Source organism: Actinia tenebrosa, unplaced genomic scaffold, assembly GCF_029948245.1.
Source record: "Actinia tenebrosa isolate PJP-AT-01 unplaced genomic scaffold, QUT_ActTen_1.0 PGA_scaffold2__45_contigs__length_23673736, whole genome shotgun sequence".
Lineage (NCBI taxonomy): Eukaryota > Metazoa > Cnidaria > Anthozoa > Actiniaria > Actiniidae > Actinia > Actinia tenebrosa.
The window spans coordinates 17,223,392-17,367,570 of NW_028292579.1; the positions used below are offsets into that span (position 1 = coordinate 17,223,392).

At 40.0% G+C, this 144,179-nt stretch overlaps 6 protein-coding genes, 1 long non-coding RNA gene, 1 other non-coding gene and 3 pseudogenes across 9 annotated transcripts; 9 read left to right on the top strand and 2 right to left on the bottom strand.

The window, feature by feature from the left end:
• The first annotated feature begins 7,639 nt into the window (after positions 1-7,639).
• Positions 7,640-14,581, top strand: LOC148909452 (uncharacterized). 2 transcript variants are annotated; one of them, XR_016120348.1, is made up of 2 exons: positions 7,640-14,431; positions 14,509-14,581. XR_016120348.1 is itself a non-coding variant. In XM_089033498.1 (2 exons), exon 2 carries the CDS (start codon positions 8,232-8,234, stop codon positions 14,055-14,057), a length of 5,826 nt encoding a protein of 1,941 aa, XP_088889624.1. In that variant the 5' UTR covers positions 7,640-7,835; positions 7,913-8,231; the 3' UTR covers positions 14,058-14,581. The 2 variants fall into 2 exon arrangements, 1 of the variants encoding a protein (XP_088889624.1); XM_089033498.1 differs by having other exon boundaries at positions 7,640-7,835; positions 7,913-14,581.
• Positions 14,582-27,393: 12,812 nt separating this feature from the next.
• Trnaw-cca (transfer RNA tryptophan (anticodon CCA)) lies at positions 27,394-27,466 on the bottom strand. The gene has a single exon. It is a non-coding gene; the product is annotated as a tRNA-Trp (tRNA).
• Positions 27,467-32,788: 5,322 nt separating this feature from the next.
• On the top strand, positions 32,789-36,504 carry LOC116289280 (transmembrane protease serine 2). The gene is made up of 4 exons (XM_031696176.1): positions 32,789-32,953; positions 34,368-34,598; positions 35,191-35,364; positions 35,831-36,504. Exons 1-4 carry the CDS (start codon positions 32,878-32,880, stop codon positions 36,274-36,276), a joined length of 927 nt encoding a protein of 308 aa, XP_031552036.1. The 5' UTR covers positions 32,789-32,877; the 3' UTR covers positions 36,277-36,504.
• Positions 36,505-36,625: 121 nt separating this feature from the next.
• On the top strand, positions 36,626-67,400 carry LOC116289279 (uncharacterized). The gene is made up of 18 exons (XM_089033888.1): positions 36,626-37,355; positions 38,263-38,476; positions 39,048-39,173; positions 39,920-40,164; positions 40,821-41,016; positions 41,725-42,667; positions 43,215-43,475; positions 44,144-44,271; positions 44,949-45,187; positions 45,967-46,059; positions 46,364-46,418; positions 47,213-47,465; positions 59,403-59,523; positions 62,813-62,874; positions 62,950-63,041; positions 63,565-63,677; positions 64,494-64,701; positions 65,464-67,400. Exons 1-18 carry the CDS (start codon positions 37,256-37,258, stop codon positions 65,837-65,839), a joined length of 3,825 nt encoding a protein of 1,274 aa, XP_088890014.1. The 5' UTR covers positions 36,626-37,255; the 3' UTR covers positions 65,840-67,400.
• A 746-nt stretch (positions 67,401-68,146) lies between these two features.
• Positions 68,147-111,310, top strand: LOC148909454 (uncharacterized). The gene is made up of 2 exons (XM_089034513.1): positions 68,147-68,207; positions 110,015-111,310. Exon 2 carries the CDS (start codon positions 110,357-110,359, stop codon positions 110,765-110,767), a length of 411 nt encoding a protein of 136 aa, XP_088890639.1. The 5' UTR covers positions 68,147-68,207; positions 110,015-110,356; the 3' UTR covers positions 110,768-111,310.
• Positions 70,613-76,828, top strand: LOC148909455 (uncharacterized). The gene is made up of 2 exons (XR_016120484.1): positions 70,613-71,197; positions 75,606-76,828. It is a non-coding gene; the product is annotated as an uncharacterized LOC148909455 (long non-coding RNA).
• On the top strand, positions 98,555-100,462 carry LOC148909456 (uncharacterized; annotated as a pseudogene).
• On the bottom strand, positions 100,942-102,354 carry LOC116309088 (uncharacterized; annotated as a pseudogene).
• Positions 111,311-117,508: 6,198 nt separating the features above from the next.
• On the top strand, positions 117,509-118,321 carry LOC116309087 (uncharacterized). The gene is made up of 2 exons (XM_031719636.2): positions 117,509-117,703; positions 117,935-118,321. Exons 1-2 carry the CDS (start codon positions 117,582-117,584, stop codon positions 118,239-118,241), a joined length of 429 nt encoding a protein of 142 aa, XP_031575496.1. The 5' UTR covers positions 117,509-117,581; the 3' UTR covers positions 118,242-118,321.
• On the top strand, positions 118,309-119,141 carry LOC116309084 (uncharacterized; annotated as a pseudogene).
• Positions 119,142-121,584: 2,443 nt separating this feature from the next.
• Positions 121,585-125,135, top strand: LOC116309083 (uncharacterized). The gene is made up of 5 exons (XM_031719632.2): positions 121,585-122,550; positions 122,844-123,111; positions 123,711-123,943; positions 124,047-124,357; positions 124,458-125,135. Exons 1-5 carry the CDS (start codon positions 122,154-122,156, stop codon positions 124,668-124,670), a joined length of 1,422 nt encoding a protein of 473 aa, XP_031575492.2. The 5' UTR covers positions 121,585-122,153; the 3' UTR covers positions 124,671-125,135.
• The last annotated feature ends 19,044 nt before the right edge of the window (positions 125,136-144,179 follow it).

A 144,179-nucleotide genomic window follows, 5' to 3' on the forward strand; every position in this document is an offset into this window, starting at 1 on the left:
GTTGATGTCACGGGCATGTCCGTGAATTTGAATTACTCAGGAAAGAAATTGATATTATGCAGCATTTCTTTGGGGGCCGTTAGCAGTGCGAATGTAGGATTTCGTTTCTGTGACGACAATGGAGTATTACAGCCCATGCGCGCGAAGACAAACAACAGGGAGCCTACGCATTTCTCAGTAGAGCCGCCAACGAATAGCTCTGAGAATCTTTCCGTTTGGACTTTCCACATGGTTGCTGATTGCCACGGGAAGGTAAAGCTGCAGATAAGAGTAGATGACACCGGGAGTGTTTGCATAAATAGCATAGAAAATCAAAGGAATACTGTCTATAACCACATGACCATCAGCACTTTGACGGTAATGAGCCTCTAGAAGGGAACTTGTTCCCTGTAATATATGAATCCATACGTGAGGGAAACGCGCTATACCCACCGCTTAGATGAAGAGGGATATGACAACGGCGCTTGGCATGACGTTGGAATGTGGGTTGAGGTTGGGGGCACTGCATTGGTCATTTGCACTATTAGCATTAATGCAAATACGCATGCGAATGTGGGGTTTAGGCTTATCGATGAGAATAATAAGCCCCTGCTTCCTTATCGAACTTCAACGAACACCAGGAAAGTTACCCATTTTTCGATGGAGCCCTACACTAGGTCCGCTGAAGACCTAACGCCAGTAACTTTTCATATGCTAGCCAATTGTAAATATGCTAAGTTGCAAGTCACTTCTGATGACGGCAAGTTTGGGATAAATCGCATAGGTCGCAGGCCTGCTAATGCAGCCTGGAGTCATAAGCCCATTTCTACCATGAGTGTGTTGCCGTTGGTTCCAAATTACCAGGGCGGTGCTAATACTGTCTTTCATTATCCTCAAAGCAGGGCACCGCCCGATGAGAAGGATAAGATCAAGCCTTCATCTTCTTCATGAGGACCACCCCAATAGCGACAACCAAGATCCAAATGTTGTTACCCACAAACTTTAGCAGTTCTCCGCCGGCCCTAAGCGCCAAGGAAACAACCGAACCCAGCAGCCCAGGCAAACCGGCTGCCATCTTTTTTCCTAAGGCCGTCAGCCCATTGCCTAATTTCTTTACGCCCGCGCCTGTAGCCTTAAGCGCGGACACGATCACGCCTACTACGCTCGAAATAGCGACCGCAAATGCCAGCGGAAGACCATACTTCAAAAGGGCTCTTTTTACCTTTTCCTTGGTGGTAAGCCCCAGCTCCTTTTCCAGGTTGTCCTTTTGCGCCTGTAATTCCGCGACTCTTTCCTGAAGGATTTCTACTTCCCTTTGAGCTGCCTCCCTTTCTTCCTCGGTACGAGTTTGGTCCTCGATTACTTCTTGCTGCCGCTCTATTTGCCCCTCCAGGTCTTCGATAGCCTGATCTCTTTGCCGGATTTGTTCCTCCTTAGTGTTGATTTGTGCAACCAACTGCCGCCGCTCCTCCAAAGAGCCGGCTATGGTGATATGCAAGTTTTTAGCTTCTTCCTTGCTCATATCCAACTCTTTTAGAGTAAGATTGAAGGCGTGTCTGGCTCGGTCTCTTTCGTCTAAAGCCGTTTCAGCTTCTCGCTTGAATTGCAGTATGACTTCGTTCTTGCCCTTGATTTCTTTCTTTTGAGCATCGGTTAGCTGCCGTATTTGTCTTTCGTACTTTGCTTCCTTTTCTTTCAACGTTTCTTGTAGTTCCTCGGCGTGTTTTTCTAGTGCGACCCTTTCATTTATGTTTTCCAATCTTTCTAACATGCTTCTAGTGGCACGCTGGAAGCCTTTTAATCTTGAGACGTCACCCCTAACGTCACCATTCTCATCAAAGAGGGGCTGTGGTTTTGTCCAGCGGTCTTTATCAGGAAATCTCAGGTCTTGAACGCTTATGAGGACTTTGTTTCCGCGTTCTGTGAGCCTTACCTCGTCAGCATCAAAGTTGTTGTAGCGCAGCTCTAGCTCCTGCTTTGCCCACCCTATGGTTTCCCGTGCGGCTGCTTCCGGCTCACCCATGTTTTGAAGCTCTATGTGCTCACGCGGAAACGTGTACTCGCGTGCTTTGAGATATCTTAGGGCCCTCGTAGCCCTATCCCTTAGGGAATCGTCGACTTGTTGGTTGGGAAGCAGCGGTTCTTCATCGCCGTCGTTAATGTCAGCCTGACCTTCCTCAGTGGTGGGGTCGAAATCCGTTCCTTCTGCTTCCATTATATATGATAAGCTCAAAGTTAAACCCCAACGTATTACCTAAGCAGGTTGGCGGACTGAAAGCAGAACGCACCTTTCACCGGGTTACATTCACGCCTTCTAGCGCTAAGCCAGGGGAAACCCTGTACGTAGGCGTACCCCGCCTAACGGATAACCTAGTCTTAGTTCCTGGCACCCTGGCGCTAAGGTTTGACCTAGCAATACAACCAAGCACTGCGGACGCGCGTCACGTTGTCAACGACCTTGGCCGCAACATTGTCTCAAAGATGCGGGTGAAGTTCGCAGGGGAATCCCTCTTGGACTTAAACAGGTATGATTTGTATACCACGTACAAAGACTTATGGTTGACTGCATTTGACCGCGCGCAAAGGATAGAGCAGGGAATCGCCAGTGATGCTATACGCAAGGTAAGAAGCGCAACCTCTGGCGCCTCAGGAGAAGACGAAATAAAGACAGCTTATGGTACTAAATATGTCGTTCCATTAGATTTCGAAGTTATCACGAACCACGGTGCATACTACCCAAGGCAGCTAAGCGAGCTGCAGTTCGAAGTAACCCTAGCAGACACTACGAACATCCTACAGGGAAAGGACGTAAGTTCCTCAGCCGTCCACCCATACTCCGTTACTAACTTAGAGCTGCAGTATGAGACGGTATACAGCGAAGACTTAGCACGTAGCGCCGGTATGGAATACAGCTCCGGGAAGGCTTTCCTTTACGATCACGTCGTGATGTACAAGACGTTCAGCTTTACAAATAACGTCGAAGAGGTCATCAACCAAAGCATTAACCTTCCCAGGCGCAGCCTTACAGGGATAATGTTGCTGTTCGCAAAGACATACACGGCAGGATTGCGTGACTCCGAGGCGTTCTTTAATCCTAACATTACCAACGTAGGTGTTAGCATCAACGGAGTGCCTAATAAGGTTTACTCACAAGGGATAAAGCCCACGGATATGTACCGGGAAGTCGCGCGTAAGTTTGGCGACCAAATTGACCCAAAGAAATTCTTTAAGGATAAGTACGCGCTGTGGATCGACATGCGCACAACGAACGACGAAGACCTACATGGTCAGGGATTGCGGCTGGTAAATACCCAGGACGGTATTACGTTGGAGATCAAGCGCACCAAAGACGCCAGCGACGCTACTAAGATCAACGCATATATCTTCGTCGTGTCTGACGCGCAACTGAGCGTAGAAATGAATCAGCTAAAAAGCGTTGCCTACTAGGCTCGCGAAAGGATAAAAAATATCCCTTACGTATAATATGCTCCGCGTATTCGAAAACAATGAAACTAAACTGCAATGCATAGTGCAAGGCGATGAGCTGTACTTTAAAGCAAAGGAGGTAGCAAAGGCATTAGGTTATGCAGACACCAAAGATGCTATTAAAGTCCACGTGCGGGACAAGCATAAGAAGAGACTTAACGAGTTGGAGGTGAATCGCCTCCCTTCTGGTTTACACCCGCAATCCCTGTATGTGACGGAGGCTGGTTTGTATCAATTGATATTCAGCTCCAAACTGCCAACGGCAGAGTCGTTCCAAGATTGGGTCTTTGAAGACGTTCTACCTACATTAAGGAAGAAGGGGGAAATACTCGTTGGATAGTCCAAATAAGTTGATCATCAAAATCGAGACTGAGTTCGACTTACAGAAGAAGGTCATCGATAAGATACGCCGGTTTTACCCTACGCTGATATTAGCACCTGGACTCGGGGAATTGCAAGATACCAGCAGTAAAAGGATAAAGTGCTGGCAAAAGGGCTACCAGGCAGGTCAACCCGACATCCTAATTCTTAACTCCCATAAGAAATACAATGGGTTCTGTCTGGAACTGAAGACGCCAAAGGGTAACGGCGTATTGTCCGACAAACAAAAAGCGGTATTGGCGCAATATAAAATGAATGGATACTTAACGATGGTAAGCAACGATTACGATCTGATCTGCATGGAAATCGACCGTTACGTCGACGGCATTCGCATACCTTGCCCTTGGTGTGTTAAGGCTTTCAAATCGCATGAGACCTTAAGCACGCACCAAAAGATATTTCATAGATATAATGATTCTTGAACAAACTCACTGGCGCGACTTGCTACATGGCATTTCATACGAAATAAAAAATTACGTCGTCTTCGAGGACATTAACCGTTTAAGGTTGGTCCTCTTAGACGGCAGCCAAGAGTACAGTCTTTGGGCACCTGACTGTGTAAGGTACGTACTGCAAGGTGAAGAATATACACACCTGCGTACCTATGGTAAGGTTAACGGTCGATGGAAGTTTGACATCGAACGTCGCCCGGAAGCTAATCCATTATGTGATTGATTAGATATTGGTCTGCTTCGGCGGACCTCATTTTTTCTGACATGAAATCAATCGATATCGTAATCAAGGCTCCCCCTATGAATGCTGTGATTTGAGGAATCATATATCTTTCTCATTTTTCCAAGCCTTTCGTATCGCCAGGTAATGGTCTAAAGGCTTGGGACCGTCATACAGGCAACACCAAATATGCTGACCGCTGCGTTGACAACCACATTTATCGCAGATGCCGTCCCAGTGTTCCCTATTCTCCCATTTTACTCCTTCATAGTCGTCAAAGCATACGAAATCTTGGTCTATTTCCTTCTTACGTCGCGTAAGCGCCCGGCCGGTTTCAAGGGGGCAACATCGCCCTGCTAAATCGCCGTGGGTTTCACAGACGACATCTTCGAGGTGGTAACGACGACAGCGGTATTTATGCCAGTTCTCTTCAAAGAGAGGTTCATCGCATCGGTGGCAATGGCCTTTAAGGCAGACTCTGTTCTCGCGGTGATATCGTAGGGCCTGTACAGTGGACAGTTCCTTACCGCAGTCACCGCAAACAGTGCTGATTGTCTTCTGACAGACTTTCTTGGAAAGATGGTATTGCAGTCGCTGCTTGCTACTAAAAGCTCTATCACATTGCACGCACTTCATTATACATACCTTATTTTTTATTGTTATTTTGTTAAATGCTGCAAAGAGGTCTCAAGTAAGGGTCTATTATTTCTTGTTATTTTGTTAAGCCCCCATTAAAAGATGAGGTATCATTCTTTCTCATTGTTGAAACCAGCAAAAAGATAATCATGTTAACCATTCTTCGATCGTGATGATTTAACAAAATAACAATAAAAAATAGGTCCTTACTTGAGACCTCTTTGCAGCATTTAACAAAATAACAATAAAAAAGAAAGACCTATGCTAATTCCTCTTGCTGGGGCTTAGTAAGATCTTCTTTGCGACCTCTTACTCTTCTCGAACGTCGTCTAAAGTCCTTTGTGCTTTAGTATCCGCGGGACACCAATGTCCAACGAAGTCTTCTTCAGAGAATACCTTATTACAGTGACAGCAGCTGTGTTTCTTACGAGGCGTCGGAGGGGTAACGATGATGCAGTCAGCAGGTAGTTCGCACGTAATGCAGTCCATATATCTATGGGGGATATCGAATGAAGTCCTTAATGGACTCCTTAGCCCACGTCGCCATCGTCAACAAGGCGCCAAACCGTTCTGCACGCTTCAGACCGCACATTTCATCGTACAATTCCTGTACGCGCTCTTTTAACCGGTCTATCTCTTCCCTTTGCATTTCTATGGTGTCTCTTTTATCCTTTGCGTCGGCGGTAATCCTTCTTACTGCTTCCACTGGTTCCATCTATATATGAACCCAGATCACATGCCTTGTAACGCTCTGATAGTAGGACCCACCGGCTGCGGAAAGACCCAGTTCATCGTGGAGCAGCTATTAGGACCCTTTAGATACCGCTTCGACTACATAGTGCTGCTTTGCCCCACCTACGTGAATAACCGCACCTGGACGGGCATAGGAGTGAAAGACGACGACTTCTTCGTAGATATCTTAGACCCTAACGAGTTATCCAGCCATTTGAAGTTCTGGCACAAGCAATTCCCTAAAGATACGCAAACCTTGCTCATACTGGATGACATTGCCTGTGGGGACGACGTAAAAAGGCGCACCTCCGAATTAGTGAAGCTCGCCTTTAGCGGTAGACATGACAACATTAGCGTTTGGTTGCTTTCCCAGCAGCTTACCAGCGTCTCTAAGCCCTTTAGGGAAAACATAGGCTCCCTGGTCGTATTTTATACTCCGAGCAAGTCTGACCTGGAAACCATTTTAAGCGACTACGGCGGTGAGATAAGCAAGGAACAGCTGCACGAATACATGCGGCATTTAAAAGCGCACCAACATTCCAAAATGATCTTCTCTTTGAGGTTTCCGTATGACGTTAACATATATGGACATTGAGCAGCTCATAGATGAAGTCCCCACACAGTTAGACGAAAGTAACCTTAAGGAACAACTTAACATCCTTGTTTCCTCGGGGAAGTGTAAGGAAATGATAGGCAAGGAACTTACCCATGAGCAGGTTAATAAGCTGTCGGAAGAGGAAGTCAAGAAGTTCCATAAGAGGTATGAGGCTGCCCTTGCAAGTAAGACCACGGACGCCGTAGCATACTCAGCCATTAAGTTCGCGACTAAATTGCTTGGACTTGCGCTGCCCATAGACGACGTGGAGCAACTACAGAAGGACATAAGAGATGACTATGTCATATCCCAAGAACTTAAGATAACCTGTGGGTGGTTGTCTTTGAAGTGCGGTAAGTTAATGGCAGTCGCCTCTGCGGCACTTCACGTAGCTCAGCACGTCGACTTGAAGGAGGTACTAGGTTCCTTCGGAACATCTTGGAAGGACTTCAAGAAGGACAGAGAAGTCGAAAAGGTCTTCCAGGCGGCACTTGCTGAGGTACCTGATCAAGTCGCCTCAAGTACCTAGTCAAGTACTTAGTCAAGTCGTTGTCAAGTCACCTCAAGTACTTAGTCAAGTCGTTGTCAAGTCACCTCAAGTACTTAGTCAAGTCGTCCTTAAGTCATTCTCAAGTACTTAGTCAAGTCATTGTCAAGTCGTCATCAAGTTACTTGTCAAGTTCTTCAAGTCCCTTAATATAAGATGAGTGACACCGAAGAACAACCACCCGTAGAAGATACCAAGATTACCAAGGCTAAATCTCCGGGCAGAGTCGCTGCCGGAAAGAAGCTCGCGGAGATGAATAAAAAGAACAAAGCAAAGAAGGAGGAAAAGGTGGAGGAAAGAGAAGAGGAATCCTTTTGGAATCCCGGCTACGTCATCGGCGCGTTAGGAGTCGCTATAGCAGCAGGCAGCCTTTACTTACAATGGCGGGCTACGAAGCCAAAAGTAAAGTGGGAGGCCGCAACATATCACGCACCTGTGGAGGTTAGAAAAAGTAAGATCCCTGAAATGGAGTAGATTTATCACCACGTACCGTGGCGACCTAGATTTTCCTTCTCGCTTTGTAATATAATGTCAACCGCGTTGTTGAAAACTGTTGAAGAGGCAGCTATCATTACTTCCATCGTTGCGGGTATTGGTTGGGTAGGTAAGTGTTAACTAGTTAATCTTTTACAAAGTTTTTTATTATATGATTAAGTGACTCGATACCTCAGTCAATCAATCTATGACACGTGCTTTTTCAGTAGTATCATATAGCTTTCTCGACGCTAACTACACCGTATTATCAGTCTTCAATCTATCAAAATTCTACCTTCTTTCTCAATCTTTATCCTATCCACGTACATCAAAGTAAGTGAATTTATTGATCTTGTAATAGCTAGCATAATTGATCTTAAATTAATGTTGTGTTTTAACCTGTATTTCAGTTCGAACCAGTTTCTTAGTTTCTTAAGATCGTAACAATATCTACCGTCAATAAATCTACTCTAGTCACTGCAACTGCGTTCGAATGGTGTACTCTATGGTTATCTACTAAAGGCTATCTTCTATCAGTGGTTGTAGACTACATTTAGTTCGAATTTGGTACGTATAGCTGTGTTATTTACGACTGTACATTGCTGTATAACTTCTACTTCGCCGTACTTGATTTCGTTGGAATGATCGGAATGCTGTATGGTTCAAAGGAACATTGATAACCGCATGGTCAAAGGAATGATCGGAATTCAATAATCTGCCAATCCAATAATGGAAGAACTGCGACAACTGAAACGAGCTAGGAGCGCCGCCAAAGGGCTTATTACAAAAACACAAAATGAAATCAAAGAAATGCTACTCAGCGTCGACAATTTAGAATCCATAAAATTGAAAATTCCCGAACTGGATGACGCGATGGACAATTTTCGAACTGCTCACGAAACTTACCACGCCAATCTGTCTGACGAATGCGATATAGAAGAATCCCATGAATACTTCGAAGCAGAGATGACAAGAGTTTGCGATTTAAAACGAAGAATAGACTCTATAGCCACAGCATCAGAGTTGGAGAAGAAGTCATGCGATCCAAAGGTCGATGACGACAACGCCAGTGTCACGTCTCATCGCAGCTCACGTTCGTCAAGGGCAAATATCGCCGCACGAAAGGCAGCGTTGAAAGTTCAAGTGACGCTTCTTAAAAAACGACAAGCACTTCAAGAAGAAGAACTGCGTTTGAAACAGAAAATGGAACAATTGGAACTGGAAACAGAAATAGCAAAGGCCACCGCCGAAGAAAATGCCTACGAAGGTGAGAGCAGTTACGAGACAGTTTCCAATGAATCGAGCGGCGAAGAAACAGACGAGGACAGTACGGAAGAAAACGGAGATTTTAAAAGGCCTAAGACACCATTAACACCACCACCGATGCTCAACTTACCAGCCGACCTTAAAATATCAATCAACGAGAAGAAGACAGAGGACTTGAAGAAGGACATCAAGATAAAATCGGAAAACGAAGAAGCTATTCTTAGCGCGATGGCGGCCCAGAGAATGCAAGCTCAACAAATAGAGAGCCTACTGGTTCAGCAACAGCGACACACCCTTGCCTTGATGCTACCTCAGCCTGAGGTACCAACCTTTGACGGAAATCCGATAGAATATTGCAGCTTCGTCCGAGCCTTTGAGAATATCATCGAGTCCAAAACGGAGAGCGACAATGCAAGATTGTACTATCTTGTACAATATACAGCTGGAGACGTACAGGAGCTGATGCGGAGTTGCCTTTCAATGCCCCCCGCAGAAGGCTATCGCGAAGCCCGAAAACTTCTTAAGCAAAGATACGGCCAAAGCTACAAAATAGCAGCATCGTATGTTGGTAGACTAACCGAAGGCAACCCGATAAAGACCGAATCTGGCGAAGCACTGCGTAAGTTCTCAACCCTTCTCACGAGCTGCAGGAACACCCTAAGAGAGATTGGATTTTCGAGTAAAATAGAAAACCCGGACACGCTGAAGCGCATTGTGGACAAGCTGCCATACGGGTTACGCCTGAAGTGGCGCGACATCGCAGATAGGATCACCGAAAGGGACGGAAGAGAAATTACCATTGACGATGTAGCCGCATTCGTGGAGGATCGCGCGAGAATTGCAGCCCATCCAATATTCGGTGACATGTCAAACAACAGCAACCTGAATACAAACAAGCCAAGAAGTTACAACGAACGAAACACTAGGAGAACAATGTCGTTCGCAACTCAAGTCGACGCGAGAACATCTCCAAACAGCAATAACAAGAACAGCGAATGTCTCAATACTACGACGTCTCGGAGACTTCCAGAATGCCCGTCATGCAGCAATAATCACTGGCTTTCTCAGTGCTCCGTCTTCAGAGGAATGAGCTTAGAAGAAAGACACAAACTTGTTCGCAACAAGAGATTGTGTGACAACTGTCTTACCAATGGTCACGTAGCTAATTCTTGTTCAAAGGCAAGCTTTTGCAAGGTGGATGGATGCACACAAAAACATTCGACCTTTCTTCACCCAAAGTCGAGTACAGCTAAAGAATCCAAACAAGATGGCGAGGCAACAAGCAGTGATTCGAAACAAACCACCAACCAAAGTTCCTCCCAGGTTCGAAACGGCTATGTCAAGAGTCACCCAACAGTCCCGACCCGGAAGATAATAGCCTTGCCTATAGTTCCTGTGAAGGTCAAGGCAAGAGACTCCAACAAGGTAGTACAAACGTACGCGTTCCTGGATGGGGGATCAAATACCACCTTTTGCACAGAAAGACTCAAACACATGCTCAATGCCCAAGGAAAGGAAACCACTTTATCTATCACGACGATAGAGAAGGTCAACAGCAAAACTGAGACAACAGTTCTTGGCCTAGAGGTATCAGCCCTGGATGGTACTGGCCATCTAGAAATTCCTACCGTATTCTCCATTGCGAATCTTCCTGTCTCGACAGAAAGTATGGCTAGTCAAGTAGATGTAAACAGTTGGCAACACTTCAAAGGTCTTAGTATACCAAGCATCAATGCAGAGGTCGACTTACTGATTGGCAGCGACGTTCCCAGAGCCCTGCAACCGGAGGAAATCAGAGCAGGATTAGAAGGAGAACCATACGCAATGAAGACCATTCTAGGATGGGCGGTTGTCGGACCACTGAAAAATGGAGCCCACGAATTCCACATGTCGAACTTTGTTCAATCTGAAGCAAATCTCGAACATCAATTTAAGAGTTTCTGCAATATGGAGTTCAACGACTCACAATACGACAACAAGAGAACTATGTCAATGGAAGACAGGCGAGCTCTAAAGATCATGGAGGAAACTATTTGTCGTAAAGATGGGCATTACGAGTTGGCGCTGCCTTGGAAGAATGACGCGCCCTCTCTTGAAAACAACAGATGCCTTGCTATGCACCGTCTTCTGCTCCTGAAGAAACGACTCGGGAAGGACCCCAAGCTACACGAGATGTATTCAAGATTCATCGACAATCTGCTCGAGAAAGACTACGCCAGAAAGGTCACTGACTGTTACGTCGCCACGAATGTTACCTGGTATCTGCCTCACCACCCTGTGTTCCATCCAAAAAAACCCGACAAGGTCCGCGTCGTATATGACTGCTCAGCTAAGCATAAAGGCAAAGCATTGAACGATGAGCTTCTACAGGGGCCGGACCTTAACAACTCTCTGATTGGGGTGCTTACGAGATTCCGCGAGGAACCAATTGCCCTCATGTCAGACATTGAATCAATGTTCTATCAGGTACGAGTACCGGAAGGAGATCGTGACGCTCTACGATTTCTATGGTTTAAGGATGGAGATCTCGAAGGTGAAATAGAAGAGTTCCAGATGAATGTCCATCTGTTCGGAGGAACTTCATCGCCTAGTTGCGCAACGTTTGCTCTACGCAAGACAGCTGACGACTACTCAGGAGAATTCAGTACACAGGCAATCGAGACAGTTAAGAGAAATTTCTACGTCGACGATTGCCTCAAGTCTGTGGCTACCGAGAAAGCTGCAGTTCATCTCGCTAAAGAGCTGCGTGATCTATTGGCAAAGGGAGGCTTTCGTTTGACAAAGTGGATGTCAAACTCCGCTGCGGTTCTCTCGACAATCCCAGAACAGGAAAGAGCGCCTTCTACGAAGACTCTGGACTTCGATTCTACATGCATTGAGAGAGCTCTTGGCGTTCAGTGGAAAGTCTCATCCGACACCTTTGGATTCGCTATCGTTATCAAGGACAGACCCGCCACCAGACGAGGTATACTTTCGGTAGTCAGTTCGATTTACGACCCGCTGGGATTCGTTGCTCCATATACGCTACCGGCTAAGCTGCTGCTCCAAGACCTGTGCCGCCAAAGACTAGGGTGGGATGATCCTATGACAGAGGCAGACCTTCAACGCTGGCAGAGCTGGTTGCAAGATTTACCACATCTGGAAAGCTTAGCTATCCGTCGTTGCTTCAAACCAGACGGATTCGGTGAAGTCTCATCAAGCCAATTGCACCACTTCTCTGACGCTTCTCAACTAGGCTATGGAGCAGTAACATACCTCAGACTAGTCAATCGAGAAGGGGGAATTCACTGTTCTTTCGTCAATGGCAAGTCGAGGCTAGCACCCCTCAAACCAGTTACCATACCGAGGTTGGAGTTGTCTGCGGCTGTTCTCTCCACTAGACTCGATCAGATGTCTCTCAAAGAGCTTTCCATCCCAGTGCTAGAAGATTCGAGATTTTGGACCGACAGCACATGCGTACTTGCATACATCGAGAATGAGGACAAACGATTCCATACGTTTGTAGCAAACAGAGTGACTGCAATACGCGAGAAGTCAACAAGGACTCAATGGTCGTATGTCGACACAAGGTCCAACCCTGCAGACGATGCGTCAAGAGGTTTGTCGCCTAAAGCGGCCTTAGGAGATAACCGCTGGCTGAATGGTCCAGGCTTCCTTTGGAATTCAGAAGAGAACTGGCCTCGACGTCCTGCTGTGAAACTGGAAGATAACGACCCAGAAGTGAAGAGGGAAGCAGTAGTCAACGTTATCTCCACAGCGGAAATGAACGGGGATATGGTAAAGCGCTTCGAACGGTTCTCCAGTTGGACCCGCCTGCGCAAGTCCGTTGCCTGGATGTTGCGGTTGAAGTCAAATCTCCGTAACCTGTGCCGCAAGCGTCGGGCTCAAGAGACTGTCAACACTTCGAACAAGCTGGATCCGATAACAGTGGACGAGATGAATGCGGCAGAAAGGGAAATCCTCAAGTTAGTGCAGAAGTCGGCCTTTCCCGAAGAGGTTGTCGCTCTATCTTCACGTAATTCCACAGTGTTGCAGTCAAGTTCTATCTACAACCTCAGTCCTCAGCTGATTGATGGCCTGATATGTGTAGGAGGTCGTCTGGCGAACGCACCGATAGACGAAGATCACAAGCACCAAATTATTCTCCCTAGCAAGCAGCATGTCACCGAGCTGTTGATTAGACACCACCACGTTACTAATGGTCACTGTGGCGCAGAGCATGTTTTATCTCATCTAAGACAAAGATACTGGATTGTCAAGGCCCGAGCAGCGGTGCGCCGTGCCATCGGTACATGCTTCTTTTGCAGAAAGAATCACGGCAAACCACAGCAGCAAAAAATGGCGGACCTGCCAAGAGACCGCGTGACTCCGGATAATCCACCGTTCACATCCGTCGGGATTGACTTCTTTGGACCGTTCTTGGTACGTCGTGGAAGAACAACAGTAAAGAGATACGGCGTGATCTTCACTTGTCTTACCGTACGAGCTGTTCATATAGAAATTTCACACAGCCTAGATACAGATTCCTTTATAAACACGCTAAGGCGATTTATCGCAAGAAGAGGCCCACCTAAAGAAATTAGGACGGATAATGGGACGAACTTCGTCGGGGGCGAAAGGGAACTTCGCGAATCGATCCAATCAATGAATCAGCAAGCCATCCACGACGCGCTTCTAGCAAAGAATGTAAAGTGGACATTCAATCCACCTTCAGGCTCGCACCATGGCGATGTGTGGGAGCGATGTATCAGATCGACCAGGAAGATTCTCCAAGGACTTTTAAAACAACAAACCATCTGCGACGAAACGTTATCCACCCTGATGTGCGAAGTAGAAATGATCATGAACAGCCGCCCACTTACAAAGGTTTCTGAAGACCCGCGAGACCTTGAAGCTCTGACTCCCAACCATCTGCTACTGCTACGTCCAGGTTCGACCATTCCCCCAGGTATTTTTGCAAAGGAAGACGTCTACAGTCGGCGAAGGTGGCGACAGGTGCAGTACCTAGCCGACGTTTTTTGGAGGAGGTGGGTGAAAGAGTACCTGCCCAGTCTACAAGCCCGCCAAAAGTGGATCAAAAAGCAACGGAATCTGCAACCCAACGACGTCGTGATGATCGTTGATGATACCACACAGCGATTTTCATGGCCACTAGGCAGAGTACTAGAAGTTTACCAGAATAGTGTGGATGGCTTAGTACGGTCCGCTAAAATAAGGACGAAGACATCGACGCTTGTACGTCCAGTCAGTAAGATTGTACTTCTGGAGGAAGCAGATGTTGCAGCCTAAACAAAGGACTCTACGATATACTATTGTGCAATGCACGAGGGACACTAACTTTGAACTCTTAGTTTATTACATACCATTTACGATTATTATTGTTACCGTTCAGTTTTCTTGTCCTCCGGCCTTTATCCTTATAGTTTATTGTAAAGGCAGTACTTAGCGCCTTTAAGGGGCCGGAATGTTAACTAGTTAATCTTTTACAAAGTTTTTTATTATATGATTAAGTGACTCGATACCTCAGTCAATCAATCTATGACACGTGCTTTTTCAGTAGTATCATATAGCTTTCTCGACGCTAACTACACCGTATTATCAGTCTTCAATCTATCAAAATTCTACCTTCTTTCTCAATCTTTATCCTATCCACGTACATCAAAGTAAGTGAATTTATTGATCTTGTAATAGCTAGCATAATTGATCTTAAATTAATGTTGTGTTTTAACCTGTATTTCAGTTCGAACCAGTTTCTTAGTTTCTTAAGATCGTAACAATATCTACCGTCAATAAATCTACTCTAGTCACTGCAACTGCGTTCGAATGGTGTACTCTATGGTTATCTACTAAAGGCTATCTTCTATCAGTGGTTGTAGACTACAGTAAGAAAGTGCTCAAAGAAGACTTTACTGAAGACCCAAGCAAGAGCTTCGCTAATTTTGCTAAGATGACCGCTGCCGTAGGCGGGGCTATCATGCTAAAGGATTACCTACGAAAGGAAAAGTACCTGCCTAACATATAATGGTTAGCTTAGTCGCAGGTGGAGTCATTGCAGCTTTAGCATTCACTGGAGCTAATTATGGTGGTAGATATCTGGATAAATTAGTTAGCGGTGATAAAAACGCAGAATCTAACGCCGAAAGAAAAAGGCACGACTTAGCGCTGGAGAAATATCAGCGGGACGTGGCGGCTTGGAATGAAAAAAGACAAGCCTACAGGGATTGGTTGGACAAGAACTACCAAGACAAAATGCAGGCGGATAAGAACTTCGAAAACACAGACTACGCCTTCAAACTTTATGCGCAAGCACACCCAACAGTGGTGTTAAAGAAGCCTGACTTTAAGAATTACTACCAGCCTTCTAAGAAACAAAAAAATAGTGAGTTGGTCTTCGTAGGAGTCGCAGGGCTGGCAGGAGGCGTAGCTTTGACGTATCTAATATAATGATCGTCTTTTTGGAAAGCGATGAAAATAACTTTACTACGTACTTGAATCCTCCCATCCGCGCGGAAAGGGTTCGGTTGGTTAGTTGCTCTTTGTACAATTCTTGGTATAATTTAATTAATGGCTTTGTCATCGGAACTTCCGGCGCCAAACCAAAAATACCAGATTCCCATTACACCCCTATAACACTGGCTAAGGAGCTAGCAAAGCATGGATATACTCTTACCACAGGATTACCCCATGAAATGACATTCAAGAAAAATAATGGGAGCGCTAATTTGAAGGACAGTCCATTGGTAGAACTCCTGGGCCTTACTAGTACCACGATAAATAGCGGCAGTACATATGATGTGAAATGGAAAGTCGCATCCTCTTATGAAGTCTATTGCGACTTGGTCCATAGTTACAACAATGGAGAAAAGTCTTCTCTTATGTCCAAGTTTCTGCCCCAAGGTAATCCATTTGACCCAGTAGAATACACTCCCATTTCTTTAAGCTATGATTTGTCTAATTTGGTAGAAAGCATAAACATCACCATTAAGGTGGACGGAAAGACGGTGGATTTTAACGGACGTAAGATCAATCTTGTTTTGGAATTCATATAATGGGCCGCGTAGAGGACAAACTCAAAAGGATTTACTATGGGCCCGAAGGCTATTGGAGAGGAGCGTCGGCCATCAAGAAACTCGCGACCGCGGCCAGGGTATCAGAAGAAACGGCTAAGAACTGGTTAAAAAAACAAACCCTCTGGCAGGTTTATCTTCCCGTGCCCAAGTACATTCCCAGGCCCAGCTTTACCGTAAATACCCCTAATGAAGTTCATCAGGCGGACTTGCTTTTCTTGCCGCACGACAAGGTGAGAAAGAAGACCTATAGGTACGCTTTGACCGTAGTCGATATCGCAAGCAGATACAAGGACGCCGAACCTATAACCAGCAAGGATTCTGGGGAAGTCGCAGAAGCCCTAGGTAGGGTTTATAAGCGCGTCTTGAAATGGCCTAAGCTGCTGCAAGTGGATGCGGGGACGGAGTTTATGGGCGTGGTTACCAAGACCCTGAAAGACCACGACACTAAAATTAGAAGAGCTAAAGCAGAGTACCACAGGGGCCAGAGCATCGTCGAAAGATTTAATAAAACCTTGGCCGAGCGTCTCTTTGGGTACCAGTATTGGAAAGAGCTGGAAGATCCGTCCAAACGCAACAGGGAATGGACTCAGAGGCTCCCCCAGGTCATCGCGGCTTTGAACAACGAGGCGGCCAGGGCTACGGGAATGAAACCCAGGGATGCCATAAAAAAGAAACACGTGGAACACAAGTCCTTCATCAGAAGTTCGAGGGCGGTCTTCCCCCAGGAAAAGAAATTAGGTAATGTCACGGTTCGATATCTCTATGAGCCGGGTGAATTAGAAGGAGGATCCAAAAGAGCTACGGATCCTAATTGGTCTTTGGAAACTTACCAGATCCGAAGTGCGATAGCTAAGAAGGGTCAGCCCATCTTGTATTATCTTCATGATGGTCCCACGCGTGGGTTCGTCAAAGAAGAACTGCTTATCGTGTGATGTCCGAATGCTATCGTATGCACTCCGTCATCACACATCCATCGCTTACCGTCAAATGCAGACAGTGACACCTTCTCCTGCGTGACGTTATGTATCTGATGACCATAGCTGCGCAGGCTGTTCATCTTATGCCGCTGTTCCTTGCGTGTTCGTAATACGTTGAGGTAGGACTCGTGCGTAATGTCCTTCTTAACCACATACTTTTTTACGCCTTTAGCTTTCTTTTCTACGCCGTCTAACTTTAGCACGCTGTACATCTTTGGTTTCAGACCCACGTACTCTACTATGGGTTTTCCTAACATTTCGTCTTTCATCTTCCCAATTACCTTCTTATTCTTCGCAGAGTAAAGGAAGTGCTCCTTCGGGTAACCGCTGGTGTCGTACTCGTCTATGTCGGGGAGGCAGTCTTTGTAAACGTCTTCCGTTTGCACTTCTAGAATTAGGGAGTCGGTGTCTGTGTACAGGAGGCGACAGCGGTCTCCGTACTTTGGCTTAAGCTTATCGTAGTAGAACTCGTACATAAGCAGCTTCGATAGATCCAGCACCGTAAAGCCTGTGTAAACGGGCTTGTTTAGTAAGAGGTTTGCCCTTTTCATGTGAATCACGTAGAAGTTCAGCATTTCTACGTATCTAACGAAGCCTGGCTGTGACACGTATGCTTCTGCTTCCTCTTTGGTGCTGACTATTTTTACGCTTACGCGCTTGCGGATGTTCTCCATTGTCTTTCCGAACACGCTGTTGTTCATCAGTTTGAAGAGGTTTTTCTCGAAGTCATTTTTCGCTGCGGTACGCTTTTGCGTGTTAAAGTCAATGTAGGGGCGCATCCAGGGTTCCTGCGTGAATTTTAGGACTCTGTGGATCTTCTCTACGCGCATTCCGTGTCGCACGTAGAACTGCAGGTTGCGGTAATGTACCACATACTTCTTCTTATCCATCAGGTTCATAGTTAGTTTCCTGTACGGTTTGTAACCAGGGCACATTTGCTTTTGCAACGGACTTAGCTGCTTAAATGGTATCTCTATCGCTTCTGGTGCTAAGGGGAACTCATTGTGTTCGTCGTGCAGGCGCTCTGGGTACTCCAGATCCACTTCTAAGACGTAACCCTTGTCTTCCTCCTTTCCTACCTGCATGTAGAAGTCTATCGGCTTCACTGGATCCCATTCGAAGTCTCTCACAGGTAGGTACTGTGACATTGCCCAACCATAAAGGTTATTCGCATCCAGGTAGTAAATGTATGTGGTTGGTTTCTCTGGGTCGTGCTCTACTAAGGGGTTGTTTGCGCGGGCGTAACGTCGGCTGGGCCCGCATACGCCGCCACGAATACCGTCTTCCATAAACCGATACATGTCGTACTCCGTTAGGAGATCCAACTGCGCATTTGTCTTCTTTAACAAAGCACTCCAGCTGAGCCCAGGAGCCGTGTAGAAATTAGCGGGATCCAATCCGTAATATTCCATAGCCATCTTTCTGAAGCTTTGGAAAACATCTGCAAGCAGCACTACGTCAGACCTTAGGTAGATGTCGTGGTAGTCCCCCATGTTCTCACAGGAGTACTTTTCCCACACGTCTAACGCATGCTGGTACTCCTCATCCTTTATACCGGACTCGTTTAGGGTGCTGTAGAAGCGATCTTTGGGTGGTAGGGACTCTTTGAATCGATCCCAGGAATCCATGTATTCATATGGGTAGACTCCTTTCCTTTCCGCGCCATATTGACTGGAAATGGGAAAGTTGGTGTTATACTTTACGAGGTTTGCTAAGGAGTCCGCCATAAACTGCTGCGAATCTAAGAACTTTAGCTTACCCACAGTTACGGACATGTAGCGCTCTTTGTTGTTGGGTATGCATTTGACGTCGGAGCCGTCTGTTCCTTGTAGTAGCAAATGGGAGTCGTAACCGCGGAGGTTGTGAAAGAACACCGGAATCTCCATGTCTGGATTTACTTTGAAGTTTATATTGCATTTCCAATGAGCCGCTCCTCTGTATTTACCCGTGATGTGGCAGTGATCCCTAACCTTATCCACATAGAAATCCTCAACAAATGCTTTGTGGCAGTGAATGCAGTGCGTGGAGGGCTTTCCCGGCTTCTCACCTTTCTTAGCATACTTCCCGCATTTAAAATGAGCTTCTCCTAGATACTTTCCATCTTCATCCCACGCTTTCTTGGCTCGTCTTCCAAACTGAAGAAGCGTATGTTGACAAATGTGGCATTTTTTTGCCTTGTTAAAAGCCTCCTGGTTCTCTTTGGTAAATTCCATCTTCTTTGGACGTCTTAATTGTTCTCTAATCTCCCCCTCCTCTTCTCGCAATGCTTCTAGAAACTCATTAGCTGCGTTCTTACCTCGGTAAATCACAGGAGGGTTTGCTTTACCGTCTGATCTGACTACTATGTAACCAAAGGAGCAGATCTCGTGTAATCCTACCTTATTCGTGGCACCACGTTTCTGCTCTTCCTTAGTTATCAACGCTTCGAAGTCTGCATATATCACGTAAGGCACTTGCATCTGCTTTTGATGGTTTGCGTATGAAAGCTCTTTGTTGGTGGGCATCTGGATCCGTTGCGCCACTTCTTCGACTCCGCGGCAGATCTCATCGTGTTTCTTTAGGGCATTTAAGGATGTAAATGACAGCAAGCAGCAGTCGCAGAAGTACTTTTTGCCTTTGTGCTTAGTATGTCTGTAGAATAGTCTGCTAATGTGTTTAACCCATGAGTAGTGTCCGCCGTGGTAGAATAAATGTACGCGCTCTCCTTTACTTTTTGACAGAACTAACGGTACTATCGTCTGCTCTCTGACTCCGTAAACGTTAATTGCTAGATCGTTTATTTCCTCAAATATGGGGATGTCTATCAACTGCATGGGAAATTCCACACCATCCCACTCTAAATCATCTGTGGGATACTTACTTGTCCTACAGGGATCCTTCTCTGCTGGATACAGTGCAGACCTGATTGCCCACATAAAGCATCGATTGTCTTCATTCTTCACGTTTACAATAGCCTTCTTCCTTTCTACCCACGTTGGTAGCGGTACGTAACTCCCCCCTCGTATGGGTACGTACCTGGCTATACTTATCTCTATTCCTTCAACCTCCTCTACTGTCCAACCCGATCCTTCTTTCGTGTAGTTAGACAGCGACTCCATTATTGCTTCTAAGGCTTCATTGAGTGACCTATCCAGATTCGTGGATTCTAATATCACTAACGACTTTGATCGCAACATTGCTGTCGTCATTACCTCGTCTTTTGATAAACTTACTTCTACCATTATGCTCGCTTTCAGGGCTCCTAATTCTTCTATACCTTTTCGGAGAGTCCTTTTAACCTTCCTTTCTGACTGACGCCAAAACTGTCTAACGTCAATCTCACCGTTACCGGGTATTGACACCGTGCTGAAGTTGCTTTGGGATTCCATCTATATAATAGGAAATATTTTATACCTAATACCAAGCACTTTTTAAGTCGTCGTAGTCGTACTCACAGTCCTGACAATGCCAAAACAATTTAACCTTAGTCTCAAACTTCTTACCACATCCACAATCATAACTGCTCATACACTTCGTCTTCATTTTCAAATGCTTTTTCAAATCCGCTTCTTTCTTAAAAGTTCTCTTACATTCTTCGCACTCCATATATAGACTAACATATTTGCGCTGTTGCCCCCAACCACACTTGGAGTGGGTTGTTTCCGTAGGTGGATTTTTGACGCGGGTCTTACCCCGTGTTGAGATTGCGCTGGAACCCCCATTCCCTATACTACTTATAGGAAATAAACATTAGTATAGTGACAACTGGGGATAGCAGCATCAGGACAAAACTGCCAAGAAGAGTGACAAACCTGGAACTTCTTGCTTCTAAGAGAGATCTTAACCAACAAAAAAAGTTTTTAGTCCAAACAAATGGTTCCAACCAGTTTAACACAATATCTTTTTCTTGTGAGCGAAGAAGCTGCATTAGGTTTCTTAAGTATGTATTGTGTTTTTCGTGCTTGAGAGGCTGCAAATTTTCATTTTTTGGAAGAAGAGAGACCAATATCCCTACTACATTATAGGTTAAGATTACAAACAAGCTACTAAAGATTCTACCTGTATCTTTAGATGCAACCAAAAGGTTTTTGACAGAGTCGTTGAACATCTTAGGTATTTCATATGTTATGGTGTACGATAGGAGGCCCAAGTCAACATAGTACAGCGTCGGTAGGGCAAGAACAATAAGCATTTTCCTTATCGAGTTTACCCAATAATATTCAGTTGAAAAATGTCGAAGCGCTTGGACGGCACAGATTACACGACGGTAAAGAGGATTGTAGACTTGACTGTTGAAACACAAGGTTTCTGATTTCTTTTTATCCGGGACAATATTGAACAGAGCGGGAAGACACAAGAGAGTGATTGCAGCTGCAATTACTATCGTTATGAAAATTGCAGCCATTTCCGGGTTAAGAACAACTGGTATGTCACATTCAACTTGTTGTGTGTGAACGTTTCCTTTGCAGCATCTATAGTTCACTGTATTCGAGTCATTGACGGCGTAACATAGTACGCCTCTTTCTAATGTTACGTTACCCAGAAAGGTTCTGGCCAAGTTCGCTGTTACACAACTGTGGCTCAAGTTTTGCAAGCAGTTGATCGGCTCGACATCTACATTGACTTTCATATGATTTATAATTCTCGATAAAGTCGTGAAGGAATAAACAATGAAGTCCAAATCCAGCGATAAGAATGGTGCTTCAATGCTTTCAGCCCAAACCAAGTTCAGAGGATCTAAAATATTAGCGTCGTTTATATCTGAAGGTTCAAGCGACAAATTGTAACCAGAAAAATGTACAAACAATACTTGCGTCGAGTCTAAAGAGAAGGAGCCAAATTTGTCAACAGACGAGCGATGAACGCTAACCACACACTTATTCTGGCAAGCAGGCTCCAGTGGTTGTCGATTTACTGTGCCTCTATTATATCCTAAAATGTTTTGCATGAAAGGATAGAATACTGAAATTATTACCAAGTACAAGAAGGAGAAAGTGGCGCAATGACAATAAATTTTATTCCGTATTGTATACCGTGCCATTCTCAATCGATAAAGGTTCGCGGAGCTGATCTTCAGTATAGTAAATTCAGAACCCTTTCCTCAGATTAAAAACACTGCCTTCAGTCCCTGCAGTCCTGATGTAACGAGGCTTAAATTACTGAATTGCCAGTAGTAGGGAAATGAGAGTTCAACGCCATAATTCCTGACGACCGACACTAAAAACGGATGCGAGGGAGACTATGAGTCATCAGATCATTGATTATTTTTAGAACTCGAACAGGTGGAACTAGAGCGCGTGTTCAGCGGTACATTGGTTCATGCTACAGTACTATGGTTCATGCTACAGTACTATGGTTCATGCTACGTCACCTAGGTTTATGCTATACGGTACAGGTTCTAGTCTCCCCCACAGCCGCTTTCAGTGTCGTCACGCAACGCTTTCTCCCCTGAGTAGCGGCCGCTCGATTTAATATTTTGAATACTCAATTTATCTAGTAAGATGAGTAATCGCCCTTTTTATTTTCCTTTTAATACCTAGTTCTTCGCTATTTTGTTGAGTTTGAAAGCGATTTCTGTGATGAATTAATTGTCTGAACTTCAATTAATACGAAAGACGACTTCGACTACGACTTCGATAGAGTCAACTGAGTCAAGTATAGAGTATAATTGGAAGAAGATTTATTTGAAAACGCTTTCTCTGTTTTTAATTTCAAAGGCGGCGGGCTGTGTGTTTTATTCCAGCAAACATTCGACCTACGAGCTCAAAAACTGAATATACAAGATAATCGGCCGATCGGGACGATAAACATAAAGCGTTGCGTTATGCCTGTTGATTTACATTACTACTTATCTTGACCTTCAATGGTCACAGCTCCTACATTTGTTTCGGATGAAACTATTTATTTACACTGTGAACTGAGCAAATATTTTATAGAAATACGTTTATAAATGCTATTTATTTTGCCTTCATCCAAGTCGGTAAATTAATGATTATTTATTGGAGCGAATTCTCGTTAGACCTTCGCACACTTCAACATACATTCTGAGCATTGCTTCGGCTGTTTGTAATCTTGTAATGCGTGGCGATCAATCTACTTTTTATTCAGAACGGCTTATTTAAATGACAAAACTGGCCGAACTTCCTTCAAAACTCCATTGAAATTGGTCTTTTTTTCGTCTTTTGTTATTTTTTCTACGATCTACGTATACATCTACATTGATTATTTTCTTAAGAAGTTTACTTTAGTAAATACAACTGTTGATCAGTAATAATAAGACTTCTCTCGATCGAGCTTATGAGATTTTATTGCTGAATACCGCCGTGACTTTGAGCTGTCCCTATGGAGAATAAAGTCTTCCAGAGCTTGAAATCAGACTCTCTTCTTGAGTTCTAATTAATTTTTTCGATAACCGGCTCGATCTACGAGTCTCAGTCTGAAATCGAAATGTTGACGTTGTACCTAATAAGCGTTTTTGTTTACTTTTTTAAAATACATCAGAAAAAAAGGTCTAACTCATTGAAATTTTATTTCAGGCGTTAATTGTATAATTTTACTTTAACTTGCATCTTTCCTTGATTCTTTTAATATGAATAATTCGAAGATAAAACTATGTGCGAGTGCGCGCATGCATGGTGGGCCCCCACGGCGTCTACGAGTGATAGAAATGTATCCCACATGGAACCACAGGGAACCCGGCTATATTTTTTTTGCTTCTTTTAAAAAATTAACTTTGCTCTTTGTGGGTTTCCTGTGTTGTGATCGGTTTCCTATTACGTAAGCCGTAATGAGATCTGCGCTGCGATCAGATCGGCCGCTGTAAACTAATAGCCAATTAAATTCAAATCAATAACCGTTGGTGTTTTGTTTCTTATGGGTTGCCTGTGGTGTGTAACGCACTTTCTAGTAAACACTCTTCTTTTGAGTGTTTACTAGAGAGTGCGTTACCAACGGTTATTGATTTGAATTTAATTGACTATCAGTTTAACAGCGCCGATCTAATTACAGCGCAGATCTCATTACAGCTTTATGTAATAGGAAACCGATCACAACACAGGAAACCCACAAAGAGGAAAGTTAATTTTTTAAAAGAAGCAAAAAATATATAGCCGGGTTCCCTGTGATGGAACATGAGCATTTCGTTTCCTCATATAAATATCAAAGTAATCTATATGGTAGAAGAGCTTTGTGCTTGTTAGTGTCGTGTAACATTCGTAATCGGATGACGTAAGACGATCGACAAACGTTTAATTATCGATCTGCTAACATCTTAGTGAGTGAGTGAGTGAGTGAGTGAGTGAGTGAGCGAGTGACACATTTGCATATTCAGACCCCTCACAATAACTCGTTTCTACGCTTCGCATATCCACGAGTTAAAAACGATAGATGACTTGCCCAAGAAACAATGATGTTTTTTCCGATAACATTTTTTATTCATGAAACATTCATTATAAAGTAGAAATATAAAGTTAACTTACAACTCGTTTTATCATTTCACTCGGATGTTTTGACTGTCAGTAGATCATTGTTCAATGACAAATATCAGCAAACCTAATTATGCATATAGATCCAAGCCAGTCACGAAACCTCCTTTTGTTTTTTTTATTGTTAGGTACCGGTTTAGTTTGACATGTTTTAGTATTATTCAAGTTTCTACGTGACGTCTTGCCTATGGCTATTACAGCTGACTAGTACTAATCTTCTGTCTTCTTGTAATTTACAGTAAGATGTATTTTTATTGCAAAATTTATAGCGGAGCCCCATACTTAAGAAAAAATGGTAAACTATCGAGTTGATTTTTCATGGCTTGGCTGACGTCACTTCCGTCCGTCCGTCCGTCCCTGTACCCAACACAGGAATCCCGCTTGATGTCAAAGCAAAACTACTCGCAAATGCGGCTCTCAAATGCACAGAAAAAAATCGCTTTAGGACAAGTTATAGACCAAAAACAAATTTAAAAAAACTTTCATGTAGTCAAAGATGGATCAAGAAGTGTTCTTCAAGAATTCAGGTGTGTGTTTTTTAGCAAACAATCGTATATATATATATATATATTTTTTTTTTGACAAGTATTTTTCTCGACGAATCGACAAATCTAAGACTTTCTCTCAAAACTTTTTATATTTCTTTAAAACACTCATTAATAATTCATAAGCTTATGGTCCAATTGGAGCCACCATACACGTCACGTGCATGAACCTTTATACACGATAGAGTCCTCTTCATTAGTATTCAAGTGATTTTATATAAAGACACATGTGTCTTTATATAAAGACACATGTGATCTTTATATAAAGACCACTCGAATACTATGAGGATGACTTCATCAGGGATGAAGTATGCATCCAAGTTTAGATAAAGACAGAGCTTCATCAAGGCCATAGTCAACCCTAAAGATCTTTGACTAACGTGCCTGTCTTTGCCTTGGCACGCAATATCCAACGTGTGGGAGCTTCTATTGAATCTGGTTGCGCATGCCCGTGACGTCAAATCTCTATCGAAGTATAAAAATCCATGTTCGTGACGTGTATGGTGGCTCCAGTTGAACCAAAATCTTATAAATTGTTCATGAGTGTTTTAAGCAGTTCAAAAAACTCGTAGATCGTGTTTTATCAGGTATAAAAGCACGAGGCGTAACGAGTTTTTTAAACACTACATCGATAAGCTTGATTTATTTTAATGCTGGAGGAAATATAACATGAAGAGCATATTACAACAAATATTCGTCCTTTATTTAGCTTCGTAAATCTTTAACAATTCGGTTGTTTTTAACCAGCTATCGTATGTTTTTCGTTCAAGAAAAAGCTTTGTTCGCCTCCTATCGCGGGGTCCAATCGGCAAAACAAAGAAGACTTTCATTCAATAATTTTATATCTTTCTACAGATAATTTATTTAATCATTAAATGAAATATAAATTTTTACCAAATATTCAACTGTTTATTAAGCTGTTCGAGCAAGTATGATTATAAAAATGAGCTTAAATTTGTGTTGTTGAAAGATGTTATTGTATAAAGACCTACTAGACTTTCACTCTAAAAGGCTAAAAAATATTCAAAAACATTTACAAACGCCAATTTACTGCCAAAGAAATGAGTCATTTTGTATTTTGCATTGCCTTTTGCATTATTTTTTATTTTGTCTCAGTTGTTCTTGTCAACTGTTTAAATAAATGTAAGCTCTGTTAGTAGTGAACCCCCCCATATACCGTAGTAGCTAGGGGAGGGGTGGTCTAAATTCCTGACTACCCCTTAAGAATGTAGGGGGAGGGGTGGTCTAAATTCCTGAATACCCTTGGAGAATGTAAGGGGAGGGGTGATCATGAAGATGAGCGAAATATTTTAGGGGATTAATGAAATGGAATGTAGAACAGGGGTCAAAGTACGAATTGCAATCACCAAGGCGGGAATTTGAAATATGAAACATGGATACATATTTTTATGGAGAGAAAAGTTTAAAAGCCCGATCAAAATCAGCAGAATCACTTGCTCATCACCTTCGTCGGAAAAACCCCACTTGCACTCAGCTATAATCCAGCCAGAGTACGGATAAGTTAACATGTCATCTGGAAAAGTAATACAAATAGGAGACCGTGGATACGCTATTTTTGTGAAGGATGTTCGAAGGGAGAAAAAAATATGTATCCGCAAACAGAAGAAAGATTTGTCGAGCGGGAAGACGGTTCTAACTAGCTCAGGAGTGTCTTTGACTTTAGACGAATGGACATCACTCAAATCGGCAATTGAAACAGTGGATACGGAGTTAGTGAACAATGAGGCAACTACTGCATCCAGTCAGTCCGAAACCACCGATCTTCATCAGGAGCCAACCGCGTTCTCTGGATCCATTCAAACCCTTCCGGATGATGGCAGTGCGCAAAATTACGAGGCACAACTAGGAAAAGATTATTTACCAAGAATTTTCACCACTTCTGAACTGGACACTATTTTTAATGCGCTCGGTCCGGAAATGGAACTGACAACAAGGGAACAGCAAAGTGGATTAGCTACTGGACAGCAGCAAGTACCCAGTTGGGGATCTCGAATGTACTAATATCCGCCGTCATAGAAAATAATTATACCAAAGACATATTGTTATTGTTTTGGATTTGCTGTAGCATTTATTGAAAAGTGAAATAAAATATTTTGTTTCTTACAAATGAAGTTGGTGTCATAATTAATGTACATGTTTGATATGATTTCGAGCTCTAACATTGCAGTGTTGACAGGCACCATCAGTTTTACTTGTCAAATAACTACATTTCTATCCACTGGCAATGAGGTCAACTAGATTTAGGCTTTCAGGCCAGGTACAGGAGCAATTCCAGAAATTACCACGACAATACGGGCATGTCGTAAAATATGCAGGGCAAATAAAGCAGTTTGGTATTTCCACTGTGTGAGAGCAGTCAGAGTACTTTTTTCCACAGCGATCGTGCACCAAAGGAACTTCGACAATATGGCCACAACTTAGAGTGTGAAATCCTTTGGACGTATTCATTGATTATGTAAGCTGCTTTAACAGATACGTGTTCGGTTAGCTTCTGACTAAAACCAGAATCAGGATACTTTTCCTCCTCTCTGTCCAAAATACAGTAACAATGACCTTAATGGGAATCGAACCCATAACCTTCTGATCTGGAGTCAGACGTGATAACCATTACACCACAAGGTCCTCTGTGATTTTGTATAGTCAAGATACTCCTGTAAGCACGCCGAACAAAGTGCTTTTATTGTTCATGGGATTATGAGATTTGTTATTGAATATTATTGCTTAGTTACTGTCTAACATACATATGTTCTACCTAGAATTTTCAATCGAAAGATGAAATGCAGCTCTAAGCAACAGTCAAAACTAAACCGATCTCTGTTACATCCAGCTTATTGTAGATAAGATTGAGCCGGTGAAAGTGACGACACCTTCTTGTACTCCATAGAATACCAAGCTAATCTCGTACACATTACACAAACCATGGCTTTCTTTGGCTTTCTTTTATTTTTATTTTCGTCATGACTGTGATGTGTCATGCGTATTTACTATTGAATTCAACTGAACAAACAACCAGCCTTATTGACACAAATTATTAGTTTGTTCTCTCGTCCTAATTCATCGTTAACCATCCTTTTGATTTCCCGTGATTTCGCTTCTTTTTTTCTTTGGTTTTTGTTTTGAAAAAGGTTGCACCCTGTTTTACTTTAGTGTCTGCAAGTCTCTGCACCCTGTATTTTCTTGGTTGCGAAAACTCATACTCTCTGCCTTGTACATGCGTCAAGTTTTTGTCATTGTTATCATCAGTTTTGGCACTAATTGGATTCAAAACGAATTTTACTTTCGGTTGCAGTTTAGCCTCTTGTAGATACTTTCTCCGATGATCGCTATCCAGCAAATGAACATCCGACAGATGGTTCGCTAATCTCACGAGATATTTTGCACCACATCCTGCGATCGGGCAGTCTCGACAAACTCGTTTAACCATGTTTACAGTTCAGGAAGAGTTAAATAAAATGACTTTATTTTTCCTAATTATGGTTTATATATGGCCTTCAGCCAGGCCAAAAAGGCCATACCCAGGCCAAAAAGGCCAAAACCAGGCCAATCTCGCAGAAAAGGACAAAAAGGCCATGGGCAACAGTGACGTTATTTTCTAAGAATTGACTGATTGACACCTGACTCCAGATCAGAAGGTTGTTGCTTCAAATTATCCAAAACAGGAAAGACAAAAAAAAAAAGCTTCGAGGTACACTGCGAGTAGAGATTCTTTTCATGAGTCCTTAGGAGTATTCAATATGAAGGAGCAGCCTGAGAGCATAAGGAGCAGCAGGGAGCATATGAGGAGCAGTTAAGGAGCAGGTTGAGAGTAGTTCATGGAGGACATAAATTGCGGCAAACTTTGAAAGGAAAATCATTTTGTATTAGATCCCTTAGAGGACACGTTACCCAAGCAGTGTTATTATTGTGGCAAGACATTCTCCACAGGGTTCAATCTAAAACGTCACTTGGACAATCATATTTGCAAAATGAACGATATAGAGGAAAATGAATCAACATATGATGAAGAGACGTCAAGCGAAGAAGGTGAAGAAGACAGTGAAGTAGACACGAGTGAATCAGAGTCATATGATGGTCCTGATGATGACGATGATGAGCCTGAAGAAGACTGCTGGTCAGTGTTGATAAAAGAAACCATGGACCGACACGAGATTGAATTAGAAACTCTGGAAAACCAGTACATGGTAAAAGGCGAAACGAAAGCATCGGCTGAAGTGCTTGCGTACAATAAAATGATCCCTGCATTTCAAAACGAGCTGAGAAAAGTACTGTTGGAAAAATTGGTATGGATCCGCGTGTTAAGAAGGGATCCTTATTATTGTAAAATAATGAGAACCCGACGAGATTTACTGGACACTTGTGATTACGACTGGATGGAAGCAACCCAGGTTGCTATTGATCAACGTAAATTTCTCTTGAACAATTTATTCACTACACAACATCTACAAATACAAACGGACGAATCAGAAGACATGGAATAAGAATCTGTAACAAGAAATATTTTTAGGTTATTACGGATAAGACCCTAGTTGACAGGTAAAACTGATGGTGCCTGTCAACACTGCAATGTTAGAGCTCGAAATCATATCAAACATGTACATTAATTATGACACCAACTTCATTTGTAAGAAACAAAATATTTTATTTCACTTTTCAATAAATGCTACAGCAAATCCAAAACAATAACAATATGTCTTTGGTATAATTATTTTCTATGACGGCGGATATTAGTACATTCGAGATCCCCAACTGGGTACTTGCTGCTGTCCAGTAGCTAATCCACTTTGCTGTTCCCTTGTTGTCAGTTCCATTTCCGGACCGAGCGCATTAAAAATAGTGTCCAGTTCAGAAGTGGTGAAAATTCTTGGTAAATAATCTTTTCCTAGTTGTGCCTCGTAATTTTGCGCACTGCCATCATCCGGAAGGGTTTGAATGGATCCAGAGAACGCGGTTGGCTCCTGATGAAGATCGGTGGTTTCGGACTGACTGGATGCAGTAGTTGCCTCATTGTTCACTAACTCCGTATCCACTGTTTCAATTGCCGATTTGAGTGATGTCCATTCGTCTAAAGTCAAAGACACTCCTGAGCTAGTTAGAACCGTCTTCCCGCTCGACAAATCTTTCTTCTGTTTGCGGATACATATTTTTTTCTCCCTTCGAACATCCTTCACAAAAATAGCGTATCCACGGTCTCCTATTTGTATTACTTTTCCAGATGACATGTTAACTTATCCGTACTCTGGCTGGATTATAGCTGAGTGCAAGTGGGGTTTTTCCGACGAAGGTGATGAGCAAGTGATTCTGCTGATTTTGATCGGGCTTTTAAACTTTTCTCTCCATAAAAATATGTATCCATGTTTCATATTTCAAATTCCCGCCTTGGTGATTGCAATTCGTACTTTGACCCCTGTTCTACATTCCATTTCATTAATCCCCTAAAATATTTCGCTCATCTTCATGATCACCCCTCCCCTTACATTCTCCAAGGGTATTCAGGAATTTAGACCACCCCTCCCCCTACATTCTTAAGGGGTAGTCAGGAATTTAGACCACCCCTCCCCTAGCTACTACGGTATATGGGGGGGTTCACTACTAACAGAGCTTACATTTATTTAAACAGTTGACAAGAACAACTGAGACAAAATAAAAAATAATGCAAAAGGCAATGCAAAATACAAAATGACTCATTTCTTTGGCAGTAAATTGGCGTTTGTAAATGTTTTTGAATATTTTTTAGCCTTTTAGAGTGAAAGTCTAGTAGGTCTTTATACAATAACATCTTTCAACAACACAAATTTAAGCTCATTTTTATAATCATACTTGCTCGAACAGCTTAATAAACAGTTGAATATTTGGTAAAAATTTATATTTCATTTAATGATTAAATAAATTATCTGTAGAAAGATATAAAATTATTGAATGAAAGTCTTCTTTGTTTTGCCGATTGGACCCCGCGATAGGAGGCGAACAAAGCTTTTTCTTGAACGAAAAACATACGATAGCTGGTTAAAAACAACCGAATTGTTAAAGATTTACGAAGCTAAATAAAGGACGAATATTTGTTGTAATATGCTCTTCATGTTATATTTCCTCCAGCATTAAAATAAATCAAGCTTATCGATGTAGTGTTTAAAAAACTCGTTACGCCTCGTGCTTTTATACCTGATAAAACACGATCTACGAGTTTTTTGAACTGCTTAAAACACTCATGAACAATTTATAAGATTTTGGTTCAACTGGAGCCACCATACACGTCACGAACATGGATTTTTATACTTCGATAGAGATTTGACGTCACGGGCATGCGCAACCAGATTCAATAGAAGCTCCCACACGTTGGATATTGCGTGCCAAGGCAAAGACAGGCACGTTAGTCAAAGATCTTTAGGGTTGACTATGGCCTCGATGAAGCTCTGTCTTTATCTAAACTTGGATGCATACTTCATCCCTGATGAAGTCATCCTCATAGTATTCGAGTGGTCTTTATATAAAGATCACATGTGTCTTTATATAAAGACACATGTGTCTTTATATAAAATCACTTGAATACTAATGAAGAGGACTCTATCGTGTATAAAGGTTCATGCACGTGACGTGTATGGTGGCTCCAATTGGACCATAAGCTTATGAATTATTAATGAGTGTTTTAAAGAAATATAAAAAGTTTTGAGAGAAAGTCTTAGATTTGTCGATTCGTCGAGAAAAATACTTGTCAAAAAAAAATATATATATATATATACGATTGTTTGCTAAAAAACACGCACCTGAATTCTTGAAGAACACTTCTTGATCCATCTTTGACTACATGAAAGTTTTTTTAAAATTGTTTTTGGTCTATAACTTGTCCTAAAGCGATTTTTTTCTCTGCATTTGAGAGCCGCATTTGTGAGTAGTTTTGCTTTGACATCAAGCGGGATTCCTGTGTTGTGTACAGGGACGGACGGATTTTCGATTTCAATGAAAGACATCCGAGGTAAATTTCACTAAACTTGATATTGTATTGGATTATCTGTAGTTAGCTTTCGTTTTTCTTTAAGTAAAAGAGATTCAAAGCCTAAAACTGTCGGCCTTGGAAAACTTTTTGTCGAAGAATCTTCCAAGAAAAAAACTAGCCCCTGGAGGTGGGGTAAGTTGTGTACAAAATTCCTAAGTGGGAGAGTATACTCGCGCAAAAAAACAAAAAACCAAAAAACGATGTAGTGCATTTCGATTGGATTTTACTGCATGGTTTTTATTATGGGAGAAATTGTCATCATTTCGGATAAAAAATAATTGAAGATTTTTTTCCCGATCTTATTTTCACCTTTCAGTTTCATTTAAATTGTTCTCCCTGTGACTTCCGTATCGGGAGCTCCGCTTATAGGCAGTGCCTAAATATATATATTATGGTACTGAATAAAAATTGATTGATTGATTGATATATCACGTTAAAGGGGTTACATTACGGTCTTTTAAGTTGAATAACTTCTGATCTTTTTCGTTTGCCAGAGAATTACAAAAATGTACTTGTTGATGGTGTAGCGATGTAGGCTTTTTCCAAACTTCTTGCTTTATATCTCATTGTTTCGGAAGAATGGTAGCTAAATTAAAAGATTTTGTTTTTCGCATCAGGTTGGCCAAATCAGGAAAGCCGAATTGTGGCCCTGCTTTGTCTTTATGTGACAAAGTGTAGGGGTGTAGAGGTGACAAAACTGCATGGTTAATAAAATTGTTTTCTTAATTTCGTATTTTCGATAATGTACTTTAATTAGACGGATTGAATATAACAACAGCGACAAGGGAGTATACGTAGCGAGGTCCCATTATTAATGATGATGATGATTATTATTATGCAAGAAAACCAAGCTTGGGCTCCCTGTGTTTAAACCAAACCCGCTTCTGTTTTCCCAAGCAACCAATCATAATCTTTGTTTTATCTTTCAAATACGTTTCAAAAGTCATAGCACAGACACACTTGCAGTGAGGTCGTAAAACAAGCAACCAGAGAGAGGTACGAACGTGAAAGGGGAATCTCACTAACCAATTTAATCAAAAAAATGCTGTTTGCTGTGTTTATTATCTTTGGTGTTATCTTACAAAATGAAGAGGGAATAGCAGAGAAAAGAAATTTAGGTAAGAAAAATAATACTATTCTTGAGACCTAAGGCTTTTTCCCTAACAGTTTTGCAAGTTTTCTTTTTGCAAAGTTTGAAACGTCTCTCTCACAACTCCAAATAGTTTGAGATATAGTTTGAAAAATTCCACTGACTTAAACGTGGATTGATGAATAAGTTGTCATATTGTCTCCAGTAAACAGACACAGTAGTACACTAATAGGTAAACGAACATTCACTGATGTGTGTATAACGGAAAATTCTAGCCGGAAGTTATGGGTCATTTGTTTTGCGGTTTGTTTTTCTGAAACTAAACTCAGTTGTCATACCCAAGTATGCCTAGCGTGTTTCTCATCTGCATAGCTTCGGCATTTTGATCGTTAGTTTCCACTTTAAAGTACGTTTTGTTGTTTTGCTTTAGCCGGTGGTTCATATTGCATGAACGAAGGAGTTATAACATATATATGAGTCCAGCTGTCTAGAACAAGGCATGCGTGACAATGATAATGTTAGCATCCATGAAACAGTTTGGCGCCTTTTTCAAACTCAAAGATCACGCGATGGAAATATGTTCATGGAACTCGCAAATATGATGAATAACTTTATTTTATTTTCACTAAACTCTAGGCAAACCTAAATATACAAATATAGAGAGTTGTAGCTTTGATATAAGTTCTAAAAACTATTATCTTTTGTGGTTAGACATTATGAAGCGTGCTGTCTATCACGAATAACGCACGGTTAAACACTATTTTTCACAAATTTATCAGACAAAACATTTTCAACTGTCTACGACTTTGATTTTGGGTTGCAAATTAAAAACCGAAAAATTTTGAAAATTTTGAATTTTGAATTTTGAAATCAAGCAATCGAGCATATCATGCAGTCGTGGTAGACTTGCGCAGTATTTTCATCTTGAAGGATAATTTTATACCAACGATTTGTTTTTCAAGTTTAAAGTTTTTGAAATCACGCAATCGAGCATGTCATGCAGCTGCAGTTCCAGTAGACATCCTCAGTTTTCTCATCTTGAACAGGATAATTTGTTTTTTCCAGTTTGAATTTTTAGAAGCAGCATGTGAAGCAGCTGCGGTTATAAGACACATAAATATCTTATTAGACATTTGAGGGTGGAATACGGGTGGATATTTTTTGTCTGCTGTATTTTGTCGAGCCCGGTAAGATTGGTTGGCTTGGAGCACGTCTATGATGTTTTGCGGGCGTAGTGAACAGTTTGCTGTTTCGCGCGCAGACCGACCTTAGCTCAACATTATATAAACTCATCGGATACAAATGATTCTGAATTCATCTTTCTATCTTCTTTCTAAATACTTTTTTGGACCTCCGACAACGAGAGGAAACTGATTATCAGGAGGCCTCATCAAACAATTGTGAATGTTAAAAATAAAATAAAACCTATTTGTTTCAAACAGATAGTTTCCCTTTCTGTGGATGGAGGTTTAGGAAAAGCGCTCAAAGCAGACATTTTTCTTGGAGCACGTTGATGAAGAACTACGAGTATAACAAGCGCATCGTTGGAGGAAAGGAAAGCAAGCAAGGTTCTTGGCCTTGGCAAGTTGCTCTGTTCTACAATGGCACTCAGCTCTGCGGCGGCTCTCTTGTTAACCACAACTGGATTGTTACTGCGTCACATTGTTTTCACGGTAGGTATAGGCCTGGTAATAATAATGACAATCATAATGGTGGTGATGGTGGCGGTGATGGTGATGGTGATGGTAATGGTGGTGGTGATGGTGGTGGTAATGATGATGATGGGGATGATGATGGTGATGGTGATGATGACTCAAAATCCCTTGAGTTATAAATAACAATGAAACAGCCGCCACGTTTGTTGATCTAACAAGAGAAGCTAATGAGGAATGCTTTGTTATCGTCAACCAACATGGTGGCTATTACGTATTATGCACCCCAAGGATACTCCCATTTTGAGTTCCTCTTTGCTCAGTCTTAGCCAATTGTGTGAAAAAGTGTTCTCTTCTTTTATTAAGGTCCGTAATGTACGTACTTAGGAACAATAAGAGTTGATTAAAATTCCACGGGTCTTGGTTGAAGGATTTAATATTTTAACGTACAACTGAGGCTGAGGAAGGAGAACTCAAAACTGGAGTATATGTGTGACATCCCTCTACAAACCCTGTTACCTACCTGTGATGTGGTGCGCAATGTTACAGTTAAGGTTGCTACGTGTGACGTGTATTCCGCCATCTAATTATCTTTAATATGTGATTTGTTCAGAGACGTACAGCTCTACGGATCCTAAGATGTGGACCGCAACTTTAGGGGAGCACAAACTGAAGAAGGAAGAATCTTTTGAGCAAATAAGGGATATTGAAAGAATCATTCTTCATCCAAAGTACAAATCAATGCTATTTGAAGGCATCTTTGACACGCCACCAGATTATGACATTGGTGAGTATGCGACAAAGTGCTGAGTAGGAGGGTATTTTGAAATCAAATTAATTTCAAAAGCGTAGCTCCATTAGTATTATGGCTGCGTTTACACGGTACTGGACGAATGAATTGTAACCCGTCCAAAAGTTGAACTTTTAGGCGATCCGTTCACACGCACGGGTCTGTGCTATTCCGGAAAAATTCGTACGCTTAGCCGTGCACATTTTTGGAATCTGCAAAATCAAGGTTGAGTTTTTTCGCTAGTACGCGGAAGAAAAATTGATTGGTACCTTGTAAACGCAGCCTATGTTACAAGTCAAGGATTTACAAGGGATGGGGTCATGCCCTACTTATGATTCCTATGGATTGCATGAGGACTCTTTTATCGGCACTTACAATTATTTAAAAAAATCGCACAATCTTTTCGTATAATTCGGAATGATAGCCTCTGCATGCAATGAATGAGTTTTTGTTTGAATTTTAGCTCTCGTAAGACTCAAAGAACCAGCCATCATGGACGAGAATGTGTACCCAATCTGTCTTCTGCGTCCCCACACCAAGTTCCACTGGGGAAAAGTTTGCTATATCTCTGGATGGGGCCATACCAAGTTCAACGGCACGCAACCAGAGGCACTCAACGAGGCCCAGTTAAAGCTAGTCTCCACAAATACCTGTAACAAAAAACTCTCGTATTCAGGAAAGATCCATGGTAGAGCACTGTGTGCTGGGTTTGAAAAGGGAGGCGTGGATTCATGTCAGTTCGATAGTGGAGGACCGCTCAGCTGTGCAGTGAATGGACAATACTTCCTGACCGGGGTGGTGTCGTGGGGACATAAGTGCGCCAGTCCTCACAAGTATGGTGTGTACTCTAACATGATGGTGATGACGCCTTGGGTGTTTGAGAAGATGAGGAACATAGACGGGATCTGAAGCCGGGAACTTATGGCTCAATGGGTTAGGTTTATGGTGTCGTCACGCAACGCTTCTCTCCTCCTTGTGGTACTGAGAAAAGCGTTGCGTGACCACCCTAGGACTTCGTCTGTTAGGAAGCCCCCCCAGGGGGAAGTGGGTTAGAGGGAGAAGAAGAGATAGAACGCCAACCTTTTACTGTTAATGAACAAGAACTGAATAATCAAGAAATATTTTTTACTATTCTAACTAGTCTTTTTCTTTATTTTAGCGCCTGCCTTTGGTACCAATAGAGAGCTTTCAAATTTATGTATTTTTTTTTACTTTCAATTATTTTATTTACAACATTTAGTTTATTTGGGCGTAGGAGACTATAGAGGTTTATAAATATGTTGTTGCTGGTATATCAGTTTGCGTTTTCTTGTTATACTAGATAATCCATAATCGTAACTAAAAGTTCTACTTGCAAAAGAACAATGATTTAAAACGTTCGCACTTAACTTACTAGTAAAAGGCTGTCGAGTTTTGTTGATTTTTCAAGCCACACTTGCCCTCCCACGGGATTAATTAGCATAATGAGTACAAGTCCCATTCGTTCCTCGTGTACCAAGTACAGTGTGGTGTGTGATTCTTTATCACTGTTTCTAACAGTGAGTACAAATCTATAAGATGTGATTCAGGTCTTTAGGATTATAAACGGATATTCAGAAGGCCATGTTGTGATCGAGTGATTCTACAATAAATCCAGTGTTGACTTTTTGCACACATTCGGTCGTCGTCACGAAGATCTTGAACGCTGAACTAATTTGACAAAATGTCCTGGAATACGACAGAATCAAACAAGGATAATTTATGAAGTCTTGTATAATTGCTAAAAACATCTTTAGCACTGGATGTCATAGGGAGTGCAAGCTAATTCTTATGGAGTTGTATAGCCACGAGGATTTGAATATTTGTGACTCATCTATGCGTGAGTTATCAACATGGTTGTGACCGATTGATGGCAAAAAACATTTTGAAAGTTGCAGCTCTGATTCTAATCGGATTGAATGCTGTATGGCCGAGTAGGGAAAGCTGTCTTCGTGGATTTAACATAGAAGGTAGGTTCTCTCGTAGTTTAACTCTAAAAAATGATTGACTTGTTAATCTATTATCATTGCCCAGCACGCTAACTAAATAGCTGAAGATCAAGTTATATAATCATGGAAAGAAGTAAAAACATAAGCTCTCTCTTATTATAGATAAATTAACCACTGTTACTAAGTTCTGCTCTCTTGTTGTTAGATTCATTATCTGATACTAGTAAAGTGTTTCCTTTCTGACTTCACGATGCTCACTTTGTCGTTTTCTCCGGGGCCATATAATAATTATTCGAAAATTAAAATGAAGATACCAAAAGATAGTTATAGGTTTCCCTCAAAAATATACTAAATATACTAGAATATATAATTTACATTAAAAATGAATTTTAAAAATTGATTCTATATATTCATGTGTTTTTTTTCTTACTTTACGTTATGTTTGGTGTTACTGTTATGCTTAATGTGCGAATTTAATATTTTATAATAAAATCTTTATATAATGGATGATGAGCAAATATGAGCAATATCTCCCCTCCCCATACCCCCTCCGTATGGAGTTTTGATATTCCTGTTAAAGTTTCCAAGGGAACACAACATTGACCAATCTGGAGGATTTATTAAAACACTCTGCTGTAATGGTTGTTTTTCTCTCTTGAAAAACATTTGCTTTTTTAATGCATAAAATGCGATGATTAAGTATCCCTCAAAATGCATTTCTACAACTCCAGACAGACTAATGATGTATTTTATGGAGTGAATTTTATAATGACTATAAAAGGAAACAACCTGACATTTTGAATGGCTTTATACAAATAAAAACTTCCAACATTTATCTCACAACCCTTTTAAAGTAATGTATAAGTGAAGTATTTTGGACTTGCCACACAGGAAGTAGAAAAGACTTACTTTAATGCTTTTAATCTAGGAAAACATCAAAGACAGATATTTGATCACCATGACAAACCTACTCCCCTCACCATCTCTGTGGGGACTCTTTTGTCGAGTCAGATTGTTGGAGAGTTGACTCGTGTGTTGTTGATGGACGCATTGGGCTATGATAATGTAGTACTTCTCACTAGCTCATTGCCAGTCCATCTGACGCTCGAAAACCTTAGAAATGTGAAATGCCGAAATGAAAGGTAAGGCATGGTTTTTACATTAGTGCGTAGCAAAAAATAGTATTTCACGGGGAGTCAACCCACTTAAAACAAAACATTCTGTCATCATAGAAGTATTTTTTTGCTCATGCATATGCAAGTATTAGCTTTTCCAAAGTTGAGGAAAACCGGGTTCAGTTGGCATTGAAGCACATTGTAAGACCGTTTTCAGCCCAGTAGATTCCTTGACCTTGCATTGGCTAATGCCTATTCTTACGTTGAACTTTTGCAGCCATTTTCTATGACCTGCAATCAGGGAGGCATCATTAACCAAAGTTGATGCCAGTCAACTAAAAGCAAGAACCAATCGACCCATTTACCTTGGGCAAAATGTTCTAACCATTTCAAACTATGTAACATTCCCTAGAGTATCATTTCCTAGTTTAACAGTTGCACATGAATATGAATACAACTCAAACAAATCTTATTCTCAGAAAAATATTTATTGAGGTTGAAAGAAGCCAATTTGGCTGTTTGTTTTTGAAAACAGCTGTAAAAGTTTCGCGTAAATCTATTATTTAGCAAACAAATAATGGAAGTTTTATGTTCCCAGTGGAGAGTGCATTCCTACAGCCATCATCTACCCAGAGGTATGGACTCCTTTTGGCTGGCATTTGTCACAAAATCCTTCTCCTTATGAACCATTTGTTGACTTTGGTTCTCTTGGCAACACTGGGAGGTAGGTCGCTTTGATCAATTCTTACTAGAATGCTAAAAATACTTTGAGACAAACCTGTGATGTTCCATGTTACAGTAAAGGTTACTACATTTGACATTCTTCTATAAACCCTGTTACCTACCTGTGATGTGGTGCGCAATGTTACAGGAAAGTTTGCTACATATGACATCCCTCTACAAACCCTGTTACCTACCTGTGATGTGGTGCGCAACGTTACACGAAAAGTTGCTACATGTGACATCCTTCTACTGTATAAACCCTGTTACCTACCTGTGATGTGATGTGCAATGTTACAGTTAAAGTTGGTATATGTGACATCCCTCTACAAACCCTGTTACCTACCTGTGATGTGTTGTGCAATGTTACAGTTACGGTTGCTACATGTGACATCCCTCTACAATGTTACAGTTAAGGTTGCTACATGTGACATCCCTCTACAAACCCTGTTACCTACCTGTGATGTGGTGCACAATGTTACATGAAAGGTTGCTACGTGTGACATCCCTCTACAAACCCTGTTACCTACCTGTGATGTGTTGTGCAATGTTACAGTTAAGGTTGCTACGTGTGACATCCCTCTACAAACCCTGTTACCTACCTGTGGTGTGGTGTGCAATGTTACAAGAAAGGTGGCTACATGTAACATCCCTCTACAAACCCTGTTACCCACCTGTGATGTGGTGCGCAATGTTACAGGAAAGTTTGTAACGTATGATGTCATCTTATGACACCGTCTTGCTTCACAGGTATGACTGGTATGTATCGGCTGCTTTTGTTCGGGAAATGTGGAAAATCCATAACGTCCCCGCAGATCACTGGCGTAGTTTACAAATCCCAGCAGTGCAGCAAAACCTCGTTAGTGCAGATGAGTTGATTGCCATCCATGAGGCGTGCGGTGAATGCGTGACACGTGTATTTTACCCCAAGAGATGTGACCCAGCTGCTGGTGGAGAACCCAATCTATGTGCCTTACTGGTAGCACAGGATCAAGGTATTCTATTAATATAATAAGAAAGTTTAGATGAATGTAGGATCCCACCAGATGCCATGGTAAAAGTGTGTAGCTTAAAACCGTGAGTAGATTTTCTAGGCCAAATGCTTTCATATTTTGTACAGATACAAAGGATACTGCGCAAAATGGCTTATGTATCACAGTGTTTGCGATGAATTTCGGTCCATATCGGTTTACCAAAAGGGTAAAGAAGGAATGCTCAATAGAGGGTCATTTCGTCTGTAAAATGGGAAACAATACGTCCAAACAAGAAAGAGCTGATGGCTGTTTTACACATGATACAATAGGTCCTTTGCAGTTTACGGTCACGCAAATTTTTTGTTTTTATTTTAAATTGGTGCTTCTTATTAGCTACTTGTAAATAAATGGATGAAACGATGTGTAACCAGTGTGTTACGAAATGCAGTTTTATTACGATCTCTCCAAACAGGTTGTAGAAATCTTGTTTGCTCACCAGTATATTTCACCCATGGGAATCAAAATGTTCATTCATTTGCTCTCAGTGAATTAATCAGCACGTGATTACTGAGCTGCAAAGGGCCTATTGATGAAGCAATGATGTCATCCTCAGCCGTCCAGTCCTTCTGCATAAAAAATATTGAATAGTGAATTATCTCTTCTTATCTTTAAATCAGTTCATTGCAGTTCAGATATCAAAAGCCAAATAATTTCCCTCGATTTAATGGTGGCCGTTGCCTGGATACGCACCTCGCCTGATGTTTTGCTATTGACGTATGAATCACGTGATAAGCCACTGCTGTTTGCAGCTTTTGATTCAGAACGTCTGACTACATCCGGGAGATTCACAAGAATAGACTTTCCCAACTGCAAGTAAGAACTAGAACCAGTTGAAAAACAATTATTGACAATAAGATTGATTCGTGTACGCTCAATATAGACCCCTTGCAGTACGTCGGAATGCAGCTCAATATGGAGGACATAACAATAGGTTTCCTCTTTTACTCCGACGAAGGACTAGCGTCCGAAACGTCAGTAAGTTTTTTCATCTTTTTTACGGTGTATAATTTACCTTTTCATCATTACTGTTTCAATAGGTTTCCAATTCTCTTGAGATTAAAATTCTTTTGTTTTGCTCTCCAAATTGAGCTCCATTGACGTCACGTCCAAAGGGTTTATAGCCCACTTCCTCGCCAGATATGCTTCGCTTGTCACGCACAAAGGTTTCAATGTGAGGCTTGGAGCATAATGCTCAGTGATTCGTGACAGGAGAAAAGAATAAATTAAATTTAGCACGTAGCCCTGTACTGAAACTTTTGTGCGTGACTAGAGAAGCATGTCTTGGAAAGATGGCATTGTACAATCATTCTCGGATTCAAAACATACTACATAGAACATCTGCAGGTTTTTCCTGCATAATTTCTTCTCTGCTGACAATATTATTTGCATATGAAAATAACACATTTCAAACTTAGTAAGCAACATGCAACAAAACCTTCACCAATCTTTTTTGAAATAGTTATATCGTAAGGTCTTGTTTGTGCAAGACTCTGTAATATTCACCGAGCCTTTGTATTTTAGCACGCAGCAAAGGTCATCGTCAAATCCAACTTGGAAATGCACTTGTTCATCTCCGTTCGAGCTGCGAAAGTTCGTATGGAAAGGCCTGGAGTCAAACTATGATGATATACTCAGCCTAATGAGTCGTTTTCGCCTACAACGAAAACATTTGGCGGAGATGTTACAACAAGCTGCTTTAGAGAACATCAGTACCGCCCCATATAAAACTGTCTGCAATTGGCTAATACAAAACAATAACACTTGGTTTCCATGGCTACCAGTAAAGGCGACCAATAAGAGAGAGATTTATATTGGAGGGATGTTTCCAAGCTTATCGGGGCCGGAAGCAGTTTGGTCGAGTCCCGGTGACGAGATTGGTGCTTTGATGGCCATCGAGAGCGTTAATAAAGAAACTGCTGTACTTAAAAATTACGTTCTCAAGTTACCCATCGTTTCCACCCAGTGTCGTCGCGAGATGGTTCTCAATGCATACATCTCATACCTGAACCGTGACCCGTCACGCAAAGTGGTAGGGATCCTGGGACCTGCGTGTAGCAAGGCGACTATGCCGATGGCTGCAGTGTCACACTTCCACAACGTGATCGTAATGGGTTATGGAGCCGATGACGTGTCACTCTCTGATAGGACGAGATATCCATATTATTTCAGAACAGCTCCAAGTATCGATGAATTCAAAATAGCTTATCTAGCTCTTTTTGAAAAATTCAATTGGAAGCGTTGTGTTACTCTACGAGAGATGAAGTATCCGGCTGCCACAGTCGTGTCACGCACCGAATTTTTGACCAGTAGTGGAATCTATGTCTTGTCACGTGAGATTCCGTCAGAAAAAGAACTGGATGCCAAAGCATACGTAAAAAGCATCAAGAACAGTGGACTTACTGTAATCATCTTGAATGCTTACCCACCAGCCACGCGAGCCGTCATGTGCGAGGCCTACAAACAGGTAAGACTGTAAGACATATATCTGTTGGTAAAACGGCCAATCATATTGTTCGTTCGTGCGGGAGGAGTGGCAGAAATTGAAATTACTAGTATACTTATTATATTTTTGGGACTCCAAAGTGATTTCGTCATAAGATTTTAAAAGAAATGTTTGGTAACATTTTCAAAACGTTTTCTAAGGTTACTTGGGTACCCTTATCCCATAAGTTATTTTCGTTTTTTCCCCGCTGTTGATTGCCAAGGTTATTGAAATCAGCGCGAGACCATGGTTAGTGATTGAAAATATTTAAGACTTCAGTTTTACTACTAAAGGTGGAACTTTTCGCTCTCTTGTTGATACTCGTACTAGTTAATAAAAGCTGATCAGACAGCGATTGTCTTATCGTCATCGAGCGTGCTGGGGCTTAACTTCTATTGCTTATTATGAACGCGGGTGTAGTTTTACTTTATTTTTATTGTTGTTGAATATAGTTGGCGTAAAAATGGGGGATATATATTTTATCTATTATATATATAATTTCATTCATCGCCTTTTTTCTTTGCAACAGGGCCTTCGCCCTTCAAAAGGGTACGTTTGGTTCCTGCTTGGCTGGCTGGACCATGATTGGTGGGATACAGACAAATACAACATTGATTCGCATGCGTCAGCTGACCACGTGCCTTGCAGCAGTGCGCAAATGAGGAAACTGATTGATCAAGGGTATTTCAGCCTTTCTGTGTCATTTTACGGTGAAGATGATGATGTTATAGTTGGTGGAGGGACAGTCAAAAAATGGAAGGAAGAGTATTTAAGAAAAGCTAAGCAGAAGGTATGAGGCATTGAGTAAAAACAAAAGCTATAACCTTTGCAGTATCTTCATTGATTCGCCTCTGTAGTGGTGGCTTGAAAGCCCTTTTTATAGATTTGCAAAATAGGTTTTTAAAGATGTTTTACTTTTAAGTAAATTTGGTACGTAATCCCTAGAATCTTAGCGCACTTATCGTTGGTTTGCAATCATTCCCAAGAGAATGTTACTCCTCCGACGAAGGACTAGCGTCCGAAACGTCAGTTTTTTCATCTTTTCACGGTGTATGATTTACCTTTTTATCATTAGTTTCATTAGTAACACAGACGCAGCTCACACTAGTTTTTAGCTAGTTATCTCTTCCCAAGAGAATGAGATAACAAAAGACACGGCAGCCATGTTGGATGACATAACAAAAGAGACTAAAGACGAATCTTTTGTTACGTTCATCCAACATGGCGGCTGTGAAAACCATCAATTGAATTTCGTCAGGTCGGGCAGTTTCTACACGACGCAAAAGAGGTAATCGTACATTAAAATAAGGGACTTGGAAATGGACTTATAAATGCGTCATGCCGTGTAGTCGGCATTTAGTGCAAAAACTTTATCTTCAGGCTTATAAACCTATACGCCCTGTGATCACCCTCTCAAATGTTTGTAAGTGATACATTTGCCTTTCTTCATCATTCCAGGGAGTCAATCCTTCAGAATATGCTACTTTAGCATACGATGCCGTATGGACGTACGCACTTGCTTTAGACAAACTACTTCACAACTCTTCCGATGCACTCGATAGTTTATTCACGGATGAGACATCGCGGTAGGTCATGAACGTACCGCGCCTAGAATTATGATTGGCTGAACAGCATTTATGCTCCTTGTGATTGACTCAACGCTCTCTTGGCGTTTTGTCATCGGTGTCAAAAATCTTCTTTGTGACTCCCCCTCCCCCTGCAATAACCACCAAGATGCTATGGAATCTTCACACAACAATACAAGTGGAATACTGAAGCTAGATATAAATGTGGATACTTTGTATACTTACTGTCCTAGCTCACTTGCAGTGGAGCTGTTGTATACAACGTCGCACGCACCGACGCAACAACAAGCTTGTATCGTCTTTCCACAATACTCAAATTTCGAGTTCTCTGTTGCTCGCATAGCGGTAATTTGGTCGAAATCGGTCTATAACTGCTGCGCGCAACGTTGCCTGCACTGCTGCAGAAGGAGTATCGAATATTTGTCTGAATCAAAGTTAACCAAACGAACTATTACGGGGTGGCGTTTGTGAAACTTATCTGGTAGCGACGTGATACGGCCAACGATTTGCGACTTCTTGGTTTACCATATGCCAGAGTACTTCGACTGGTTCTTTACTCTTAATTTATATAATTATTTGCTGTAAAAAGTATACACATCAGTTGCATTAATAACCAGTGTCGATGTTGTGATCATTCTAAACATCTTTTCATTCTTATTTTTGAATAACTTTTTCAGACTTTTTCGAGAGTTTATTCAACATACCGACTTTCTTGGCGTTTCTGGGCGCGTTCATTTCCGAAAAGGCGACAGACTATCCACAATTATCGTCCAGCAAAACTTCGCTACAAAATCAACGGTGATTGGTCGTTTCGTACCTGTCATTGGTTTAAACGATACTCTTCAAGGAACTCTTAAGCTCGATGAGCCAGAGATAGTTTGGGCAAGTGGAATGATCCCCAAGGATGGCTTAGCAGGTACTCTTCTAATTTACAGGAGATTTTATTTATGACTGACAAAAGATTCCGCGAATTTGTAGTTTCACTATAACCTTTACTTGGGCCAAGGAAACTGTGAATAACAAACACATTACATGTACCTGAAATGGGAAGAGATAAAGATAAAGGCCTTATTTAACATCTGTGTTTATTCAGCTAGTGGCTGGTCTTCCAAGGAGCTGATGTGCACACTTTACCCCTCTCTCTCCATCAGTGCTTTGTGTTAAGAGTATTCAAAGCTGAAGCTACACAATGATTAGGAAGAAGTCGAAACAAGTGTATGAGATCACATCTGACATCTCGTTTAGCAGGCAGCGCACTTACCTGCTTAGCCACACTTGCTCCTTAAAATAATGAATGATGGCTTTGAATGATGCCTTATAGTTTGCAATTCCCAGAATTTTCCGGGCTTCCCAGGCACTTCCAGCAGCGCTCAAAAGCAGTACGTCCTTTTACATTTGCGTAATATATTCATATCTGTGTCTTAATGGGAACTGCGCAGTTGATTTTACATGTTAAACATAATCTGTGACATTTATTACGGAGAAAAACCCCTCAAGCACAGAAGAGAACAAACAAACGACTATATTCACATGTTCACATGCGATAAAATTATTCCCACGAAAATACAAGTTTTTTTTGACCCGCCTAAATTCATCCTAAAGCATGCGCACTTAAATGCGGTGTTAGTCAAGTTATACAACCAACATGGCTGCCGCGTGATAAAAATCTATCCTAACTTTTATTTTGTTTCGTAGAAAGTAAGCATGTGGTGTCATGCGCAGTGGAGTCGTTGAGAAGTGCACTCGGCGTTAGCTGTGGGGTCGCTGGTCTGGTAGCAGCTGTTATAGGTAAAGGGATCACTTATGTTACCGACATCAGGATACACGTACATACATACCTGTCCTTTTTTGGACAAATAGATCCTCTGGATTCCTCCGACCCTTTCCGTCTCTCCTATAAATGAATTCTAGCTATATACCCCTTGCATTGAATTCCTAGAGGAATTGTTCTGGGGGAAAAACAATAGGGCGTCTTTTCGTATACAAAAACAATCTATTTGTTTTGACCCCAAGATCAATTCCTCTAGGGACTCAGTGCAAGAGGTCTGCATATCAAATTACCATATTGATTGATGTTTCTTGTTTCTTGTAGCTTTGGTATTGATTTCTACCGTACTTTGTTTCGTTTACTGGATCCTGAAAGGAAGGTAAGTATGACTTTCATGTGAAGATTTCTTACCACTCTTTCAAAAAGTGCAATACTCCAGTTTCGAGTTCACTTTTGCTCAGCCTTAGACTCGGTTGTGCGTTAAAATATTCAGTCATTCAACAAAAACCCGTGGAATTTTAATCAACTGATATTGTTCTGTAGTGCGTACATTCCTTACTATACAATGGACCTTAATGAAAGAAAAGAACACATTTGTACACAATCGAGGCTAAGACTGAGCAATGGCGAACTCGAAATGGGAGTTTTAAGGTGCTGACACACGGTGCAACATTGCATGCAACATTGCACGAAACCGGACTGTTGCACCGTGTGTCTACCCCAAACTTGTTGCAAGCAACAAATCTAAAGTTGAACCGCGCTCTGCTCTTGCAACATTGCGCGCAACAAATTTCATCATATGAAAATGGCTGCAACATTACCTGCAACATTTTGAAATTTCAAGCCAATCAGCTTGTACCAAATTTATAACTTCTGACCATACATCTTAACATATCAGGCTGACACAAGCGATGTTGCGTGATTATGTTGCAATGTGTGTCACCCCGATTCAAATTTGTTGATTGCAATGTTGCGTGCAATGTTGCACCGTATGTCAGCACCTTTAGTTTATTAGCTATGAAACGAGTAAATACCGCAAGGTTAGAAGAGAAGAGGTGAGAACGACATAAATTATGCAAGAAAACCTTAGCCACCTTTTTGAAATAGCTTTATATCGCTTCGTATGTTATCTATTTGTTCATTATCTAATAATTGTTTTGTACTGAAACATAGGTACTCATCCAAATATCGAAGTATCAAAACACGACTGAATGAACTTGGTCTTCTGGATGCCCAGTCTGCCTCCGCAGTATTTGCCCTGGATACCTGGGAACTACCACGTGACACAATAGTCCTGAATCGTAAATTAGGGCAGGGAGCCTTTGGGGCTGTGTTTGGTGGCGAAGGGTTTGGGATCGACAACCAAAGTCAAACTATCTCTGTTGCAGTCAAGACTCTGAAAACTGGCGCCACGATTGAAGAAATTGTACGTATTCACACAATATACAGATAATCTACTATAGGTTATTCCACAGCAAGCCCATTTAAAAGTATAAATCCCCTTAATGATTTGCGCAAACCAAGACTAACTTTCACTCCGACTGTCTGAAGGAGAAGATATCCAGTGAAAGGACCTCGTCGATTAGATCACATCCAGTTAAAGGACCTCGTCGATTAGATCACATCCAGTTAAAGGACCTTATCAATTAGATGACATCCAGTGAAAGGACCTCATCAATTAGATCACATCCAGTGAAAGGACCTCATCAATTAGATCACATCCAGTGAAAGAACCTCATCAATTAAATCACATCCAGTGAAAGGACTTCATCAATTAGATCACATCCAGTGAAAGGACATCATCAATTAGATCACATCCAGTGAAAGGACCTCATCAATTAGATGACATCCAGTGAAAGGATCTCATCAATTAAATCACATCCAGTGAAAGGACCTTATCAATTAGATGACATCCAGTGAAAGGACCTTATCAATTAGATGACATCCAGTGAAAGGATCTCATCAATTAAATCACATCCAGTGAAAGGACCTTATCAATTAAATCACATCCAGTGAAAGGACCTCATCAATTAAATCACATCCAGTGAAAGGACCTCATCAATTAGATCACATCTAGTGAAAGGACCTCATCAATTAGATCACATCTAGTGAAAGGACCTCATCAATTAGATCACATCTAGTGAAAGGACCTCATGAATTAGATCACATCTAGTGAAAGGACCTCATCAATTAAATCACATCCAATGAAAGGACTTCATCAATTAGATCACATCCAGTGAAAGGACCTCATCAATTAAATCACATCCAGTAAAAGGACTTCATCAATTAGATCACATCCAGTGAAAGGACCTCATCAATTAGATCACATCCAGTGAAAGGACCTCATCAATTAGATCACATCCAGTGAAAGGACGTTATCAATTAGATCGCATCCAGTAAAAGGATCTCATCAATTAGATCACATCCAGTGAAAGGACCTTATCAATTAGATCACATCCAGTAAAAGGATCTCATCAATTAGATCACATCCAGTGAAAGGACATAATCAATTAGATCACATCCAGTGAAAGGACCTTATCAATTAGATCACATCCAGTGAAAGGACCTTATCAATTAGATCACATCCAGTAAAAGGATCTCATCAATTAGATCACATCCAGTTAAAGGACCTTATCAATTAGAGCACATCCAGTAAAAGGATCTCATCAATTAGATCACATGCAGTGAAAGGACATCGTCATTTAGATCACATCCAGTAAAAGGACCTCATCAATTAGATCACATCTAGTGAAAGGACCTTATCAATTAGATGACATCCAGTGAAAGGATCTCATCAATTAAATCACATCCAGTGAAAGGACCTCATCAATTAAATCACATCCAGTGAAAGGACCTCATCAATTAAATCACATCCAGTGAAAGGACCTCATCAATTAGATCACATCTAGTGAAAGGACCTCATCAATTAGATCACATCTAGTGAAAGGACCTCATCAATTAGATCACATCTAGTGAAAGGACCTCATCAATTAAATCACATCCAGTGAAAGAACCTCATCAATTAAATCACATCCAATGAAAGGACTTCATCAATTAGATCACATCCAGTGAAAGGATCTCATGAATTAGATCACATCTAGTGAAAGGACCTCATCAATTAAATCACATCCAGTGAAAGGACCTTATCAATTAGATCACATCCAGTGAAAGAACCTCATCAATTAGATCACATCCAGTGAAAGGACCTCATCAATTAGATCACATGCAGTGAAAGGACCTTATCAATTAGATCACATCCAGTAAAAGGATCTCATCAATTAGATCACATCCAGTGAAAGGACCTTATCAATTAGATCACATCCAGTAAAAAGGAACTCATCAATTAGATCACATCCAGTGAAAGGACCTTATCAATTAGATCACATCCAGTAAAAGGATCTCATCAATTAGATCACATCCAGTGAAAGGACCTTATCAATTAGATCACATCCAGTAAAAGGATCTCATCAATTAGATCACATCCAGTGAAAGGACCTTATCAATTAGATCACATCCAGTAAAAGGATCTCATCAATTAGATCACATGCAGTGAAAGGACATCGTCATTTAGATCACATCCAGTGAAAGGACCTCATCAATTAGATCACATCCAGTGAAAAGACGTTATCAATTAGATCACATCCAGTAAAAGGATCTCATCAATTAGATCACATCCAGTGAAAGGACCTTATCAATTAGATAACATCCAGTAAAAGGATCTCATCAATTAGATCACATCCAGTGAAAGGACTTCATCAATTAGATCACATCCAGTGAAAGGACCTTATCAATTAGATCACATCCAGTGAAAGGACCTTATCAATTAGATCACATCCAGTAAAAGGATCTCATCAATTAGATCACATCCAGTGAAAGGACCTTATCAATTAGATCACATCCAGTGAAAGGACCTCATCAATTAGATCACATCCAGTGAAAGGACCTCAATTAGATCACATCGAGTGAAAGGACCTCATCAATTAGATCACATCCAGTGAAATCGGATCTCATCAATTAATCATCATCCAGTGAAAGGACCTTATCAATTAGATCACATAACAGTAAAGGACCTCATCAATTAGATCACATCCAGTGAAAGGCTTCATCAATTAGATCACATCCAGTGAAAAGGACCTTATCAATTAGATCACATCCAGTGAAAGGACCTTATCAATTAGATCACATCCAGTAAAAGGATCTCATCAATTAGATCACATCCAGTCAAAGGACCTTATCAATTAGACACATCCAGTAAACTTATCTTCATCAATTAGATCAAATCAGTGAAAGGACATCGTCATCAATAGATCACATCCAGTAAAAGGAACCTCATCAATTAGATCACTTCTAGTGAAAGGACCTTATCAATTAGATCACATCCAGTGAAAGGACCTCAATCTCATCAATTAGATCACATCCAGTGAAAGGACCTCATCAATTAGATCACATCCAGTGAAAGGACCTCATCAATTAGATCACATCCAGTGAAAGGACCTCATCAATTAGATCACATCCAGTGAAAGGATCTCATCAATTAGATCACATCGTGAAAGGACCTTATCAATTAGATCACATCCAATCAATTAAATCACATCCACTTGAAAGGATTCATCAATTAGCATCACATCCAGTGAAAGGACCTCTCAATTCGATCACATCCAGTGCAAGGACCTCCAGTTAATTGAACGGACCTCATCAATTAGAATCACATCCAGTGAAAAGGACTCATCACTTATCAATCACATCCATGAAAGGAAAGGACCTCATCAATTAGATCAATCTGCAGTGAAAGTGGGACCTCATCACCTATCCATAGTATCACATCCAGTGAAAAGGACCTTATCAATTAGATCACATCCACCCAAGTAAAGAACGAATACTCATCAATTAGATCACATCCAGTGAAAGGACCTTATCATTAGATCACATCCAGTAAAAGGGGACCTCATCAATTAGAATCACATCCAGTGAAAGAACCTCATCAATTAGATCACATCTCAGTGAATGAAAGGAACCTCATCAATTAGATCACATCCAGTGAAAGGACCTCATCAATTAAATCACAATCCAGTGAAAGGGACACTCCCGTATCATCAATTAGATCAATCCAGTAAAAAGGATCGTCATCAATTAGATCACATCTAGTGAAAGGACCTTATCAATTAGATTAATCAAGACATCCAGAATAAAAAGCATAAACCAGACAACAGATCTCATCAATTAGATCAATCCAGTGAAAGTCACATTCATCAAAGGTGAAAAGGACCTTATCATTAGATCAAGCATCCAGTAAAAGGATCAGCTCAATTAGATCACATTACCAGTGAAAGGAACTATCATCATTAGATCACATCCAGTAAAAGGATCTCATCAATTAGATCACACAAGACCACAAAAGTGAAAGGACCTATCAATTAGATCACACCAGTTTGAATGAAAGGACCTCATCAATTAGATCACATCCAGTGAAAGGACATTATCAATTAGATCACATCAGGAAAAGGTCATCCAAGTTAAAAGGATTATCAATTAGATCACATCCAGTGAAACGGACATCAATTACGATCACAGCCAGTGAAAGGATCAATCAATTAGATCACATCCAAAGAAAGACCTCGTCAATTGATCATTTAGATCCATCAGTGAAAGGACTTTCTTATCAATTGATCAGGGGACCTCCAGAGACCTCATGGTGAAAGGCATATCACACAGTGAAAGGACCTCGTAATAAGTGACACGTCTTTAGTGAAAGGACAACATTAGATCATTCACACAATTAAAAGGACCATCAATTAGTGCAGTGGAATAAGACCTTATCAATTAGATACACATCCAGTAAAAGGGATTCATCAATTAGATCACATCCAGTGAAGACCTTATCAATTAGATCACATCAGTAAAGGACTCTCACATCACCGTGATTAAGGACAATTATCAATTTGATCACATCCAGTGAATTGAAAGGAGCAATTAATCCATCAATTAGATCAATCCATTAAAGGACTTCTCATCAATTAGATCACATCCAGTTGAAAGGACCCTTCATCAATTAGATCACATCAGTGATATCAAGGTAGATCACATCAGTGAAAGGACCTCGTCAATTAGATCACATCCAGTGAAAGGACCTTATCAATTAGATCACATCCAGTGAAAGGACCTCATCAATTAGATCACATCCAGTGAAGACCTATAAATTAGCTCAATCCCGTGAAAGACCTTATCAATTAGAGCACATCCAGTGAAAGGACCTCGTCAACTTAGGTAAATTCAGTAGTGAAAGGACTACCAATTAGATCACATCCAGTGAACGGACCTTATCAATTAGATCACATCCAGTGAAAGGATCTCATCAATTAGATCACATCCAGTGAAAGGACCTTATCAATTAGATCACATCCAGTGAAAGGACCTTATCAATTAGATCACATCCAGTTAAAGGACCTCGTCAATTAGATCACATCCAGTGAAAGGACCTTATCAATTAGATCACATCCAGTAAAAGGATCTCATCAATTAGATCACATCAAGTGAAAGGACCTTATCAATTAGATCACATCCAGTAAAAGGATCTCATCAATTAGCTCACATCCAGTGAAAGGACCTTATCAATTAGATCACATCCAGTAAAAGAATCTCATCAATTAGATCACATCAAGTGAAAGGACCTTATCAATTAGATCACATCCAGTAAAAGGATCTCATCAATTAGATCACATCCAGTGAAAGGACTTCATCAATTAGATCACATCCAGTAAAAGGATCTCATCAATTAGATCACATCCAGTGAAAGGACCTTATCAATTAGATCACATCCAGTAAAAGGATCTCATCAATTAGATCACATCCAGTGAAAGGACCTTATCAATTAGATCACATCCAGTAAAAGGATCTCATCAATTAGATCACATCCAGTTAAAGGACCTTATCAATTAGATCACATCCAGTAAAAGGATCTCATCAATTAGATCACATCCAGTGAAAGGACCTTATCAATTAGATCACATCCAGTAAAAGGATCTCATCAATTAGATCACATCCAGTGAAAGGACATCGTCATTTAGATCACGTGCAGTGAAAGGACCTCATCAATTAGATCACATGCAGTGAAAGGACCTTATCAATTAGATCACATCCAGTAAAAGGATCTCATCAATTAGATCACATCCAGTGAAAGGACCTTATCAATTAGATCACATCCAGTAAAAGGATCTCATCAATTAAATCACATCCAGTGAAAGAACCTCATCAATTAAATCACATCCAATGAAAGGACATCGTTATTTAGATCACATCCAGTGAAAGGACCTCATCAATTAAATCACATCCAGTGAAAGGACCTCGTCAATTAGATGACATCCAGTGAAAGGACTTCATCAATTAGATCACATCTAGTGAAAGGACCTCATCAATTAGATCATATCCAATGAAAGGACTTCATCAATTAGATCACATCCAGTGAAAGGACATCATCAATTAGATCACATACAGTAAAAGGACATCGTCATTTAGATCACATCCAGTGAAAGGACCTCATCAATTAGATCACATCCAGTGAAAGGACCTTATCAATTAGATCACATACAGTGAAAGGACATCGTCATTTAGATCACATCCAGTGAAAGGACCTCATCAATTAGATCACATCCAGTGAAAGGACCTCATCAATTAGATGACATCCAGTGAAAGAACCTTATCAATTAGATCACATCCAGTAAAAGGATCTCATCAATTAGATCACATCCAGTGAAAGGACCTTATCAATTAGATCACATCCAGTAAAAGGATCTCATCAATTAGATCACATCCAGTGAAAGGACCTTATCAATTAGATCACATCCAGTAAAAGGATCTCATCAATTAGATCACATCCAGTTAAAGGACCTTATCAATTAGATCACATCCAGTAAAAGGATCTCATCAATTAGATCACATCCAGTGAAAGGACCTTATCAATTAGATCACATCCAGTAAAAGGATCTCATCAATTAGATCACATCCAGTGAAAGGACATCGTCATTTAGATCACTTGCAGTGAAAGGACCTCATCAATTAGATCACATGCAGTGAAAGGACCTTATCAATTAGATCACATCCAGTAAAAGGATCTCATCAATTAGATCACATCCAGTGAAAGGACCTTATCAATTAGATCACATCCAGTAAAAGGATCTCATCAATTAGATCACATCCAGTGAAAGAACCTCATCAATTAAATCACATCCAATGAAAGGACATCGTTATTTAGATCACATCCAGTGAAAGGACCTCATCAATTATATCACATCCAGTGAAAGGACCTCGTCAATTAGATGACATCCAGTGAAAGGACTTCATCAATTAGATCACATCTAGTGAAAGGACCTCATCAATTAGATCATATCCAATGAAAGGACTTCATCAATTAGATCACATCCAGTGAAAGGACATCATCAATTAGATCACATACAGTAAAAGGACATCGTCATTTAGATCACATCCAGTGAAAGGACCTCATCAATTAGATCACATCCAGTGAAAGGACCTTATCAATTAGATCACATACAGTGAAAGGACATCGTCATTTAGATCACATCCAGTGAAAGGACCTCATCAATTAGATCACATCCAGTGAAAGGACCTCATCAATTAGATGACATCCAGTGAAAGAACCTTATCAATTAGATCACATCCAGTAAAAGGATCTCATCAATTAGATCACATCCAGTGAAAGGACCTTATCAATTAGATCACATCCAGTAAAAGGATCTCATCAATTAGATCACATCCAGTGAAAGGACCTTATCAATTAGATCACATCCAGTAAAAGGATCTCATCAATTAGATCACATCCAGTGAAAGGACCTTATCAATTAGATCACATCCAGTAAAAGGATCTCATCAATTAGATCACATCCAGTGAAAGGACCTTATCAATTAGATCACATCCAGTAAAAGGATCTCATCAATTAGATCACATCCAGTGAAAGGACTTCATCAATTAGATCACATCCAGTGAAAGGACCTCATCAATTAGATCACATCCAGTAAAAGGATCTCATCAATTAGATCACATCCAGTGAAAGGACCTTATCAATTAGATCACATCCAGTAAAAGGATCTCATCAATTAGATCACATCCAGTGAAAGGACCTTATCAATTAGATCACATCCAGTAAAAGGATCTCATCAATTAGATCACATCCAGTGAAAGGACCTTATCAATTAGATCACATCCAGTAAAAGGATCTCATCAATTAGATCACATCCAGTGAAAGCACTTCATCAATTAGATCACATCCAGTGAAAGGACCTTATCAATTAGATCACATCCAGTGAAAGGACCTCGTCAATTAGATCACATCCAGTGAAAGGACCTTATCAATTAGATCACATCCAGTGAAAGGACCTTATTAATTAGAGCACATCCAGTGAAAGGACCTCGTCAATTAGGTAACATTCAGTGAAAGGACCTTATCAATTAGATCACATCCAGTGAAAGGACCTTATCAATTAGATCACATCCAGTGAAAGGATCTCATCAATTAGATCACATCCAGTGAAAGGACCTTATCAATTAGATCACATCCAGTGAAAGCACTTCATCAATTAGATCACATCCAGTGAAAGGACCTTATCAATTAGATCACATCCAGTGAAAGGACCTCGTCAATTAGATCACATCCAGTGAAAGGACCTTATCAATTAGATCACATCCAGTGAAAGGACCTTATTAATTAGAGCACATCCAGTGAAAGGACCTCGTCAATTAGGTAACATTCAGTGAAAGGACCTTATCAATTAGATCACATCCAGTGAAAGGACCTTATCAATTAGATCACATCCAGTGAAAGGATCTCATCAATTAGATCACATCCAGTGAAAGGACCTTATCAATTAGATCACATCCAGTGAAAGGACCTTATCAATTATATCACATCCAGTTAAAGGACCTCATCAATTAGATCACATCCAGTGAAAGGACCTTATCAATTAGATCACATCCAGTAAAAGGATCTCATCAATTAGATCACATCAAGTGAAAGGACCTTATCAATTAGATCACATCCAGTAAAAGGATCTCATCAATTAGCTCACATCCAGTGAAAGGACCTTATCAATTAGATCACATCCAGTAAAAGAATCTCATCAATTAGATCACATCCAGTGAAAGGACCTTATCAATTAGATCACATCCAGTAAAAGGATCTCATCAATTAGATCACATCCAGTGAAAGGACTTCATCAATTAGATCACATCCAGTAAAAGGATCTCATCAATTAGATCACATCCAGTGAAAGGACCTTATCAATTAGATCACATCCAGTAAAAGGATCTCATCAATTAGATCACATCCAGTGAAAGGACCTTATCAATTAGATCACATCCAGTAAAAGGATCTCATCAATTAGATCACATCCAGTTAAAGGACCTTATCAATTAGATCACATCCAGTAAAAGGATCTCATCAATTAGATCACATCCAGTGAAAGGACCTTATCAATTAGATCACATCCAGTAAAAGGATCTCATCAATTAGATCACATCCAGTGAAAGGACATCGTCATTTAGATCACGTGCAGTGAAAGGACCTCATCAATTAGATCACATGCAGTGAAAGGACCTTATCAATTAGATCACATCCAGTAAAAGGATCTCATCAATTAGATCACATCCAGTGAAAGGACCTTATCAATTAGATCACATCCAGTAAAAGGATCTCATCAATTAAATCACATCCAGTGAAAGAACCTCATCAATTAAATCACATCCAATGAAAGGACATCGTTATTTAGATCACATCCAGTGAAAGGACCTCATCAATTAAATCACATCCAGTGAAAGGACCTCGTCAATTAGATGACATCCAGTGAAAGGACTTCCTCAATTAGATCACATCTAGTGAAAGGACCTCATCAATTAGATCATATCCAATGAAAGGACTTCATCAATTAGATCACATCCAGTGAAAGGACATCATCAATTAGATCACATACAGTAAAAGGACATCGTCATTTAGATCACATCCAGTGAAAGGACCTCATCAATTAGATCACATCCAGTGAAAGGACCTTATCAATTAGATCACATACAGTGAAAGGACATCGTCATTTAGATCACATCCAGTGAAAGGACCTTATCAATTAGATCACATTCAGTGAAAGGACCTTATCAATTAGATCACATCCAGTAAAAGGATACATCAATTAGATCACATCCAGTGAAAGGACCTTATCAATTAGATCACATCCAGTAAAAGGATCTCATCAATTAGATCACATCCAGTGAAAGGACCTTATCAATTAGATCACATCCAGTAAAAGGATCTCATCAATTAGATCACATCCAGTGAAAGGACCTTATCAATTAGATCACATCCAGTAAAAGGATCTCATCAATTAGATCACATCCAGTGAAAGGACCTTATCAATTAGATCACATCCAGTAAAAGGATCTCATCAATTAGATCACATCCAGTGAAAGGACTTCATCAATTAGATCAATTCCAGTGAAAGGACCTTATCAATTAGATCACATCAAGTGAAAGGACCTCGTCAATTAGATCACATCCAGTGAAAGGACCTTATCAATTAGATCACATCCAGTGAAAGGACCTTATCAATTAGAGCACATCCAGTGAAAGGACCTCGTCAATTAGATAACATCCAGTGAAAGGACCTTATCAATTAGATCACATCCAGTGAAAGGACCTTATCAATTAGATCACATCCAGTGAAAGGACCTTATCAATTAGATCACATCCAGTGAAAGGATCTCATCAATTAGATCACATCCAGTGAAAGGACCTTATCAATTAAATCACATCCAGTGAAAGGACCTTATCAATTAGATCACATCCAGTGAAAGGACCTTATCAATTAGATCACATCCAGTGAAAGGACCTTATCAATTAGATCACATCCAGTGAAAGGACCTCGTCAATTAGATCACATCCAGTGAAAGGACCTTATCAATTAGATCACATCCAGTAAAAGGACCTCATCAATTAGATCACATCCAGTGAAAGGACTTCATCAGTTAGATCAATTCCAGTGAAAGGACCTTATCAATTAGATCACATCCAGTGAAAGGACCTCGTCAATTAGATCACATCCAGTGAAAGGACCTTATCAATTAGATCACATCCAGTGAAAGGACCTTATCAATTAGAGCACATCCAGTGAAAGGACCTCGTCAATTAGATAACATCCAGTTAAAGGACCTTATCAATTAGATCACATCCAGTGAAAGGACCTTATCAATTAGATCACATCCAGTGAAAGGACCTTATCAATTAGATCACATCCAGTGAAAGGATCTCATCAATTAGATCACATCCAGTGAAAGGACCTTATCAATTAAATCACATCCAGTGAAAGGACCTTATCAATTAGATCACATCCAGTGAAAGGACCTTATCAATTAGATCACATCCAGTGAAAGGACCTTATCAATTAGATCACATCCAGTAAAAGGACCTTGTCAATTAGATCACATCCAGTGAAAGGACCTTATCAATTAGATCACATCCAGTGAAAGGACCTTATCAATTAGAGCACATCCAGTGAAAGGACCTCGTCAATTAGATAACATCCAGTGAAAGGACCTTATCAATTAGATCACATCCAGTGAAAGGACCTTATCAATTAGATCACATCCAGTGAAAGGACCTTATCAATTAGATCACATCCGGTGAAAGGATCTCATCAATTAGATCACATCCAGTGAAAGGACCTTATCAATTAGATCACATCCAGTGAAAGGACCTTATCAATTAGATCACATCCAGTGAAAGGACCTTATCAATTAGATCACATCCAGTGATAGGATCTTATCAATTAGATCACATCCAGTGAAAGGACCTCATCAATTAGATGACACCCAGTGAAAGGACCTCATCAATTAAATCACATCCAGTGAAAGGACCTCATCAATTAGATAACATCCAGCGAAAGGACCAAAGGACCATAGCAAAACAAATAAGTGACAAATATACAAGAAACCAGAGCGTGTGCTGGTTGGGATTGGCAAAACACGAGAGAAGTGTTAGGAGAAGCACGATGCGTAACTACGCAATATTTCTATAACAATTATTTAATTAATCAAATGAAGAAGGCTTGACAGAGTTTGCGCAATATTTTCTTTTCCATCTCAAATTGAGCCAAACCGTCGAGTGTTGTTTTGTAGGTTGGTTTCGTGATTGTAATCTAAATGTTTCTTCAACCAAAAGTAATTTATTTCCGAGCTTTTGGGCATTGATTACTAATCATAAGGGTCAAGTGTCTGCATAACTCAGTGTCTGCACAACCTTGTACAACAACTAGGAATCTAACAATGAGTACTCAAGATGGATTTATTTATTACCTGTTTTATTTGTTCAAGTTTGAGTTTCTGAGCGAGGCAGACACGATGAAGCACTTCTCGCATGATAACATCGTTCAGTTGTATGGTGTGTGTACCACAAATGAACCTGTTTACATCGTCATGGAATTAATGATTCACGGTGAGTGAAAACCTCTTTTTGTTTGGGTATTGGTTAAGCCAAATTTACATAACAGGCCAAACTTGAATTGGTATTCTTTGTGCGCGCTTAACTTTCTGTCTTTCCATTAGGCGCCTAGAGGTCGGGTAAAAAAACCTGATCCAGTTGGCATTGCATTGCTTTTTTGGGATGTTAAAATAGACGCCATCTTGGATGTATGTCCCCGAAAACAGCCCCAAAATGCACTGCAATGCCAGCAGGAACCAGTTTTTTTACTCGACCTCGGGGCGCCTAATGAAAGACAGAAAGACAGATATTACATATATATACATAGCGCATATTGCATTGGGAGATGTCGCTCACTTACCGAGAGAGATAGAGAGAGAGAGAATGAAAGAGGAAGAGTACGACTGATATGAGATAAAAAGGTATTTAAAGGGGTTCAATGGTTGTGTTTAGCAAACCCCATTTCGGCAAAGCACTTAATGATTGCTAAAATGCATTGGATAGAAGACGACGCGTTTGACATTTCTCTGGCACATCGGTGGTTCGAGGATGGTTCGAGTGGTAGATAATTGTTGAAATAATTGTTTATGCAAAGCTGATCCTGGGGAAGAACGGGCTGTATTTATATATTTTATTCGAAATTTAAACAAACATACATTCTTTTTTAAGAAGATATAACTAGCTAAAAACTAGTGTGAGCTGCGTCGGTGTTTCTAATGAAACAGTAATGATGAAAAGGTAAATTATACACCGTGAAAAGATGAAACAACTTACTGACGTTTCGGACGCTAGTCCTTCGTCGGAGTAAAAGAGAAAGAAGTGGTAGAAAGGAGTGTATATATGATAGAATAAGACAAAAGAAACCAATGAGAGCAAGGTAGGCAAGGAAACAAAAACAAACAATCAAAAGACAAAAGAAAAGGTTAGTTGAAAATAAAGCGTTCATTAATCCCGTTGGGACTAAGAGTGCCCAATAGGTGAATAAGCCGCATTTCTTTGGTCTTGCGACAATCATTGTTGCCGTTAAGCAAAGAAAGACCGAAAACAATGAAGTCAGAAAGAGAATGGTTAGCTAGATTAAAATGGCGGGAAACTGGTTTGGTGGGATCGTTATTGCGAATATCAGAAAGATGATTGCAAATGCGATCACCAAGACGGCGGCCAGTCTCGCCCACATACAAAAGATTACAGCGGGTACATTTAATACAATATACAACATTAGAAGTGGTACAAACAAAATGGTCAGTGATTTTAACAGTTGATTTAGGACCGACAACAGAAGTGTGAGAGACTATGTGAGGACAAGTATAACAACGTTTACGAGAACAGCGAAAAGTACCAGGTTCTTTGTTAGAGGGAAGAACTCCCTTGACCAAGAAAGAACGGAGATTACGATCACGTTTATAGGAAAAGAGAGGGCGGTTGTTGAAAATAGCAGAAGTGCGAGTATCAGAGTCAAGCAGAGAAAAGTTGCGGTTAACAATGGGTTTAATGGAAATGTTAATAGGATGATACGTAAGAGTGAAAGGAATGCGGTCATTAGAGGGACGAGTGTGAGGAGTGAGAGCGGTGGTACGATCAATAGTAGAAACTTTACGAATGGCGCGATCAATAACATGAGCAGGATAATTACGCTTAAGGAAGAAGGAACGCATCTCAGAACATTTAACAGAAAAATCGAGATCATCACTACACAAACGACGAAGACGAAGAAATTGCGAGAACGGAATAGCGTTAAGAGTGTGCTTAGGATGAGAAGACGAGTAGAGTAAATAAGAATGAGAGTCAGTAGGTTTGTAATGGACACTAGTGCTAAGACGGTCGTCATTAACACTAAGCAAGATGTCAAGGAAAGTGACTGATGTTTCACTAACCTCCCACGTAAAGTCTAAGGCAGGGTGAAAAGAGTTAACGTTTAACGGTGTTGCTATGGGTACTAAGATGGGCCCTAGTTATGCCAATTTGTTTGTTGGTTATATCGAAAACCTTGTTTTTCAACAATATACTGGACCTAAACCTGAGTTTTTTGGACGGTATATTGATGATTGTATTGGTGCTACTTCTTGTTCGCATAATGACTTAGATTTTTTCATCTCTTTTGTTAATTCTTTTCACCCTGCCTTAGACTTTACGTGGGAGGTTAGTGAAACATCAGTCACTTTCCTTGACATCTTGCTTAGTGTTAATGACGACCGTCTTAGCACTAGTGTCCATTACAAACCTACTGACTCTCATTCTTATTTACTCTACTCGTCTTCTCATCCTAAGCACACTCTTAACGCTATTCCGTTCTCGCAATTTCTTCGTCTTCGTCGTTTGTGTAGTGATGATCTCGATTTTTCTATTAAATGTTCTGAGATGCGTTCCTTCTTCCTTAAGCGTAATTATCCTGCTCATGTTATTGATCGCGCCATTCGTAAAGTTTCTACTATTGATCGTACCACCGCTCTCACTCCTCACACTCGTCCCTCTAATGACCGCATTCCTTTCACTCTTACGTATCATCCTATTAACATTTCCATTAAACCCATTGTTAACCGCAACTTTTCTCTGCTTGACTCTGATACTCGCACTTCTGCTATTTTCAACAACCGCCCTCTCTTTTCCTATAAACGTGATCGTAATCTCCGTTCTTTCTTGGTCAAGGGAGTTCTTCCCTCTAACAAAGAACCTGGTACTTTTCGCTGTTCTCGTAAACGTTGTTATACTTGTCCTCACATAGTCTCTCACACTTCTGTTGTCGGTCCTAAATCAACTGTTAAAATCACTGACCATTTTGTTTGTACCACTTCTAATGTTGTATATTGTATTAAATGTACCCGCTGTAATCTTTTGTATGTGGGCGAGACTGGCCGCCGTCTTGGTGATCGCATTTGCAATCATCTTTCTGATATTCGCAATAACGATCCCACCAAACCAGTTTCCCGCCATTTTAATCTAGCTAACCATTCTCTTTCTGACTTCATTGTTTTCGGTCTTTCTTTGCTTAACGGCAACAATGATTGTCGCAAGACCAAAGAAATGCGGCTTATTCACCTATTGGGCACTCTTAGTCCCAACGGGATTAATGAACGCTTTATTTTCAACTAACCTTTTCTTTTGTCTTTTGATTGTTTGTTTTTGTTTCCTTGCCTACCTTGCTCTCATTGGTTTCTTTTGTCTTATTCTATCATATATACACTCCTTTCTACCACTTCTTTCTCTTTTACTCCGACGAAGGACTAGCGTCCGAAACGTCAGTAAGTTGTTTCATCTTTTCACGGTGTATAATTTACCTTTTCATCATTACTTATTCTTTTTTAAGGTGATTTAAAAAGTTTTCTTCTCGCACGGCGACGGATAATCAACCAACAAGGCACGCCAGAGGTATATATCTATTTCATTTCCCCTACTATATATTTATCGCATGTACTAACGTAATCCCTTCCCCACCCCTGACAGGCAGAGGAAGTCACGCCAGGAAACCTTACGAGGATGGCGCTGGATATCGCTCGTGGACTTCAGTACCTTGCGCAACTGAAATACGTGCACAGGTGTGGTGATCTTGTTCTTTTTCGTTTGTTTTATCAACTAATTAGGCTGCCATATGGATTTTTGTAGAGCGGTTTCAGTAGTGGATCTAGGATATTGAGAAGGGAAGCCATCATTGATTACTATAAGGATGAAAAACAATATCATCCTTCTTGGACACAACTGCACATATATTAAACAAATAAACAATTTAATTGGAGGACATTTTTAAGTTTGACCATATCAATAAATTTAAAGAGGTGCTTATTTTGCGCTTAAATAGTGTTATGGTATTCACAAAGGGAGTGAAGGTCCCCTTGGATCTTCCGCAGTGGGATTTATTGTAAATAAATACTTGTCCACAAAATATTGGCTTTCTTCTTCAGTCGTTTCATACAATGCTCGTAATTTACCTATTACGCATGTTTTTCTATGATTTCGAGCCCATCCCACACGGCTTACCGCCTCATCTCTCATGTGGGTCTCATGTCCACAAAATACATCCTTTGTGACTTCTCGACCTTAATAATTTTATTCAATCGATAGAGATCTTGCTCTTCGCAACTGCATGGTTGGTCTTGGTAATGTCATTAAGATAGGAGACTTCGGACTGGCAAGACAGTTAAACCTGAAAGATTATTACCGCTTTGAGCGAAAAGGTTAGTGGTAGCTGGTCCATTGGTTGTAAGAATCATAACGAAATTTGTATAAGAAAAATAATACCATGCCTTCTTTCATGCCTTGTTTGAGAAGTGCTACAGTATAGGCCGCCTTCAAACGAGACTACAAATACTTGCAAATTTGGGCTTGCGTCCTGTTTGAATACTACAAGCGATAGCCGCTAATCTGGTTGAAATGAATTTGACTCTGAATTATTTCCTTCCTGATTTGATGGCAAGTTGCGCGTACCGCATGCAAAACGACTACTTGTTAAATGAAAGCGCGCGCATCAGCTTGAGTAGTCTAAAGAGATTTGTGATCAAAGTTAAGAAAGAACACGGTGTTTGTTTTGTGAATTGTAATCGAAAGCTGCTGCAATTTATTTCGGGTGGAATTCACCGCTTGTGTTTCTACTTGTCAGAGCTTAGAACTTCCTCTCCGTATTTGTCATCCTTCGCCTCTCGAAATCAACCCGGCCACAGCTGTGCTCCGGGGTCATGCGTGGACTATGTAGCAGCTGCGAGGGGCGTCTTCACATGCTTTCAGTTCGAGCTGCGCCACTGCTGTACTTGCGGTGGGAATAAGCGATGACGAGGTTTCTTTAAGTATTTGTCACGTGCCGCAGCCCAACCAGGAACAGACGCTCTGGACTTTGTCGCTCGCTTCCCTTCCCCCTCCCCCCAGTCAAACGCTCGTGACTTGTGAGTCTCAGAGAGATCGGCTTGGAGCAAGTCACTATAAGGATTTATGAAAACTTATTCGGTCAAATACTATCACTTTTATAAGATAATTAATTAACGTTATGTTAACCATAGCCGCCCTACCCATCAGATGGATGGCACCTGAAGCCATAACAGAGGGTCTATTCACTACTCAGTCTGATGTCTGGTCGTATGGCGTAACACTTTGGGAGTTGGCTACGTTTGGTGGTTTTCCGTATCAAGGGGTATCCAACCAAGAGGTGCTTGATTACGTCAAAGAAGGAAACAGATTAAAGATACCTGAAAGGAGTCCAGAATCCATGTGAGTCAAATAATGGTTTCTTTATTGATACCACAAAAATCTAAAATTAAAAACCTTCCATCCATTGCAATAAAACTATAAAACTCATTAATTGTTGTGTCACTGTTGTCAACCTCTTATTAGCAACTGTATTTTTTTCATTTGGTGGCCTGGAAATCCATTATTTTAAGAGGAAAAGTGACACATCAGTTTTGCAAATTTCTCGATTCTGATTGGCTAACATTTTCTCTCAGATCATCTGGATGTGATGAGAACGGCAACCAGTCATTTTTATTCAAGAAGAATGTTGAACATGGTCATTAGAAATCACGGGGTAGTTAAATAACCCTTTCAAATAATTTTGAAATTCCACAAATATCTTCACTTGAACATATGGATATTCTACATAGGATAGGGCCTTGGTGCCCTCGCGCGCAGTCAGGTTGCACTGTTGCGCACAAAAAGATTTATTTTTAATTGATTAATTGGATGGCACAAGTCGAGATTACCAGCAACTTTGCAGGTTGTGTTAACACGGTGAAAAACGTTTTGCGTATTTATAACTGTTATTTTATAATTTTGAGATATTGTTTGTCAGTAACGAGTTTCAGGGATAAACACAAGCTGCTCGTGCAAACTCGCGCATTGATGTTTCACCTTGAGCAAACAACATTTAAAAAAATATTTTTAGCATATTGGCCATATGCAAGAAAAACGATATTTTTGATCACGTGTCACATCCCATTAAGTTACTGATTAATTATATTTCCCGTCTTTTTCTAGGGCTTCATTGTTACGTTTTTGTTGGCGCTTCGACTACCTGGACCGTCCAACACCATACAGAATTGTACAGATTTTAACCGAAAATCCTGAATTAGTACACGCATGCGTAGAAGTCCCTTCTTCCACAGTAACAGATGATTGTGTTGGGAAATTCCATGCACCAAGGACTACTGCGCATGCGCGCAATCGATCACGGTCAAATTCTGTCAGTTCTCAGATGTCAGAAAGGATACGAACGAGTAGCTTGTTGAAAGGATCTTCTGTCTCGTCGAAGCAAAATATAGCAATCAGCAGTGTTGGTATGCACAGTCCGGGAACGAAAAGTAAGAATTCTGAAACGGTGGAGAGAAAAACATCGTTCTTTTTTAGACTCTAATTTAAGATACTCAAATTCATTCCTCGTTTCCAGGATTTTCTTTTTTCTCAACGGAAGAATATAACTTCTGTGGCGATAATAGTTTATTATCGCTATATGTAAATACATATTTTCGTATTTATATATTATATTTTTGACGGAACCCATATTTGATTGAGACGTATTTAAAATAAACCATTTGCCTTTCTTGAGCTCAATGAACAGCTGACTGGTAGAGTCGATTTAGTGTAACCGTTGAATAGTTGACGTCACCTAAATTAGATTAGTTATTTATTATTTTAGTTAATGTCACATAAATTGAAGATTCACGTGCCGACGGTCTGAAAATCAGGGGGAGAAAACGAAGATGTAATCGAGTGATGACGAGTGGTGGCAAAAAAAGGGTTTCCTTTATTCAAATAACTTTTGCTGGATTACTAATATCATATCCAAAACCTTTTTCAAATTACTTTTTTCTCCTTACAAGATACTTTTGATTTAGAGATATAAAGCAATTTAAAGTTGGTTTTCCTTGAAGGATCTTTGGTTGAATCTATTGACCCCTTGCAGCACGTCGGAATGCAGCTGGAGTTGGAGGTCATAACAATAGGTTTCCAATTCTGATGAGATTGAAATTATTTTGTTTTGTCATCTAAATTGAGTTCATTTGACTTCACATTGAAGGGGTCTATTCGTTATCAAAGTGATATATCAGACGTGACCGTTTGTTGCAAATGGGCTATTCCTGGAGTCTTACATTTCAAATTTACATTTTAAAAGTATTTGAAGCTCTTATAGGATGGTAGGGTTTAGAATCCCTTACACCCAACTCGGGATGGATCCGCCCATATCATTGCCAGTGTTTATTTGAACTTAGGAAAAGCAAATTTTAAGCGACATAAAATTGTATATTTATTTTTTATCAATTCTCTCATAATCGTCGAAGCTTGCGGTACAAACATCATATATATTTGTCTATAATTATATACGAGTACTGTATATATATTTAGGAACATAAAACGCCCGCGCATATGTCTATGTACTGTGATATAAGACGCTGGAAGATGTAGAGTCCGAGAGAATCAAGCTTAGGAACACGAGGCGTGGCTGAGTGCTCTACAGCCTTCAAAGTGCTTATATCACAGTACAGAGACACACGCAGGCGTTTTATATTGCTGTTATGCAATATTTTTGAACGATTTCAGTCTCGCGAGCGCATCTCAGTCCTCCGATATAAACACTGTAGCCAGCCAATGGTGCGCGAGTTATATCATGTATTTCATAAATCTATTTATATGATGTTTTTCATTAAAATCATATCAATATTTTTATCCGTATTATGAGGTTAAACGACTTTTTGTATGGTATTCCCGAAGCCGGGAGCGACCACTGACCCAGGGCAAAATAAGAGGCTCATCATGTCTCATTTAATTTATGAACAGAATTTCGAGTAGTCTCGAAAATGCAACCGCATTGAAGGCAGCTAGGGAATCCTTGTCACACAACACTCTGTCTATTAAGCAGCTGTGTAGAACACTTTTAAGAATATAGCCTATCACAAATAAAGCTCTTTCTGATTTTATTGTGAATTGTTTATTGAAGTAACTTATATGAATAGGGCCTCCACTCATCGCCGCTATCCCTTCCCTCTCAGATGGATATTCCTTTCATCAGGTTTGCACAGTGCGCCACATTTGCGTAGTGAGGGAGAGGGAATGGGGCAGACCCCCCCCCCCCCACCCCCAAAGTTATAAAAATGCGCCCTAGGTCTAATATGAAATCGTGATTCTCGTCCTACAAAAAATGCATTGCACTCAAAACTTTAAAATGGTATTGTGCAACATAGATAGTCATGGTATTATAGATGACCATTGTTGCATTTCTGTAAACTTTATACGATTTTTAGCTGTGTTTTTAAAAAGACTTATTATTTTCGTGGCATAAAAAGAGCAACTAAGCTTGGGTTTCATCAGGTTTGCACAGTGCGCCACATTTGCGTAGTGAGGGAGAGGGAATGGGGCACACCCCCCCCCCCCCACCCCCAAAGTTATAAAAATGCGCCCTAGGTCTGATATGAAATCGTGATTCTCGTCCTACAAAAAAATGCATTGCACTCAAAACTTTAAAATGGTATTGTGCAACATAGATAGTCATGGTATTATAGATGACCATTGTTGCATTTCTGTAAACTTTATACGATTTTTAGCTGTGTTTTAAAAAGACTTATTATTTTCGTGGCATAAAAAGAGCAACTAAGCTTGGGTTTCCTGTGGTTTGCTGCTATTCCCCCATCGTGCCTTACGGTTTCCACCTGACTTGAGCGCGTAAAAAATGGCGGTTTGTAAGGGAATATAGTTGCAAAGCTCTCAAATTTTCGACATTTTATTCGGTAAGTATCCCTTAAATACTCAAAATTATAAGTCTGAGTTACTATATAACTTTCTACCTTTGTATTTAGCAGTTTTTTAAGCTTAGAAAAGCTGTTTGAATCTATATTTTTGCCCGAGTTTGAGCTTACAACGTCGACAGTACTATATCGACAGCATTCCTTGGCTTCTAGAAACATTGATTTTCTGTTGGGGAAACGCCTTTTTTCATAGAGAGACTGTTAATCTTTATATAATTTTTTTAATTACATCTGCTAAGAGTAATCGAGACTTATTATGAGATCAGTGATCAGCTGGATTATGTCACCTGTTACTCCTATGGCTTTTTCACACACTAGCTAGCACCCTAAAAGTTTGTTTTCACTCTTAAATTATTAAAACGACGTCCTGACACAAGGCCAAGTTTCTCGTTTCTGGATATTGTTCAGTCTAAATACAAGATTTTTAATTGCTTAATTTAAGAATCTTATTCTTGAAATAAGGGGCAAACATCTTGAAAATACGTCCTGAGACTAAACCTAGTCTCATTTCTAGAAGATATAACTAGCTAAAAACTATTGTGAGCTGCGGCGGTGTTTCTACCACCTCTTTCTCTTTTACTCCGACGAAGGACTAGCGTCCGAAACGTCAGTAAGTTTTTTTTATCTTTTCACGGTGCATAAAATTTACCTTTTCATCATTACTGTCTCATTTCTAGACATTGTTCAGTCTATAAACAAGCTTGAATAATTTTAAATAATTGAAATATTGATGCAATCAAATACATGTATATACAAATGATAAACATTGGGATATGAAACTTGAACTGGAATAAAATATCAATTCACTAAATACTTATTTGTATTGTAAGTTAATTATTTTAAGAGTGCCCAGGTTTATGAACAACCAGAGCTATACCAATATTTTTATATTTCACCCCAGTATGAAACTGTGATCACACATGTGATCAGTGATCACACCGTGATCACGTGTAAAAACTTTTGACGCATGATCACACTGTGATCACACTAAATAACCCGTGATCACATAATCACACATGCGTGATCAAATGTTCGTGATCACGCATGTATGATCACGGTGTGATCACAGATGATAGCCATGGTGATCACAGTGAAGCAGTCACTGTGATTAGACTGCATGTGATCACACTAACAATGGGAAATTCTGGGAACACAATATTAAAATATAATAAAAAGTAGTTTATTCTTCCTTCATATATATTATTTCATCATACATCTCAGGCATAGAATAGTATAAGTATATGTACTTTTTAGGTGGTATAATAATAAATGATCATGATAATGTCTATACGTGTACTGAGCTATTGATGTCAGTATTTTATAATATTATCATGATGTATATATCTTTTATTACATCCATTTTGAAATCACAAGCAAATCCTGCAATCTGATTGGTTCCCAGCAGGCAGCAGTGATTTCAGCATAAATTGCACGATTTTGAGCTCTAAATTACACAATTTTGCACATCAACTGATATGAACCAATCACGAGAGAGACATGTCATTTTCCAGCCAATTATATCAAGGAATCCATCTGAGTGTTGAGCTCACCGCTTCTTGCGAAAAGAAAGAGCCACGGCTCAAAAATGTTTTTCTGAAGAACGATTTTACCGTCAATAGTCGTAAAAAAAGTCTGAAAAAGCCATAAAAAGGACTTAAAAAGACCAACTGATCACTTAGAATTGTCAAAAGCATCTTTGTAAAGTAACTGCTTAAGTAAGTTGAAGATATTACAGCGAAAAGCAGTGGGGGAAAATGCAATCAACATCTTTTGAATGTGACTTCTTGGCGATTGATCGTGGAAGGTGGTTTCCTTTTCAATCTGTAAAGCATAACAACATATCGAAAATACAGTCATTAAAAGAAGTTTTTCTTAAGAAGAAGATTTTTGCTTAGCTATGTGACTTCTTAAGGACAACCGAAGGACTAAACAACCTTTGATTTTTGCTGTTTTCTCGGCACCAGTGTGATCTTAACATGTTGAACAGAAATCGTAAAAATACAAGCAGTGAGCATTGGCTGTATGGACAACAGCCAGTTCATTACAACCCTTTTGGGCCTTGAACTTCACTGGCAAGCTCATAAACTTTCATTTCCAGGCTTCCCACGTTGGAGGTTGTTGATTGAAGCTGAGTGCTGGTATTCGTCTCAATCGGCCTGGAGAATGAAAAGCAATTCAAACCACAGTGTACGTCAACGGCATGTTGAGACTGATAAATTTGCTTTTTGCACCATGCTTAAGCTTTAAGTAAGAACGCATTTGATTTGTCAATAAAATAAAAAAAGTATCTACTTCTTGATATCCTTTTAAAGAATTTTGATTTTTTCGCAAATTTCATTTGTTTAAACTGCGATTTACTTCGTAAACTGAAGACAACTTTACCATAAGAAAATACAGCAAACTCAGATTATAGTTAACTTGGTGCATTGTTACTTTACTCTACCGGCAGTAGAATTTTGAAAGATGAAAACCGCTCTAAAGGCAATAAATTATTTACTTTACGAGAATGTGTTGGATTTACATTTAATTAATACTTCTAAAAAATATACAATATATACGACGAGATAACAGTATATGAGTTTGGCCATAATCGGGCAGTTTAATAGCATTTCCATTTGGGATAATACCACTGCCCAATTATGAGATAGCCCAAATGGATAGAATGAATAAACTAACGTATTGTTAATGTATTGTTAATTAATGTACATTTGAACTTTCCAGCACATAAGGGTTGGCGTATTGGTATTTGATGGCTTCGGTTTTAGCTAGTTTGGCGGGGATCTCTAGGAACAAGTTTAGTGGAGAACTAATGTACTTCTTATAACCAGGGCGGGAGGAGGGAGGGCGTTGAAACGGGCATACATCTATTGGCCGATCCGTGATGCGGAGAGGAGGACTGGGCACTACTCTGACTGTCAACAATGGCGGACCGTTTGTAGAGGAAGTTCGGCTGACAAGAAGATCTTTCAAAGGTAAATTTAGGCTTGTTTATCTATGTTTTTAGCCAATAAAACAATTTTATTGGTGTTAGAGAATACCCAAAACATAAAAAGAGTTTTTTATTACGAAGAATTCGCTGGTTTTTGTAGTCAAAGAACCATTTTAATAAGTGACTGTCTATGGTTTTTATGCTAGATTTTATATAGCAAATGCGGGCGCAGGGCATTTTTGGCTTTGTTACAATGTTTTCCAAAACCTAGTTTATATATTTTTGAAATGTTCATATAGTGTTCTACTTATGTGAAAAAAATCAGACTGAGCAAATTTGAGCAAGATTGGTTTTTTTACATCTCAAATTTTGATCAGCAAAGCGCTAGAGAATTCATATAGTATGTACACCTTCCAATGATGTAGACAAAATCAAAATTGACCTGAAATCGACATACAATTTGTGTCTATCATGCTTTCCCGCCATAATTACAGTGAGCTTGAGTTTGATTTTGGGTTCGTAACGGTAATTTGATATTGACTGTTGTACCTTTTGTAGAGGATAATTCTATTTTAATTTTATTTTACATATATACATATATTTATTTCATCGTTTACATCCATATTTTTATATTAGCATCATGTAATTTTAATTTTTAGTTTAGGTTATTTATAACTTGGAGATATTAGCATGTACTTGCTATCTTGTAATTCAAGTATAAATAAAGTTATTGTATTGTATTGTATTGTACGGTGAGTTTTAAGCTTCAAGATGAGTTTCAATAAAGAATCAAATAAAAGACCCCTCTCGACTCCTAGAAAACCACCATCCAAGAAAGGAGCGTATTTTAGCACGCCTGTGAAAATAAAACAAAAATTGAAGGAATTACAGCTTCTTGGAAGCCTAAACGAAAGTTTTAAGATTGCAAATTATAATTCAACATCAAAAACATGTGGTGAAGCGTCAAGTTTAGTGGATACTGTAACAGTTTGTGATGAAGAACGAATACACGAACAGGTCAAACCGATAGATGTTGGAACTACAAATACTACTAGCACACTGCCTAATTTAGATGTTTCTGCCTCGGTGCATGATTTTAGGAATGGAAGTCCATTGCTTGAAGTAGAGTTGCTACTTTATGCACTTGTCAATGTAAGCTTTCCCGAAAATGCTTTCAATTTTAAAGCTAAATCTGCAGAAAAATATGACCCCATCATTCAAGTCATCGATAGAATTTATCAGGTGCAGTTCAAGAATCACGATTTAAGGAATTATTTTCATCGTGCCTATCATAATCTGGTGAAAAACTTTGGAAAAATGAAAGGAATTCTTAGATGGGTCTTTTTCAAAGAAACAATATCAAGAACTGTTGAAAAATTCAATCCCCTTCTAAAAAGTCTTTTGTCTGACAATGTTGGCACACAATAGCATTGATGAATTTAAAAAGTTTTTGGAAATGGAGTGTTTGCAAATATTGAATACTGATCAGTCGAAAAATGAAGATATTTGTAAGGGTGATCATGATACCTCTCTGGAAATGTCTCAAAATGTATTTACAGTTGAAGAAATTCCTGAACTGCACATCTTTGAACATTTTCCTAAGTGGAAAGCAAACTACAGTCATGACAAAAAGACATGTCATCTGTTCTTTTTTTCTGGAAATGATGGTTATGCTAAAGTTGAAGTAATTATTAACAGAAGTCTAACCTGGCTTATAGCAATAGAAGGCAAAATTAAGTACACAGCAAACTTAGAATGGGCTGATGTCTCAAATTATATCACCAATGTTACTGAACTTCAAAAACTCATGTTAGTAATTGAAAGTTCGAAAGTTTGTAGAGGTTGTCCATTTGAGCCTTTTGAAGGAACTATACCAAAGGACATCAATCAACCAATTTTTTACGCAAAAAGTAAAGAAGCTGCAGCATATGTTGAAACAAATCTCTCTCAATTTCATCAAAAAGTAATCAGATCAACAGGTTGTGTTATATTTCTCCCTGGAGCAGATGAAGTGGTTTGCAACAGTGTATGTGATTTGTGTATGAAAACAGAGCATTATTTAAGGACAAAAAAATCCAGGCTTAATAAAAAGGAAGACAAAGAGAATGTCTCACCTCAAAGTTCACATCTTAACTTCGTTTACATGAATAAAGAGGAATTACTTAGTGTTACTAGAAAGCAGGCAGCAGAGCTAAGAAAACTTCATAAACAAGTGCTACAACTTGAAAAATATAGAGAAAAGATGAGTGGCGTTGGAGAAAAGACTGACAATGACCTAAAATTTATGTTTAACAATCTTAACAAATGTTTAATTTCAAAAAGAGAGAAACTAAACAATCCGGTGTGCCAATGGGAAGGATGTTCTAGTAAAGAGTTTTCAGATGTAGAATGCTTATATAGCCATGTAAAGGAACATATTCCTGAGACTGACAGCACCATTGCTCCCATTGATCGTGTATATACTTGTTTGTGGAAAGAATGCCAAAAAAAATTTTCAAAGAAAAAGCTTCTATTAAATCATATTCGAGACCATACAGGCAGTGCACATGATCAGTTTTTTGAAATTTTGTTAAAGGATCAAGCAAAATCACTGACAATGCCATCAAAACAAATGCGCTGGCATCCTTTGGTAATCAAGTGGTGTTTGAGAATGTATAGTAAATCACATGCTTTGTATGATGATATTAGAGAATCTGGATTCATCAAATTACCAAGTGGCAGAACTTTAAGTGATTACAAGAATTTTTGTTCCCCTCAATCTGGGTGGAGTACAGGTAATATTGCTGCAATGAAAGATAAGATTGAAAAACTCAAACTAAAGAAGTCTGCTAGGATTGGTGCACTAATATTCGACGAAGTGAAAATTAAAGAAGGGCTGGTATTTGACCCCTCCACATGGGAGCTGATTGGATTCACTAACCTTGATACTGATGATGCTATTGACAATGAACGTCCCCCAAATAGCCAGCCAGAAGAAAGACTTGCAACACATGTTTTACAATTTTATTTCAAGAGTTTATTTGCAAAGTTTGAGTTTCCTCTGAGCTATTTTTTAACAAAATCAATCACTGCCCAGAAGCTCAATAGGGTTTTCTGGCAAGGTGTAAGCTTGCTACATGGTTTTGATTTCACTATTTTGCTTTCAATTTGTGATGGAGCTTCTGAAAACAGAGCATTTATAGCAATGAATGGGAACAATGCTACAAAGAGTCAAGGCTGTAATCCCTTTTCAGGCAGGCCTATATTTTTCTTCTCTGACCCACCACATCTCATAAAAAAGCTAAGGAACAATATTTTCAATAGTGGATTTAAAGAAAATCACACACGGTATTCAAGAACACTCAAACTGAACAACAAATATATTTTATGGGACCACATATATTCAGTATATGAACGAGAAAAAAGAAGGCGTCTTTATGCAACACCATTGAGAAGGGCTCATGTTCAGCTTGACAACTGGAGTAAAATGAGAGTAAAACTGGCTGTTAACACACTATCTAAAAAGGTTGCTGAGGAAATGAGAGCTCATGAAAATAATGCAACAGGATCAACACTTAGGATCAACACAGGAATATATATCCATATGCCATGATCTCTGGGAAGTATTTGATAGTAGGCAACCACTTGCATCTATTCATGACAATCGAATTACTAGATTAGACAATATTTTATCCTTCTTTGATAACTGGAAAGCCAGTCAACAACAAGTGTTTCCCACCAGATCTGAAGTATCTAGTCATTTTATAACTTGGCAGACAATGTTTGATTTACAGGTAGATCAACAATGTTCTTCAGTTGTGTAAAATATAATTAACAGGAGATTAGAAGAAAAGCAAACACAAAAACATTGACAATCTTTGCTTTGGTAATAGTACAAACAGTTAATCCATGAAACACTAATTACGAAATAGTTGAAAATAGTACTAATTAAACAATAGAAAACAATGGAATTTGCATGAAATTGTGCTATTTAGTATTGCTAAAGAAAGTTCCACGATTTAATATATTGTTTGCACTCTAAAGTACTGAAGTGATGGATGTTTTTGTGGAATTTTTGAATAATTTTAATATGTCTTCTTGAAATAAGAAATTGGGTAAAAATATAACATTGAAACTGGACTTAATAACATGTAAGCAAGTAAATGTAAAATTGTCAGTTTGTTTTAGCACTGAATCATACTTGCAAAAACATTTACTCAGTGGTAAAGGGGAAACATGTTATTTTAGACTTAAACACTAATTATCTTCACAACTTTTAACATGCAACTATGCCTTCTTGATCTATTTAACTTATAATTACATTTTCAAAACTACATGTAAATATGTCAAATATACGGTTATCATAAATCCTTGATGTCACATACTTATGCACTTCATTTGTAGAAATAGTACTTTTATTACAAGTAGAAAAATTCCAGTTTCATTTTCTTTTTTTCTTTTTCTTTTTACAGGTAACCATTAATGCACTTAAAGATCTTCTTCAATATATCAACAGTGCTGCATTTAAAGATGAATTTGGAAATGACCTTTATCTAATTTTAAAAAGATTAAATCAAGATTGTGTTGAGTCATTCTTCTCTGTCCAATGTCAAATGTGTGGTGGTTCTCATAATATGACAGCGTACACTTATGGTTACAACCTGGCAGGCAATATCTCCTTCACAGGGTCAAAGTTAGTGTCAAGAAAGCAAACCAATGTCTTTGAAGTAGAAGAATGTATGAACGTTGCAGCCAATTCAGGCACCTTGCCTAAACGTCAGATGGGTGAAAGTATTTTCAGCAAGATTGTGTGGCCTGTTACATTAACCTGATGTTTGTACATGTAATCATCACTCCCAGGCACTCAGCTTCAGTTTAAAGCTGAAAAAAAGGAAACACTGTTATGTTTTCATATAATAAGCAGTGATACTAGATGGATGAAACTAACAGATGTGAAGAGAAACTATATGAAACATTGAAATCTGTAATTATTGACCATTCAAATCTTTACTTAATATGAAAAACAAAGAGTGTGACATGCCAATATGCCTAAATTTAGCTTATCAGAAGATGCTATTTATTGTTATGTATTGATTGGATGGGCATTCAGATTCACCAGTTGACAGTAAAAAGTTATTTAGTTTAGTACAGTTTTAAAACATACAATGTTGCATTTAAGACCAGATAGTTAATAACATAACTTATAGTACACTCAACAAAATTACTCAACTCTTATTTGTCAAGAGGAGTACAATTATAGCGTTAATTGTACTCCGTAGGAGTACCGAATTAAGTCGCTATGGAAACACGGCCAAACTAATGTCAACAGCAGCAAAAAAAGCTGTAAAAACTAATAACAACCAATCTTTTTTATGCATTTCAGTTGTGCCATGGACTGAAAATCGGCCCCCAAATAGACAAAGATGAACAGCGTCGCTTCGCATTTTTTACTGAAATTTTGTTGAGTGAACTATAAACGAAATATCGCCTAAAGGCTCGTGTATTAAAGAACTTTCAAAACATTACGAGTGTCTATTAATTTCCAAATTGTACGGGAAGATCATGCGATTTCCTATACAAATGCTTATAATAATAGTGACAAGCAGAGAATAACCTTATACCATGGACTGACACTATACCTTTTAGAAAATCATTTTGAAAATCATGTCTTAGAAAATAAAAGCTGTTCAACTAATCTCTCCTGAATTCCTTTTTAAATAATGTTGGGTCCCTGTGTCTCTCTACCCTTATTTCATTTAGCAGCTCTAGTACAACAATGCACAACAAATATATATACCTTCTCTGGATATGGAATGTTTAAAGGAAAAGTCTACCTTATCACTGGTAACAGCACAGAAATTTGTTTCTCTTTCCCTTTTCCATCAAATGCAGGTTTTCCTAATGCTTTCAAAAGTTTTGACAATTGTTTCCCAGTCAAATTGTTAAGCAGCTTATGTGGATCAGCAGATTTGCCAATTTCTTCCAAACAATGTGACACAGTGTCAGGGTTACTGAAACCTTCTCTTAAGTTGATAATTATTTCGGGTGTTTTGTCAGCTGCACATGCTTCTTTTTGTTTGCATTTTCCAGATTTATTTCCTTTTGGCTTCTTGATTTCTTGCCTCAATGCCACACTTCCTTTCTGGGGTTTTAAATTCATCTTCTCTCGTACAATCTGCTGTTTCGACTTGACAAACATTGAACAAACTCTTTGCATGACAGACACTTGCACTGCCGCTGGGTAATCATTTTTGCAAATCTTCCCCCAAGCATCTCTCAAGGTCTTATTTTCAGACATGTTCTTTAAACAATCGATAATGCTTTGGTCATTAATTGCTGACACAGAGAAAAAGTTCTCAGTAAAATCATGTAAAAGAACAAAGAAAGGAATGACCTCATTGTTAATAACAAAATGGTATTCATCTCCTACTTTTTCATCAGTTCCAAGAGTCTTGATTAACTCTAAAGCTTTTTGTGGTTCAACATATACTTCTGTACTGTCATTATTACTTTGCTTCAAAACTAGGTTACAAGAAGATTTGACGAGGTCTCTTGCTCTCTTCACAGCCCACCCTCCGTGGTAACGAATTGCCTGCAATTCACTTTCATCAGTTGCACCGGACGTTGTAGTAATTATCAGAGGATTGTTAGATGTTTTACCTTTAACGGTCCAAAAGTGAAAAAGAATGTGCTGAAGAACAGTGTGTGTGTGTTTGTCTGGAGAAATGCCACAATTTCCGATTATTTCGTTCCATTTTTGTTCAACGTCTGCCCTTTCTGGTGAGTCACTTTTCAAAAAGTTTCGTTCGATCCTTACAGAACGTTCCTGTTTTTTCTTAAGCTGGACACCATAAAAAGATGTAAAAGCTGACCTAATGCTCTCAAGCAGCGAAGACACTGTAGGATGAGGTCCTGCATTTTTGATAAAGTTCAATACTTTCTCCGCAACAAATAATTCACGAGAAATGTTCGATTTTTCATCCGATAGTCGAGAACATATATCAACTAATTCGGCTAAAGAGACCTGATCGAAACGCTCTTCACAAAGTTCAGTCGAATCTTCCTCAATATTCACAAATTCTTCAAGATTATCCTCTGCTAAATCATCCGTCAAGTCAAGCGCAAGGAATTCTAAATCCTCTAGCACAGCTTCTGCCATCTTATAGAATCACAAACTCACTGATACTATTGTTGATACTGGCGGGAAAGGATGGCAGAAGCAATATTGTATGTAAATTTCGCTAGTCTAAATTTGAGATGTAAAAAAACCAATCTTGCTCAAATTTGCTCAGTCTGATTTTTTTCACATAAGTAGAACACTATATGAACATTTCAAAAAAATATAAACTAGGTTTTGGAAAACATTGTAACAAAGCCAAAAATGCCCTGTGCCCGCATTTGCTATATAAAATCTAGCATAAAAACCATAGGCAGTCGCTTATTAAAATGGTTCTTTGACTACAAAAACCAGCGAATTCTTCGTAATAAAAAACTCTTTTTATGTTTTGGGTATTCTCTAACACCAATAAAATTGTTTTATTGGCTAAAAGCATAGATAAACAAGCCTAAATTTACCTTTGAAAGATCTTCTTGTCAGCCGAACTTCCTCTACGAACGGTCCGCCATTGTTGACAGTCAGAGTAGTGCCCAGTCCTCCTCTCCGCATCACGGATCGGCCAATAGATGTATGCCCGTTTCAACGCCCTCCCTCCTCCCGCCCTGTTATAACAGTCGGAATTCCACCGACCCAGTAGTTCGATTTCATAGTCAGTTCAGCAAGAGACGCTGATGTCGCTCCACCAATTCTGAAGCTGTGTCCACTGTATTGAGAGGGATTTATTCCAATTAGTAGCAATAGATGTGAAATGAAGGTGAGCAAGTGCTCCCTGGATACCGGTGAATGATCAACGAGATGGAATAAGGAGATATTGTTATTGTGAGACCGTAATGACAGATAGGTTTTCATGGCACAGACTGCACAAACCTTATGGCCGGTATGAGATGTGTACAATGTGATGCCCTGCTTGAGTTGATCTGTTTTCGACTTTTTTATTCTAAGGGACAAATACTCCTTGCCTTGGGGGGAGGTGTGAAACTGTACATCTGCTGCTGTCAAGTGGATGGAAGGGTCGAAGAGTTCGCCTGTTCCGAGAGTAAATTCACTTGCTCGAAGCATTAAGAAGTGTGCGGTTGTCATAGCAGTCCAATAAGCAAGGTCATTAAAGGAGGAGTAGTTGATGAACGGTCGTAGTTCACACAGTATATCAAATGTCAAAGGAAGTTTTTGCTTGTGAGGCTTGAAGTGTTTGCGTTCGATTCCACGTAGTGTTTGCATGAGTTTTAAACCTGGCAGCAGCAGTAAGGGGGACTCGCGATCGATGCCAAAGATTTAGGGGTTTAACCCGCGGAATTACGAAGATGGGTACAGCAGATTTACGGGTATTTTACCAAGACCTAAAGTTATTTTGGTATCGCAAACGGAGGTAAAAATATCTTATAAATATACGATGCACGAATGTAAGAAGTTCGTTAACGACTTTTGCATAATTTGTCTAAGACCTAAAGTTATCGTACCCAAGCCAGAACCCTTTTGGTGTTGTGGTAAAAAAATGCAGATAGAAGATGACACCTCCGCACAGTGTTACGAGTGTGGTAAGAATATTCGTAATGCCGTACCAAATGCTACCAGAGAGCAATATTACGCCAATGGAGGTCGTACGAAAACACCTTATAAGAGAATAAAATACTTCCGAGACTGGATGAGTCATATCCAAGGTTTACATCCGGTATATTTAGACACCGAAGTAAAGAAGAAAATCATAGACCATTTAGAAGAGCCAACCCCGCAAAGTCTACGGAAGACATTGAAGAAATTAAAACTAGGGAAATATTACAGAGCTATTCCCTATCTTTTGTCTGAAATTACCGGTAAGTCTATTCCCGAGGTTTCTGATATAAGCAGAGCCGAGTGGATGTTTTGTCGGCTGGATAAGGATATTCCTTATTACCCTGACGTAATTTACGAAATATTTTACAAAATTGACTCCAACCACCCCCTATTAGGATGGATTCCGAGAAGATGAAATGTGCAGTCGAAATCCCCCTACGTTCTTTTCAAAGCAGATGTCTACTGAGCGAGCTTTCTTTGGAGCTCCTCTTTTGCCTCCTGGTAGATCTTTTTGCGAGATTCCTCGGAAAGATCTTTCACGATGGTTTTTTTATTGCCCGACTTTAATTCGCCGTATTTCTTTTCCTCCGCGAGGATCAAAGAGAACTCCGTGTCGTCTATGCGGTGGTCCCGCAGAGCCTGAGACACCAAGTCGGCGATGGTGTTAGCCTTTGCTTTTGCTAGGGCTATGTGAGTGTCATGCTTGGATATTTTGCTTGACAACTGTTTCATAATACCTGTTGTAACAGCGGAAACGATGCCGCAAATGGCTCCAACGCCGGCCAAAGGAACGCCGACGACTATTCCAGGTCCGGTGAGTGAGGTAGCAACGCCGGTGCCTGTTAACGCCACGGACATGGAGCCGGAAGTTATCGCGATTTTATGTAGTATGCTTCGGGCTCTAGCATACTTTTTCCTGACCTCCTCATAGTGCTTCGTTTGGCCCTCTAAGTAAGCGAGGATTAAATTTGCTTTATTCAAGCGGAAGTTCTCGGCGTTTGGTTCGTTAGGTCCCTCCCTGGGTAAATCAGGATAAAGTGGAGGTGCTGATGGTATAACATCCATTATATATACTAATGTACGACGCTTTTGGGAATGATATTGCGGAGCAGCCACATCACGACAACTGGAGGGCCTTTAGGAAGATGTTTCCGCATGCAGACCCTAGTATGTTCGAAAGAAGATCCGATGGGATTTACTTTAACGGCTCCAGAATGTACAGTAATGCGGACTTGGAACATTCAAAGCTGGAGCAAGTAGGTGATCAGGTGCAGCAATTGACGATTGTACACTCCCCAGCACCTAAACCCGTTCATAAAGAAAGGCCGCCAAAACCCGAGCATAAAGCACCCAATTTTCCTAGAAACTTATTGTTAACCACGGAAGATTACCCATTTTACGACGCTGAAGGTGGTGTAAACAACTTTGAAAAGCTGGTAACGCATTTAGAGATTCCAGTGGGTAAGCAATCGTTTAACATAGTAGTAAGGAATATCTTTAAAGAGACGATGTTGAAGCATACGTCGGGTAAAGAGGCCAGGGAATGGTTAGCAGGACCCAACATGCGGTATTGGCCACAGCAGTTAAACTTTGCTATTTGGGCTGCCACTAAAGGTTGTGGTGTTGCCTGCGGACATGTTTCACATTTCATTTATGCGGTTTCACGTTGCCTTTACGGTAAGGAGGTTGTTGAAGGAGCTTAACGTACCCCTACCAGGAGATAAGGCATTTGATCCAATGAATAACCGCTACGACTTTGCAGCCCTGGAAAGGTTAATTAACGAGTTCAAACCACAGCAAAAAGATTTTCGTTATAAGGAGGGTAAGACGCATGGGCTGGGTATAGTTTATGTTTGGGGTGCCAATGGTGAGAAGCCGGCCGACTACGGGCATCAGGAATATCCAAGTGATGAGTTAGAGTTCGGTGATATGGGTGGTAATAAGGGTAATAATTAATTAATTACTAGAATTCAAACGAACTACCCCGGCACTTGGGATCCATTTGTGTTAATGAAAGGAAAAGGTTTAAGGAACCTAGCCAGGATTAACCGTAGCATTGAAGCATTCGTGTACTGCATCCTGGGAGCGCAGGTAAATACCCGCAACCCCATTGTTGGATCCCAAGGCGCTTCACAGGAAACGCAACAAGAATTCCTAACTTTATTTGAGTCTGCAATAATAGAAAATGACATATCTAAATCGGTGCAGAGATATCAATTAGCGGTGCAGCATTCTAAAGTGCGACTGGATTACGCTTTGTCGCCTGGTTGTTGGTTAATGCCAAGTAATTTGGTTATTAACACCAATTCCGTTGTGGGTTATAACAACAAGCTGCAGCGAGCTACTAAGGATATGAAGTTTGGGGTGAATGACGTGAACTCTGACATGACCAAGGGCATTACTCACTTCGTAGAGAAACCAAAAAAAGAGGTAGAAAAACCATCGAAGAAGGCGCATGTAGGAAAACCCGAACCAAAGAAACCAGTAAAGAAGGTTACCGAGGAATATGACCATGACTTATTAAAAGCCGGCTTAGCCGCCGCGGGCGTTGGTCTGAGCTATTATATATGGCGATGAACAACCCCTACGTAGCTGGAGTAGATTGTGTCTATACGACTTACACAGGCGAGAAAAAATACACCCAGAGCTCTTGGGTGGACGTCACGGGCATGTCCGTGAATTTGAACTACTCGGGAAAGAAGTTAATCCTTTGTAGTATTTGCATTGGCACGAGCAGCCACGCCAACGTGGGCTTTAGGTTCCTGGATGACAATGGCATACTGCAGCCTATGAGAAATAAGACAAACAACAGGGAGCCTGCGCATTTCTCCGTAGAGCCCAACCCAGCCAGCGCCGAAAATCTATCGGTTTGGACTTTCCACATGGTCGCCTATTGCCATGGGAAGGTAAAGCTGCAAATGCGCGTAGACGATTCTGGGAGCGTTTGCGTAAATAGCATAGAAAATCAGAGAGATACGGTTTATAATCACAAGAGCATCAGCACTCTTACGGTGCTTAGTCTTTAGAGGGGAATTTATTTCCTGGTATATATGGACAACCCGCATGTGAAAGAGGACTGGTTTCTTCATTACTTAGAGGATGAGGATTATGGAGATAGTGACGATTGGTTCGACACTGGGCTGTGGGTAAAGGTTGGCGGTTTGGGATTGGTCGCGTGTACTATTACCATTACTGGGTATAATAACTGTAATATTGGGTTTAGGATCGTTGACGAGGCCGACGCCCCATTACTGCCCTACAGGAAAAACAATAACAATAGGAACCCGGCTCATTTTACGTTTGAGCCCACGCCCGGAAGCACGGAGAATTTAATGCCGGCAACTTTTCATATGATAGCCAATTGTCAATATGCGAAGCTCCAAGTTCGCCCCAGTGATACTAACCCCGTGGACCCCACCAAATACATAGGTTGGGTCGGAATAAATACCGCCTATACTAGCTCTGGTACCGTAGTGAATGCTGTTTGGAATCATAAGACAATTAGCACCATGACTGTGCTGCCGCTAGTACCGAATTATCAGGGCGGTGCTAACACTGTCTTTACTTATCCCCAGTCGAGGATGCCTCGGATGCCCGACGACGATAAGCCACCAGTAATACACAAGGACAAGATCAACCCTTCATCTTCTTCAGGAGTACCACTCCAATAGCGACGACCAAGATCCAAATGTTATTCCCCACAAACTTTAGCAGTTCGCCGCCGGTTCTTAATACCAGGCTAAGAACGCTACCAAGCAGACCGGGAATGCTGGCTGCCATTGTTTTTCCCAGGGCTATTAGGCCCGCACCTAATTTTTTTCCCATTTCCCCCATTTCTTTTCCCACCTTTTTTCCAAGCGCCTTTGCACCTGAAGCCACACCGTTAATTGCAGTTCATAATTCCAGCAATAGCGCCTGCGAGCGCTACGGCAAACGCCAGCGGCACGCCGTACCTCCGAAGGCCTCTTAGTATTTTTTGTCTGGTGGTAAGCCCTAGCTCCCTTTCCAAGCCTTACTTTTGCGCCTGCAACTCCGCAATCCTTTCCTCTAGGGACCCTACTTGCGCCCGAGCTGCTTCTCTTTCCCCGTCGGCGCGAGTTTGATCGTCGATTATTTCCCGTTGCGTTTGTATTTGCCTTTCCAGGTCCTCTATGGCTTGCTCTCTTTGTCTTAATTGCTCCTCCTTAACGATGATTTCCGTGTTTAACCGCCGCTCTTGCATTACCGAGGCTTCCAGCTCCGCACCCACGCGTCTAAGTTCAGCGTTCCTATCTCCGACGTCCATGACTGCGCGGTCAAAGTTATTTCTAGCAGTGTCCCTTTCACTCAGCAACATACTAATGCGGTGCTGAGTGTCATCGTCTTGCGCTTCGTTGGTATCTTGTAATTGTTGTATTGCTCTTATGTACGCCTCGTCTTTGGTATCCATATCTCGTCTTAGATCTTCAATATGATCCGCCAACTGCTGCAATTCGGCGGTTTTTTCGTCTAATTGCTCCGTAAGTTCGTCAAGTTGTTCCTTATGTTTGTTCATGAGTTCTTGCTGCGTTTTTTCTTCCATGTCGAGGGATTCTAAAGACTGCTGCAGCTGCAGTGCAGCGCTGCTGCCCGACGGCGTACTCGTTAGCTTTTCCTCTACGTCTTCCTTGGTAGCTCGTATTTTTGCGAGCTTTCCTTGATCCTTATCCAGAATTCCGGAGATGGCATGCATTTGACTGGTAGCCCTGGGGGTCTTAAGACTTCTGAAGAATCCTGAAGCTAACCTTGATGTTTCCTTACTAGTTAAGCTGGACAGCATGGATAAGTCGGGGCTACCCAGTGCTGTCGTTATTTCCTTCGGTAAGGCATTGTTAAGTGCGTTAGACTTTTTACTTTGATAAAAGTCGTACCACTTTTCCCTGCCTACGTAACGGACTTGAATTTGACCCTTGTCACCGCGTTGGAATTCTAAAAGAGTCGAACTAGCGCTAGGATACCTCTTACGCACGTCGGTAAGTAGCTTTTCGGGTACCGTTTCACCGATAGCTGCCATTAAAGTTGGAGGGATTCGGGGGTCAGCAAAGAACCTCCCTTTTCCATCACGGATGACGTAAACCTTAGCGCCGCTTCTAGCAAGTCTACCCATGATTAGTTCCCTGCCATATTCATCTTCTTCGAACATTAGCTGCGCTTTTTCAGGCATCCACTCGGGTAGTAGCTCCTGAAGCCTTTCAAAGTCATCCGGGGGGTCTTCCATGGATTCGTCCATTTCCGCTTGTACTCTTCGCAGCCACTCATCGCTAGGAGCTTCAGGAACTAATCCCAAGTCGTCCATTCGCATGTAAGGTGGGGGGGATTTACCAGGGTTTTCCCTTTTGAACCTGTCCGTAAGGCTACGTAAGGCACCGCGGGCCCTTGGACCATACTTGCGACGTAGCTTTTCGAAGAAGCCCGGCTTATCTGCTTCCGGCAGCAGGGTTTCGTACTCATCGTCGTTAATGTCGACTTGACCTTCTTCGGTAAGGGGATCAAAATCCGTTCCTTCTACTTCCATTATATATGATAAGCTCAAAGTTAAATCCCAACGCATTACCTAAGCAGGTTGGCGGACTGAAAGCGGAACGCACCTTTCACCGGGTCACCTTTACGCCTTCTAGCGCAAAACCAGGGGAGACGCTGTACGTAGGCGTGCCCCTGCCTAACGGATAACCTAGTCTTAGTACCCGGCACCTTGGCTTTAAGGTTTGACCTAGCGGTGCAGTCAAACCCCACAGACGAAAGGATTATCGTTAACAACGTGGGTCGCAACATTGTTTCTAAGATGCGCGTAAAGTTCGCCGGGGAATCCTTGCTGGACTTAAATAGGTACGATCTGTATACCACCTATAAGGATCTATGGTTAACAGCATTTGACCGCGCGCAAAGGATAGAACAAGGAATTGGTAGTGTCATTCTACGTAAGGTTCGCACACCTACGAAAACGCAACCTACTGACGGCAGCGGAGAAACCGCAGTGGCAGACGCAAAGCGAATAAAGACAGCCTATGGTAGTAAGTATGTCATACCACTGGACTTTGAAGTGATTACGAATCACGGTGTGTATTACCCAAGACAGTTATCCGAGCTACAGTTTGAAGTAACTTTAGCAGATGCTAATAACATCATTGGTGGGCTAAGCACTGCACTTACCACAACAGCCCCATACTCTATTACCAACTTAGAGCTACAGTACGAGACCGTGTACAGCGAAGAGCTGGCCCGTAGCGCTGGCATGGAATACAGCTCCGGAAAGGCATTCCTTTACGACCACGTAGTGATGTATAAGACATTTAGCTTCTTGGATAAGACGGATGAGGTTATCAATCAAAGCATTAACCTCCCGCGAAGAAGTCTCACGGGGCTGATGTTGGTGTTTGCTAAGCCCTATGAGGCCGGTAAGCGCGACTCCGAAGCCTTTCACAACCCTAACATTACTAACGTCGGCGTGAATATTAACGGCGTTCCAAACAAGGTTTACTCCCAGGGAATAAAGCCCGCAGACATTTACAGAGAGGCCGCGCGCAAGTTTGGCGACCAAATTAACCCTGAGGAATTCTTCAAGGATAAGTACACGCTGTGGATCGACATGCGCACAACGAACGACGAAGACCTACATGGTCAAGGCCTCCGTTTAGTAAATACGCAGGATGGCATAACATTGGAGATCAAGCGCACCAAGAACACCGATGCCGGCGACGGCGACAGAATAAACTGCTACATCTTCGTCGTCTCAGACGCGCAGCTAAGCGTAGAAATGAATCAGCTAAAGAGCGTCGCGTATTAATAAAAAAATGGTATATATACGATGCTTCGCGTATTCGAAAACGACGAAACCAACCTGCAATGCATAGTGCAAGGCGACAAACTGTACTTTAAAGCAAAGGAAGTGGCACTGGCGTTAAATTATGAAAACACCAGGAAGGCAATTAGAGATCACGTTTCCGAAAAGTACCAGAAAAGATTGGATGAGATAGGAGGAACGATTCGTTCCCCCAAACCAAATACCGTGTTCATCTCCGAACCTGGTTTGTACGAACTGATATTTAGCTCGAAGTTACCTAAAGCCGTGGAATTCCGCGATTGGATATTCGAGGAAGTACTCCCCACCCTTAGGAAAACTGGTAAGTACGAGGTCGAGAAGCGCTTTGACGGTCCAAACAAGTTGGTATTCAAAATAGAAAATGAGTTTGACCTGCATAAAAAGGTAGTGGACTACATCCGCAGGTTTTACCCCCAAATGCTTGTGACCCCTGGTCTAGGCGAACTGCAGGATTCGGACGGCAAACGTATAAAGTGTTGGCAGAAAGGATATCAACGCGGTCAGCCCGACTTAATGATCTTGAATGCGCATTCAAGGTGAGGAATTCACCCACTTACGCAGCTATGGTAAGGTAAATGGCCGATGGAAGTTTGACATTGAAAGGAGGGTCACTCCATCTCCTCTTTGTAGTTAAGCGCCCGCTGCGCTTTAGGATCCGTGGAGCACCAATGGGATCCTTCGGAGAATACCCTGTCGCAATGAAGGCAGGTGTATTTTTTACGCGGTGGCTTACAGGGGGTAATGCAGTCGGCAGGTAGTTCGCAAGTAATACAGTCCATATATTGAAAGGGCGATTAGGACGCCCCCAAAGAATGCCGTGAAGTAGGCTACCATATGCCTTAGAGGCTTTGCAAGGTCCTTTTAAAAGGGGTCCTTATATTTATTAATGGATCTTCTTTCTTTCTTAAGGAATTAAAGAATAGACATTAATAAATATAAGAAGGTGTTTTGAGACTCTTTGCGCAAACCCTCCCTCTTTTAGGATCGCTAAGCGATCTTATCGCCTTTTCTTTACTGCTTCGTTTTCCGGCATGCCAAGCATCAAAGCGCTCCAAGTACTCCTTAAAACCGCGGGGATTATGCTGCGGATACAGACACTGCCAAATATGATCATCTCCTTTCCTTGGACAGCCACACGCACCACAGTCATCCATCCAATACTCTGCGTCCTCCCACTTTGTTCCTTCCGCGCGGTCGAAGAACATGAATGTCTGGTCTATTTCTTTGTTTCGGCGCGTTAACATCTGCTTGGTTTCGCGTGGGCAGCATCTCTCCGCGATATCACCATGTTTTGAGCACGTTACATCCAACCCGTAATTGCCACGACATCTATGCTGATGCCACGCGTCAGTTAAGGGCGCCTCACATCGTTCGCATACGTCCTTTAGGCAAACCCTGTTTTCTTGGTGATATTCCAACATCTGCGGAGTGCTGAAGAGATAATTGCATTCCGCGCAGCGTCTTTCTTTAGATTTTAAGCACACCCGCCTTTCTGCGTGATATTGTAAAGCTTGTTTGCTGCTGAACTTCTTATTGCATGTGCCGCAGATGGTGATATTAACCGGCACCGTCTTAAGACACACCTTGTTCCTCACGTGATACTGCAAAGATTGTTTGCTGCTGAACTCCTTACCACAATAGCCGCACTCCATTATAACTAAGTGTTATTTAAGCCTTATAAGGGATACTTAATAAAGTCCTGCACGCTTTCTTTTGCCCAACCGGCCATCGTCAAAAGCGCACCAAACCGTTCTGCGCGCTTCAGACCGCACATTTCATCGTACAATTCCTGCACGCGCTCTTTTAACCGGTCGATCTCCTCCCTTTGCATTTCTATGGTGTCTCTTTTATCTTTTGCGTCGGTGGCAATCCTTCTTACTGCGTCCACTGGGTCCATCGTATATATAATGGATCCGAACCATATTCCCTGCAATGCTCTGATAGTAGGACCCACCGGCTGCGGAAAGACCCAGTTCGTCGTGGAGCAGCTATTAGGACCCTTTAGATACCGCTTCGACTACATCGTGCTATTATGCCCCACCTACGTGAATAACCGCACCTGGACGGGACATAGGAGTGAACGATGACGACTTCTTTGTGGACATACTGGATCCTAACGAGTTATCCAGCCATCTTAAGTTTTGGCATAAGCAATTCCCTAAAGATACGCAGACACTCCTCATATTGGATGACATCGCCTGCGGGGACGACGTAAAAAGACGCACTTCGGAGTTGGTGAAGCTCGCCTTTAGCGGTAGACATGACAATATCAGCGTTTGGTTGCTCTCGCAGCAGCTTACCAGCGTCTCTAAGCCCTTTAGGGAAAACATAGGCTCTCTCGTAGTATTTTATACGCCCAGTAAGTCTGACATGGAAACCATCTTAAGCGACTACGGCGGGGAGATAAGTAAGGAACAGTTACACGAATACATGCGGCATTTAAAGACGCACCAACATTCCAAGATGATCTTCTCTTTGAGGTTTCCCTACACGGTTGGAATCTATGATTCCTAATGTATATGGACATTGAGCAGCTCTTAGATGAAGTCCCCGCGCAGTTAGACGAAAGTAACCTTAAGGAACAACTCAACATCCTTGTGTCATCTGGGAAGTGCAAAGAAATGATAGGCAAGGAACTTACCCATGAACAGGTTAATAAGTTGTCAGAACAGGAGGTTAAGAAGTTCCATAAAAGGTACGAGGCTGCCCTTGCAAGTAAGACCACGGACGCCGTAGCAGACTCCGCCATTAAGCTGGCCACCAAGCTCCTTGGACTTGCGCTGCCCATAGACGACGTGGAGCAACTGCGGAAGGACATTAGCGAGGACTATGTTATTGCTCAAGAACTTAAGATAACCTGCGGCTGGTTGTCTTTGAAGTGCGGTAAGTTAATGGCAGTCGCCTCTGTGGCCTTGCACGTAGCTCAGCACGTCGACTTGAAGGAACTTGCGGGCACCTTTGGTGCCTCTTGGAAGGACTTCAAGAAGGACAGAGAAGTCGAAAAGGTCTTCCAGGCAGCACTTGCTGAGGTACCTGATCAAGTCGCCTCAAGTACTTAGTCAAGTCGTCCTTAAGTACTTAGTCAAGTCGTCCTTAAGTACTTAGTCAAGTCGTTGTCAAGTCATTGCCAAGTCATTGTCAAGTCGTCATCAAGTTACTTGTCAAGTCCTTCAAGTCCCTTAATATAAGATGAGTGGCACCGAAGAACAACCACCCGTAGAAGATACCAAGATTACCAAGGCTAAATCTCCGGGCAGAGTCGCTGCCGGAAAGAAGCTCGCGGAGATGAATAAAAAGAACAAAGCCAAAAAAGAAGAAAAGGTGGAGGAAAAAGAAGAGGAATCCTTTATTAATCCGGGATACGTCATTGGCGCGTTAGGAGTCGCTATAGCAGCAGGCAGCCTCTACTTACAATGGCGGGCAACGAAGCCAAAAGTAAAGTGGGAGGCCGCAACATATCACGCACCTGTGGAACCGGCTGTTAGAAAAGGTAAGATCCCTGAAATGGAGTAGATTTATCACCCGTGGCGACCTAGATTTTCCTTCTCGCTTTGTAATATAATGTCGACCGCGTTGTTGAAAACTGTTGAAGAAGCAGCTATTATTACTTCCATCGTTGCGGGTATTGGTTGGGTAGGTAAGAAAGTGCTCAAAGAAGACTTTACTGAAGACCCAAGCAAGAGCTTCGCTAATTTTGCTAAGATGACCGCTGCCGTAGGCGGGGCTATCATGGTAAAGGATTACCTACGGAAGGAAAAGTACCTGCCTACGGTGTGATTTTCTAATATATATGGCTAGCGTAGTCGTAGGCGGAGTCATTGCAGCTTTAGCATTCACTGGAGCTAATTATGGTGGTCAGTATTTAGATAGATTAGTTAGAGGCGACAAAAGCGGAGATTTAGCCGCCGAAAGAAAGAGACACGACTTAGCGCTGGAGAAATATCAGCGGGACGTGGCAGCTTGGAACGAAAAAAGACAAGCTTACAGGGATTGGTTGGATAAGAACTACCAAGACAAAATGCAGGCGGATAAGAACTTCGAAAATACAGACTACGCCTTTAAGCTCTATGCGCAAGCACACCCCGCGGCATTAACGGGGTTAAAAAGGCCTCAGTTTAAGAATTACTACCAGCCTTCTAAGAAACAAAAAGACAATGAATTGGTCTTCGTAGGAGTTGCAGGGCTGGCGGGAGGCGTAGCTTTGGCGTATCTGCTCTAACGAAGGAAACTGTGTTTCCTGAAATATATGATCGTCTTTTTGGAAAGCGATAAAAATAACTTTACCACTTATCTGAACCCCCCCATCAAAGCCCATAAGGTTAGGCTGGTTAGTTGCTCTTTGTACAATTCTTGGTATAATTTAGTGAATGGTATGGTCACCGTGCATAAGGGATCTAACAATTATCAAAGCGTAATGCTACCCGATGGACATTACATGCCAATCACCCTTGCTAAGGAGCTCGCCAAGCGCGGTTATACTCTCACCACAGGGCTGCCGCACGAAATGACCTTCAAACATAATCTTCCCAACAATTTCTCGGTAACCCTAGGAAAAGCTGATGCATTAGGATCTTTACTAGGTGTCTCAGGCAAGGAAATTACCAACACAGCCATACCTGTGAAATGGAAAGTCGCATCCTCTTACGAAGTCTATTGCGATTTAGTCAATAGTTACAGCAATGGGGAAAAGTCTTCTCTTATGTCCAAGTTCCTGCCCAAAGGTAATCCATTCGATCTGGTAGAATACACTCCCATTTCTTTGAGCTATGATTTGTCTAATTTGGTAGAAAGCATAAACATCACCATTAAAGTGGACGGAAAGACGGTGGATTTCAACGGACGCAAGATCAATCTTGTTTTGGAATTCATATAATGGGTCGAACAGAGGACAAACTCAAGAGGATTTACTATGGGCCTGAAGGCTATTGGAAAGGAGCGTCGGCCATCAAGAAACTCGCGGCCGCGGCCAGGGTATCAGAAGAAACGGCTAAGAACTGGCTAAGAAAACAAACCCTCTGGCAGGTTTATCTTCCCGTGCCTAAGTACATTCCCAGACCCAGCTTTACCGTAAATACCCCTAATGAAGTTCATCAGGCGGATTTGCTTTTCTTACCGCACGATAAGGTGAGAAAAAAGACCTATAGGTACGCTTTGACCGTAGTTGATATCGCAAGCAGATACAAGGACGCCGAACCCATAACCAGCAAGGATTCTGGGGAAGTCGCAGAAGCCCTAGGTAGGATTTATAAGCGCGTCTTGAAATGGCCTAAGCTGCTGCAAGTGGATGCGGGGACAGAGTTCATGGGCGTGGTTACTAAGACCCTGAAAGACCACGACACTAAGATTAGGAGAGCCGAAGCTGAGTACCACAGAGGTCAGAGCATCGTCGAAAGATTCAACAAGACCCTGGCCGAGCGTCTCTTTGGGTACCAGTATTGGAAAGAGCTGGAAGATCCCTCCAAACGCAACAGGGAATGGACTCAGCGGCTCCCCCAGGTCGTCGTGGCTTTGAACAATGAGGCGGCCAGGGCTACGGGAATGAAACCCAAGGATGCCATAAAAAAGAAACACGTGGAACATAAGTCCTACGTCAGAAGTTCGAGGGCGGTCGGACTGAAGGAAAAAAAGCTCCCCCGCAACATAGTGGTCAGATACCTCTATCAGCCGGGGGAACTCGAAGGTGGCAGTAAGAGAGCCACGGATCCTAACTGGTCCCTGGAAACGTATGAGATTTCGAAGTCCGTCACCAAGGAAGGGCAACCTGTGTTGTATTACCTAAATGGCCCAAGTCGTGGATTTGTCAAGGAAGAGTTGCTCATAGTCCCCAAAGACTCAGAGTAGTGCTAGCTGCCCTTCAAAGTAGCGCAGCACCGCGCGCCCGATTACACTCTAGGCATGTCAGTCTTACGTTACCTCTACAATGGCCGCGTTTATTATTTATGCGATCCACGGAGAACTGCTGATCGTCATTTGGGTCAAACCTCCATAGTAGGGGTATGTTACACTTGGCACACCGTGCCCCTTTCTTATAGACGTCGTCCACGCATAGGTCGAATTTGACCCCCGCATAGCGGGGATCCGTACTCTTTTCTTCGTCGTGCCGCTTGTAGCGAAGGAGTTTCTTAGCAATGTTCTCTTTGGCTACATCCTCTGGCGTCTTATCGTAGCGCAGTTGCGGACCCCAGGCTCTTTTTAACTGTTTGGCATACTCCACACGGCTTACGGCGGTGTAGATAAGGTTGCTCCAACACAGCCGCTGGTCTATGATCCATAAGGTTTCTTTTATGGTAAGCCCCTGCGCGCTGTGGACTGTCATGCAGTAACCTAAGCGCCAATCTGGGTGGGAGGTAATTTTTTCCACCTTTTCTATGGGTACCCAGGCTTTATCATGTGTTACAGCATTTTGTAGTTGGATGTCGGTACCAGGTACCCAGACGTCTCTTTTTTGCATTCGGGTATCGTGGGGTTTGTAAGAAACAGGTACGGGATGCGTAGGGAAGCGCTCTCGGTGTATATTTAGCAAATCCTTTTGTATGCGAGACTGTGCTGCGCGCTTGCTGCTCAGCACCAAATCCTTTGGATGCCATGTGTGAAGGAAGTCCTCGTATTTCTTCGCTCGTACCCTCTTGCGTAGTATCTTGTTTTGTTCCGTGTCACTAAGGCCCCGAAGTTCTGCTTTCAGGTTTCTTATTTGATCCTTACTGCGGTAGTCGGTGTTAATTTCTTCGGAGTGGTCTACCATTTCTTTTAACCATTTATGGGGCATCTCTCCGGTTATTGGAGGAGGCTGGCAAGGATCTCCGGCGAATATCACTTGACACTTTCCACGGAGGAATTCTACAAATTCCTGCAGGATTTCTAAAGGAACGGTGCAAATCTCATCCCAAAGTATCACCGGGGGTATGTCGTGGATGGCTTCTGGTACCCACTTTTGACCATTCCAGCGGAAGAAGCTGTGGTAGGTCTGCGCGTCGTAACCCATCTCCGTTAATTCTCTTTCCAGACGGTGCGTTGGCGTTAACACCTTTATCTTTGGAAAGAGTTCCAAGACCCTGGTAGTTTTACCACTGCCTCCCGTTCCGTAAAGGTAAGAGAAGCGTTGGTAAGAGACTGGGTCCGCAACCGACGGTAGAGGCTCCCTGGTTGGTTCCACGCTACCGTAAAGATGTTCTCCGTGATATTCTACACGGCCTCTCCATGCTTTTATCTCCTCATCTTTGACGCGCCATTGACCACTTTCTGCAAGTTCATCGGCAGTGTAGAACTCCTGCATCTTCTCTAACACTTCTGGCTTTACATACAAGGAATCCGTGGCTACGCGTGGGATGTCCTCTTTGTCAAACCGTAGCAGCATCGCAAGTAGGTTAATGTGCGCATAGGCTAACATACTGGCACGCAGATGGTAATACTGCGGTCTGTGGTCTTGGTAATAACACAGCGCATTCCATTTCTGTTCTTTTTGGCCTTCTATGAAGTAGTCCCATTTCTCTACGGATACCATCGTTCCTTGGTCATGCGCGCGTTTGATGAGGAAGTTTAACTCACCGACGTCTGTTATTAGGCGCCGTTGCATGTGTTTTTCTCCTTCTTTTGCGCCCTGGGTAAATTTGCCTATGACAATTCGGGCGGTTGGGTTGTGCTCTGGGAGCCACTTCGTGTAGGCGCTATGGCAAAGTATGGCTTCATGCGCTGTGTATTTCAGGAGTTTACGCTCTTCAAAGAACTTTAACAATGGCACTGGTATCCATTCTTTCTCTTGTAGATGCTTCCCGTACCACGCGTAAATTATGGGATGTAAGTCTTTTGCTAACTCCCAGGTGGTCAGTCTGACGAATCCTGTTGCTGGGGCGTCGTAGTGGCCGTCTAACGCAACGCGAAAGAATTGGGAGTCTGGATGTCCGTAACGGCCATAATACTCCTTACAATCCCCAAGGCCTTTGAAACTGGCGGGGTAACAGTGTTTCATATCTAAGGAGACGTATTGGTCTTCGTTGTACTCCATATTCCAAAGACCACCGTGACCGTGTTCTACACAGGCTTTGGAGATATCTTTGAACTCCTTTGGGGTAGGTTTCCAGCCATTTCTCTTTTTGGCAGCTAAGAAGTCCAAGCTGCGGGAGCTGAGCACTTCGTCTGAAAAGTCTTCCCCTAAAGTCTCACATGCACTTTTAATGCGTTGATGTTCCACTTCTGGTCGGTATAAAGTACCATCTTGAGTCATGAACTGACACCCCTCCGCGTCCATTAACCAAATAGAATTCTCATAAACTAATCCTGTTAATGGCGACTCCTTATAGACCTTTGTCTCCATCTTCCTTGGGAACCTTAACTCCCTCCATGCGAGTGCGTTGTGTTGGTAAATTACGATAGGAGCACCTCTGCCTCCATACTTCTTCGTTCCTGGGTAAATAAAACCGTCGGTTATGTCTTTCACATGTATGCGCCTTTCTAACGCGGTTTCTAACTTTTTGATGTTTTCGATGGTTCCTCCAGTCTTACGAGTAGAATGCTCCCATTTCCTGATGGCTTCTCTTCTCTTTGGCGTAAGCTTACCACCCCGAGAGGAATCCTCGAAGAACTCCCTAACCAGCTTCCCAACGCAGTTACCAGGATGGCGCATTGGTCTTAACTTTTTAACATCCGGCTTCTTGATTTCATATGCGCCATAGATGACCACGGTAACCGGGTAAGCGACCTCATAGAACAACATGTCTATTCCCTCCAATGCTCCCGGTCGCGTGTGCTTGTTTAAAACGAACAGGTTCTGCTTACCAGACGCTCTGATAGGATTACGACCCTTTTCTATTATCCATTCGCCGTCTAAGTACTTTACGAATGTCAACTCCAAACGGTAATCGCCGGCTGGCATTCCGTTGATTATCTTTTCAGCCATTTCGTAATTCATGGTTTCGTCTGTCTTTCCCTCCATAAACGTAGCGAAGACAAAGTCAGCGTCTGAGTTATCCATCACCTGATTTCCGAGCTTGCGCACAGTCTTGTTTCGAATGTCGTCGATGGTGGCCATGTATATCTAAGGAATATTTTTACCTCCGTTTGCGATACCAAAATAACTTTAGGTCTTGGTAAAATACCCGTAAATCTGCTGTACCCATCTTCGTAATTCCGCGGGTTAAACCCCTAAATCTTTGGCATCGATCGCGAGTCCCCCTTACTGCTGCTCTGGCTGAAGAGGATTAGCATAGCCATTTGCGACATGTAATGAGCGTATTGCTGCTAAGTAGACGTAAATTGATTGTGGTTTGATCCTTTTAGCTAAATGAGTGGTAAATGAAATCAAAGTTTCTTCTGTGGCCGGAAGTGGTTCCAAATGTAGTTCGTTGCAAAATTGAAGAAATTGTTTCTGTCCAGAACTGTATGTGCGATGGGAGGCCTCAGCGAGGCCGTAGTGAAAGTATTCTTGGGCGTCTACTTGAAGTTGCTTAAGTCTACGGGTATCACTGGCGTTGGTTGAGGGGACGCATGTGGACAACTGCTCAGAAACGTGTCGACCTGTAAACGAGAAAGAGCGTCAGCCCAGTTGTTTTGGATGCCTGGGATGTGAGCGGCTCGTAGGATGATGTTATGTTGCGCGCAAACGTAGAATAAATAGCGAACCAGTGACATAATATGTTTGCATTTGCTAGTTCCAGTAGACAGAATGTTAACAACGGACATATTATTGCAGTGGAATAGGATATTGTAACCAGCCAAGTGTTGAGCCCATGTGTTCATGGCTGCAGTTATTGCGTACAATTCTTTGAATGTAATAGAACGGCTTATTGGAATTGCGTTATCAGTAAAGGAGCCCAGAAGCCAATCGCCAGAAACATAAGCGCCAAACGAGTGTTTACAGGCATCGCTGTAAAGTTCGAGGGTAGAAGAAAGTGTGCCACTGGTCATTAAAAAAGAAATTGCACCCATTCCAAGTAGGAAGAAATGTTAGCCACCAATGGATATCCTTTTGGAATACATCTGTCAGACGAATGTAATGGTTGGGATTTGATGCCGTGGACAACAGATCGATCATTCAATGAAGAAAGGTTCGCCCAGAACGACATACTTTGCAGATAAAATGAAGCTTGCCGATAAGAGATTGTAGTTGACGTTTCTTACAGTGTTTTTTAGTGTTCCACATTGTTAACAAAGTCAAGTCTGATAAGCGTGTTGATTCGATAGAAGCTTCCTGTTTTTGTGTGTCTAATTGTATTCCTAGGAGAGTGAGATTTGTAGTTGGCTCGACTGTTTTTTCTGGGTTCACTTTGAACCCTTAAGTCACTACATGTTTGTAGCATAATGTTTAAGTTTTGTGCACAATTGTTTTGTGATTCGGGTCCGCATGTCCAAAAATCGTCTAGGTAGTTCCAGATGGGATTAACTCCACGTTTCATCATGACGTATTTTAATATGTTTACAAATTTTAGGAATAGCGACGGTGAACTGCGTAAACCAAATGGTAAAAACATGTTGAAGAAATAGCCGACGCGCGTTTCTCCGTTAGTGACGATTGGCCATGTGAAGCCTAACAGTTCCCAGTCATTTTCATTCACGAGAATATGCCGAAAGGCATCGGAGAGGTCAAGTTTGCTCATTAGGGCGTTTTGGCCTAGTAATTTAAGCTGAGAGATTGCGTTATCAAGTGAGTCGTAAGAGCATGTGAATTGTTCTTTCGAAATGCCATCGTTGATAGATTGACCGACGGGCCAAGATAAATCGTTTATTATTCTCCACTTCTGTGGTTTCGAGTGCTTCTTGGTACGGCACCCATCGGCGATCCGACAAAGTTAGGAAAAGGAGGCTTTAAGAATGGCCTGGCCTTCCTATTTAGATTAAGTTCGCGTTCGAGTTCAAGGGCAACTGGAGTAGAATTACATTTCGCTGATTGATGATTGTCGTTAATTGTTTGCTTACATTTGTTCTGAAATCCGACACAGACGCCGTGTTGAATTTCGTCCAAGAGTACATTTACAAAGTTGCGATCTGGGTGATCTTTCAAACAATCACGCCAGGTATCGATTGGAAACGGTGACGTGACATTAGCCGGACATGCTTGGGCAATCGGCCTGAGGGTGTTCCCCCCTACAAGCCTTGCATAGGTGGGCCCTTTTGCAAGTCGTGCCTTGGGTGCAGAGTTTTCGTTGGTAGAGGTTGCATCCTTCTTTCCCAGTTGACGAGAACCATTTGTTAAATTTCCATTGTGTAGTAGCGTTGTTTGTGTGGTTTCCGGTTTGCTTTCCTTTCGTGATTGTTTTCTGCGGGCTTTTATCCTCCTTCAACGTTTCGGCCGCGAGAAATGCACAGTCTCTGACCAAATGGTCAAAAGACTTGCATCGTGAACATTGTCGAGGGTTAGGCTTTAATGCAGAGGCATGGAGCACCAGTGGTGTATATGGTGGTGTTGAGAATGTCAAGTCCGGCTTGTTTGTGCGTAGCGGCTTGCTGACGTGATTGTATATCAAACATATAAATGTTCGCCCAGCGAAACTTTCTGTTGGCCATCTGGATGCTTTCCCGGTAGCGGGTTAATTCAAAATAGCGATGGGGATGTGTTGCCATTATTTTCTGTTCGTACATATTCCAGGCCTGAAGCCACGTGTCGAAACAGTCTATTGTACGTTTACGTTGCGGTTTTAGCACGTTGATGGTTTCTCCCGAAGCTGTTTCCAATAGAGTCCTAAAGTGCTTACATCACGTTGCCATGACTCCGGAAATTTGCGGTCTAAACAAACCAATATGGCGTCCTTTGCGTGACAAATTGTTGTTGCCCTCGAGGATTTCAAGAGCTATATTGGCGCATCTAATCCTCAAATAATAGAAATAAGACAAAGAGAATCAAGATAACCTTTGACTTTATTAATAAAGAGCTTTATAAGCGAACAAAAGTGCCTTGTAAAGCGTTGTTTTGTCTGAAAGAAGCGAATTCTACAAAGTTCGTGATGGGCCAGTGTTTTCACCCAGACTGCAACCACACATCTCAGAGCCACTGCTGCAGATTCTTTACATTTCCAGACAAGAAAAAGCACAAAGCTCTCTTCGATAAATGGATATCATTTGTTAGGTGAGTTTATTGCTAAGATTATTATGTTTTGACAAGAGATTTCGATTAGCCTTACACCGAAACAAACGCAAAACTAAACAGAGATATGTCGCTCTTGTATGCTCCGACCGTGTCTTATTCAAAATAAGTTGAGGTTGGCAAACGTTAAAATATTGAAAATTCTTTAAACAGATTCTACAGTTTGGTTGTCCAGATATAATAGAATTTCACATGTAAACATTGGCTTTGCTTTATATACCCGAGCATAGTGTTCCAGTTTTGGTTTTGACCGGATCCAGTACCGCACAATAACTCACAAACTTTAACTTATGTTTTTGTCTTTGTTATTTATAGGAGAGGAGACAGGGAGCCTAGTAAGCATTCAAGAATCTGCAGTTGTCATTTCAAAGACGGCCGAAAACAAAATATGCCAACTATAAACAACAGAAACAAGCATAAACTTTTTAACAACTTAGACTTGCTACCAGGCAGTCAGCCCAAGCCTACACCTCCACTAAAGAAAAAACTAAAAATGTCTGCATCTCCAACATTACCAACGGTAGCATCTGTAGTTGAAGAAATAAAAGAAAACACTGAACCAGAATCCCCTGATTGCCTGAACGAGGGAAGGAGTGTAAGCTTCAATGAAACTTTGTTGGAAATAGAGCTTGATATGACTTCAAGAGAACTCAAAAAACGTAAGGAAATGTCAAGCTACTTTAGTGCACATTACTCTGTAAAGAACTTGAGCCCAGAGGTTGTGAGGATGGAGACAGGTCTTCCAACAAAGGAGGTTTTCAACATTATTGTAGGATATGTTTCAAGATTCAAGGGTGCAATAAATTATTATGCTGGATGGAAAGTTGAGGCAATAACAATTGAGGATCAGATATTTATTACTCTAATGAAACTGAAACAAAATTACACTAATCTGCATTTAGCACAGTTGTTTTCATGCAGCGTTGCAACTGTTGCTAATATAGTATTGACATTTGTCCACGTGCTGCACTCCCTCTTGTTCAAAGATATCATGACAAGTGTACCATCAAAGGAAAAGAACAAGATGTGCTCCCCTTCCCCTTTTGCTGAGTACACCAGTTGCAAGATTGTGATTGACTGTACAGACATTGAGCTGCACCTAAATTGATGTCACAACAAAGTGCAACATATTCCACATACAGAGGATACAACTCCTTTAAGGTCATAATTGGGGTTGCCCCAAATGGGATGATAACCTATGTTAGTGATCTATTTCCAGGCTCAGTAAGTGACAAGGTTATGGTTCAAAAGTCTGGACTCTGTAAACATTTGTGTGTCGGTGACCTGATTCTGGCTGACAAGGGATTTCTGATTAGTGATATTGTTCCACGAGGAGTATCAGTGAACATTCCCCCCTTCCTTAAAAATGGCAAGTTCACTGAGAGTGAGGCAAGAGCAACTAAATCCATTGCCCGGTGTTGTATCCACGTGGAGCGTGTAAATGCAAGGTTAAAAAGCTTCCGCATTCTGGCCTTTATCCCAGCCTTTTTGAGGTGTCATGCAGACAAACTAGTCCAACTATGTTCAGCACTGGTCAATTTGCAATTCCCACTGATTAAGGATGGCTGTGAAGATTTTGAATTTGACTAAACTTTTTTGTGAGGCTGTAAACTGTTTTTTTCTGTGTTATCAGTTAAACTTGGGGCACCCATGGTGTTGTCGATGGAAGTTCTTACATCCAAAGATAATGGCACCCAAAGCTTGATTTGATAGGCCAGTAAGGTTGAACTTGAATTGAATATAAAATAAAGAAAAAAGTAGTGACTTTGTATTCATATTGCATCTTTAAAGTAAACTATCAACCTTGGGAATAGGTAGGGGATGCTGCATACATAAAGGGTGTGAATTAGTCTAACTTTTAATTACTCAGTTGATTACAAATACAAATCTTAAACGTTGAATAATCAATATTTATAATAATCAATATTTATAATAATCAATATTTCTTGAGTTTTTGTGAGTGTTTATCTTATCTATGTTTTCAGATGAAAATTAGCATCTGTCTTTTATCTAAAAAATTTAGAGCACTTTTTACATGTGCCATTTTGCTGATATGTTACAATGCAAGCAAAATAAAAAATAAAAAAAAAAATGCAAAGACAGGAACTGTTTTATTTTGCTAAGGTTTCCTGTCATTGTCAATTTTAGCACATCAGGCTACAGAGCCAAAAAGTCAATAGCAAGCTTTTACTTTGCAAGATTTTTTTGCTTATCTTGTATGACTGAACATTGGGCTCATTATCTCAAAGTTCTCCATCTACAATTTTTGGAAAAAGTTGGTGAAAATAAAAGTCACTCAGGATAGCAATATTTTGCCTCCATGAATCGTCTCCTAATCTTAATGACCACAGTGTCTTTAGTGGTCCACACTAAAAAGTAACAATACTGGCGCTTTGTTAGAAACATCTGGCCTTGGCACTGATGCCAGTAGATGTGAGTTGTGCTCAGGGTGTACTGACCATTGTCTGTCTCCTTCAAATAAAAGTCTTTGTGTTTACATGCTTCTTTAATGGTCTCATTCCGATGCATGTAAGGACACTTGCACTCAATTACTGAGTCATCTCCAACAAGTGCATCTGGGGAAGCACCCAGAACCCCAGACTCATGCAACCATAGGCCTGTCTGTACAGGTGTCAGACCAGTTATCTTCTCAAAGGCTTTCAGAGCCTCAGTCTCATTGTCCTGTCCCCATGCAATTGCTTTTACTCCACTTAAATTGTAGTCTCCAAGAAGACGCTTTATGAGGGTTGCAGTGATTCTCTTTGCATGGAAAACAGAGCCAAAATTGCTGGCTGTTAGACGATTCCTTCGGGCTAGGTGCCATGTAGGATTGTTCCTTTGTCCAGCTGTGAGAGAGCTCACCAGATTGATTACATTCTCATCAACTTTAGCATTCTCTATCAGCACTTCTAGTTGTTCTTCAGTCGTAGAGGCCATAAGAATTCTCTCTGAGAAAATAATATCATCCATGGTATTGATTGGAAGCGGAGCAGGAGCCTGTGGTTCGGGACTCAAGATTCAGCATGTGCCCGTAAATTTGCCGTAGCATTTCAGTTCGTTGTACAGCCACATTCGATCTTCTCCGCTCGGATCACGCACTAAAGGTCTATAGTCTTTCTTTTTCGGTGGCAGAGGAAACAGTTCAGCAACAGATTGCACAGTTTCTGCTTGTCGTTTTCGCTTCCATTGACACTCCACATCGGTTCTACTGAGATTGTGTATGCCATACATAAACATGGCCGCCGCGTGACTGCACTTAAACTCGCCGTGAGGACATTCGCACTCCGTGTTTGTTATTTTCAGGTTTTCATCGAGATAAATCTGATAAAGAGAGAATGTTAATAATTAAATTCCTCAACATAAACAACGCAATACAGCTGAGATTTACAGTTGTGTTTTGAGTGACCTTTGAGGGCACGTGTAGTGATTCAAAAGAACAACTTACTGTGACTTTGTAGATCTTATCTTTCATGCTTGCTTTAACTTCACCTTTGATAATTCCACCTGAATAGATAAAGCTTTCCACGTGGTTTGATTTCAAGTGGTTTTCTCATCGAGTTATCGATTTCTGTTCTCCAGAAAAGAAAGAAAAGAGCGAGGATATCGATAAAGACGCCATGTTTTGATAAGTGTCTTAGGTTTGTTTAGACCGCAAATTTCCGAAGTCATGGCAACGTGACATCACGCTTGAGGACTCTATACACCGATGTTCTGTTGGGTTGCCATATTCATTGATAATAAATCAGCAAGATCAATGTACTCACCACTAGCTATCGCTAGTTCTTGCTAGTGTTGGTTTGTTTTGTTGCGCCGATTAGTTCTCTGGTGGTGCCTGGCAAAGACGGGGCGGGCATCATTGAGGGTTTCTCTTCTGCTTCTCTGCTTTGGAGTGTTTCTTTTATAACAAGTTGCTCCATTTCCAACCGCTGGAACTGCTGTGAGTGATGGCGTATTGATTCTAAAATTGCCAATTCTGTAGACTTGGTTATTCCTTGTTCTGTGTCCGTAGGTTGCCATCCCTTGCAGTTCTTTCCTGGCGTCCCGAATGAGTGGTTAGATTTGAGTTCGTGGCAGCCCAGACACTTTGCTTTGCTTGAAGCCATTTGGACTGAATAACGACGATAATATGACTATAAAAACTATAATATAGATATGAACGATATACGATTATTAGCTAACAGCTACGAAGCGATACAACGTGCTAATGTAGTATAATAGCGCACGTGACAAGTAATGTGATATATGGTCACAAGACCTATGATAACAAAACTAATCATTAACATATATTAGCAAAGCTAATACCACCTGTATGCCCAATCATCTTTGCTCATTGAGCGTTGGTTCTTTTATAAATAGATTGCATCACCTGTTGTAGTTCCGAAAATCTGATCCAAGAATGTCATAACCTTCGATACTGTTAATTGTTTGACCTGAAAATACTCTTCTGATGAAGATCGAGATATCAACAAGGAAGATGGCAAATGTTCTTTTTATGCCCAACGAAACATATGATTATTGGCAGTCTAATAAAGCCATACTAAGTAAACACCGGAAATGACATTAATTGTAAGCAATTATAATTCCTGACAGATGTACGTCAGACTATGAGCATGCTATCGTGATCGTGATGGCTTTGAAAATCTTCCGATCTTTTACGCTGGTTTGTCTTACACGTAAAAGGAAACTTAAGTGGGACTGTAAATATAACAATTTTGTGACCTTGTCGCTTGAAGCACCTCACGAACATTAAAGGCATTGACAGTGAAAGCAAAGAGTGTCAACTGATCACACAAATGTCGTGGCATGACCCTAATTGGATAATGAACATGGTCGTGCGTGCGATGCTTAAAACACGTGAACCAAAAGGAATTAAAACCATATATGATTCTCGTGAAGTAGAAAGTACAAGAAAGTGATCTATCGTTCTGAAGTGTACAAGAAAGCCTCGCTCAATTACCACAGGTATGTAGGAAGCCTAGGAAAGTATGATATTGTCAGTCATAGTACAATGTTGTTGATATCTCCTTGATTCTTTGGTAGCTGAACATTTATCGTGGTCCTCGCTTATCAGCTCGTGATTCTGTTTTGCTGCCAAATAAATAAAGTCTATTCAAAAAGTGCATTGATAGCAAGTAAAAGCAAGGAATTAGTTTTATTTCAACATTTCTATTGCATTATATAATGTCCGTATAAAAAAGGTTGAAATGCGGACAATCGCTAGTCACAAAAGTTATTTTTTAATATTAGAAAGGAGTTAATTCTGGCTGAATGAGAGATTGATAAAATGTCAAGCTCAATTGAGAAAAGATCCTGAATAGCCAGTTTTTCCTTATTTTTTTTTGCACATTTTTCGAGCCGTTCATCAAATGATATAATATAGTGAGATATCGAGACTTCTTTGAAAAGCTTTGTATAACTAAACTGTTTATAACTTGTTTATATACGCTTACCCAATAGTAACAATTACTAACAATTTACTGTTTTAGTGTACTGCTCTAAATTGCAATAAGTCTAACCTTTGTGATAAATGACTGTGTTGCTTTTGTTTTGAGGGGCATCTTTTTCCTTTACTGCATAAATGGCGACTATATCTTCAACACTCCAGAATTCGGTGATCTTTGTTTCTGGTGGATAATCATTTAATGTTTCTCCTCGAACTATTAGAGACAATTTGTTTAGGGGAATGCCGGTTGCTAACGATAGTTTTTTCATGAGGGATTCAAGGTTCATGTCTTTCTCGACCAAAATTTCGAATTCTGATTCGCTTTCATTTCTTCCACTACTTCCATCTTCATGCTTCACAACTTTCATTTTTTCCCTAAATAAAATTGTGCCTATATCTGATGACTGTTCGTGTTGTGTTTGCTGTCGTAGCTTAGAAGGGTTATCGTTATTCACTATCGACTTCCCTCCTTTAGCTTTTGTTGCTGTTTTCTTAAGCTTTTTTGGTTTTGGCATTTCTTTCACAGCTACTTTGGGCAGCTCAATCAATCAATCAGTTTATTCAGTCTACCTTTCTGGAAATATAGTAACAAGTATTCAAAATTGTATGAACAATAATTGTACAAATATGTAATAAAAGAAATAGTGATTGCAGATTTTATAATTGAATGTATATGTATCCAGAAGGAAGACACCTAAAGAAGAAACCATAGGCTTATATTCTTGAGGTGTCATATATAAGCTTGGGTAATTTAGATATAATTATTTGATGAAGCATGAAGGTGTATATTGTCATATATAAAAATGAATATATAGAAATAAATACATATTAGTACATACATATGCACATGAAGTTAAAGTTACAAAGTATTAATTTACAATGATCAGTAATTATAAAGAGTTCGTTTACAATTTAATTTAAAAAAATACAGATATTAAACTCAATTGATAGATTAAATTAATAAGCACGTAAAGATCAGTGTTTAGACATAACGGCTGATGAGATGCTTTTTTAGTGTAATTTTAAAAATAGATTTTGAACTTGCTCGTACATGATTTGATCTGTAGAATCGTCCTCCTCGACTTCTGAAACTGATCAAATAGTAATGTATGTTTTCGGCAAATTATATGATTATAAGTTACTGGCAATGACAATGACAATCTTTTATTTAGCACCATAAATATCACAAGATAAGTTAGGACAAAGAGATAAATTGCCATATATTTAGGTGCAAGCTAACTGGAATTAACCTATATGGGCTATACTAGGCCAGTTAGCTTTACTATCTTAGATAATAACAAGTATTTAGGTCATTTACATCTAAATTAAATAGGAAGAGACAAAACACAAGAAAAAAAATATATATATATAATGTAAGTATGCAAAAATAAAACAATAAATATAATTAAGTTAAATAATTGTAATGTAATAGTGCAATGAAAAAATGTATTCGAAAGTAAACAATACAAGAAAAATATATGGGATATAAGATTAACGAACATTATTGTGTCATAAATTTAAGTTATAGAAAAATATAGGATGAAGAATATTGGAGAAATAACGTTAAGTACTATAAGATTTGATAATTGAGTCTTTTAATAACTCTTTGAATTTAGAAATGCTGGAGGCTTTTTTAATTTCCTCGTCCAATGAGTTCCAAGCCTTAACAGCAGCAAATCTAATATTAAATTTTCCGTAATTTGTTCTAATTTTGGGAAGAGAAAGTGACACTTTGGAGGCAAGTCTGGTATTATAATTATGTCTTTTGCTAACAGATTCAAAGAAATTATTGAATAACCTAGGTTGGTTACCTGCTTTGAAATTATAAACAAATATTGCATTGTGATAAAAGACAAGATCATGGAACTTAATTATGTTATGCTTAATGAAAAGAGGATTGGAGTGGTCCCTGTAGCCAGAGAATGTTAGTATACGCAGAGTTTTTTTTTGTAAGATGAAGATGGAGTTGATAGTGGAGTGATAGGTGTTGCCCCATACTAAAAGTCCATAGGTCAGAAAAGGGTAGATCAAGGTGTAATAAAGATTAATCAAGATACTAAGATTAGTGAAATGACTAATTCTAGATAAAAGTTTTAAAATGCTCTTTGAATGTTATCAGTGATAGATAGAATTGCATGTATTGTTGAGTGACGAGATCTAAAACCAAATTGTTTACAGTAAAGTAAGTTGTGTTTATTAATGAAACCTGAGAGTCTTTTAAATACCAATTTTTCTAGAATTCTGTTAAAGACTGATAGCAATGAGGTAGGACGATAGTTGTTAACACAAAGTTGGGATCCTTTTTTATACACAGGTATTACTCTTGCGAGCTTGAAGTGATAAGGTACTATACCTGTAGAGAAGGAAAGACTGAATATGACTTTCAGAGGTTTTGAGATGATACATTGCAATAGCTTTAGTATTTTAGTAGAAATACTGTATGGTCCAGATGCTTTAGAAGTATTTAGCTTGCTAATTTCTTCTTCAATCTCATTTGAAGAAGTAGGGAAGAAGTAGAAGCTCTTAGTGTGCCTTAGTGAATCTGGAGAAGTATTTGAAGATGGCACTGATTCTGCCATGTTATTGCCAATATTTGCAAAGAACTTGTTGAATGCATTAGCTATTGACTTACTGTCAACCAACTCTACATCATCATGAAGTATCTTAGAAGGTAGTCCACAAGCCATTGGTTTAAGACTGATTATTTGCTTAATACCTTTCCAAACATTCTTTATGTTTGCTTTATTTGTAGAAAAATAATTATTATAATAATCTGTTTTGCTAATTCTTATCAAATGGTTTACTTTATTTCTGTACAGCTTGTATTTATGATGATAATATTCTGACTTTGTTTTGAGAAAATTATGATACCACTTATTCTTTATCTTTATCGATGTTTTAATACCACAGGTAATCCATGGTTTAGAAATATGTCTGATATCATTCTTACTAAGCTGCTTGGTAGGTATATGCTTGTCAACTACACTAGATACTTTTGTATAAAAAGCATCAAATAGGAGGTTTACGTCATTAGTATTAGGGAGAATCGACTCCCAACTAATTGATTTAAAGTCAGAAAGAAGACTTTGTTCATCATATTTGGAGTAGTCTCTTTTAGTGAGCTTTAGCTTTTTTGGGAGATAATTAAATTTGTTAATAATAATGAAGTTTGGTAAGTGGTCGGTAAGCTCATAGATTACGTTTCCACTAATAGTATGATGTTCAGTCGAATTTCAGTCGAAAATATATTGTCAATTAGTGTTGCCGAGTGATTAGTGATACGGGTAGGTTGTAAAATATGTGGATTATAATAGTATTGTGTAAGAGTATCTAGAAATTCATCTGTAGCTAAATGGGAGTCAACATTCAATAGGTTGATATTAAAATCGCCCATCAAGACACAATATTTGTTTTCTCTATTGATTTTTTCAAGACATTTAGTCAAAGAATTTAAGAAGCTCTCGAGGTTACTGTGTGGGTGTCTATAAATTACACCACACACTAGGTTATGGTGCAAGTTACTATGAATTTCAATCCAGAGAGATTCAAAATCAGCAGTAACTTCAGAAAGGTCATCTCTAGTATTAAAGCTCAGTTTTTCAGAGACGAAAAAACCAGTGCCTCCAGCATTCGATAGACTAGGTTGAGAAATAAATTCATAACCAGGAATGCAAGTATTACAAATTTGTTCTTTAGATGTGCTAAATTTAGTTTCGGTCAAGCCAGTAATAGAGAAGTTATGCTTCAATTCAGATAACATTTGTGTTAACTGTTCAAAATTAGCATTTAGGCTTCTGATATTCGAATGCAAGGCAGAAAAATATGAGGAGGATGTACAGTTCTGGATGATATTATTATTCTGAAAGTCATCCGTAGTGTAGTATTTAAAATTACATGACAGAGGAATGTTGGAATCAGGATCTACACTATGAAATTCATTTCTTGAGTTCAAGGAGGAGATTAAATCCAACTGAGGAAAGTTCAAGTTATCGTACTGGTATGTAAACAATAAGTCTACTTATCTTTACTACTTTAGCTGGACCTTAGCTGCTCAGTGAATTTCTTTAAATCTTTCTTGTTGGAGATGTGTACAGACGGATTCAATTCGTCCTTCCTTGCAAGAATCTTGCCATAAGTTGTCCAAAGAAACTTGAATTTCAAATGTTTTTTTGCTTGTAGACATTTGTTAAATAATTTCCTGTTTTGCTGTGTCAAAGTCTCTGAAATAAAAAGCTTCTGTCCCTTACGTAGCCAATGTCTCTAGATGACTTGTTATGGAGATTCTTTTTGGCAGCATACAGATTATTGCGTACATCTCGTCTAGCAAACTTGACAATTATTGCTGGAGGTTGCTTGGAATTGGGATCCGGAGCCGCGAGTCTATGGCTTATGGAGAGATCAGTGTCCTTGATTTCAACTCCTATCAATTTGCCAACGTCTTTAACAATCTTGTTGGTATCTTCGACACGATGCATTGGTACTCCTCGTATCTCAAGACATTCCCTTCTAGAATACTGCTCATGATCATTTAGAATGTCCTTCATCATGCAGATTTCGTTTGTAGATTGAGTAATTTCAGCTTTCTGGGATAAAATTTCCTTTTCCAGATCATCTTTGTCGGACTCGCCCCGATTGACTTTCGTTAACAGATCTTCATAACTGTCACTTAAGAATTTCATGGATTGCTCAATTAAATCGACTTTCTCAAACAGTGGTTTTAGCTTCTTGTCGATCAGATTGATGATTAATTTTTCATCCATCATGAACACAATAAATAAAGTAACGATTGAGTATGAAAAAGAAGTATACGATGAAACAGATATAGCAAATTTAAACAAGTTTAGGTTTCAATTTGAAGAGCGGGGAAAAAACTGCCGTCATGATGCGCTGACCGCTGACAGTTACTAGAAAGTAAGAGAAAATTGCATGGTTGTACGTGTATTATAATGTACTCAGCTTTATAGTCAGGTACTATATTCAAAGTCAAGTACAAATCACTAAACTCCTTTAAGAAATTAGTTAAATTTTTCCTTTCAGTCAGTGAATGAATTTTTGGCGCGCAAATTACCTAACTGCCAAAAATAATTTATTTCCGTAAGAATAAAAAAGGTAGATATTGAAACATAACTACAGAAACAAATATTATTATGAATCATACGATCTTACCATTCAGTTCCATATTTTTTTCCTTTTCTTTAGACTTGCACAGTGAACTGATTTTCTGTTTCTTTTTTGGCGGGCCACTGAGATTCCAACCGTCGTTAAGGGCAAATAGCACTGAGTCGGAATCATCCAAATCAAAAAGTTTAGCACTCTTCTTTCTTGAGCGACTTTCCTTATTACTTATTTCAACTATTTCGCGGTTTTTTCTTAGTTTGTCCTTGAACATGCTTTCTTTGTGCCCTTTAAGAGGCTCACTCCATAGTAGTATGAATCTATAATATCTCCCTTAGCGTCTATGGCTTCCCACACTACGTAAACTTCGTTCTCGTGGTCAGGACTTTTTTCATGAGATATTTTGTCTTCTGATACAATAAACGGTCCTCGAGATTTTACGTCTTCTTCATAAGGAAACTTGACAACATAAAATTCAGACATTTTGAAAACTGGATGAAGAAGCAAATAACTCGTTGATGTTAACTATTAGTATACAGCTAGCCCACCTTCAAGACTGAATCTCCCACTCATTTTCCTACCTATCTTGTTACATGAAATTGGCTTGTTCTAATTGGCTAACAGGTTTTGAAAGGAAAAATGTTGAGCAATCAATTCTTCTATTAATATCTTGTAGTTACACTGTTGATTGGCAGGCCGAGAACAACGTTGCAACTAGTGCATTAGTTTTGTTTTATTTTCCAGCTTTATACTGTGATCCCTGAAGGATAAAATGCAAAGTCCTGGTGAAAGTAGTTCAGATTCAGATTTGGAGGTACACAAAAATTTGCTCATCAAGCTAAAGACGTCAAAGTGGCCTCAGTTACATTCTCAAAGAAAACTGATCGTCCTAAATCAAGACAGGCGCTCTATTATCAACGTAAAACTCAAAACAGAGAAAAAAGAAGCTATAAACCTTACGCAGACCAACTCAACCCTTCGCGACAGCTGAGACATTATCTTAATGCAAAACAAAGCTTGCGAAATGAAAGTATTTCCAAAACAATAAACGTAACTGCCTCATCTTCAGGTTACGAGCATGAGAATATGGCAAGCATCATTCTTCCTGATATTGAATCATTTGCCGGGGAAGAAGAAAAGTTACCGAGTGATGTGACTGATATAAGTGACTCGGAGACTACTGACAGTTCTACTTCAGAAAGTTCAACTGAGGATTCATCCAATAATGAGCTTGAGGACGGCGAGTACACTGGCGATGTGGAAGAAGAAGATGATCAGCATGTTACTCTAACTGAAGGTGGCGTCATTTCACGACTTCTTGCATACGTTCTGGTAGTTTCATTTGTACTAAGACACAACTTGAGCAAAGCTGCATGGGCAGATTTAATTCGACTTTTGTCAGTGTTTACTGGAAAACAGTTCAAAGGAATATTCAAATCAGTCTACAAAATGAAGCTCTTTCTTAAAGAATCCCTTTGGTATAAAGGACCCTGTTAGAGTTTCATACTGCTCTCACTGTTTAAGTCAAGTATTTGACAAACAATGTCCAAAACTGGAATGTCAAGGCCACCCTCTTAGCGCATTTTTAGACTTGAAGCTTGAGGAGCGACTCAAAGAACTTTTTCGAGATCCAGAATTGGAATTTGTGTTCAGCCACGTCTTGGTAAAGTTATCCTAATTCACACTCAACAAATAGTTAGGAAATGTGTGTTCATTGACTTTTCGTCTGACTATTGGATAGTTTCTAAGTTTCCAAATATTATTGAACATAACTAAGTAGGCTTTTGTTTTTCAATATGATTATGCCGCACATACAATCTCACAACCATATAGAAAATAATAATTTTTTTATATATTTTATACAAGTGAATGTAATAAATCCGGCACGCTCATTGGTCGAAATTTACATCTTATGCTGCTATATTCACCTACAAGTAAATATAGCTTTCACGGCAGTTTCAGACGTAAATAAAATTGCAGTTAAAAATCTTTTTCTCCGTTATTTATTAAATTCAGTTGTATAAAAATACTAAAACAATTATTTGCCTCAATATTATTTATATTTGTATTTTATTATTTCTTATTTATAATTTTTTATATTATGTATTTATTTTTTTATTAATCATAATATACAATCTCATAACCATACAGAAAGTGATTTTTTTATTAACATCTAATCAGTTATTGAATATAATTAATCATTTACGTTTATTGAATAAAAGAAGCAAATAAATTATCTTTATGACAAGTCGCACTTCATGGAGTGACCGGATCGTAATTTCTTATCTTCTTACTCTCGACCCTCGAATATGATCACATACGAGTTCATGATCATGGGCGTGATCACATTTCATGCCGTGATCACAGCTGTGATCACAGGAGTGATAACAAGGTAACGCTTTTAGGGATGATGACAGGCCTGATCACGGGCGTGAAGAGTGATCACGCTGTGATCACATTTTTTTAATACTGGGGCACTGTATAAAACTTAGCAATCTATATTTACTCATAGTTGTCTTGCAGGCTTTACTAACTTTGATGCTTGCTTGAAGCCCTTCTCTTGAATTTGTAAAGTGGAATATCACGCTCAATTCTCCTTGTCAATACCTCAGGAAGAAAAGCATCCTTATAAAAATAATTTAACCTTGGTAGCACTTCCTGATACCACCACTTTTCATTAAAGTAAACCCTTTCAATAAATATTTCATCCCCCCAAACCAAACTGCAAAGTCCACCCACTCAATATTGAAAACATACATTTGCCCCAGTACCTGGTAGAAATACTTATGTGCCAATTTAAGCTTTTCAATACTGTCCATCGAATTAATTATGAAAGATGAGTTCAACTTCGACAGACTATCTGAAAAACAAATTCTGGATTTTATTTTTTATTTAAAAGTCAGGCTGAGTGCTTTATTTCAGGAATCATTTGTATAAGCCTTTTTGGCTAACAAAAAGTTATGCGTTACTACTACTATCTTGACCTTCAAGGGTCACGGCACTTACAATCGATTTGTTGCCTGAAGTTTTCACAGGAAACACTTTATTTAAGGTGGCTGGACCCCCTCACGCTTGACCGCTACCTTCCACGTTTGGAACGCTCGTGCATAAACATGTTATATCCGATTGCAATGATATGATCATTAGCAAACAATAGAATTCCCAGAGCATCAAATTGTTGGGAAACTATCAATGTTATCTGTATCTCCCGTTCGCTTTAGTCCGCTTTAAATGAGTTCAATAGTCTTGCAATTTTGTGTAATATTAGTTTAAGTTCTAATTTGTATCCTGACGTAGTTTTGAGAGAAATTATCAGCGAATATTAGAATAATGTAAGATCTAGTAAGATTGACTAGAAAACTGCAATGAAAAGTGCGCATCAATTGTTTACCCCGTCTTATGCATTATACGTTTTCACAAAATCGCATAAGTCGATTACCTTCAAAATATTCCTTTTAAAACTAGATACAGAGTAAAACTAAATGAGCAATGACGTTTGTGAATATATAACTGTGAAATATTAATTTCGGGCGTATCAAGTCCATTGTTTAGTTTTAAAGCAGATTATGTACTATATTTAAATAATCTCAAAAATCTCATAATTAGCTAGATAGATTTTTTCAAAAATCCCTACAAATGGAGGCATCCAGTATATAATTATGTGGTACGAAGCATTTCAGTGTTGAACGCTCTGCAAGGCTAAAATTGCTCTCTAAACGAAAACAAATATTTCATCATAATCACATGTTATGATGTCCGATTTCATTAAAAACTGCATCAAACATTAATTCAATCTTTATGTAACTTATGTGCAACAAAGGTTTGCAATCGCATAAAACACATTTATGCACAAGCGTTCCAAACATGGAAGGTAGCGGTCAAGCGTGAAGGGGTCCAGCCAACCTTAAACTGTGAACTAAGTGATTAAATTGGTTTATCAAACTCATTAATAATTCATGAGGAAAACACAACAGAAATCACGACCGTGAAGAGTGTTGTAAATCTGATACAAAACTGTGTTCATTTGCATAAACTTTAAGTTGGATTTTCTTGGCCAAATTCACTTTAATTTTGAAAATTTTAGTGAAACACAAAGGAACTAACCTAGACGTTTGAAAAGTCATATACAGTATTCGTGTCCGTGTTGTATCAGACATACAATCACTCGGCTACGCCTCGTGGTTGTATATGTGATACAACACGGCCACTCATACTGTATATATTACTTAAAAATGCTATTTCATTTGTCTTTATTTATTGGTGTCACGTCACTCGGAGACTTTTCGTTCGTTAATTGACGTTTAATCAAGGTTGAACATTCCACTCCTTCTCTCATACAATTCGATGAAACTATAACACATAATTAAAACCATTATGACTAAGGAACTAATGATTATTACAAACTAAACGAAATAGCAATAGAATAAATGAGATAAACTTAACTTACATTTGATCTTCCTTATAGGCTTGTATTTTCTTAAGAAGGACTCTGTTAACTTAGTCTTCACTTGAAATACTGACTAACAGTGACTCCTAATGAAAACTCTTGAATGAACTACAAACTTAGCTAACATGCTAGGGAATGTTAAAGTATCACATAACAATCAATCAATCTATCAATGGTTTCTTTATGATAAAAATAGGACTTGGTTACAATTTCCTAATTAACAATTAACATCACACTCCTCGCCCAAGTATCACTGACACTTGCTAAGATTATAATTATGGTATTATATGAGTATATATGCATGTAAACTAAGATTACTAAAGTTCTTTAGTGTTCATATGAAACTAGTAATGTCACTAGTCTTGTTCTTCGACTGGTAGTATTAGCACCAGTTTCTTGATAGGATGATACATCGTCGTTTTCTTCCCTCCTCTTACAATGGTGATGTTGGCCTTCCTCACCAGACCGTCTTTGCTTATAACCGCTTGACAACTACTCCCATCAGCCAGTTGTTACGATAACTTGCTTCCTTGAGAAGGAAGACATCACATTCTATTATCTTCATGTAATGTCTCTTATGCATTTCCTTATGACATTCTTATGAGAGGGAGGTGAATTCTTCCCAAATGTAACATTTTCAAACATATTTTAGCTAATAGTAATGTAAAATCATATTTCATAATTGGTTTGTATGTGAACCTGGTCACACACTCCCCTGCTAAACATTGTCGTCCTCGACAAAAAGTAGTCTTAGAATTCCTAAACACAGACGCTATACAACATAAAAACTCTAATTGAACTTGTTATAGCTGTCACTGGCTGTCTGTACTTGTTTCTGAGTTCTGGGGATGTTCTTGTGGTAGATCAGCTTTTTGATTCTCTTCGTTGTTTTCATTAATTATTGTGACAACCAATTCTTCATCTGACTCATCTTTGTCACGGGTGTTGTTACTGCATGTTGTGTTCCCTTTGGTGTTCATTCCTTGGTCTGTTTAGGTGTCTCTCTAGGGAATACCGGTCGTTTTGCTTCCATGCACTTTCGCTACCATCGATTCGATACCACCCAGAGCCTTTTTGCTACCATCATGAAGTCCTTTCGCTACCATTGGAAATTACCAAAACAAAACTTCGATGAGACTTGTTAAAAAGAAACATAGTCTCTTGAAAGACATTTTTATATGATTTAAAGCTTATTTAGAGCCGTTTCTACCAACTTATGACTCGGATGACTTTATTTCCCCATACTCTAATCTATGAAATGTGTGTTTTGGGTAGCTTTATCATTCTTTATCATTTTTTACTTGTCAAAGTTCGAGAAAAAAAACCAAAATACCTTATACACGAAACATTGATCGACAAGCGACACCATATTGTTTTCATGCAATCAACAAGCTTCCTAGTCGTTTACTGATGCTTTCTTTTCTTGAAATCCATTAGACTATTTGACTTTATTATTTATTATTACACTAAAAAACTAAGATGAAATGATCTATTGCCTTTATCTGGAATACATTTGAGGTCATCATCTGAATGTTAACGCCAAAAACTTAACGATTGAGTGGAACAATCAAGCTCAGTTTACAGTGTTTCATAGAGTCTTTTCGCTATCAATAAGGTTTTAGTCTCCGTAGAGTAGTTTGTTGAAAACATTACAATATCCTTCTTCATCGAAAAATCGAATATTTAGGACATATTTATTGCTTCTGATTTGCCAAGGTTCGAGCTACGGGAAACGTCGATTGACAAACGACGCCATATTGTTTTTGTGTAATCAACAAGCTTAATTCACTGACAATTCGAAAAATCGAACTCGGTTTATGGTGAACTCACATAGGCCGGAGTGCTGTCTTTCGAAATAATTTCGAAGACTACCCCATTAAAGCATGACTTGTAGGGCACTGATTTTATTCATGTTCTGACTCTTAAAAGAGCCTTTTTTTCTGTTGGTTGGTTGGTTTTCTTGGTGTTGCTGTTTTCTATTTTGGATCTTGAATTAGTCTTTAGGTCTTCCTTCTTCTAATGTCTTCACTTATTCCCTCCTGGCGACTGGACCATTTATTCTGGAGCAGGTTTTCAACAGTTAGGTGGCTGATTTTAATTTTTGCTGATACTGTTCCCCTTTATTGAAAATCTAGGATAGGATCAAGAAACGATATGATTAAAAAGTGTCATAGGAAAGCACCCATGACAGAAAACAGGATTATGCATACCTTGCTCTGCAATACTCTCCGATACCAGGGGAACTTGTAACTGGACCAGGCTTGCCTCTTGGTGCAAGAGCTGAATAAGGACGTAGAAGGACAATTGGCATTTGCCGAAGGCACGGAGATTTAAGGCATTATGCCAACCTTCTACATCATTATTCATTCTTACTGACATATTAAACACAGACCATGTTATTGGGGTCAGTTGTACTTTTTATCCATGTGTTGTCAATATAGTTGACAAACTCTATCAGTTGTTGGGTACTTGCTTGATCTTGAAGTTTGGCAAACTATGGTATTATTTCAGCGCAGGGAGGAAGGGTAATGCCACGCACTTGCGAATAAACTTACCATTATCATGTTGGTATGCCATTTGGAGTCCAAGTGCCCGAACCTTTATAAAAAAAAAAGGTGAAAATGTAAGTTGACAATCAAACTCATGTAGTATAGCATTATATCACTTTATTACATATCACATTTCCTTTGAATTCTAAACTTACCTTTCCCCCCAGTCCCATCCAAACCCTGAGTCTAATGGAATACACATCAAGGCAGCTTTACGCCCGGGTAAACTGCCCTTACAGCTTTCCATGTAGCTTTTTCGAAATCGTCTGTGATAGCTCGTACTGCAGCATTGGGGACTAGTTCTGCAACTTTCTTCATGACCTAAAAAGAATAATAATCATTGTAATGTTAATAATATATTTGTATGCACATCATGATTACTTGATGTTATTCCAGTACTTTCAAATTGACATATACCTTTTTGTAATCCCTTATTTGTGTTCTGGACATAAGGACAAATATGAGTGGCACTTGCTTGGCATACTCGTCCTTCTTCACAAAGGCAATGATGCTGAATAGTTGGAACAAGGGATGGCGGCAGAGATTGAACGTCCCATCAACGTACCATTTCGTTGCTGTTGACAGGATCTTAACCTGAGCTGCTGTGGCAAAGAGAAGGTGCCTGTTGTTTCCAACTTTCACCTCTCCTTGGAAAAACTCTTGGCAAAAATTGCTCTTCCAAGGAGAAGTTCATGTTGACTGGGTCTTTTGGAAGATGCCTTTGGCGGGCTTTATTTGCTGCCCTTGCCAGGTATTCCATTTTTTGTAAACTTGGGCATGGATTACCATTTCTTTCTTCCAGGAGCACCTGCAAAAATCATAAAAATATAAATTAAATCTACAGTCTACATTTGCAAATGCTATTGAATGCATATCAAATGCCTCTTCAACAATTGCAGCAGCTGGCTTGAAAACACTATCTATGGCTCTTTTCTTAATCTCTCTGATGGCGACAGCAACATTTGGAGTTGGTTCGAGTGGTTGTGTTCTTTCGAACCGAGATGAAAACCATCATCCTTGTCACTGATGGTGGCAGGACATTTGTTCAACTGCAGAAACAATAGAGTACTCAAGTGTGACGTCATGTTGCCATGACATCAAAAGTTTCTGTTCTAAACAAACGCGTACTTGCAAGACGCCATTGCGTGACCACATTGTTTTGGTTTGTTTAACGTAGAATTAAGCTTCTAATAATACTTAAATCCCGAAAAAACGTAAATACTTAAAAGCAATATGCACAATCTAGATGTTTTTGGATCATAATTGCTAGACTTAAGGCTAAAAGAACCTTAAGATCAAAGGTGAAGAGGGCAAGATGGTGAATTGCTTCGTACCTGATTGTGATCATCACTCCGATTCACACACTTGCAGATTCTTCGGTTTTCCAAACAAGATGAAGAAGAAAGAAGAATTTAATTGCCGGACTCGCTTAATAAGGTATATATATATCATACAAATGTGAGTTAATGAAGACCGATAAACGTTCTATGATCAGTATGCCTGGCGGAGGACTATAAGCTTACCTGTTGAATAATTGATTGCCGGCTGCAATGCTAAGTTTAAGCTTATAAATAAATGTTAGCGTTTTATTAAAACTAAACCTTACGATTTTCATATATTACTGATGTTCACTTTAAGCTTATTCTTATTTGATTTCCGTTTCATTAGAATACAAGATAGAGAGCCAGGTGAACATTCTCGCGTTTGCAGTTGTCACTTCAGGGAGGGCAAGAAGTCATCTGGTCTGGAGATTTTTAAAAGGAATGGCGACAAGATTTTTCCCGCTGGAAACAACAAACCTCCAAAAACCAAAAAGAAACCTGCATTGAAGGAGGACTCATTTAATGTTCAAACCATTGTGCAGTCCTTTTTAGCAGCAGAGGATGAGAGGAAAGAAAATTTACCTAGACCCAGTACAGAGCAAGTAATTCTTGCGACAGAAGTAGATGTTTTAAAGCGTGAACTTGCCACGTGACAAGAAATTAGTTATTACCAAAGAACTCACTATGCTGTTACCAAAATTAGTGCTGACGTATTGAGATTATGCAGCTTCTTTTAAAGACTCCGTACATTATTATTCAGGCTGGTGGGTGGATGCTATTTCATTTGAGGACCAAATATTTCTAACCCTTATGAAGTTAAGACAAAATTATACTAATCTTCACTTAGCTGAGCTATTTTCATGTAGTGTTGCTACCATTTCAATGTTGTCTTGACCTCTATTGATTTACTACATGACCTTTTTTTAAAGATATCATGACCTCCATTCCTTCACGTGATAAGAATAAGTTATGTTCACCATCATCATTTTCACAGTTTACCAGCTGTAGGATTGTAATTGATTGCACTGATATCGAAATCGCCACTCCTGGACTAATGAGTCAGCAAAGTGTCACATATTCGAGCTATAGCGGCATGAATTCTTTTAAAGTTTTGGTTGGGGTAGCACCTAATGCCTGTAATAACATTTGTAAGTCAACTGTTCCCAGGCTCTGTTTTTGATAAAGAAATAGTTCAGCAGTCAGGTTTACTAGACCATTTGGCCACCAGGGATTTGATCTTAGCTGATAAAGGGTTTTTGATCTAGGAAATCGTACCAAATGGTGTTTCAGTCAACATTCCACCTTTCTTAGAACATGGAAAATTTAATGAAAGTGAAATTAAGGCCACAAAGTCAATTGTGAAGTGCCGAATTCATGTAGAGAGAGCTAATGCTCGCCTGAAGGATTTTAAAATTCTGAGTTTTATCCCCCCATACTTAAGAGGCTATGTAGACAAGGTGTTTCAGTTGTGTGCATCACTTGTAAATCTGCAATTCCCATTAAAATGTGAAAAGAAATATATATCACTATTAGGACAAAACAGAAGAAGATGACACCTTGTTTTACATGTATTTTTTATTTATTTTTTTGTTACAAAAAATACTTACTGTTTGCACTACGAGTCCCATACTTGATTTTTATTCCAAACTCATACACATAGCGTAAGGTAAAGACTAGATAAATAGATAAATAACTTAGTAAATATGATTTTAACAAATAAGAAAAACTACGAAACATTAAACTGCAAAACGATAAGAAATATATGGAAACGAATAACTTACATTTGTAAGAACTCATTATCGGCTTTTCAGATCTAACACTTACCAACAGGAGTATTTTCTTCTACAGCTTCATCAGGATCTGCAAAACAAAAGAACACTCATTAGCACACCAGCACAACATGCTACATAAAATTTTACATGTCAAATATAAGATACTGTTTATGGCTTAACTTACTGTTGGAAGAACTTTGGATTGGAGAGAGATTCAAAGTGGCAGCAACTTGAACTGCATTAGAGAGATAAAATAACATAAATTAAATTATTTAAATAATTTCAAAATTTAAGAAATACTATGACCTACCGAGTTTATTTGAAGTTTTCTTTGGGACGATGTGAAGATCAGAGAGGTGCCAACCAATTCATCTGCATCAAGAGAAAATGTAAATGTAGCAGGCAGCCCCTCTTAAGAATGTATTCCAAAAAAAAGCAAGCAAATTCACAACCTTATTTCTCAAGATTTGACTCTTGCTTTCTAATTTGATTACTAAAACTGTTAATATCTAATCACAAATAATTGTTATCTGAGATTTCACTATCAAAAAGTCCCATATTTTCAAGCCGCACTTTTTCAGGGGTATCTGGAAGAGAGATAATAGAAATAAATAAAATGGTTCGTACGTATATTTTGTGTCACAATATTTTTGTCCATCACTTTTACTGAAAATCAAATATACTTCCAGCCCTAACAAACGTTAACAAATGTTAATTTTAAAAGGTAAAAAAGTTCGTTACCAACCTTCGAATGTTTCACCATCCTCCGGATCGATCATGTCAGACAGATCTTCGCTACCTTCAAATAAAATAAAAAAAAAAAGATTCATTAGCTAAGACGATGACTATGGCACTTCAAAAGCAAAAATAATGATTTGAAATGAAGGGAAAAAGTCATTTTACATAACATTAGCCTTACCATACAAGTCTTCCTGACTAGTGTTTGGAATAATAATGATGATGATTATTATTATTATAATTACAATTTGTAAAGCACTTATCCAGGGCTCTAGGCGCTGTGAAAGATGAAATACAAAATAATACAAAAATGATGATTACGATAATCAGAAAAGTATTAAAGGTCACACATTAAAAGCTGATTTAAACAAATAAGTTTTCAAAGAAGTCTTGAATAATGACAAGCTTTGAAGAGTTCCTAATTGAAGATGCAAGGGAATTCCAGAGTTCAGGTGCAGATATGGAGAAAGAACGGTAACCATAAGATTTCAATTGGTACTTTTTGTGTTCAAGAAGAAAAGCAGAAGAACGTAGGAGTCTTGGTGCAGTGTAACGAGAAATCACAGAGGAGGGTGATCAAGTGGCACGTGACCTAATCGACCAATCACAATCATGATCACAGGCAACAACAAATATCACAAGAATTTCGTGGTCGTCGTAAAGAATCATTTATTTCCCCTTCATATTACTTATCATAACCTCATATTTTTTAACTGTCGCATGGATTAATAGCAGTAATTCCTGTACACCAAGTCTCGTTTCCAGATAAGACATATTTCTATGTAAATTTATAACATTAAGATGACACTGAAGGTTGAAATATGGTGCATCTTTATCGCTTGTCATCTGGTTTTACGATAGATAACATGTCTGTATTTATAAATATTCTAAAACTTTAATTCCTGATAATCAAAAATATCGAGGTGAACCACGGTGAACCTCTTACCGTTTCCGAGTTATTCTGAATGTTGTGCATGGTACTATGTCACCTATCAAGCATATTTTGTCAAGATGGCGGGAATCACCCGCGTAACGCTACCATCCTTTCACATGAAAACACGGCACAACTTTAGATAAGAAATGAAATCGTAATTTTGTTATTGTTTTATTTTATTGATTTCTTATTGATTCAGTTGGAAATTTTATCGGAAGAATACCGAGGGAATTGTCAGAATCTGAAACTTGTCATCGACCCCGGCTCACTATTATGCATTACTTTGTGTGCTGTTACTTTCTACATGTGCATTTTCAATAATTAAAACTTTCCTGTTTGAGCGAGTGGAAATATCAGGGAAAATATAAGTATAATAGAAACTAAACTATTAAATAATATTAAATTTACAATGCAAAGTTTATCAATTTATCATAACCTTTAAAAGCCTTTAGACTTCAATATTGACCCTGAAACAATAAGAACGCTTTATAATTATTCCAAATAAAAAGTTTCAATGATAAGAACCTAAGCTTGACAAGAAATTAATTAAAAATGAATGTATGTAATGAAATGAATGGTTTTAACGATTTTTGAAGAGAAAAATCGGTTTAAGGTTTGTCATCTTAGTCACCCGGTATGTGATTTCAAGCCGATCGCGGTTGTTTGGATGCTCGCTTCTATGGTGTACCATCCCCGCCAAAAATCGAACTTTCAATTCGACATTGTACTTTTTGGATTTTGGATAACATTTTCCATTCTTTGTTTGACTTTTCTTATTATGGGCAAAACATTTAGTATTGCAACATTGTACATTGTACATCCTAACTTATACACCGCAAATTCTACCATGTCAGTTCTTTGTATATACCACTGTATCACTATGTTGTCACGCAACTTTCGACTGTATAAAGTCCAACTTTGAATCTTTTCATTTGACATTGTACTCTTGAAATCGTCGACAACTTTTGGAGCTAGGGGAATCAAATGTCAGCGATCTCCGGTTTCAATTCGTTAACCATTACTCTTCGGTGACCTTTCTACTCGCACGTGGTAATCTTCGTCGAACAACTTGAAACTCTGCAGAAAACCCTCTGAATCGTGATTGTGCCTAACCTCTGTTAATGGATGAAATTGTTCGTGCAATTCATGACATTGTAAATTTGATAGATAGAACCACGTCTTCAAGCGATGATATTGGAATTATAGTGGTCAAATTGGACTACCTTCATCGAGTCGTAGTTAACCTTGATCTTGACAGTACGATCATATCGTTGATTGGTGATGCGTTTGAAGCCTTATCCAACATTGAAAAACAAAGAAGCGAACTGTATTCAGGAGGTTATAAAACCAATGTTTCAAAGACAGGGAGACGTGGTAGACCAAAGTACAACGTAAATGCTGAACACATCTTGTTTTTACTCGAGCAGGGTTTTAAAGTAGCAGAAATAAGTGGAATTTTAGGAGTCAGTTTGAGAACAGTCGAAAGAAGAATGTCGGAATTCGGTTTGAGAGTTTCAGGTAAGTACGTACAATTGCTTGCTTCTTTTTATTACCGTAAAATATTGCCGGCTTTTACGCAGACATTCTTATGTTCGTTATGTTGTCATGTTGCTTGACAAGGATGGCGGAGTATACATTTTGGCAGTGTTGACATATGACATAAATATTTTAATTGCCTGACGTCACATAAAATTAGATTAGATCAAACTCGAGGACTCATTTCTAGACATTTCCCCCCGAAAAGTGATTTTAGTGTTTGTTTTTTATTTATTTATTTATTTATTTATTTATTTATTTATTTGTCATCAAAGGAACATTCAGTAAATTAAGTGATGAACAACTGGACAGTATAGTCATGCAAGCCCAAAGGGATAATCCCAATATTGGCATTAGAATGCTTAAAGGGCATCTCCAAAGCCTTGGTCATCGCATCCAGAGAGCTAGGATATGTTCATCACTTCGGAGAACCGATCCTACCAGAGTAATGCAGAGATGGCAAAAAACTATCAAAAGACGCCAATATAGAGTAAGAGCCCCTCTTTCTTTGTGGCATATAGATGGGAACCACAAATTGATTAGGTATGTACTGTATAGAATTTTAGGACAAAAATACATTATTTTCATTGCCTGTGTGTCTAAGCTCAAACGTCGAATTGCACATGAGCTGAACGTACACCGGAATAATAAGGCGGATGCCTATACACGCTTCACGAATTCCATGCTACTGCTGAAAAAAGTGGGCACACGGGTTGTAAGAAATTGCTATAATTCAGTATATTTGATTCGTAATCAACTTTATGGTACGCGTCCTTAAAAATTTACTGAAAATTTATCTGGGAAAATCTGGGAAAAAAAACACAAACAAATGCAATAAAGCAGGTTTTGAAACTAGTGTGCCCACTTTTTTATTCCTTGAGCATGCGCATGGAGCAGTTCGTGAGGTTATGCGTCTATTACGTTTGAATCCGGAGACAAAAAGTATGACTGGGATTAGGAACTTTATCCGAACGTTTGGAAAATACGAGTGTTTTAGTTTCCGGTAAAGTGCTTATATAATAAATTAGGATATAAAGACCTATCACATTGGAAAGTTTAACAATACACTCTATAGCTACAATGATCAATGTTATGAACTTAATGTCAATGTTTTTTTCCCCCGTTGCTTGATTCGCTCTTAGGTGGAGAATAGTAATACATGGGGGAATAGATGGATTTTCCAGAATTCCTGTTTACTTGCATGCTTCAAACAACAATAAAGCGGACACTGTTCTTATGCTTTTCGAGGAAGCAGTAAGTCACTATGGTCTACCATCCAGAGTACGATCAGACAAAGGTGGAGAAAACGTAGATGTTGCATCGTACATGCTGTCACATCCTCGACGTGGTCCAGGCAGAGGAAGCATGATAACAGGTATAAAAATGTGAAAACACTCCCCCCACTCCAAATGTAGATATTGAAATCAGTGAAAGCATGACGACATCACATAAAATGTTTGTTCTATTATCTTTTGTAGGAAAAAGCACCCACAATCAACGCATAGAGAGACTGTGGCGGGATCTCTTTCAAGGCTGCCTTCGCATCTTCTACGAACTTTTCTATGATATGGAAAGTAGTGGCGTTCTTTTGCCCGGGGACGAAATCCATCTCTGGTGCCTTCATTATGTGTTTCTACCGATAATCAATCGCCATCTGAGAAAATGGAAAGACACATGGGTCTATCATCCTCTCCGAACAGAACAAGGCAAAACCCCTATGCAGTTGTGGATAAGAGGCCTTCAGTATACTTGGGGAACACAGACTACAGAAAGTGAAGAGGCATTTCAGGTATCGGCTGTACAGTATTACCTATGGTAATCAATTTATTTGATACTAAATGTCATTAGTAGCATGCAAATTAACTAACCGAAGCTATTGTTAATTTCAGCCGAGCGACTATGACAACTATGGTGTTGACTGGAGCGGACCAGTTTCCACACCAGAACCTGAAAGTGTTGAAGTGCCCGACACTACCTGTCCTTTATTGGAAAACGAAAAACATCTGTTAACAGATGTTTCAAACTTGACCATAACAGAAGCAATTGAAGCCTTTTGCACCAATGTTAGCACAATTTCACACATAATCAATCACCGCAATTAATTTTTCATGGCTCCACACGATGTGGACTGAACTGAAACAAACTGACTTAGAAGCCATATTTAGAAAACGCATATAGATAGTGAAGTTGTCTCTAAAGTCTCTTGGAAGAGTTTGGAGAATATTACTTGTATTAATGATGTCATTATTTTCCTTGGCGTATATTTCATTTCAACGCCTTGACACTGAAGTACTTCAGTTATCTAATTAATGCTAATTAAAAGAAAAACCTTTTGCACCGTATTTTAGTGCAGTGTTGAAGTAGCGTTTAAACTCGGTGAACTCTACGTACTTAGTTGGCACTGTAAGAGCCATGAAACACGTTTCTGCCATTGGTAATGTGCAGCTTCCGTCGAACTTCACCATTATAACACTAGGTTTCGTGGGCACTCTTGGGCCCCCTGTCCAGAAGCAACACAGGTCAACAAGTTTGGGTTGGCCTGAAAATAAAGTTTGCATAAGGTGTGAGGTCGTTTATTTGTCTTTTAAATAACAAACTTATGTGGGTGAAATTTGAAATAATAAATAAAAAATACAAATTCTCGTTTCCCTTTATTGCGCTTGATACCTTGTCTACCAGAATCCTTTTCGTAGTGCCTTTAGTTGGCCTAATTAACACCATTATCTTGCGACTCCTAAAGGAGTACAAGGAGTACAAACAGTTGAATAAGAAAAAGAATTCAAAGAGGATTCTGGTAGAAGTGGTAGCAAGACGTAACAAGAGGAGCAATGAATTGCTCGTATACACTCAGTCGAGTAGTTTCTTTTTTCTTTTCTTTTCTTTCTTTTCTTTCTTTCTTTTTTTTATTTTTATTTTGTGTGTGTTTTTTGAAAAGTAAAGCTTTTTCACTACTAGCGATATAAGCAGGCAAAATTTTTTTATATACTTGTGCTTGTGCGTTTGTTAGGACCACGTTAAATTTCTTTTATATTCTGTGTTCATCAATCAATCAGTCGATCACTTTTATAAGGTAAAGTCAGGGGGGATCCAGGAATTGAAGGAAGGGGGGCTCTAGAAGGGGGAGCGGAAAAAATTTGCCAAGTGCAAAACCTTCTATCTGCGTAGGCAAAGGGGGTGAGGCACTCTTCGCTACTTAGTTCTAACCTTCTGCAGAAGACTCCAATTCGTCAATGTAATTTAGAATAAACTGCTTAGCCCGAACATTTTCTTCACTTTGCTCCGTTTTCTCGAAAGAAATGGCCTCCTTCAATTCTTTTGCCGACACAATACGTTTATTCTCAGGCGGAAATAACACTTCCGAGATTGAAGGGAACTTTTTGAGGAATGTGTGGAGAGACACTTCATCCATCCCTGAAAAGAAATCATCATCATTATTCTCATCATCGTCAACAGCATGATCATTATCTATTATTGCTTTAATATATTATTACTTTCTTATACTTTCTTATACACAACGAGAACACATTTTTTCAAAAACATTTTCTGTGCACAAATGTTCTTGATGTTTCCCAGTTGAGCGACGTAAAACACTCAAAGTGAACCAAAACATGTTTCCATGTTTTCTAGGTCCGTCATTATTATCATCATGATAAAGCATAAGATATCTATGTTTTTTTAATAGTATTTGATGCTACGCGTACGCTCAATGGCTAGCTACCGTCTTAAGATGTTTTAAAAAGGAGCAGTTTTCGTCGGACTGTGAAAAGCCCACGGCACAAACGCGGGCACGACAAGGAGTCAGCCAATCAAAGATCAAGTAAGCATGACGGTCGCGGCAAGGCACGCACTTTTCGATCAACCCATGAATTGCATGCCCGAAATATAGCACGGACACGGTCACGACAAAGATACGGCACTGCCAAAACAATCACATTGAAAGAGAAAAGAAAGCCAATCACAATTCTAGACGACACCACGGCCGCGGCAAGGCACGCAAACGGCAACCATGAACACAGTCATACAAAATCTGGTCTAAAGAGGCTTTGCTCCATCGCATGATGACAGCCATGACAGGATGTATAACAATGGAGTCTTACCTTTGGGAAACTGAATTTTTTCTCATGACGTGATTGTGTAAACCCTCTCTCTTTCGTAGGAGAAACTTAAATACCTTCTTATGACTTAAATACTTAAATATCTTTTTATGACTTAAATAATATAAGTCAGAAACTTAAATACCTTTTTATGACTTAAAAACTTAAATACCTTTTTATGACTTAAATAATATAACACACTGAGCGCATGTGTCTCATGATAAAATTAAATACACGAAACGTTAAAATTTTAGCAATAACAGTCTTACCATCAGCCATGTCATCTAGTTCCATGATTCGTTTGTCGATCATGTTGTATGAAATCAGTCCCTCCATGATATATTGTTTGTTGCCAGATAAATTGTCTGGATCAAGCCCAGCCTCGTACATGTATGGCTCTAGAGCTGTCCTCAATTCCAAGGAGGGAGTTGAGTCTTTTGGCACGGCGTCCAACTGAAAAAATTAAATTAATTAATGTTTTGATCATACACGTTCTGTATTTTAAACAAGTGTTCATTTTATGAGCTTTAAATTGAGAAATCGTTATTAGAAAACCTTTGTAGTTAAAGATGACATTTTAGAACGTTTGCTACAACAAAGGAGATCATAGAATGTAACAAATTTAGAAAAGAGAACCCAGCCAACTTTAACATTCAACTAAGCATAACTGAGATGGTTTGAACATCTACCTGTGAAATGAGGTCTCGTAGCTCCATGTCAGGTATGTCCTCCATCGTCACAGGGGGGCGTATATCTTCTTGCTTCCCCATGGTCCAGTAATGAACCACGGCAGGTGATAAGCCATAAAGCCCTATACCACAATGAAGGGCACAATGCTCTATTATCCGTCCAATGGCCTTAAATGAACCGGTTATACGCAAAGAACGGTCGTGTATCGCCAGGCGATGGTCTTTTTCACCTTCCAGAAAAAGGAGAGGCTTGTTGTTGGATGCTATGCCTTCATCGACAATTGCCATGGCACTCAGTAGATATTCCCTCACCAATCCGCTTCCTACACCATCTTCGTCCTCAAAACGAACGCGCGGGATAGCTTTCAGGTCGATGCTGGGATTCTTGTATGCGCCAATGATATCCTTCCTCATGTCTTGAATACCTTCTAAACGGCAAACACGGAAAAGTTGTCTAGGCGCGTTTTTCTTGATATTTTCCTCTTGGAATGTCTTTAAAAGAGTCTGAGGCGAAACATCGAATGTTGGTTGCATAAGATCGTCGTCATCATTATTATTATCGTCTACTTCAATCACCAAGGTTTTTTGACTGGTTTCCGTCGATCCAGCTACGGATGAGTGAAAGTGTTTGTTTTAGTTGGACATAATTTATAGGGGGGAGGAGGGGTAGCATAAATTTACTCAAATAAATGGTGAACAAAAAAAACATCCAAGGTGATGACATTGCTGGAAGGCCTCATACCTATAAAAACCAACTTTCTTTCTTGGAAGTTTTTTACTCAGGAATCAGTGGGTGGGTGGGGGAGGTAGGGTGGTTAGGAAAATTTGTGCCTACGGATAAGTGGTGGTCAGGAAAAACCAAGCAGGACATGATCACTGTTGCACCAGTCCCCCTCTTTAAATAATGGTCGGTCCCGTATTTCTATAAAAAGGTTATAGGTACCCAACAACTGGTTTGCAGCGTTTTCTGCGTCTCCATTACAGTCAGCTAGTGCTGATTGGATTTCCTCTTCCGAGGCGTCTGGCAACAACTCTTGCAGAGTTCTTGTGGTATCCTCGTCGGATGTTTTTTGCTTCTGTAGTGACGAAATATCAAAGTTAATTTGAATACAAGAAAAAGAAAGGAGAGACAAATGAACTAGATAAAGAGAAAATAATTTAAGCATACATTTTTCAAATATTAACGACTTACTTTTTTCTCAGGGAATGAATGGAATTCTTCCTTGTGCTGGCGCAATTCGTTGAGAGCAAATTCTTCTCCACAAACCAAACAGGGAATCAGGGTAGGATGACGATCTACAGTCTGTAATGAACGATGATAACAATAATCAAGGTCCTGATATATTACTTTGGATTTGTGAAAATTTTCCGTGGAATAATATATATTTACCTCAACAATTGCAGTACCCTCCTCCTCGATCTCAATATCTTCTTGCAAAGGCCTTATAAAGATTTTAGCCTGACCACAAACGTCCTTTAATTTACTTGGTGCGTAAGGTGGCTTTAGTTGGTGAAAGGCACTTTGTTCACCAGCTCTTTCATACAAGAGAAGTTCAACCCCTCCCCTAAGGAACGCTAGTTTGGGGAATTTCTCCTTCAGCTTTTCCAGGGTGTGATTGTGACCTTGATGTAGTTCTAAAGTCACGCTTCCATCACCAAGACCAGAATTACACAGGGCTGTCCCCTCTCCCACGGTCGTTGGTGGCTTTACGGCATTTGCCTTTGATAAACAAACGAACTTTAGAGTGCATTGGGCTGGTTTTTTGCCTTTTCCAGTGTAAGAAGCCGTTCTTCTACTACCAATGTTTGATAAAGACGTTCTGTAGGACCACAGCCGCTTGTGCTCTGCGGCTGCAGACACAGCCAATCCTGATGGCCCAGGCTGGTTCTGCATGGGTTGAACTGAATCTAAAGATGCAGAGGATATACCAGATGCTGCCAATAATTAAACAAAAATACGGTTATAAAAGGTTTAGTGAAGAACAAATAAAATACATTTGTCTTGTGACTAGATTGCAACTATGAATATGTCATATTATTTTCAAGATTTACGCACCTGATGATCCCTGTGTTCGGGTCAATCTATCTGCTACCCGTAGGAGTGTGTCTTTAACTTCGTTCAGTTCTTTTGAATTCATTTCAGCCGGATTTTAGAACGATTCAGAGGGTTTTCTGCGGAGTTTCAAGTTGTTCGACGAAGATTACCACGTGCGAGTAGAAAGGTCACCGAAGAGTAATGGTTAACGAATTGAAACCGGAGATCGCTGACATTTGATTCCCCTAGCTCCAAAAGTTGTCGACGATTTCAAGAGTACAATGTCAAATGAAAAGATTCAAAGTTGGACTTTATACAGTCGAAAGTTGCGTGACAACATAGTGATACAGTGGTATATACAAAGAACTGACATGGTAGAATTTGCGGTGTATAAGTTAGGATGTACAATGTACAATGTTGCAATACTAAATGTTTTGCCCATAATAAGAAAAGTCAAACAAAGAATGGAAAATGTTATCCAAAATCCAAAAAGTACAATGTCGAATTGAAAGTTCGATTTTTGGCGGGGATGGTACACCATACGCTTCTAGCTCAATCAATCGCGTTTGAAAAAAGTTATCAAATTAAATATCCAACACTTAGCACTATTTTGCAGCAACTAACAGCCCTTATTTTCAAAGGCCACCTTTTCTCATTTAGTTCTCGGATTTTTTGGCAGTCAGGAAACAAAACAATCCTTCGTTTGCGAGGGTTGTCAGTGAAGCTAACGTGGTCCCCAACTAGTTTTATCAACATAAATGGAAGAGACTTCACTGTACAAGTATATAGAAATTGAAAGTCTACACAGTGTAGATATAGGAAATCACCAACTGCAAGAAAATCCACACCAAACCGGTGAGACAGATTTGGCATTCAAAATACTTTCTCGCTAGGAGATGTTCACACAACGACGGTCAAATGCAAATGAAGCGTAATGAAACTTTTAACCCACAATGCTTCACGCGACTTGATCACCCTCCTCTGGAGAAATCATATCAGAAACGTAGGATGGAGCCAAGTCATAAAGTGATTTGTACGTGATAAGCAGAATCTTTAATTTGATGCGGTCAGCTACATGAAGCCAATACAATTTGATTAGGACAGGAGAAATGGGATCATATTTATGAGTGTACGTAAGTGTGCGGAAGTTGTCGACGTTGCATTCTTGGTGTTGCCAACAACTGTAATTTTCATTGGGTTACCATCCCAGGAACCATGCTTCTTCAAGATCAGAAATAGGATTTTGGCAATTCCTACACTTTGGACTTGCACTAGACATATCGTAATCGATATAAAAACGTAATCAATATAAAAACTGAAAGAATGACTTGTATGAACACCGCTGATCATTTATACCTCTCGGACGGATCGAAACATTTCTTTCAGAAAAATCTTATTGGTTAGTTTCGTTTCTGGTTGTCCAATTAATAAAGCAGCTTTCTGATTAAACGGAACAAAAGGATTGAAAATTTTATGCTTTTTTCCCGCGTAACACTGTTGTTATGACAACAACAATTCTTAAATTGGTTGGCTTGGGGACGCCACTCGAAGCCCTGTCTAAAATCATATTTTTTGTAGATGTTGGATTCAGCAACACACGACATCTCTCATCTCAAAGCTCCATAACTTTTCCTATGACTTTATTATGGATTCTAAGTAAAGAAAGTGTCAATAAACGACTAGGAATCTTGTTGATTACACGAAAATAATATGACGTCGCTTGTCGATCGATGTTTCGCGTATAAGGTTTTTTCCCCGAACTTTGGCAAGTAAAAAATGATAAAGAATGATAAAGCTAGCCTAAACACACATTTCATAAATTAGAGTATGGGGAAATAAAGTCATCCGAGTCATAAGATGGTAGAAACGGACTCGATATGGTAGCTAAGTGAACGCTGTCCTCGGTCGCGTTTAGATCTCCACTTTCACTGATCGTATCATGAAATGATCACTCCAAATATGCTTCAAAATCATATACAGATGTCTTTCAAAAGACTATTATTCTTTTTAACAAGTCTCATCAAAGTTTTGTTTTGGTAATTTCCAATGGTAGTGAAAGGACTTCATGATGGTAGTGAAAGGACTCTGGGTTGTAGCGAAAGGACTGGTAGTGAAAGTGCGTGGTAGCGGTTAAACGACCGGTTACCTCTCTAGGTAATGCGGCTTGTGCAATTAGCACTGGACATTGCTTTAGATTAACTCTGTGGATTTTCTTTTTCTGTTCTGGGTCACTGTCAGGTGCAACTGTGTAGACTGGTCCTGAATCATCTTTTGGCGCTTTAATGATGTTATACAGTGTCGAGTCCCAGGCATCCTGAATTTTGTTTCGTCCACGAACATAGTTACGTACATACACATATGTGCCTTCTTTAAGTGGTATGTCATGCGCTTTCTCATCATTTCTTGATTGTCTCCTTTCTGCGACATTATGAAGACTCTCCCCTGCTTTTCGGTATATATCTCGGAGGCGCGTTTGATGTTACTTCAGCCAATTCAAAGTTCTTTCTTCCACAAGCCGTTCTTCTCCAAGTAGGAGATCTATTGGTAGGCGTGCGTGAGGTCAGGGTCCGAAATTAACTTTTGAGCTAAGTGGTCCTTTGGACAACCACGTTCTAATTCTTAGGCGTCCAGAGCAAAACTTAGGAGTCCCACTTGGACGCCATTTTGTAGAGCCTGAATGACGATGGTCAGCGGTTAGCTATAATGCAGAAGATGCAATAAAATTTGTCAGCCGTATTTATTGACTTCTGACGAATGCGTTATATCGAATTTTTGAAAGTTTATCAGTTGAAAAATGAACTTTCTAGGTTTTAAGCAGAAGAAAATAATTTAGAATTATATTCGGACTTTACGGATTCTTATTTTTATTTTATGAAAGAAAACACCTTGGCAAAAACGTAGGTCGTCAGAAGGACAACCACATTCCAAAATTTTCGTCCCCCCTGACGACTGGACGACCGCTAATTTCGGACCCTGGAGGTGATATGGGCTGTAGTTCGTTGATGCGTAAGGTGCGGCATTGTATACATACAACAATTCTGGCAGGTGTTCAGGCCATCTTCGTTTCTTCTCTGGCGGTAGGGTTCTGAGTAGATCGTGCATGGTCCTGTTGAATCTTGCACATTGAGCGTTTCCTTGTGGATGGTAGGGTATGGTTCTCGATTTCTTTATATCATACATTTGACAAAGTTCCATGATGATTTCGCTTTCAAAATTCCTTCCTTGGTCAGTGTATACGTAGTGGGTTGTCATATCTGACGAACCATTCTTTCACTAGTACTTTAGCTGTGGTAGTTTCTTTCTGGTGTTTACAAATTGATTTTAATAAACACTTTTTTTATTTTTCTGAATACATGATACTTAGATTGTTGTTATTTCTAATTACAAATCACAAAAGATTTTATCAATTACAAAAAAAACAGGTTATCTGAACCAACGAACCAACTCGCCCACGCCAATTCGCCCACGCATAAAATCATCGTTCATATGTTTGTCAACTCGCCCAAGCCAATTCGCCCACGTGTAGAATCACTTTAAGAAATATGTTACCATACATTAAGACTAAATCAAAGTAGTTTGTGATTTACCAACCTTACTTGACACTTAAGCTCAGGACTTCAAAACACAAACTTTTTATACGCCATAACGGACTCGCCTACGCTAACTCGCTAACAAACGAAACAACTTATAAAGCAATGTAAATGTCACTTTAGCCTTTTTAAACCTCAGATGAATTACTTCAAGACTTTTTTATCGTTATTAAGCTTACTTGACATTAATAATTATTAAAATACAAAGTTTTATATATCCGTGTTATCCGTCAAAGGGCACCGGATGCTATACATAATTTTACAGCATCTTAAATCGGCTTTTAAACTTTATGTAAAACTTGTTAACCAAACTGTCTTCTTATTTGAGTGGGAATGGTACAAAAAAACAGGATATTTAGTCGTTAATGCACAAAACAACTTATAAACCAGTGAAAATGTCACTTACGTCTTCTTAAACCTCAGATGAAATACTTCAAATTTAATTCTTTGTTGTTAAGCTTACTTGACATTAATAATTTTTAGAATACAAAGTTTTATATATCCGTATTATTTAAAATCTTAGGCCGCCATTTTGTTTGCAAGATGCTTTTAAAATTCTCCCCAGTCCTCCCAACTCCTGAGAAGTCACAGCCCAGGCGATCGAACAAAGATATGCAAATGTTTTTAACTTTAATTATATGCAAAGTATTCTATAAGATATAATTAACAATAAGTAGTATATATATATAGAGAGAGAGATGAAACACCAACTGAATAATTATAAATGAATATATTTTATATTAAAAAAAATAGTAAAAATAATATAACATATATATATATAGAAACATTTATTGTTCTCTTAATGGTCCGTTTAATTTTGACATTGCTTTCAATAACTGATTGGCTGTTTTGTCCTGACTTTGATATTCGCCCAACAATTCAAAAACCTTGGTCTGTAGCTGCTCATAACACTTTCTTTGAATTCTAGTCAGCCGCTGATTTGAAACTAGCTGAATACAAATTTGGGTCAATTTTGCCTCTCGATAGAGCAACTCTATTAACTCATAAAATGGAAGATGCCTTCCCATCCCTCTTCTATTTAGGGCATGATGCCAGCCTATAAAATAAAGAACAAATACGAAATATTAGAGAAACAAAACAAAAAATACAAAACTGTATGCAGAGTTGTCGTAGGATCGATTCTTGTGCTTGCTGTTTTAAATTCTTTTGAAGAGTTTTGTTGAATGAGCATAGTTACCTTCAATGTAGTTGTTAGTTTGTTTACTGTACCTTTTTGTAGTCTTTTTTCTTCTTGCTGCTCATAAGGACGAACACCAAAGGAACTTGTTTCGCACACCTCACAGGTTTAATTAATGCATGGTCATGAGCTGTTGGAGCGGTTTCCTCAAAACCTTAAAAGTTCCATCGATGTACCAAGATGTAGCATGCTCAAGGAGATCCAACTGGCGGTTGGTGGCAAAGATTGAATGACGACATTCCTTTACGCTAATATCCCCACTCAGGAATCCTTCTGGTATGGATTCAGAGAATAGTTCGAAATTCAAATCTTGGGGGTCCTTTGCACGCATGCTCTGCCCTAGTCGGTTAGCGGTGCGTGCCGTTGGAGAACAAGAAAATCTTTCTCTTGAATGGTCTTGGTCTTCTAGGTGAAAGTAGAGATACCATTCTTACCATGTCATGGTCTCCAAAGCCAGATTGCACTTCAACAGAGTTTATAAGAGTAGGATTTGATGTAAAAAATAAGTCTAAGATTTTCCCATCTCGAGTTGGTTCTTCCACAACTTGATCTAGATTATAAGTGCAACATAAATGTAGTAACTTCTCACAAGCCATGGATTATGGGCTATCTTTTGTGATGGTATTAGTTTTCCGGCATATGTCCCCTCCCAAGTTGAAACCACCACCAAGAAATATAAGAGAATTTCCTGCCCTCTTCTGAAGTCTGGAAAGGGAGGAGTCAAGTTCGTTTAATGCCTCAAGTGAACTATTTGGATTGTAGAAGGCTCCAACATATACATGCTTCATAGTACTAAGTGAGATCTTAACCCAAATTCACTCACTATCTGAGGAGAGGTCATCGAGTTACACAAACATGCATGAAAATGTCTTAGGGCAAAATTTGTTGCTTTTCAACATACATATGTACATACATACGAGGCCTCAATACTGTTTATCTTACTTTTGGCAGCAAAGGTGCTTATTTTTGTGACAATAAGATGTGTAGCTTTTTCGATTGTATTATTATTTCGTGATTTACTTTAAAAGCACTCAAAAATGTTGCACAAATGCTTTTACTTAAAAGTATTTTTTGTCGATAGTATGTAATCAGACAAATTGAAAAAAAAGTTTATTAAAATGAAATTATAAACAATTAAGAAATGAACTGATTAGTATTGTCGTATCTCTGTATTGTCGTATCGCTGTATTGTCGTATCGCTGTATTGTCGTATTGCTGTATTGTTGTATCACTGTATTGCTGTATCACTGTATCATTTTGCCTCCATATCCACTCAGTTTTACCTTGATTTTTCCTACTATTGACAAATCATCATTGTACTCTTTAAGCTTGTTTATCTGTGGTTCTAGAAATTTAGTTTCTGCCTTTGCAAGTGTTCCTTTGATGTGACACATATCATTCAATAACTCCTTGCATTGATAGATCAAATATGGTGTTGGTAGTCCCTCCCCATCATCAGTCATTGTCAGCTCATGATATATAGCCTCACCAACACAGAGCTTATCTTGTATAAACAAAATCTGTTTTAGTTTTGCTTGCTCATCCTCAGGCAGATCTTTAAATGCCTTTGCCCTTGGGGTGTCACTGAAGTTCATGTCATAGTCTTTTCCATTCTCATCACAAAAACTAGTAGAAGTTAATTTCAAGTCATATGTTTTCTGTACCAAGGATTTCACAATTCTGTTGCAGGATCCTGTTTCGGTAGCAAGCTCCCTTGTGTGTACTGAAACTTTTATTGCCAACATCCTGTCTCCAGTTGGCCAATCATATTGGCTTATTTGTTGGATTTATAACTAGTTCCCATGTTCCGATCGGGTTGTTTCATCGTTTAGCTCCCTCGTGTGTACTGGTGTAGCAAAATGACGCAGGAGCAAGCTCCCTCATGTGTGCCGGCCTTAAGAGTGCACAGTGGGTGAATAAGCTGCATTTCTTTGGTCTTTCGACAATCATTGTTGCCGTTAATCAAAGAAAGACTGAAAACAATGAAGTCAGAAAGAGAATGGTTAGCTAGAAATGAAATGGTGGGAAACTGGTTTGGTGGGACAGAATGATATTATTTTTGTTAGAGGAAGGTGATGCCACCATCCTAGATATCGTCCCATGTAAGGGAATCCGGACCAATGGTGGATTCCGGATTCCAAGGGTCTGGATTCCGGATTCCAAAACTTTTGGAGTGTGGATTCCGGACTCGTTATCGTTAATTTTGAGATACTCTTTCTGAAAACTATATTTTATATACTTGCCAGTATAACCAGGGAGGTGTCCATGGTATATATAACTACCGTGATTTAAAAAACAACAACAGTCAACAAAAGAGCATACATTAAGTTTCAGACACTATAACGTATTGTAAATAGCCCACTTTTTTTAAATTTTAATTTAATTATTGTGGCGCGGCTTTTATATTACCAACAAATTGAATTGTAATTTTCAAACATAGCATGAAATAAGAGTTTTTGGCCAAGTAAAGAAAGCTAAAAAATTGAAGAATTAAAAATTTAATTTCCCTGTTCTTACATGGAGCTTTTAAGGAATAGGTATGATTGCAAGTGCTTCTTAAATATGAGATTAGTAAATTGCATGTAGCAAAATGTCCTACCAGTATTCAGGACAAATCGCGTTACTCTTCTTCCTGAAAAACTGACGCTTTGTAGACGGGTTGGTATGGACTGCTCTACACTGTGTGTCGATTCTTCTTCTTCACTGTCGCATTCGTCATCGTCAACATCATCCCCATTGGCCAGTCTTGTCAATCGTATATCCTCACTCGATGTCTAAACAAGGCTGTCAGCACTTTCCTCCTCCTCCTTCCATTCCTGGAATGCATTGCGGTGAATTTCTTTTGCTTGTATCTCCTACTGTATAGGCAAGTGAATTTTCTGTTTGACATCGCCCAAAATAAAAAATACATATTTCAGAAGAGCAGTTTCCCAATATCTGCTGAATCTCATAAGATTTGGAAAGATGGCACATGGGGAAACTTGCAGTTTTTGAGATGCACTGAAGAGCATTGTATCTCAGTGCCCTTTGCTTTTTATTTGGGTTAAATAATTCAGATTGTTATAAAACTATTTTTAATGAGCAAATAAGAGTTGTGCTTTTGGCAGAAAATATTAGAAGGCTATTTGGATCAACAGTTTTGATACACGAACCAGGCGAAACTAAGCAATTTTCAGCCATTTTTTGGCAGCGAAAATCGTCCCTGGAGCTCAAACGAGTCATGAGTCATTTATAACAGGCATATTTTTAGACCTCCGTAAAGATACTGTCAATAATACTATTCTACTGGAGAAACTATATGGTATTAGAGGAGTGGCTAAAGACTGGTTTGCTTCCTATCTTCATAATCGCAAGCAATTTGTTACTGTCAATAATACTAAATCTTCAGAAATGTACATTTCATGTGGTGTTCCCCAAGGCTCTTTTCTTGGCCCACTTCTCTTTTTAATATACATCAACGATTTTCATTTATGTTCAAAACTCTTTGAAGTTCGTCTATTTGCAGATGATGCACGTTTATTCTATAGGCAAAAAGATCTAGTCTCTCTAGGATCTAATGAAAATGTGGAGCTAGCAAATGTGCACACATGGCTTAGTGCCAATAAAGTATCACTTAACGTAAAAAAATCAAATTTTGTCATTTTTCATGCTTCTCAAAAAAAGATAAAACATAAGATTAGTCTAAGTTTAAGTGGAAAGGTCATAAGTCAGGATAATTTTATAAAATATCTTGGTATTTTCATAGACTGACTTTCACAGTTTATCCTGGAAATCTCATATTGAGTATATTTCAAAAAAGATCAAAAGAAGTATTGGAAGTATTATTACTTCGTTACCATGTTGGTACCACAATTTAAACTAGTCTCTACTATGCTATGATCTATCCTTTTCCTATTTATGGCATCATTGTTTGGGGAAATTCATATCCAACTACACTTCAACCCATTTTCTTATTGCAGAAATAGTCCAGTCAATCTATTGTTGGTGATCAAACAAATTGCAACAAAAGGTTTCTCACTGCCAAAGTGTCAGTAAAAGTGTCCTAAATAACATAATAAAAATCCCAAAAAATCCCTTCAGTGGAACATCTCCAAAATCGACGTTGACGTTAGTTACTTTTCGACTGAAATTACGATCAAAAACAAAGGGATCCCGTGTCGAGAAATATAGGACATTTACTATAACAAATAATCTAAAACACATTTTTTACGTATTTAATTATTCTTATTGTAAATGTAAATGTAAATTAATAGTATATGAAAATTCGAGCTGACTATAAGTAGTATAGGGAATGGGGGTTCCAGCGCAATCTCAACACGGGCAAGACCCGTGTCAAAAATCCACCTACGGAAACAACCCACTCCAAGTGTGGTTGGGGGCAACAGCGCAAATATGTTAGTCTATATATGGAGTGCGAAGATTGTAAGAGAACTTTTAAGAAAGAAGCGGATTTGAAAAAGCATTTGAAAATGAAGACGAAGTGTATGAGCAGTTATGATTGTGGATGTGGTAAGAAGTTTGAGACTAAGGTTAAATTGTTTTGGCATTGTCAGGACTGTGAGTACGACTACGACGACTTAAAAAGTGCTTGGTATTAGGTATAAAATATTTCCTATTATATAGATGGAGCCCCAAAGCAACTTCAGCACGGTGTCAATACCCGGTAACGGTGAGATTGACGTTAGACAGTTTTGGCGTCAGTCAGAAAGGAAGGTTAAAAGGACTCTCCGAAAAGGTATAGAAGAATTAGGAGCCCTGAAAGCGAGCATAATGGTAGAAGTAAGTTTGTCAAAAGACGAGGTAATGACGACAGCAATGTTGCGATCAAAGTCGTTAGTGATATTAGAATCCACGAATCTGGATAGGTCACTCAGTGAAGCCTTAGAAGCAATAATGGAGTCGCTGTCTAACTACACGAAAGAAGGATCGGGTTGGACAGTAGAGGAGGTTGAAGGAATAGAGATAAGTATAGCCAGGTACGTACCCATACGAGGGGGGAGTTACGTACCGCTACCAACGTGGGTAGAAAGGAAGAAGGCTATTGTAAACGTGAAGAATGAAGACAATCGATGCTTTATGTGGGCAATCAGGTCTGCACTGTATCCAGCAGAGAAGGATCCCTGTAGGACAAGTAAGTATCCCACAGATGATTTAGAGTGGGATGGTGTGGAATTTCCCATGCAGTTGATAGACATCCCCATATTTGAGGAAATAAACGATCTAGCAATTAACGTTTACGGAGTCAGAGAGCAGACGATAGTACCGTTAGTTCTGTCAAAAAGTAAAGGAGAGCGCGTACATTTATTCTACCACGGCGGACACTACTCATGGGTTAAACACATTAGCAGACTATTCTACAGACATACTAAGCACAAAGGCAAAAAGTACTTCTGTGACTGCTGCTTGCTGTCATTTACATCCTTAAATACCCTAAAGAAACACGATGAGATCTGCCGCGGAGTCGAAGAAGTGGCGCAACGGATCCAGATGCCCACCAACAAAGAGCTTTCATACGCAGACCATCAAAAGCAGATGCAAGTGCCTTACGTGATATATGCAGACTTCGAAGCGTTGATAACTAAGGAAGAGCAGAAACGTGGCGCCACGAATAAGGTAGGATTACACGAGATCTGCTCCTTTGGTTACATAGTAGTCAGATCAGACGGTAAAGCAAACCCTCCTGTGATTTACCGAGGTAAGAACGCAGCTAATGAGTTTCTAGAAGCATTGCGAGAAGAGGAGGGGGAGATTAGAGAACAATTAAGACGTCCAAAGAAGATGGAATTTACCAAAGAGAACCAGGAGGCTTTTAACAAGGCAAAAAAATGCCACATTTGCCAACATACGCTTCTTCAGTTTGGAAGACGAGCCAAGAAAGCGTGGGATGAAGATGGAAAGTATCTAGGAGAAGCTCATTTTAAATGCGGGAAGTATGCTAAGAAAGGTGAGAAGCCGGGAAAGCCCTCCACGCACTGCATTCACTGCCACAAAGCATTTGTTGAGGATTTCTATGTGGATAAGGTTAGGGATCACTGCCACATCACGGGTAAATACAGAGGAGCGGCTCATTGGAAATGCAATATAAACTTCAAAGTAAATCCAGACATGGAGATTCCGGTGTTCTTTCACAACCTCCGCGGTTACGACTCCCATTTGCTACTACAAGGAACAGACGGCTCCGACGTCAAATGCATACCCAACAACAAAGAGCGCTACATGTCCGTAACTGTGGGTAAGCTAAAGTTCTTAGATTCGCAGCAGTTTATGGCGGACTCCTTAGCAAACCTCGTAAAGTATAACACCAACTTTCCCATTTCCAGTCAATATGGCGCGGAAAGGAAAGGAGTGTACCCATACGAATACATGGATTCCTGGGATCGATTCAAAGAGTCCCTACCACCCAAAGATCGCTTCTACAGCACCCTAAACGAGTCCGGTATAAAGGATGAGGAGTACCAGCATGCGTTAGACGTGTGGGAAAAGTACTCCTGTGAGAACATGGGGGACTACCACGACATCTACCTAAGGTCTGACGTAGTGCTGCTCGCAGATGTTTTCCAAAGCTTCAGAAAGATGGCTATGGAATATTACGGATTGGATCCCGCTAATTTCTACACGGCTCCTGGGCTCAGCTGGAGTGCTTTGTTAAAGAAGACAAATGCGCAGTTGGATCTCCTAACGGAATACGACATGTATCGGTTTATGGAAGACGGTATTCGTGGCGGCGTATGCGGACCCAGCCGACGTTACGCCCGCGCAAACAACCCCTTAGTAGAGCACGACCCAGAGAAACCAACCACATACATTTACTACCTGGATGCGAATAACCTTTATGGTTGGGCAATGTCACAGTACCTACCTGTGAGAGACTTCGAATGGGATCCAGTGAAGCCGATAGACTTCTACATGCAGGTAGGAAAGGAGGAAGACAAGGGTTACGTTTTAGAAGTGGATCTGGAGTACCCAGAGCACCTGCACGACGAACACAATGAGTTCCCCTTAGCACCAGAAGCGATAGAGATACCATTTAAGCAGCTAAGTCCGCTGCAAAAGCAAATGTGCCCTGGTTACAAACCGTACAGGAAACTAACTATGAACCTGATGGATAAGAAGAAGTATGTGGTACATTACCGCAACCTGCAGTTCTACGTGCGACACGGAATGCGCGTAGAGAAGATCCACAGAGTCCTAAAATTCACGCAGGAACCCTGGATGCGCCCCTACATTGACTTTAACACGCAAAAGCGTACCGCAGCGAAAAATGACTTCGAGAAAAATCTCTTCAAACTGATGAACAACAGCGTGTTCGGAAAGACAATGGAGAACATCCGCAAGCGCGTAAGCGTAAAAATAGTCAGCACCAAAGAGGAAGCAGAAGCATACGTGTCACAGCCAGGCTTCGTTAGATACGTAGAAATGCTGAACTTCTACGTGATTCACATGAAAAGGGCAAACCTCTTACTAAACAAGCCCGTTTACACAGGCTTTACGGTGCTGGATCTATCGAAGCTGCTTATGTACGAGTTCTACTACGATAAACTTAAGCCAAAGTACGGAGACCGCTGTCGCCTCCTGTACACAGACACCGACTCCCTAATTCTAGAAGTGCAGACGGAAGACATTTACGAAGACTGTGTTCCCGACATCGATGAATACGACACCAGCGATTACCCACGCGATCACTTTCTTTACTCCCCTAAAAACAAGAAAGTAATCGGGAAAATGAAGGATGAGATGAAAGGAAAACCCATCGTGGAATACGTGGGTCTGAAACCAAAGATGTACAGCGTGCTAAAGTTAGACGGCGTAGAAAAGAAAGCTAAAGGCGTAAAAAAGTATGTGGTTAAGAAGGACATTACGCACGAGTCCTACCTCAACGTATTACGAACACGCAAGGAACAGCGGCATAAGATGAACAGCCTGCGCAGCTATGGTCATCAGATACATAACGTCACGCAGGAGAAGGTGTCACTGTCTGCATTTGACGGTAAGCGATGGATGTGTGATGACGGAGTGCATACGATAGCATTCGGACATCACACGATAAGCAGTTCTTCTTTAACGAACCCACGCGTGGGACCATCATGAAGATAATACAAGATGGGCTGACCCTTCTTAGCTATCGCACTTCGGATCTGGTAAGTTTCCAAAGACCAATTAGGATCCGTAGCTCTTTTGGATCCTCCTTCTAATTCACCCGGCTCATAGAGATATCGAACCGTGACATTACCTAATCTTTTTTCCTGGGGGAAGACCGCCCTCGAACTTCTGATGAAGGACTTGTGTTCCACGTGTTTCTTTTTTATGGCATCCTTGGGTTTCATTCCCGTAGCCCTGGCCGCCTCGTTGTTCAAAGCCGCGACGACCTGGGGGAGCCTCTAAGTCCATTCCCTGTTGCGTTTGGAGGGATCTTCCAGCTCTTTCCAATACTGGTATCCAAAGAGGCGCTCGGCCAGGGTCTTATTGAATCTTTCAACGATGCTCTGACCCCTGTGGTACTCTGCCTCGGCTCTCCTAATCTTAGTGCTGTGGTCTTTCAGGGTCTTAGTAACCACGCCCATGAACTCTGTCCCCGCATCCACTTGCAGCAGCGTAGGCCATTTCAAAACGCGCTTATAATCCTACCTAGGGCTTCTGCGACTTCCCCAGAATCCTTGCTGGTTATGGGTTCGGCGTCCTTGTATCTGCTTGCGACATCAACTACGGTCAAAGCGTATCTATAGGTCTTTTTTCTCACCTTATCGTGCGGTAAGAAAAGCAAATCCGCCTGATGAACTTCATTGGGGGCATTTACGGTAAAGCTGGGCCTGGGAATGTACTTGGGCACGGGAAGATAAACCTGCCAGAGGGTTTGTTTTCTTAGCCAGTTCTTAGCCGTTTTCTTCTGATACCCTGGCCGCGGTCGCGAGTTTCTTGATAGCCGACGCTCCTCTCCAATAGCCTTCGGGCCCATAGTAAATCCTTTTGAGTTTGTCCTCTACGCGGCCCATTATATGAATTCCAGGACAAGATTGATCTTACGTCCGTTAAAATCCACCGTCTTTCCGTCCACCTTAATGGTGATGTTTTATGCTTTCTACCAAATTAGACAAATCATAGCTTAAAGAAATGGGAGTGTATTCTACCAGGTCAAATGGATTACCTTGGGGCAGAAACTTGGACATAAGAGAAGACTTTTCTCCATTGTTGTAACTATGGACCAAGTCGCAATAGACTTCATAAGAGGATGCGACTTTCCATTTCACATCATATGTACTGCCGCTATTTATCGTGGTACTAGTAAGGCCAGGAGTTCTACCAATGAACTGTCCTTTAGATTGGCGCTCCCATTATTTTTCTGAATGTCATTTCATGGGGCAATCCTGTGGTAAGAGTATATCCATGCTTTGCTAGCTCCTAGCCAGTGTTATTGGGGTGTAATGGGAATCTGGTATTTTTGGGTTTGGTGCCGGAAGTCACGACGACAAAGCCATTAATTAAATTATACCAAGAATTGTACAAAGAGCAACTAACCAACCGAACCTTACAGGCTTTGATGGGAGGATTCAAATACGTGGGTAAAGTCATTCTTGTCGCTTTCCAAAAAGACGATCATTATATTAGATACGCCAATGGCTACGCCTCCCGCCCAGCCCTGCAACTCCCACGAATACCAACTCACTATCTTTTTGTTCTTAGAAGGCTGGTAGTAATTCTTGAACTGAGGCTTTTTTAACGCCACTGTGGGATGCGCTTGCGCATAAAGTTTAAAGGCGTAGTCTGTGTTTTCGAAGTTCTTATCCGCCTGCATTTTGTCTTGGTAATTCTTATCCAACCAATCCCTGTAAGCTTGTCTTTTTTCATTCCAAGCTGCAACGTCCCTTTGATATTCTCCAGCGCTAAGTCGTGTCTCTTTCTTTCGGCGGCACCGCTTTTGTCGCCTCTAACTAATCTATCCAAATATTGACCACCATAATTAGCCCCTGTAAATGCTAAAGCTGCAATGACTCCACCTGCGACTAAGCT

What these genes read in the sequence shown, in the direction of transcription:
- LOC148909452 (XM_089033498.1), top strand. Translation starts at nt 8,232, where the DNA reads ATGGAAGAACTGCGACAACTGAAACGAGCTAGGAGCGCCGCCAAAGGG.
- LOC116289280 (XM_031696176.1), top strand. Translation starts at nt 32,878, where the DNA reads ATGCTGTTTGCTGTGTTTATTATCTTTGGTGTTATCTTACAAAATGAA. An exon ending in AGCAGAGAAAAGAAATTTAG is followed by an intron (nt 32,954 to 34,367) that starts GTAAGAAAAATA and finishes TGTTTCAAACAG; the next exon opens with ATAGTTTCCCTTTCTGTGGA. An exon ending in TGCGTCACATTGTTTTCACG is followed by an intron (nt 34,599 to 35,190) that starts GTAGGTATAGGC and finishes TGATTTGTTCAG; the next exon opens with AGACGTACAGCTCTACGGAT.
- LOC116289279 (XM_089033888.1), top strand. Translation starts at nt 37,256, where the DNA reads ATGGCAAAAAACATTTTGAAAGTTGCAGCTCTGATTCTAATCGGATTG. An exon ending in TGTGCGAGGCCTACAAACAG is followed by an intron (nt 42,668 to 43,214) that starts GTAAGACTGTAA and finishes TCTTTGCAACAG; the next exon opens with GGCCTTCGCCCTTCAAAAGG. An exon ending in CATGGAATTAATGATTCACG is followed by an intron (nt 59,524 to 62,812) that starts GTGAGTGAAAAC and finishes TTCTTTTTTAAG; the next exon opens with GTGATTTAAAAAGTTTTCTT.
- LOC148909454 (XM_089034513.1), top strand. Translation starts at nt 110,357, where the DNA reads ATGGCAAGCATCATTCTTCCTGATATTGAATCATTTGCCGGGGAAGAA.
- LOC116309087 (XM_031719636.2), top strand. Translation starts at nt 117,582, where the DNA reads ATGGTGAATTGCTTCGTACCTGATTGTGATCATCACTCCGATTCACAC. An exon ending in TGCCGGACTCGCTTAATAAG is followed by an intron (nt 117,704 to 117,934) that starts GTATATATATAT and finishes CCGTTTCATTAG; the next exon opens with AATACAAGATAGAGAGCCAG.
- LOC116309083 (XM_031719632.2), top strand. Translation starts at nt 122,154, where the DNA reads ATGGATGAAATTGTTCGTGCAATTCATGACATTGTAAATTTGATAGAT. An exon ending in GGGAACCACAAATTGATTAG is followed by an intron (nt 123,112 to 123,710) that starts GTATGTACTGTA and finishes ATTCGCTCTTAG; the next exon opens with GTGGAGAATAGTAATACATG. An exon ending in AAAGTGAAGAGGCATTTCAG is followed by an intron (nt 124,358 to 124,457) that starts GTATCGGCTGTA and finishes TGTTAATTTCAG; the next exon opens with CCGAGCGACTATGACAACTA.